Source organism: Nesoenas mayeri (genome assembly GCF_963082525.1).
Source record: "Nesoenas mayeri genome assembly, chromosome: 7".
Classification (NCBI taxonomy): domain Eukaryota; kingdom Metazoa; phylum Chordata; class Aves; order Columbiformes; family Columbidae; genus Nesoenas; species Nesoenas mayeri.
The window spans coordinates 29,476,120-29,591,224 of NC_137551.1; the positions used below are offsets into that span (position 1 = coordinate 29,476,120).

Consider the following 115,105-nt stretch of genomic DNA (forward strand, 5'->3'; position numbering starts at 1 on the left):
AGCTTTCAGTGCCTAAAGTGGATTGTGTGTTGTTTGGTTCAAGGAAACTATAGTGAGTTTTCCCAGTTCTATAACTGAGCATTTCTGGAAATCAGAATTAATTTCATAGGTGACTTCAGGTAAGGAATTTCCCTGACTGAAGGGTGGGTTTGTTCTTCCTTGAATCCTGAGACTGAACTAATCCAATGGCTTTTTACTTCAGTCTGTTTATGGACTGCAGGGTAGTTCTTGCATTCCAGATTGTATGTGTGCAATGTTTGGAAGATTAGTAATGACGTGTTATCACAGCCAAGGGCCCAAGTAAAACCTCTGTGGACTGTGACTGATGGGTGGGTTTTATGCCACTTCTTTCACCCCGGGATTACTAGCCACATTCTCATCACACATCTTTTTTTAACAGCGGAGAGAAAAGGGGCTGGGTTTGTGAGCAGATTAAAGCTGACTCTGTTCAGCCAGGATTCTTTGTAAGCGCAGGGTATCCTGACATGACAGTATTTGTTTTATATTTTGTATGTGCTGACATGGCTTCTTCAGGGCTCTTGCTTAAACAGACACTGCGTATTAGCTGAAATATTTAATAATTTGGACTTGAACAAGTGTCAGTTAAACTAAGCTTTCCTTAAGCTCTGGTTCAGGACTTCCTGGACAGATCTGAATCTAAGACATACTCCACATGTGAAATCTTGCTGTCTGTTAGTGCCTGTGCCTGGATGAAGGATGCATTTTTTAGAGATGAGCCATGACTTACCTTCTCACTAGGTACAAATACAAATATTTAAAATGTTTGGGTGATCTCTGCTTCTGTCTCCCTAATAAACTGTCCTTTCCTTACTTCCTACCTTGACTGTATCTATTCATCACCTTCCAGACCCTCTTTAGATGCGTGGTCTTGCTATTTATTAACATCAGCTGTTGACCATCTTAAAACCTCCTGAACCAGGGATTTGTATGGGCTGTGAAGAACTGCTGGAGCCTGCAAATTACATCAACTTCTGCACTTCCTGTTTCCAAGAGATTTTGCATATTTCATTGCTACCCCAGAGTCTGATCACTCCTGTAATCATATAAAATGAGGCACCTAGGAGTGATCTAATCCCTCCTCCTGCCCAAAAGGTGGATCATGTTTAAATCATTCCTGACAGATGTTTTGTGCAACCTATATTTAAAACTGCTAGTGTCAGAGGTTTCAAAATTTAGCATACTCTCTCATTTGCCATTAGGAGGTTTAATCTGAACTTCTGTTGCTGTGATTTAAGCCTGATTTCTTCCATCTTTTCCACCATGGGTATCGAAAACACTTTATTCCATTCTTCTTTAAAGGTTATTTTCTGCTTCTCCTTTCTGGACTGAACAATTGGCTTTTGACTAGCCCTTGCCTTTCTTCTGAATTGCTCAATCCACTTCCTACTTAAAGTCCAACTGCCAGACTGGATGTCATTTCTTACCGAGGCCTTATCACTACCAAGAGAAATAAGGGCATTACGTCAGACGAAATTCCTATTTGTAAAGCTCAGGTTGATGGATGCCTACTTTGCGACAGCATGATATTGTTGACTCATGTTCAGCTCTGATCCTCTGTAATACTCCCCAGGTCCTATTGAGAACAACTGTTATCTGTCTAGTCATTCCTCATCCTGTACTTTCCCAGACAATACTTTACCTTCCTAAGCACAGGACTTAGCACCTGTCCTTGCTCAGCTGAATCCTGTGTTTTTCAGACTGTTTCTCTGATCTCTCCAAATCATTCTAAAATCTCTTTCTCTGCTCCAGCTTGCCTATAGCACCTTACCCCTCACGCAGATTTTGTATGTGTTATCTATTCTGTTACTCAGACTGCCAAATAATAATATAGAAAAAGGACTTAACCCTTACAGATTCCCAAATCACACACCTTTCCGGTTTGACAGCAAACCACTTACACCAGCTGTAAGTGAAGTTTTCCAAGAAGGTGTGCATCTATGTTCTTGTAGCCTCATCTACAGTGTGTCACTAGTTTTCTTTTAAGAATTATTTTCTGAGGCAGTGAAGCTTTTGCTGTGTTACATGTGACCATGAGTTACTGGTCTTCATGGTTTTTATCCCAACATTTGTGCTTGCTGTTCCTTTTCTATGTCCTTTCTCATAAGACACTGATAAAGAAAGAGGGAAACTTGCTCCTAAAGTGGGAAGAAAGGAGAAGCGCCCATAGTTCAAGTCAAAGTTCTGTTTATTCTTGTATTTTCCCTATTCTAGATGTCATATGTTTCAATAAACAGATCTCTTGTCACAGATAATACTGGTATTTTTCTTCTGTGATTACAATAAAAGGGGTTTTTTTTCCCCTCCACAATCACCTGTTTCTCAAGATTGCTTTGCCATTTTTCAGTCCGTGTGATAAGTATTTTCAAAATCTATTTCTACAATCCAAAGGAGATTCTTCAGATTCCTGGTAGGAATATGACTTAAAAAACCCTTTTAGCTTTTCTAAAGGGAAAAGACCTGGAGAAAGATTAGTAGCTGTGATAGTTCAGGAACTGTAGGTTCTGAACAGAAAGGCTCATTTTAGAAGACGACCTCCACAGGTGAGCAGATCATTTCGGGTAACTTCAGTGTCTTTTGCTCCTCTGCATTAAATGTCAATGTGAATTTGTCTGTTGACTCTTACCCTGAATATATAGGTCGCAGAAGCTGAGTTAGATTCCAGGTCAGCAAGATCATGTTTTCCACTGGCAGTGTTCCAGATGATGATAAACATCATCAAATAACTTCAGGCTCTGCACGAATGTCGATGAAAGCATACCTCAGACTCCAGGGACATAGAGTCTCACCTACCTTATCTGAATGCCATGCGAGTTGTTTGAAATCAGTGTAGTATCTGTGTAGCAAAGGCCGTGTGGATTTAGCACATTTTTTCAAGGTATCTTCTCTTTCAGCTGTAGATCTGGCCTCACTGCAGTAGTCTGCCTCTCCTTACAGGGCTGCGGGTCAGAATGTGAGAGGATTCCCCGCTCTTCTTGTTCACCCAGGGCCCATGGTTCCCTCAAGAAGGTTGTCTTAATGTAATGGCTCAGCGCCACTGTCTGGCATGCAGAACATTCCTGGTTTGTCTCTGGAGATCCGCAATGCAAGTGCTGACATGTAACACCACAGCTGTGCAATTTGTCAGCAGAGGAGGGGAAGGAGCCGTCCCCGGGTCCGGTCCCAGGGGAGGCGGCGCGGCTGCGGCGTCACGAGCCGTGCCCCTTCCCCGAGTCCAGCACCATGGCAGGTCACCCCGGCTGATGGGCCTCGGGACAAGTGGCTGTCAAAAACCCAGTCCTGCAGAACATCTTTTGCAAGTGAGAGGTCCTAGGAATAGATCTGTTTGCCATAGGCCTGACCAGTGTGTGTCAGTCATTTTAGTCCAGACCAGCCTTCCTGACTGGGATATGTCTCATCCCTGGCTGCTTTCAGTGATATTTGTCTTTTCCTACTGTCTGTCACAGGCTGGGCTCTAAGGACACCAAAGCAGAACTTAGGTTTGGTAACTCCATCAGTCACCAGGTTTTAACAATACGTGCATCTGAGAAAATTTCCATCAGAAAAATAATAGTAAAAAAAATAAATCTGAATTTGTTTGTGTTGGGGACAACATGCCAAGCACAAAACCCACAATGACCATACCTCATAAGGAAATGGGAGATTTTCTTGACAGCTATCCACTCTTCTTTCTTGTTTTAAACCCCAGATGCATTAAATGCTCAGCTTAGTCCCTGCTGGTGTTCAGCATCAGTAGAAGTGTACAAGAACTATCAACAATCAAGTGCATCTCTAAGTGAAGAGGGGTTTGGTTTGGATACGAAAATGACTTGCAGCAAAATTAATGCAGGATTTTTACAATAAAATTAATATTTTGTTCGGTTAATAAGGACCCAGCTCTACATGATGATAAAATCACCATCAGGTGTACTTCTAGAAATCAATTGTCTTCATATAATATTGAAAAAGGCCCTACTTTGCATTCATGCATTTGCATTATGTTCAGTTTGTCCTTGAGCATCAGTAGTATTCATCCCTATCAAATGGTACTCAGCAGCTTGGCAAAAATCAATGTTTCTCCATGGAGAAATAAACCATTAAGGTTTAGACTTTGCCTCCAGCTCTGCATATATCCATACAACTTGCATGCATGTAAAGAACAATTGGTACTTAAAGGCTTGAAAAAATAAGCTTTGTAAGGGTTGGATACTATTTCAAATCTAATATGCTGAAAAATTAAAAGTGACTGAAGTAAAATCTGTACTAAGTGTATTAATTATGGCTATATTCACTAATAGCAAAAGGGTATTAGTTAATACCCACAGCTTTAGGCATGAGAGGGAAAAGTCCCAAATTTAAGTACATATGCATTAGGAAGGGCTGAGGTAAACAAATAAATAAGCAATTATTTTACATTATCTTGCACTTCTGGGGTCACGAAGGATGAGAACCAGAAGTGAGGATGACTGGAAACAGACCAGTTATGCCATGATAAGAATTCAAGTATGTAATAGTGAAGGCGTGGAAAGATAAGTTGGGTCATTAACATGCATATTTTAGTTATCTCAAGAGCTGAAAGTAACATCAAGCTTTATATTTAAAGTACAGTTGTTCTTCACAGTAATATAACATTCATCTTTTACTGTGCCCTTTATGCTTTTTTTTGCTTCCTTTTTGCTTTTATTCAAGCAGTTCACTAATGTAGTTAAAACAGTAAACTTTCGCCACTTTTGGAGCTAGAAAGGCGCATGACACAAGCCATTAATGACATAAGCCAGTATTTTGGGATCAAACAGCATGTGTAAACATCCAAGGTATGATCAGTTGCACATTCCAATCTTTTCTAAATTTACAGTTTGTGAATTGAGGATTACGCTGTCACCGGCTTGAGGTGCTGAGGGGGTATACAGCTTTTTTCAGTAAATGCAAAGGGGCAACATTGATTTAATCCACATTGTTCCGCATCAGGAATACAATTCTGCAGCGTTTGCCCTTCATTAGCTGGCTGCCCCAGCATATTTGAAAGTCTCAGCTATCCATGGTTGAGTGTTACTAGCTTGTCTCCAAAGATTATTCTTTTGCATCTTGATCCGATTAAATCTTGAAGGCACACGATTATCAGCGGTCAGCCCAGCTCCTGAGTTTTGTCTTTCTCTTTTCACAGATCCAGAAGCAGGCTGTCTTTCTCGGTGTGTTATTCATAAACTTGATTTTCTGGTTGTTTGTGGGCTGATTATTCTGCATCCAATCTAATGTGTTCAGTCAAATTCTTCAAATGATGCCGTTCCCCTATAAAAACATTAACTCTGTAGCCAAATACTTTCAAAGCACTAGATCTCCCCTGTATTTTCTTTTCAAACCATTAGGAAAATTTCTCGCACTTTCAAATGTCAGCCAATTTTTTGTTGTTTTTTTCCTTATAAAGAAACCTGCAGCCCTGAGTTAAATTTTACCTGGTCCTTTGTAAATGTACCCTGGTTATTTCTGAACATCACCAGCCCACTGACACACAGTTATGGGCAGTGCAGCCCGTGCAGGGGCAGAAAAAGCAAAGCCAGAGTAACCGCAAAAGAACCTCCCAGTTGTGACCACCTGTTTCCATTCACATCCAGTGAAAAGAAAATCACCAAAGAGGAACGAGTGAAAAGTGGTGCTGACTGAAGTATTTTTTTCAGGAGAAGCTGATAGCAAAAGCTCATAGAAGCGAATAGAGACTTACCCAGAAGGCAGGTTTTGTATACCCAGGCACTGGAAAATTCTGCTTCAGTCTTCAGCTTCTCTATCCAAACAACGACCGGGGAGAACAAGAAGCAAACGTGCAGAGTGAGCTCCAGAAACAGGCTTCAGCATAACCTGGGGAAAGCTAATGTGTTAATAATCATAATCTACCAGGCCTGAAGTGTTTTTCATCCTTTTCCTGGAATTTGTAGGTATTTTTCTTCATTAGTTTTGGAAGTTGAGAGTGCTTTCCTGCCTCCCTCCACAGTGCGTTGAGGAGTACGATGTTGCCATTCTCCCTAGATGAAGTCTTTCATTCTTGCAACTAGATACTTACGTTACTTCGATTCTATTTAAGAGCTGACATCTTATTCTTCGTGAAATTATTTTTGTATTTTAATGACTATTTTATTGCTGCTTGCAAAACCATCACGCTATCTAGACCACTGCATCACACTTTACAAACATGAATTAAAATTCCTGCGCACTGTAGTAACAGTAAAAACCAGAGTTTATTCTCCATTATTTCTGGATGCCTGACTCAGTTTGGGAATAAGCCATGTTACACTTGCAGTGATGTCTAAACTGGTTCTGCACTTTGCAGCTTAACTGAGCAGGATGTTTACACTGGGGCACAGTGTTTATAAACAGGACAACTCTAGCCCCGAAGTTCTTCTATTATCTAGGTTTTCCATCTTTCAGTTTTTTCAACCCCCTGTTTCCCCTGATAATGGAGGGTTGAATACATATTAATTTCACAGAGGATTACATTTAGAGTATTTAATTCACAAAAGATTAAATTTCAGGTCACAGAGCAAAAGAGAGGTTCAGGCATGGACCAAAGAAAGGCCTTAGCTGGACCTATCGACTCGATATAATCTTTTATTCTTAGATGTGTCTCCTTGCTACTGTGTAACTCCATGGTTAATTGAGCTCTTAAAGCAATGAAGTTATAGTTATTTTTGTTATTTGACACTGAACTATTTGGGGACACAGTATCCTCTCTGTGCCTGGCTCCATCACTTCTCTACTTTACGATCCCTTTCTTTTTCCTGGGTTCTGCCTGTGCCTTTGCTAATCTAACCTCCTAAAAATTAAATGTTCTGGCTGTGAGTTCATGTACACCAGACAGCTGCTCCTGATTTATACTCATGCAAATTAGAGCAGCAGTCAGATCAGGATTTCAGTGTTAGCATGCAGACTCCTACAACTGGAAACCAAAAAAGGCATTTTAAAAGGCGGGAGTTGTTTTCAATCATATTTGGAGATGCAAGTAAGCAAATTAACTGAAATTATTAGCTAGGAGTGGGGTTTGCATGAGTGCTCATTAACACTCATAGCATAGATACATTGAAAAAATCAACAGTTTAAATCTAGAATCATAGACATTCAGTAAATTGGACATCGGCAACAGGGAAGTCAGTGTTTTGGCAAGTTCATTGCCAAAATCACCATTTGCTGGCAGTTACACTAACAGAGAATGAAGCTCTAGCCAGGGGAAAACCCTACAGATACAATTTCTCCACGGTGGCATAAGAAATCACCTTCTGTATTAGGAGAAAAGGAAGCACTTGTGCAGCAGTTTGTGCTTGTTCAGTTCTGTTGCAAAATCCAGACCCTAAAACTACATTGTCTGGCCCACCTGCTGTTCTTCCTCTGTCTCATGGAAGAGTTCCAGAAATATCATAAGGCTTGGACAGCAAACTGTGTTAATGTCTTGAATAAGAATGTCCATGAAGCTTGTGGTCAGTCTGTGCTCGTTCACAACCAGTAATACACCTACTCATTTATTTCCACGTAGGACAGCCAGTGAAATACCTTGGCATCCAAGGGAGCCTTGTGTTAGTGTGTTCTGGTAAAACAGGGACAAGCTCAGGGTGGGGGCCGTGGGGTAGCAATGGGTCGTGCCAAGTCAAACACTGTGGGATGGCAGAAAGAGAGAAAAATCCTGGATGGAAAAGCAGACGTGGGGATGAGGACTGTGGCTTTAAAGAGAGTGAATGGACAAATCTTTGCAGAGTTTCAAGATGCCACGCTGAGTCTGAATTATACACTGAGTGCGCTAAATGCAGAAATAGTAGTGCCTAGTAAAACACACTCGATCCATTTTTACAAGTGATGTAATGTAACTGTCTGCGCAAAGTAACACGTTCTTGTGAGTATCCACCTCCTAATCCACGCGGTGGTGTCATAGCTGTGCTCCTGCTGCCCCTGAGCCATGAGTCACCATCTCTCACTTCCTCACATAATTACAGGCAGCAGAAAGTGGCTGTCGCTTGGTCTCTCCAGGGCTTCCTCTGCTGCCGTAATGAGAAGGAACTTCAAGCAGAGCCACTTTTTCTGTGGATGATCAGTGGACATCTGAGACTCATTTTGAACCTCAGGCTAAGTTAGAGCCACATGCTAAACTCATTTCCCTGCATTGCCTCACCTGCCTGCCAGATCTTACCTTTCCTTGAAGATCAGCCATCTATCAGCTCCACAGCTCTGACCACCCCTTGGCTCTTGTTGAACCAGAAAACAAGCAATATTGCAAACTTTTCTTCCCCGGGGGAAAGGATGTAAGGCTCTGGTCTTTGTATTTCTCAGAATATTGTGTAAGTCAATGTGTATTAACAAGTAGTGATTGCCATTTGTTTTTAGAAGGTGCATTTGGTGTTACACTTGCTACTAAGTAACAGTGCAACCAACTTAGGACCTGATTCTTGACTTCCCTGCACCTGGTTACTGTTATCCGTCTGAAAAGTACGTGATAAATGCAAATAACTTAAAATTTTCCAGTCACTGTAGTAATTTGTACCCATTTACGAGGCTACATGCTTGTAAATGACTATACCAGGTGCACAGGGGAGGAGAACCTGACCCCCTTCAAAATTTATCTTTCCCCTGAATTAGGATTAATTGTTCAAAGAAGCTAGGATGTTTCTGCTTTCCTTGGTGTGTGTGTGTGTTGGGAAGAGGGTGCATGGCAGACAGAAGCAGCACAGGATCAAACACTTAAATGGTCTTTGACTCAGTTCTCTCTGACAGAGCACATTACGAAGAAAGCAACAAGACCTGGAAGGAATGTTTTCAGTGCTCCTTATTTGGTATGAGCAGTGCAATTTCTGCTCCATCGGTCATCTGAAATGTCCTCCCAAAACATGCGCAGGTAACGCCTTTTTGTCGCACTGTATCGTCATCCTGCAGTTCTAGTCCTTAATCCTGTGTTATTACAGCAGTGGGTAAAGCCTTGTTGGGTAGGTCTTGATCCCGTTAATGTACGTGTTTGGAAGGTGGGAGCCTAAGACTGACAATCCTTTATTAAAAGCAGGTTCTTTGGTTGGGTCCAGACTGGGGATTTGCTTTAGGGATGACTCTGTTACCCGAGAAGGTTTATATTGTTTTCTGGGCCATACTCCTCTCTGGTTTTGTATCAGCTGACAGAGCCTATGTCTGATAAATGACTAATAGCATTTCTGCAGAGGTGTTACTGGTGAGGGATTAAAATAATATGCACACTTTTTCCCCCTGCCCTTGGGGAAAGGGGAAAGATTTGATGGTTGTAAACCACTGCCAGAGCCGCTCACTCTTTACCGTGCTGCCCTTTCTGTCCCAAGGGCGAGCCCCGGGCGCGGCCAGGTGCTCTCCGGCCGGGACACGGAGCGAAACCGCTCGTTCCGGCCGCCGGGCTGCCTGCGGCCGGGACCGGGCTGCCCGGGACCGGGGTCCCTCCCGCGGGGCAGGTGCCGCCGGAGGGAGGGAGCGAGCGGGCCCGGCGCCCAGGTGGGGCCGGCGGGCGCGGCTCGCGGGGGGGCCGGGCTGGGGGCACCGCCCGCCCCTCCGGCCCCGCCAGCGAAGCTCCCGTGCGGCGCCGGCCGCCCCCGGCCGGTAGCGGCTGCCCTCCCGCAGGGCGGGCTCAGCCACGGCGGCAGCCGCAGGGGGTTGCCTGTCCCGTCGTCGCCAGCCCGGTCGCAGCCGGGCGGGGGGGGCGGTGGGGGGAGCGCGGTTGCCTCCAGGGCTGGTCCTGTGCCCCCTCCCTCCCGCCGCCGCGGCGGAGGGCTGCGCGGTCACCCGCGCCTCCCGCCGCAGGGGCCTCCCCGCATGGTCCCCGCCGCTGCCATGAGCCAGGCCCCGGCCCCCCGCGGCGCTGACCCGCCGGAGAGCGATGCCCGCAGCGGGGCCCGCAGCGGGGCCCCCAGCCGGGGCCCCGGCCGAGGGATGCCGCCGCCGCCCAGCCTGCCCCAGCTCCTCCACAAGTAAGAGCCGCCCCGCGTTCCGCCGGGCCGGGAGGGCGGGCGGGCAGGCGCGGGTCGCTTCCCCTCCCCGGCGGCGGTGCCCCCCTTCCCTCCCCCGCGCCCAGACTGACAGCCGGGCGGGCGGAGGGTCGGCCCGGCACCGGCCCTGGCCGAGCGCTGCTCCGCGGGGCTGAGCCTCCTCTTCGGCGCAGCGGCCGTCCCCGCTGATGTGGGGCACGTATCCCACTCAAGACCGGCACCGGTCCCGCATCCCAGCAGAAATTTACTGCCCGAAAAGCCGCTCGTGTCGATCCTCCGGAGGTTCGCCCCGGCACCCCGTCTCCTCCAGGCAGCGGGTCGCTCGGTCGCGAAAGTTTTTCTTCTCCTTTCCGTGGTCGCCGCCGTGTGCCGGGCCCGGCAGCCGCTCCTCTGCTTGCGGGTCGGGGGTCGCCTGGGGAGAGGGGTCGTGTTGTGCCCGGAGCGATCGCATCTCTGCAAAACTGTCACAGAAAAAGTAGACTGTGCATGCGTGGAAGGCTTATTAACGGGAGCAGTGATGCTAACGGCATTTTGCTGTTTTCGTTTTCTACCTGGAAAGGGAGAGGGAAAAGTACTTTTGCCACACAGATACAGTAGTGTGAGCGATACTTTTCTGGCTGAGAAGCTTGAAGACAAACCGAATACTCCATAGTACGGGAAGCCTGAGTAACCCATAAGTTGTTCCGTGCTGATTCAAGATGGTTGCATGCACTGTATCTGCTTTTTCACAAATCGTAACAGGTTAAAAGAGATAGCGGCTTTTCACAGAGCAGTGAATCTACTAACGAACGCCCCGTTATGGAGCCGTTAGAATTTGCCTTCTATTACTTTAAGATTTGCTGCTTGGCTTGACGAGCAGGACGCTGCGCAGTGGCGCAAGTTGAGAAACGCTTTTGTCATGATGTCCCAGGCCACCAACCGGCCTGAGCCTGTGTCCGGCCGCCCAGCAGGGCGACAGTGTGACACAGCAGGGCCGGGCTGCGGCGGGCTCACTGCGGGCCTTGCGCCGCTTCCCTGCGACAACCCCTCGGGAAATTTACCAGTTTGTCAACAAAACCCAGCAATGTGACTAACGGAGGACGTTATTCCAATCCTCTCCCTTGTATTTTCAAAATATATACATACATGTATATAAATATATATATATGCATGTGCGCTTTAACTTTACGAAAAACTTAGAGTATGACTTATTTTAAGTTAGGAATTGCGTTATCTTATTTATAAATATGTATGAAACTAGACTTTTAACACTTCCTGTGGAATGTGGCCCATATATATATATTGATGCTTGGTTTTCTTTTTGTATATTTGCTTTTAAATTGTGTTTTTGTAACTTAATCATGAAAACATTAGCAGTTCTTGTTACCCACGTTTTTGTTCCTAATTGGAAATACAGACTTGGAAGTTTGCATTGAAACTGAAACATTAATGGTTGTTTCCTTAGCTTGCTGAGCTCCCACAGGGCTACATATGAATTATTGTGCAGCAGAAGGTAATTTACACTGACTCAAAATCAGTCTTAAACTGTAGTCTCTAAAGATGGCCATTTTTTTACGTTTCAAGACTTTAGGCGGATGTATATTGCAAGTCAGACGGGCAAAGCTGTCAAGACGGCTTCACGATTCTATTTCTATAATAACACGGCGCATGTTACATACAAAGGCGTCACATTTTTGCTGGTCACGCCTGCTAACAAATTATACGTATGAAAACTTGAAATTAGTTTCCTTTTGAGCCTATCTTTACTGGAAGGAGAGAGGTGCCATGTTTTAACCGTTCTTTATCAGGGTAATGTGGCGCAGAATGGCAAATGTCGAATGTCTCCATCTAAGCTTCTGTAACTTGATCGTTTGGTTTTGTAACTGTGCGGCACAATTTGGTGTGCGTCTCTTTGTTTACCTGATAATTAATACACTTCCACCTTGAATTTAATTTGAACCACGGGCAAATTATGTTTTGCTTTACTGGTAATAACGTGGTGTTTTATCATCTGAATTGGATATTCAGTAATTGCTAGAAACTGAGATGTTAGAGAATATCTTAAAATGCTCTTCTGAATATATTTCTAATATGTTAGAACAGGTATTATGATGGGGAAAATAGGATGGGAAGGAAAGCAGTGATTCTTCTACAAAACAAAGTCATGGTCTCATTACTAGGAAAGAAAACATTGACCGTTTTTCCCAAGCATTTTGATTTTCTTTACATTTTTTTTTGCCATGTTTTTGCTTTGTGAGCTGCAGTAAACAAGTGTGCAGTTGCAGGATGCTAATTCAGAGCAGTGTAGGCCAGAATAATGTGTGGCGTTTAACTGTTTCAACACTTCTATTTTTCATTATACCATTGAAACTTTAAAAGCTCTCTGCATTCCTTCTTTCTTCCCTCAGTGCTTTTGTTAGAAATATTTGCAGATATTAGGTGAGGATCAATATAATTTTGAAAAATGACTTCCTACACGGGCAGCTGGTAAATGTCCACTGTGAACACTGAGCATTGAACAAGGGTAAAAATTTGGTGAAACTGGAGATCTGAAATGTTTTTGGTAGCAGCTACATTGGCTGCACTCATTCACTGCAGGTAGCATGTACTGTACTGTTTAAATGTCTCTCTGCTTTAACATTTATAATGTAATTTTAATATTAAAATATAACCGAATACCTAGTTTGAAATTGCTTGCTATAAGTTCCAAAATACAAGAAGATACAAATTGAAATACACTGCGTACGTGTTGTATTTTTCACCCCGAGTGACAACGTCATTTCTGTTGATAATAAAGGTCCAATCATAAGATTTACAGAGCAGTTAAAGCTTTCTATCTATGCAAGTTGTTGTGATGTTGGGTGGGAAAAATACTTGTTATTTTCCGAAAGGACAAGCCTTATTGCAGTCACAGCCCTCAGGTTGCAAAGCTGAGAAGGAAAAGTGGACGGGGAAGGCAAACTTAAATTGATACAATACAAGGATGACTTACAAAAATATCCATTTCCATATGTAATAAAGCAGAAGACTGAGAAGAAGGAGAAAAAGAGTTGTAATGGTGTTGTTTGGTGTTTGTAACTGGTTTCTACTATGGTTTTGTGGAAGGAGTGGAAATGCGGGGTAGGGTCTGCAGTACCAGCAAGTGAGACACGTGTGGGAAATCTCTGAGAAGACCTCAAATACTTGTTCTACACAGAAAGGTTTTAATGTGCGGTTGGAACTGCTGGTTTGTTGGGTTTTTCCCCTCTCGGTAAGTTTGCTCTTATGAGAATATTTTTGTTGATAGTTTGGAGGTTTTGTTTATAATTTGCAGTTACACTGCAAAATGTAATTTTCAGCTGACAGCTCAGTGTGTGATGAGTTTTAGCACCTGCTATTGGATTGACTGGAGTGTCTAAGCAGCGTGAGAGAGTGGAGGGTTCTATTAATAATTCCAGGTGTGTGGTTCATTGCAGTCGGATAGAGCAACTAGCTGGAAATAAGAGAGACGAAGGACCGAGTGGTCGCTGTGGACTGACTGTAAAGATGTTGCATGAAGAGTGATTTCTGTCAAGGCTGTTGCTTAAAACATGCCACAAGTAAACTCCATAATTATAGGACACCTAATGATGTTGAAATGCAGTCTCTTTGTATGTTTTAATGGCTGGTTGCGTGCTTTCAGTTCTAAGGATTTGTCATGGCTAATATCTGTCCAGTGGACATGGAGCTGTTTTTAACTCCCTGTGTTTGATATAGGGGCATACATTTGTTTTACAAATTGAATAAAGGTGTTTTAAAACAACAGAGAGAAAACCAAAGCAGGCTGCTTTTTTTGATTTCTTCCCTCTTTTTCCTCCTGAGTGGTTGTGTCCTGGAGATTTTCAGTTCCTCTGGAAGGAAGATGGAATTTCCAACATCTGTGCCTGAGTCGTCATCAGCTTGTGCCAGTTTTGGGGCAGACAGGAGTAAGCAGGCTGGTGCTGAGTGCTCTCTGTCCTTCATTTCTATAGCAGTGAGGAGGAAACTTGTCAGGAAATAATAAACAAAATGAACTCCAACTTTTTTTTTAGGCTTAAACCTGTTGTGTTTAAGCATGTGCTTTTTTATTTTTTCTTTGTGTAAAGTGTGGGGTTTTCTTTTCTCTTTTTATTTTTCTCCCCCTGCAACTCAAGGTCTCTCAGGAGAGATCAAATATGAAATGTACTCCCATTATATACATTAGTCATGGCAAATAGTTTGGCATATATGGCAAAGGCTAAACTGATACTTAACAAGGGGACATTAGGAGAAACACTGGTTTTACTGTTTCTTGTCTTACTGTTACTGATCCAGGCTTTCCATATTTATTTGCCTTTTAAAGTGCATCTCCAGAATCTGAGTTGTTCCTCTACCCGACAGAGCCCTCAAAACGCATCGAGTTTGTGTTGTAACAGCTGTAACAGCCCTGAACGGCGATGAAAACAAAACAGAAAGTTCTGTAGCTGTTTTAGCGGAGCAGCCTTAGCAAAACAAGGGACAGAAGCTGACAAAGCCAACTGCGTGGTGTGGGACGCGCCAGGGAACGTGGGAACCAAACCCGCCTTATTAAACTCCTCCTTGCGTTTCCCGCTCGTCGTCTCTGTACATTATGAAACACACAGTGAGGGAAGCTCTGTTTTCTCTGAATTGTCTGGCTCCTTGCTGTGTGGTTATGGAGACTTGTCAGACCTCACCTGACATTAAAATCAGAACTTTAAATCTGGGTACCAAATGTGCCTGTGCACAGGGGACAGGGATGCCTGGGAGTGCCTCACTTTTCAGTTTAGTTGCTTACAAAAAGTAGAATCAGTGATGATAACTACCTTCAAGGCAGGTAGTTGAAATTTCTCTTTTCTCTTAACATTTTCTTTTCTTATCATTTCTCACTTAAAATACTTGGTTTTTTATTGTCTTTTTAAAATGAAAGTCAGTGACTCCTCCTGTATACCGGGTGTGACCCATAGCTTAAAGATGAATTCATCATATGAATGTTCTCTGTTTTAAACAAAAATGACTGAAAGTAAGCACTTCTTTGTTCTGAAATATTTTGTTTGTGTTTGTTTTGGTATTGTGTTCCCCCCCCGCCCAGTATTTTTTGTTTGTTTTGTGTGTGTGTGTGTGTTTGTTTCAAACTCTCATTTAAAACCCAGCATCTTATGGGGAGAAAAACACAACAAAATTGAATTTAAGGCTTGAAGAGGGAGCACAAAGGTACAAAGTGGAAAGGGATCTGGAAAAAAGAATTGAGAAGGAATGCCTTGCATGCAAATATCTGCATGTCATCTGGCTTGTATTATTAGTTATCAATCAATTCTTAGTTGCTCAGAAATGTCAAAATTATTTCATATATTTTAGTGGAGAGAGAGATAACAGCAGTGATATCAAGTTTAGCAAAATGTTAAATAATATGTACCTTATAAGAAGCAACACAAGTGGTTTTTGGACCACAACACATGGCAATGGAGTCCTCTTTACTGTCACTAAGTTGCTTGGATGTTGCTCATTTATTGGAATTTTTTTACTCCTATTCCCATCAATGGGAAGACTGGGAAATGTGTTCTTTTGGTTTTCCTTTTAATTCAGCCCGTGTCCATTCAAAGCTGCATGCACCACACAGTGAGTAGTTACGTGTGACCTGCTGCGCTACTGCTGCACTGCAGATGATGCTAAAACCTTTCTGACCTCATTTGGAGGAAAGGAAAATGGAGATGGGTAAAAACCTCAATACTTTTTAGTTCTGATCTTTTCCGGGGACTGTCAGAATGGGAGGAACTATGTCTTCAAAGATAGATTTATACTTCATAGAGGACTTCAGAAATTTATTTAGGAGGGTAAAAAAATGGCTTATTTGCATGAAATAATAGTTTTAGTCACTTTAAAGCACTCCTTCAAATAGAATCTGCTTTTTCTGAAGAGTAAGCTGTCTTGATTTTTATTTTTTTTTAATTTAAATGAACTGCTTTGATCTGATTTGCAGCTAGACACTTTATCAGATCGACTTTATTCCCCTGAATATACTCCCCCTGCTTTTTCCCCCTCTTCATGCTTTGTAACATTTTATAGTTGATTTAAGGATGTAATCGCTCTGTTAGCCTCTGCCCCTCTATGTCCAGCTGCTTTCTCTTTGTCACACTAATGACCCGTCACAGTGAGGCTGTCACTTGGCACACTGGGGGAAACCAGAAAACCTGCCCTTTTGGGTTTAGGAACCTTTAATATCTGTCTTGTTCTGACAACTCAAGCTCAGCCTGTTTTACAAATGCCTCTTGCCTATTTAGAAAAAAATGCCAAATAAATCACTGGGTATTCTGTTGCAGGAAGGGGCTCAGGCTTGTTTTCTTAAAGGATCAGTATTTGTGAGTGCACAGGCAGTTATTTTCTTGCAGGCTTACTGCTTTTTTTTTTGATGTGTGTATGTACACTTGTGAAATGTGAGTTTGACTGATGTTAACTATACCAGAAGCTGCATATTTATCCCGTGCATACAAAGAACTACAAGGAATAGGGATTTGTTGTTGGTTTTCTGCATGTCTGTGTTGGGAGATGAGCTGAACCAGCAGGTGTGTGGCGCTGGGGCAGAGTTGTGCTGAGTGACTGTAGCACTAAATGATGCTGTTCAGATCTGTCCTCCATCACCTTCATCATTTAAAGACGTGCCGGTGTCTCAGCAGCCTTTGCAGAATGCTCCAGAGATGCCATGATTCCGCCTGTCTTGGGGGTTGATAGGAATCTGTAGCTACATGGGTTGTGAACTGTAGTCCATCTCCTGTGCTGTTGTAACTCTAAAGCCTGTGTTACGGGAAGTGTTAGTGATGGTGACTGCTTGAAGAGGGATGGAGTAATTAATATTTTGCTTCATCACTTCTGGATATACTTCTTACTAGGAGAAGGCAGGGACAGGATACAGAAGGGTTTAGCTGCTGTTACCTTGGGTAATGAGTTCTGCTGGCCAGGATGGACACAGAAAACGATGTTGTGGGCAGGTTCCGAGCCAGCTCCCCGGCTGACTGCGGGTCACCTGCTCCCTTCCTGGGCTTACTGGCTTTTGTGATACTAAAAGCATCTGATGTTGTCTAGTCTTAGCTTTCCTCAACTTGCCATCGTTCTTGCGATTCTCTGTACTGCGTGCTGCAGAGTGTTAGAATTCAGACAATGTAGAATGTCTTGAGTTTGGCAGTGTCGAAAGCTAAAGTTTTATGTGTTGTGTTTTTTCTCCTGGAGGGGAGAGATTGAGTTGATGGCATCTGGGAGTTAGGGCCACTTCTTTGGAGACATGCAGGTGTTGCTCTTGCATTTTTACTTATGTTTGAATATTTGTTTTAAGAAGTAGGTTTTATGTATCTCTGAAATAAGTGACTTGGTGGCTGACGTTTTCTTTACTTAGATAACAAATAAACTTCTGTGGGCAAAGCAGCAGTAAATTGACTACAGTCTGTTTCTGCAGTAAGAAATACTATTTGTCCCTGTTGATTAACATGTTCTCCTCTTAGGGGAAGATGTGCTAAGTAATTTTATTAGGATGATTAAACACACAATTCATTACACTGACCAACTTTCATTGTTCTCTTTCTGGCCTCATTTTTTAAAAAAAACCCTGTAAAATAAAATTCCAAAATACTTATTGAGAACAAAATGCTGTATAATGCTTTAATAATGTCTTGTTTTACACTGTTTTCTGCTGTGCCTGGAACTGGAGTGAGAGCAGATTAACTTCTGGTGCAGAGAAGTTCACTCCAGTCCCCGCAGAGCTGTGTGTGTTTGTGTTGTTTGCAGTCTGAATGCCACTCCAGAGGTTGTCAGAGATTTCCTCTGCTCTCCCCGCCATAAAATTATTTGTCAGTGATTACGCACAGTTCAGACTGAGGATGGGATTTGGAGAAAAGATGACACTTGTCTCCTAAAACTGTGGAGAGAAATATTAGCAAACTAGGGTGAGATTATTTTTTTTTTTTCAGCCCTAGGCTCCTCTTATCTTCCAAACTCTTCTATTAACACATCTTAACATTCACACCCCTGCTATCCATGTGCTCTACACCATCCATTTGTGCCCCACTCATGGCACATTCTTGTAAGGTCACCTACAGCTTTCCACTGTCCTGCCAACCAACAACCAAACATTGGGCTCTTTTCTTTATTTACCATTTATTCAAGGTCACTGTTCTACCCTGTGGCAAGACCTTCTCCTTATAGTACAGGCAGGGCTCACCCTGCTGCTGGCATCTTTCTGTTGACCATTGGACATGGCCCAAGAGGTTTGTCTCGGGTTACTCTGAGGTGCCTCACACCGAAAAGAGAGTCATTGATGTGTCTCGAGGTGAACGTGTTTGGGAGTAATACAGAAGAATAGTGGGTGGCTGTGATGGTGTTTATAGATACCTCTATTGGCAGCATGGGCAAACAGGTTCTATGAAAGTAATGTAAATAAAAGAATAAAAGTTCTGTGGAACTCGAATCCAAGTCAATCTAGTCTTTCTGCACTGTTTTGGATTTTATTTGAACAGGTCTTTTCTCACTCCTGGGGAAGTAAAAAGCACTAACTACTTCAAATTCGACAATGAAATTTAAGTTATTTACAAATCAGTGTATATTTTGTAGATCAGACTTCTAAAGGATATGGGATTGTTACTGTTCAACCTAGGTTTTTTAGGTTTTCTGTATTGCAAAGTGTTAAAGGATTGAATTTCCTTAAAAAAAAAAAAAAAAAAAGAGGAGTAAAATGGAAATTTGCAAGGGCTAGATGTGATTTATTTGGGGGTTTTTTTGGGTGATTAAAGTATATCTGTGCAAAGTAAACCCAACATACCTTGTACATTACATAAATACGTTAGGTGGCCAAGCCCATTCACTTGTCAGTGTTAAATAAGACTTAAATTCCTCCTTGGATATAGTGTATATACTATGAGACTGATCTTGCAAAGCCTTATCCATGCACATGAGGATTATTTATGTGTGTAAGGCTTTAGAGGATCAGATCCTATCACCTAAGTCTGCAAGGCTTCATGACTATTGCTTATCTTTGCCAGGTCACTAGGAATCCTGCACAGAAATGTAGAGAACGGTAATTGCAGATAGCAGAAATCCGATACAGGAGAAGCCAAAGAAAAGAACAGAGAGTTATCTTGTGTTCTAGCATTGAAATGTCACTTTTTTAAAAGAGAGCATGAAGCTGTGCAAGGAGGAGTATGGATCCATGCTCCTTTGTGCTGCTTAATAGCGTACTAATAGTCTGACATGTTTTAAGACCAATACTCTGGAGTGTTAAAGCCTTACCAGCTGTAGGGATTTGTAGAGTTGGAGGTGGAGAGGGTACAAAGAGCCCATCGTGTCCTCTGCACAGCGTGGCACTTAGAGCGGCCATCACTGCTGGCTTCCAGTTTGCGCGGAGCAGCTGGGAGAAAAAAGGCACTGTCTTACATCTGGCATCTAAGTTGGCTACTTGCTTTGTTTTCTATGTAGGTTCCCAGGATTTTTGTTGTTGTTGCTGTGTTTTCTGCTGTTTTTTAATGTAATACCGTGAAAATAACAGATAGAATTTTGTGATGTTTCCCATTTTATTAAAAGGAGATTTTATAAGTTTTATGAAGATCCCATCTTACCCCAATCCATATGGCAAGGAAATAAAATATCAGCAACTAAGATAACTTTCTGGATTGCTGGCATAATTTATGGGGGCAGTCTGCTCTAGAGAGCCATTTGTAGCCTTTTCTGTACAACATATTGTCTCTTACTGTGCATTTCAGCAGCACTTGGCACTGGTCTGTTTGTAATCTTCCCCCTCTGTAGAATCTAAGACTCTTTTACACAAAGGTACAAACACAGAGAAGCAAGACTCCCCCCACATTTCTTAATGATCTGTTTAATATTATAGATTTTTCTTTTGTGTGTCCCTCCTTGAAGCATTAAAATCTACTATTTTGCTTTGGCGGTTCTATAATTTCCAGCTGTATTACATGAAAGTTGGTAGCTGTGTTCCAAAGCTGAGGACTTGATTGGCAAGTTTTAGCTGTGAGTAAATTTTCACAGCTGATCCATAAATCCTCGACAGACCATTAGGAGCTTCAGAGCAGCTCTGGCAAGCTCCCCTACAATAATTGTAGTTTTAAGTTTGTTATATTTAGTTTTCTCACCTCCTAGCTGGATGCCAGAGGGACCTCACTAGCAGTGAATCACTATATCAGGTCTGTATCTACTTTTTCCTCCCAAGTTGGTGGTTTGTATAAACAGCACACTGTGGGAGGAGGGCTCACTGCTTGGCTCCCTGTGGGCAAGGCAGAGACTGTCCAAGGGTGTCACTTGTGACAAATGGACCCTAGATCTCGGCTTAGACATTCAGTAATTCGAGGAGACCTGGAGTACATCACTTATCACCCCCATTTCCAACCCCTGCTTTTAAGAAATAACAGAATCACCAAGGGAGGCAGAAAAAATGCTTAAACATGACAGAGTCATATATAACTCTGTGAGACAGAGAGATGGCTCTTAATTTAAATTCCCTGAGGTAATTTTACTTATTTATCTGTAGTGAAGCTGGCAGAGTGACCACGGCTCTAAGAACAGAACTGCACGGTTGGCCACGGTGAGAGCAGCTTCTTTTGTGTGCCAGGGTTTGATGGTAACAATGCTGCTGGAACAGCTGGAATCCTGGCTTGGAGACCACATCCCTTTCAGGCTCATGGCTCTATACATATGCAGTAGAGCCAGTGCTGTAGCAGCTATATTGCATGCCCTGGAGAATGCTTCATATAGACGAGACCCCCACCTGGCTGCCTGATAAAGCTACAGTTGAAGTTCCTGTCGTTCCCCTGGATTTGGATCGTGTTGGATGGGCTCTGGGAGCAAACTCAGACTTGGCTGCTTTTTTGAGCAATTAATGAATATTTTGTCCATTTCCTTCTGAAAGCTGAACTGCTTTGCCAAAGATGTACTTACTGGCCACTTGGTGGAGTCTGGTGTGTTACCCTGCTGAAAGGACAAGGGAATGGTAGAAGAAAGGGCTATGTCTGCACGGTGGACTCTTCCAAAGGCATATTTTTTCCCTTTCTATAAGAGGCGAAGATAAATTGAATCTCTCTATCTCCTGCTACACAAAACCAGCCTCTCATACCTACAGCCCATGAATGATTTCTTTACACAGGAGGGTGACAGAGAAGCTCTATTTGAAATATTTATGAAATGGAAAGGAAGAAGAATTGATGGTCTATTAATTGAATTTTCAAATAGGTTTTTTTTTTTTTTTTAGAGCAAGAAAAGCAAGAAGTTTCACTTGTTAAAAGCTCCTTCAAATAAAAATTCCTTCATGTCAAAATTTTAATTTGGGAGGGTCAGAAGCTTTGTTGATTAGGGTCTTGTTAGGATAAGGATAGGGTAAGTAACTATAAATAGTGATACAGTAAGTGATGATCTTGCCCTACAGACTTTGTGTTGAACTTAAGCAGGAGAAGGTGAAAATATCAGCTGACAACCTTCTTGCAAGGAGACATCTGATTAAAATAGAAGGATCTTTGGTAAAAGAAGTGGAATTGGTCACCTCTTCCATCCTTAGTTTCAAGTGCTTTAACTTCATTTGATGCAAGAAGTCAAGTGGAAGATGTCATTCCTGTGGTGGGATAGAGTGCTATTGGTGCCAGGGTCGGTTTTGGTATCTGACACTTAAACTAGAAATGCTAGGAGTGATAAGAGTAAATGCGCTAATTACATGTGTGCAAATGAAATGCAGAGCATCCTTCAGCTGAAAGAAAAGATTATGCCCTTCAGCTGTATATCATAGTGGAAAAAGGTTTTCAGGACAATAAGCAACTTCTAACATGAATTGGGATCAAGGTAGGATTGGAAAAAATAAAAAGGCAAAATATTTTGAAGATTAAAAACAAAATGTATGAGGTAGATAGCTGTAAGCAAACTGCTTCCTAGCTTCACCTGCATAAGTGTTGTGCTTTGCTTTATTTCCTAAGAAACTGAATGGATGGGAAGCAGATCACTAAGAGGATAGCATGGACTACTTAGGCTTTTTGGCCAACAGTTCACCAAGATAGTGGGGCTATAGATCAGAATGGCTGGGCATCCTCGCCTGATACTTGCTGACCAGCAGGATGTTAATGCAAACTTGCACTAGCTCACGTTTTATCTCCCTGGCAAATAAAATTTGCAAATGCTTGTTCACAGAAGTAGCTGGAGTGAATCACTGACCAGTATTCAGGTGGAGCCTGAGATGGATCAATAATTACAGGCTAAACATAAGAGGGGGCAGATGGATCCAGAGTCTTGCTGTTGACTGTTGCTCTAAAATCCAAGTGAGGGAATGCAGCTGTGGAGCACAAGGGGAGAGTTTAGTCGTCTTGCTTTCACCACAGGGTTAACTCAGACTCCTGCCTAGGGTTTAACTGTTACCATCTATCAAGGAAAATTAGTCTTTGTTAAAAAGGCACTTTTGATACAGTTGAGGATTTTGAGAAGAATCTGACCTTCACTTGGATAGATATCACTTTGGGAAGAATATATTGGAAAAATGATCTGCATGCTGGTTATCCTCCATTTCCACCATTCCCTGAAGGACAGAAGAGCTCTCCATGTGATGCTATGGACCAGGAAGGGTTTCAGTCCTGCCCTGCTGCAAGAATCTCCCAGACTGAAACAGTGTTGGCTGAGCTGGGATCTGCTCTGGGGAAGCTTGTGCTTGGGTCAGGTTAATCAGAGATGTGTCATGATGGTAAAATGTGTGAGGGAGGCGTACCCAGAAGAACCACCAATCTTTATGCAGAGAAAAGCCCATGTATTTCTCCCCAGCTTCTTTGGGAAAACCCAAGCATCATGTTAGCATTACATCAAACAATTCTAATTTTTTTTTTCCTATCTGCAATGTAGTCTTGGTCTAGCTGGTATCAACATTTTCTTTTCCAGCTATTAATTAAAATAAGAATGAAATTAAATGTATCTCAAGGTGCAAACTCAGTTACTTGCCTTTTCCTCCTCATGAGAGAAGTGACACACTTACAGCTTTAGTAATTGCAAAAGGTGACTGATGGGAAAAATGAGTGTCTTGTCCTGTGTGGGTTATTTACTGTGAAGTGGCCGGGGCAGTCGGGAGGTTCTCCAATTCTTATGTATGTCTTTGAGAGTACAAGTGATTTGGAGAAACGAACCAGAACTTTTTCCTGATTGTAAGAGTGCCTAGACTTATCTAGGGCTACAGCAGGTTATTAATAGAACATACTGCATTTCCTTCACATAAAAATACGAAGGGCACTTTGCAGAGAAAAAAATCCTGCTGTGCCTTTCTGTCTTTGGGACCAGCTCATCACCCAGCTAAAATTAAAAGGTGAAGTCAGGCAGTTCTTGCTCTCTATTTTTAAACTGCTTCAGCATATGAATGTGAGTGTGAAATCTTTCTTTAGGCTCTCTTAACTTAATTACCTACTTATTCAAAATATTCTCTTCTCCAATTGCTGAGCTATAGTTATATTCATCTTTTCTGTAGACACCCTGTAGCTACTTGGTGTTTGTTTAATTAGTTTCATGCTTAATTTGTAGTTCTGTAGTTATTTACAGTGATGGCGGGCTCATGGCGTTTAAAATATATTTTGATCTATTAAAAAATTAGCAAGTAGAGGATGTTTTTGCATATCTGCTCCATGTTTTTCTTCTGGAAAATATTGTGAGGAAGTCTGCTTAAAAACAAGCAAACAAGACCAGTAAAAAGTTCAAACAAGTAATTTTTTCATTTGACCTTAATAATAGAAAATGGCATAATAAATGAAAATGTTTTGTTACACTTTTGTTTCTTCAAATCTTTTGTTCTGTGCAAGCTTATTCCTATTTTATTTTGTTTATGGCTGTTCTTTTGTTTTTGTGGAAGGGATGATGTGGCCCCAGTCCAGGAATTGCAGTGGAATTGCTTATAAACTCTCTTTTTTCTGCTGACTTGGATATGCTGAATCTTCTTCCTGCATTTGAGTGCATCTGTGAAAAAACCCTGTCAAGCACCTTTGAAATGAAATTGTGTGCTCTTTGCTTGCACAGAGAAGTCATGTTCTCCAGTCTCTTGGTTTCAGCCTGCAGAGGGTGTGCTTTCCTCCTGCAAACCGTCACCTCCCAGCGCAGTGTCCCCAACACACCATCCCACTGACACTGTGCTGAGAACCTGGCATTGCACCCAGAGGTGTGAAGGGAAAAGGCCGTCTGTCTGTCCTCAGTGACATCTGTCCCTCAATTTCGTTGACTCTCAGCTGCTTGAAGCAGAGGCTGTGAGACCTCTTCCCAGCTGAGCCCTTTCACAGTGGCAAGGACACTCCTGAGGGAACACAGTGTTTCCTCTTTTGGGACTGGCTGTTGATCCTAAGCACGGTACAAAATGGAGATTTGTGCTCTTTCCTCCTCGGGGTTTTCCTGTTTCCTTTGCTTTTGCCACTGGGAGCAGCTGTGGTGTGGGGGATATTGAGAGTCGTCCCTGCAGTTTCCTGTGCCTGGTCAAGCAGTGATCAGGCTCTGCTGTGCCAGGTCCTTTGTGTCTTGCCAGGTACCTGAAGCTGGGAGAGGTGCTGAGTTTTGAAAGGTGCTTCCTTCAGCATCCACATCCTCCTGGAGCATGCACATGGGAGTCTAGATGTAGTCCTACCTTTGACAGCTAAATGAGTGAATCGCCTGCTGCAAACTGTCTTAGGGTGGCTGGAACCTGGGGATTTAAGCGTGGTTACATCTCCCCAGGCAAATCCCACATGCTGTTGATCTTACTGGTAAACTTCCACATACCTCCCTCTCCCGCTTACCACAAATACTAGAGATTTCACAGGCTTGGGTGTTAGATGACAGCACATTTATATTGCTGGTGAGAAACATGTTGCTATTCACGGTGTTTAGTGGAAGTGTAGCTGGATAGCTAGACAGTGATGTGAAGTAACACAAACCTGGAGCTGTAGTCTTTTGGACACGTCTTCCCATGCCAGTCTTGGTGCTTGGAACAGTTTGCCCATTAATTTGCTCCAAGCTTCCACCCCCTCCGTGCCCTCTACAGAAAACCCTTGGCAAACCTTCTCTTCTGTAAATCCTCCTGCCTGGGCTGGCCACTGCCCCTCTGCTCCTGCTGTCCTGTTGCCCATTTTTCACTTCAGATAGAAAATTTGTCAGCACAGAAATTTATGTGAGCATTTTATGTCCCATAAAGAAATACACAGACCCCATATTCTTTTAGAAATGAAGAGCTGCATTTTAAGACTGAAGTGTGTGGACATGGTGTTCACCTAGGCAGTGGGGTTTTTATAAGGCTAGTTATAGACTTTATTTTCTCCAACTGGAGACTGCAGTCCAATATTAGAAAAATTACACTAACAGTACCCACAAAACTTCTGCTGCTGTCATCTTTGCTTTATCTGCTAATGTTTAGCTTTCAAAACTGACCTTTTTGGCATGTGTTTTCATAAATGAACACAGTTATTATGCATTAATTAAACATATGCTTGACAAAAGCATAGTGACAAAATCAGCGGGTTTTAATGGTGTTAACATACCTCTGTGCTTGAAATGGAGCCTGAAAAATTTGTCCTCTGGAATGTTACATTATGTTTTGGCCATTGGAAATGGAGCACCTGACAGCATTAAGCTATCAGAAGGATTTTCAGTCATGGGCAAGCAGCCATCATGTATATGTTAATCCACAGTAGGAGATTTGGACAGCTTTTGATTTACGAGATCTCATCTGTTCAATATAAGCTGGAGATCAGCAGAGCAGTTACCTTTAAAATTCATTGAAAAGCTCTGAAAGGGAAAGGAGAATTTTATGGGTATGATGCGAATCTAGTGGAATTGCTAATTGTGCTTCTAGATAATTTGAACAGTGCATTTCTCAAGGTGGCTAAATGAACTATTTTGTAATTGCTCTTCATCTTTAAAAATATCTTACCAGCTTTGTCTCATTTTAAAGCAGACACTAAATTCTCTAATGTTCTTTTCAATAGATTGGATTAAATAAGTGGAGAACTAGAATCTGTATCTGGTTTTTAGCAGCTTGAACCTTTCTACATCTGTTTGAATGTTGCAGAATTTACATGAACAGATTTATTAGCTGAGTTGAACATATGGTTTTAAAACTAGCCTATAAAAATTCTGAAGTTTTCTTCATATTGTGGCTTTAAATAGTTTTAATAGTAGTCTTTATTTGAAGAATTCAAAACATCCTCATTTTTATTTCCAAAAATGGCCCATGGAATGTATTTATTTAAGTGGGTGATAAAACTAAAGAACCAAGTCATAAAGTGGTGTTCACTGAAATGTACTAAATAATACAAAGATTCCTGTCATGGGATTTGATAATGAAACCAGAGAAAATATCTTTCTTGTGTAGCATATCATGCAGGTAGAATAGAAAACATCTCAACATTAGTAATAAATATGTAGGTAATGTATCAACATTTTTATGTGCACATGTGGTTTTTTGTATGTGTTTGTTTGTGCATTTATATGCAGTTATTTAAGGAACTCCTATTTTAGAGATCATTCACAATTTTAGTTATTAATATTGCTAACCTTTCCCAACTTATAAATACCCTGTTGTGGTCTCCCACACATCTGTTGCGTCCTCTAAAAAGACCTGTGCTCCTTTAACCAGGGTATTGTGTAGAAACAGTGTCAGGACGATGATGTGAATTATAAACTGTGTTGTCCAAGAGGTCTGTTGGTTTCTTACTACATTTCTGGGGCAGTCTGGGTCAAAGCATTGGTATGATGGAAACTGTCTTTATATTTTCAAGGCATAATTTTAAAAATAAACCAACCTCAACTGTTCCAAATTCCCACCAGCACTTTGGCTTTTCTGTCAGCTGAGATTTCAGATAATGGCATGGCCTGTGGCATGACCTAACTTCTACAGCACCTTCTATGAGGTACTCCTTCTATAGGTTTTACCACATTGATATTAAATCTGTGATGAGGTTAGCTTGACCTGACTGTTTGGAGGGCTGAGGATTGCATGGCTTTGTATAAAGAGCGCATGTGTATGTATGTATACGTATTTATGCATATATACACATACATAAATACGTTTTCTTGAGCTGTGGACAACAACTCTGTTGCATATCTCCTTAGGGATACCGAAGTCTTGAAAGTAAGATGTGAATGGCTGCCTGGGAGAGCCAGCCCAGAGGCTTCATTTGTTGAGCTCTCTGCTGGCTGCCCTTTTAAGGGCTTGACTTTGTCTTCCTGAACAAAATATCTCCAGGAACACAGTGGGATGTGTCAGACTGGGGTTATCTGTGAAGAGGATCCACCGTGAAACTAAACTGCTGCATGTTGGCCCTTGTTGGCTTTCAGCCATGGAGCAAATTTTACAGAAATGGATCTAAGTGCGGTTGTATAAACTTTGCTTCGCATATTGGAAGTGGTGCTAGATCCTCGCTGGCAAGGAGCGTGTCTGGCCTCTCTGGCAGCGCGAGTGAGCCCTGCGGGATGCGCATCACGGGCCAGAAGTAACACAGGTTGCTGGGCATTGCTGATGGGAGAAGTCGGTGATGCTGGAGGCAACTGTGACTACACAAAACACAATGCTTGGCTGCTGACTTGCTCTCCGGTGCATTCTTCAGGCAGCATTTCTCTTCAGCAGCTGACTGTGAGCACTGCCCCTACCAGCACAGGAATAATGTATAGCTATAGCACAGGAATAACCTGTAGCCCCATGACTGCGGTGGCTCTGTCTGCTGCCAGCCTGTCCCACCCGCTCACTGAGCTGTTTGGGGCAGTGACCTTAAATTTCTGTGTTACTGTCAAATGCCATCACACTTTTTGATCTCGCTGCATAACTAATAGAAGCTGCTAACCAGTTACTAGGGAGTCTTCAAATCATCTTGCTGGTCGTGGGGAGCTGTATCCCAGTATGGCTTTGCTGAGCTAACTACTCTACTGCAGGAATGGATTTGAAGAGAATTTATTAGTGAAGATTTGTATCAGTATATAATTGGTTAAGGATATAAGCTGAAATTCAAATTTGTACTTAGATATGGTTTTTATTTAAAACAATATTGTAGTTAAGATTTCAGTAACATATTTTACAAATCATTCTTCAGATGCTCTTTCTGGAGCTCAAATGGTTGTGTTATAAGTGAAGAATGGATTCAGGATACTTCACAGTATTAGTGGTTATCTTATAATGTTTTCCAGATGGCAGAACGTGATGTAATCCATACTGCTCAGTTTGTTTCACTGCACTGTGTACTCTGTCATACCCAATAAGTAACCAAGAGACTTTAAGAAGCTCATCAGGCTGTTATGACGATAGCTGGTTAATCCAACTGTTCTTTATTACATTATGAAAACTGCAGATTAACAAATCACTTGTTGGTGAATGTAGGAAGATTGATTGCTACTCGAAGCTCTGCAAAAACTAGATATGCAACTCGGATTAGCTTAGCTCAAGCTACACTTCGGTGAATGAATTCCATTTTCCTCAGGGCTATGAAGTAGTTTACATCTGTTCAATTGTAAATTTCTCTAGCAGAACCAGGTAATGGTGATTCCTCTTTGGAGAAGTGAGTGGAATGTTTGATAGTTGTTGTTTGCATTGATCTGAAATAAAACCACAGCACTAGCATCACTGGTTGTGTGGGCATGGTGACTAAGGTCAAAGTAATTGCAGCTTGCAGTTGCTCGTAATTCTACCAGTGTTTCTGCAATAATGTTGTTTACTAACTAGTGCTTTTATTAGGCTGACAGACCATCTTTTAAATGGCAAACCCATCAAATTTAAGTAGGTACTTTGCTCAGGATTTTCTCAGCATTAATTGAAGGCGCCAGGCACCCTGTATTGGGACAGATGCAGTCGTGCTGTGCAGAGGCAGGATTTGAGGAGTACATGGGGCGCAGCAGCTCCCCGTGCATCCCTACATCCAGCTGTGTTGGGTTTCTCATTTGAACCCATGTCCAGGAAGTCTTCAGGGGACATTAAGGCTGGTGTAGTAAATCTATTGACAGTTATCCTGTAGGGCGGGCTTTGTACACACTTTTTTAGGCTATCCTGTCCTTTCGCAAAACCCAGAAAAATGGGATGGAGATAAGAATAATAAGAAGCATAAATACATGGCATTAACTAGCTTCTGAAAAGGAGGTGAAAATTTCCTGAAGTGGGTTTAGTATCTTGTGGTTGTCTCACCATCCATGGAGCAGCTGCCTTTGGTAGGACACACATCTCTGGGCTGGTTGATATGATCTGGCATGGCGCTTTCTACCCTGTCTGTATATGTTCAGGCAAGGAGGGTTGAGCAGGAGCTGAGAAACTCTAGGAAGAAGAGCAGTTTCCAACACAATCGTCATTTTGACAGCTTGTCATGTTTACTTGTCTTACTGTTTTAACCAGTGACTTCCTCATCTGGTTTTTATCATGCCTGGTGTTGCTTGGCTGGAAGCTGTTTTTATTTTTCCTTTACCCTATCTCCGGGGAATTCCCCAGTTCAGTGTCAAAACACCCCCACACAGGGGAGGTGGGAAAGAGGAGAGGTTTACGTGATGCACATGTCTCTCTTTACAGTTTCCTGATGATCTTCAGCTGCTTTTAAGGAGCATTTGTTATTCATAGTCAGTCTACGCATGTTTGTTGACTCAAGTTGTCTTTGCTCACTGCAGTGTTGCTGGTGGTTAATGGGCTTTGCTATTCCGATTTCTATGGCTTGCCCTGTGAAACAAAATAAATGATAGTGGCTTTAGGAAATTGAAGAGTAGCAGAGAGATAATTATATTTATCATTAAATATTCCTCCAAGTCCAGGGGACTCAGTTCTGCAGAGCCTCTTCGCCTCTTTCTCCACATCTTTTGCAAAGAGTATGTGAACATGGGCTCTTCAGTGAAACAAGGGCTGGGAAAGGGAACAGAGAAGGGGAAAGAGTCCTGAAAGGGTGATGTTTCCATGCCCTTCTTCCACAGCCCTTCTCCCTTTCCTCCCCTACTCCTCAGTAACTTTTCCTTCATGTTTTCTGCCACACAATAGTTTTCTAGTATTTCTGATGTGCTGTTGTGCCCTGATCTGCCTGATCCCTAGTTTCTCCTCTACTAAGCCTTTGGTTTTAACGTTTTATGTAAGAATTGTCTGCTTCTTCCTCAGCAGCTTGACCTTGTGTATAAAGCACCAAGAAGAAATATCCATCACTTTTTTCTGTTTGGAAGAAACACCATAGAGAATCAAAGCAGATTTGACGCCTGGAGAGGTTTCTGCTCAGGAATCCAGACCACTGACTTGCTTTAAGGTGGTGGGAATGGGAAGTCAATATTTGTTTGTCTGAGAGAAGCCAGAGGTCTTCAGAGTTGATAGAAAGCCAAAACTTTATGTACTGGAATTGTAACATTAATCAAAGGCCTGAAAACGCTCTATTAACAGTGTTTTTCTGGCACTATATGGTCTCTACTCCAAGAAAATTTGACTTTGATGAAGGAGGGAGCGACTATAAAGGACATTGCCTTCCCCACAGGAGTGGGGAGCCCTTTCCTGTGTTTTAAAGAGCCTGTATAAAACAAGTTGAAATCCTGCCTGGAAGGATTTTTGGCGTGCAGAGCGCTGCTGTAAGCGTAGACTTTGTGTTGGCTCAGCGCACAGACCGCGGGTCTCGGAGCCGTTAAGCGCAAAAGGTCAGGATTGCATTTAGCCCATAACTATCGACTCTGTGATACGCTATTAGTCATAGAAACTTGAGAAATTTGTTAAGATGTTCCGAGTTTGGTTTCAATATGTTGGGACAGCTTTTTAAATTCCTCTGCAGTTTAAAGCGTCACTGCCAGTAGTAAAGTCAGTCGATCGAAATACAGTGTTTTTAAAAGATTATACCCCCTTTATGCTTTTTGTGATTTTTACAGTCATCTTCTAATTTTAAGTGAAAGAAGTTGTCTGTAAGTGTAAAGGCTGTCTGCTTAGAAGTAAATTCTTTATGGTTACAACACTTCCATGCAGCTTTTCAGTTGCAGAAGTAGTACAAGATCATTTTAGCAGCAATTGGTTAAAAAAATATTCAGATGCAAGTAGGATTTTTTTAACGTTGCAGACATTCCTTTGAAATTCTTAATTATGTTTTTCCTCCTATCTCAGCACCCAAGTTCTATTTAATTCAATTAGGCAATTTTTGTTAGTCAGTAATGCGGTACCATATTTTGTCATTGTTTCCTAGGAGCTATGTTTATCTAAATCAACTATGTCAAACCATAACTTTTATAGGAAAGCTACAGAGTAAACCATAAGCCACTTCTCCTGCATAAATCACTTATTTTAGTCTTTAAACGTCATGTTGTACATATTAACATTGCCCTTTTTCTGTTGAAAGGTGGAGGTCTTTATGAAGTGATGGGATCTGTTCAGTCTTTTGTTCTACTTACAGAAAAAGAATATTTTTTGCAAAAATCATAGAACATGATATCAGACTCCGTTACTTATTTATCCTCATTGATAATAGATAAGAGTAAACTGATAACTATGCAGAAGTCTTGTTCTATGCAGAAACTCCTTTGAGTAGGTTATGGTGGAGTGATGGGACAAGAAAAATGGACAATCACTCGTGTTTATCCATCGATCAACAGTAACATACTGTGGCACATCAGACAATTCTACTGTAATTAAATATTTTCTATTTAGAGATCATTCAGTGAAATAGTGTCTCACGTTTTTTCATATTATAGCTTATTCTTGCTTACCATATCAGTGTATTCTGTTCTTGAAGGTGATTGCAAAAATTTCCCATTTTTATGCTTAATCTCTAGGTATGTTGAGCACAGAAACTGAAGTCATGAGCTCAAGAAGCTATTACCTTCTGAGAGATACTGGCTTACTTTTGGTTTAAATTGTTTCACATTCTTGCATATACGTATATGTAGTGCAGAAGGAAAATACATGTTTTTGCCTGTATCCCATCGAAAGGATTGTGTATCATTGAAAAAACTCCCTATCTTCCAAAAGCAGTTTACTTTTCTGGCAAAGGGAAGTCCCTTCAGGGTTAGAATCTGAGATTGGAGACTGGCAGGTGAAATTATTTATCACTTCTAAACTAAAAATATATCATGTGAAAGAGATTTAGGCGTCTCTGAACCTCCATAACCTTGCGCTTTTTTTTTCTTTAATATTCAATGGTTGTGGTTGGTTGATGTTGTTTGCGGGGGTGTGTGTCTGTTTGGTTTGTTTTGCTTTTGTTTAAATCAGGCTTGGAAATAACTACGTCATTTAAATTTGTGAATACTAATCTTTTAAATAAGAGGATACGCACATTCAAGAATAAATTTCATGGAATAATGCTAATTTCATCTGATGTCATAGGGATCCTGTTCTATATGCTGATACTTTGTTAATTGCAACTAGTGACGTATGACTGAATAATACCCATCATTTCATTTACTATATACAGATGATTTTGCCCCTTGATGTAATGAAATTTTTGTTCTGTCTGCAACTGTTCAGTACCTCAGAATCCCACTGTACCTGAAGGTATTGAAACTCAAATGTTAGTTATTTTCTAAACCTTTCTGTTTAACATCAAGGTAATTGGCAGAATTCTATTTTACTAAAAATTCTGAGTAAAATGCAAATAGAAATTTTTTCTTATGCAGTTTTAAAAAATCATCTTTGAATACTTCTTATAGTGAAAATGTCTTCATGCAACAATGTGATCTAGTAATGATGCAGAGTTCTTAAGCTATTACAACTTTGTAAGGTGTTTTTAAAACTTGGTTTCTGACCTTGAATTTAAAAAACATTACAGAAATTGGTTATTGTATAGTCTTTGAGAAAAACCTATCAGTGCTCACTTTATAGAATCTAGAACATCTTATTTTTAAACAAAAGCAAAGGACTTTTCTCAAAAGAGAAAGAAAAAGGTTTCTTACGGAAGACAATCTTGCAATTGAAAAAGCTTTGTTCTGCTGTTTTGCAAAGAAATCTGCATATTTCAGCTAAAAAGCACACCATCTTTTTATTAGTTAAATTGCGTATTTCAGAAATTAGCTTGTTTAATTTTGTTATGAAATTATAAAGCACTGTGGTGAAGAAAATGTGGGCCCAATAACTGCCTGTTTGAAATAGATCAAATGAACTGATTAGTAATTGGTAACATCTAGTGGAACCTGGCATATCATCTCGTAAATGTATTTACTTGATCGTTAATCTACAACATATAACAAAACATTAATTTACAGACTATCCTGGCCTTAAGTTGTGTTTCAAGCATCCTGTTCCCTTTCAAAAGATAAACTTTCCATAGGCCAGTGCTTATCTTGCCGGGCTTGCCGGCTGTTGGAGATTTAAGCTATACTGGCTGGGACACCGCGTGCAGTCGAACCTTGCGAACCTTACGTGAGTGCTCGGCAAGAACATGGGGAATTACTGAATTTCTGTCAGTAAGAGGAAAAGCTCAAAAGTAAGGATAATGGATCAGAAAAGGTAGCGTATTCATTTAACTTAATGATATTAGTTTGTTGTAATTATTTAGAATAATGTTTAATAGTTAATGAATTTTGTTTCCTATGGAAAGGAAGAGAACGTAGGATATCTTACTGCTGCGTGTAGCTGTTCAATCTTTTGATAGAAGCATTTGTGTCTCCAGTGTGTTATATTATTGTGTTATTAGCAAAGGCAGATAGATGAAGGTTTATGGGTTTTGGTTTTAATTTTTGTGAATGGGATAGTGGTGGCATTCGGAAAGACGATATCTACTTCTGTTGAAAGCACAATGCACAGGCATAGGAGAAAGGACTCAGAGGTAGGATTTATTTTTCTTAATTGCTCCTATTGCCCTTGACAAATATGCTTTTTCTCGAGCATGATTCAGAGTTGTTGTTCCCAAATGGGTTACAGCAGGTAGGGATGCCGTTATGTGAAGTGCTTAATGTGGTTTGCAAAACAACTAACAATGAGATAACTGTGGAAATGTTCGCTGCTGTCAGATGCAGACGGTCTATTTTTGACCTGGAGACCAATATCAAGCCCTGGATTTTGTCAGGGCAGGGGGTGGGCACTGAAGACCTTATCTTCTTTTTACCTTTGTTGACAACATATCCTTATCCTTCCCGGGTCTTGGGGTGACTGCTTGATAATGCTGGTATTTAAAACACCGAGATAGGAGAAGTCATGAACTTCTTTTTCTATTTTTAAGGATGCTCATTGAAGTTGCTAGTGAGGCTCAGTGAGCACAGGGCTGTGGGGTGAAACTGGGGGAGGACACGGCTGGTGGGACTGGAAAGCCATAGAAACACATGCCGCCTTCCACAGTGCTTTGTTAAATAAAGATGTATTAAAATAATAAATTAGCGTTACATAAGCATAAACAACTTGCAAGTATCAAATATTTGATACACCTCCTCACTTATGTATTTATTTATTTATTGCTTTTCTTTAATAGGTGTACTTTCAGGAAAAGTACATTTGGGAAAGTTTTAATTAAACAGTTATTTTGTTTGTTTGTTTTAAGGAGAACCACTGCAGTTACATAGTGGTTTATTTAAGTAAAACTTTTTTACATGCAGTTTTTTTTTAAAGATTTACCATTAGCTAAACAGCTAAAATGCAATTCTATGCCTTCCTAAAGGTAAGAAATTGAACGAAACTTCAAAATAGTGAATAGAAGGAGCACACTGAGTTCTGTGCAAACCATTAGAACACATGAAGAGTGCTTGGTGTGTGCTGGAGGCTGGTAATAGCCAGATTCACTCACATTATGTTAAATTGTTTTTTTTGTTTAACCATTTAGTGTCTTGGGTGGATGTTGCCCCCTGCCCCAAATTCTTGGAGCCCGTGCTGTTGAAAGAGCAAAGCAGTTTAACTGCAGAGTTACTACTCTGTCATTGTTTGTAACTAACAAATTACATGTCGTAATTGACTTTATTTATATTGGGGTTTTAAACAGAACAAAGTAGTGTAAACAAACTGTAACACTGTGAAAATTTAAGAAATCTGCAGCTATATATAATGCACAGTTTTCCAGAAGAAATTAGCGTCAACTCAAAATTAAAAAAGAAACAAAAAAACTCCTAAGATGTCACGTATAGCCTTTTATTTTTACACTATCGCTATGGATAAATATTGGTGGTTTGGACAGAATGGTAGTTTGTCATCTGTTTTCAGCCTCTTTCATATAATAACAACTCTTCTTTTACTGGAGGCAAAGAGGCAAAGAAAAGAAACAATTTGCTCAATATGGGTGTTTAACTTGTAAATGGTTCCCTATCTAAAGACACATTTGCAAAAATAAAGCGTGACTTTGAAGGAGAAGGTGCAAATGCATGAGCTTATATGTTAGCAGAAAACTGAATGCTCTTTAGTGCATTTGGTCCATATAAATATGTAATTATTAATAATAGTTAAGTTACCTCTGTCTCTTCAGCTTAATCACACCATGGAGAATATTACAATAATACATTTCTCGTGTAGCAACATGGAGTTTTCTTTTTGTCAGTGGTTACTGAGGTTTTTTATGCTATTTGTTGGCACGCCTACTGACATGAAAAATCATTGTGTAATCAGCATTAGTGGTGAATTATACCTGAAAAACAAAAGGTGACAAATAATATCTATTTTATAAACTCTTAATTTGAGAAAACATGGTCATCACACTAGCAGTTTACACAGTCCTGTAGCTCATTTATGTCTTCCCTGGATATCTTAAGTGTCTTAACTGATATATGTCTAAATTTTCATTACCTGCAATATTAGTCTTATGAGGTTTTGTGTGAACTGGTTTAAAATGTTTGGAAAGAGTTTTATGAGAGGTGACTAATGATAATCTGACTCAAAATATTTCTGTAGCAAATGAAAACAAGTGTTACATGTTGGTATTGAGTAAGATTAAAAATTAGTTAAACAGCTGAACAGATATTCCTTGATATTGTACTTCTTATTTTTATCACTATAGATATTTCTTTCAGTTGCAGTCTCAGGTGAAAAACAGGAATTATGTTAAAACTAGAGAATAAATGGCAGCATAATTATGCCCATATTTTCCTGTAGTGGCAAAGATCTTCACATCCTTTAGGAAAATGTTGACAGTGTATCTTATTATTTGCTATAATGATAAATCGTTTCTGTTGCAGTCATCCCCACGAGTACCACTCCTGTATTAAGTAGGATACAATCCTACTTGTATTAACTAAAACATCCAAATCACACAACTTGGTCACTCCTTGTCCTGGGAGCTTGTAGTTCTAGCTACATAGATTTGTTAAATGCTCTTATAAAAATTACAAATTTAGCAGCACAGACTGCTCTGAAGCACTTTTTAATTTTATGGATTTTAAGTGTAGATGAATCCCTGGTGATGCCCAGGACTAGATGAGTAGATACAAAAATGTTTAAATGCTGAGAAGTGTATCTGTTATTCAGAGGATTGTATGTGTTTTCTGGTTAGAGATCTGTAGAGCTGTCGTATGGAAGTCTTTATCTTTTTTTTGGTGTTATTTACCTGTCTTGAAACTCACAAAAGGAAAAAAGTGTAGAGGGGAAAAAGAGAAGCAAAAGGAGCTGTGTTAAACAATGAGCTGCTTTGCTCCCAGCCGGATCCTTTCCACCTCTCCACTTGGAGAGCTGTGATTTCTTTAAGCCACCTACCTTCAAGGATTTAAACGGCCAAAATGTTCTGTTTGGGTAGTTGAAATGGCTTAACATTCACAACATATCACGGTTGTCTTTGTTAAAATTTGTCATGGTGACTTTTTAAATTTACCAAAACCCAACTTTCAGGCTCTTAATGTATCAAACCAATAATACAGGTCAGCAGAGTATTAGAATTGTGCTGAATGTGATGGATTACTTCAGTGGTATTTAGCTGTCCCTTCAATAGGAGTTTATTTTCTAAATCAATGACCCGTGTTTTTTTCTAATTTTTATTTTACCTGGGGTGAAAGCTATAGAAATTTCTTTTTAATGGATTTTACTGCTGATCTTCAGTATAGTTTGAGTATAAAGTTTCCCAGTAAATGGAGTGGCAAAGAAAATCCAATAATCTTGTTGCTGATGCAGCGTTGTATGTCTTAAGACGGGTGTTGCTAGACTATGAGCTAAAGCTTTCTAGTTCTAGCAGTGACCTGCTGCATAGAGCGCTGTAAGGGAACCTGTGAAGGAGTTTCAGCTGCAAAATAATCATTTACGCAATGTATCAAATATCATCTTAATAGGACGTGAGGTTTATTAATCTTTTAAAAACACTCTGAAGCCATTGTTAAGGTACACTAGTAAAATCAAGAAGGAATTCTATTCCTCAGGAATAATTAGCTTTGGATCAGTTCTTTACGTACTGGGTCAAAAGATACATGTAGGCATTATAGGCATACAACTAAGCAAATCATGCAGTTTTAGAAATCTTATTATACCAATAAATATATTCCACCTTACTACCCCCAAAAAACAGCAAGGAGTGTTAAATCTTCTTTGCCAGCAACCTGCAAGTACATTTTATATTTCTTCTTGTCTCTTCATCATGTATCATGGTGGGCTTTTAGAAAACAATATTTTAGAGATTCCTGTTCATTTATCTCAGGACTGTATTCATGTGTGAAGTTTGGGGTTTTCTGTTTGTTATTTGTTAGTCCTTTTTAGCATTAACAGTTATTTTTCTGAATCTTTGCTTGAGCGAACATGCCAGGTAACCCTCCCCGCACGCCCCAGTATCTGAGCAAAATAGATATTAATGTCCAGTATTAAGCTTTATTAAACAGCCCACTACTAAATATCTCAGTAAAATGACTAAAGAATGGGAATCTTGGCTTTGTTGAGCAAGAAAATAATTGCATTGGATTCAGTTAGTGATTTCAAGTACTACTTTATGAATAACTGACATGGGACAATTTGAAGCCCAAGCCCAATCAATTCTCCGTGTTGGATCCTAAATCTTAGAGCTGTTACCTTAGAGGAAATTTGTTGACTTATATTTTTGGGCTTGAGAGAAAAACAACAAAAAAATGACCTTAAAATCAACCAACTGACGGACTTGTGGAGGTGTTGGTGATCTTGGCCGCTCTTATCAAAAAGTGCCCCTAAAGAGCCTGTGGCATTAGTGATTTTTTTTTTTCTCATTTGTAGCACAACTGGGACACAGAAACCCCATTTTCTTTAGCAAGAATACTTGGACGCCCTCCAGTCAAGTGGGAACAAAGAGTTGTCTGTCAGGGTCCCGGGAGCCCCCACATCTGCTTTGTAAAACAGGATGTGGGGAAGGGTAAAAATCCTCTCCATCTGTGATGCCAACACGGCTTTGAGAACACCTGGAATTACCAGAGCCAGCATTTGAAGCTTGTCACTGGAGCTGATTTCTGATCGACTAAATGCCTTTTGGGGCTCAGTTTCCATGTGCTGTGGAAGGAAAGTGTTAGGGCAGATTTTCCACTGAAGGATCTGCACCCTAAAATCTTAACCCATTCCTCCTCTCTTTGGAAAGCTGTAAAATAATTTCAACAAATAACTTCTGGGTGGCTGTTTAGCCTAATTTTTGTTTTTATTTTAAAAAAGTTACCAAAAAATCCTTTGAGTAATTTTTAGTGCATTTCAGTATCCACTCAGAATTTCATAAGCACATGTATATAATTTATGCCTTTATTTTTTGCTAATTGCCTTCAGTTTAAGTTGATTTCACTTGTGTAAATGTCCAACAGAGCAGAGAACACTCAGCACACAACCAGGTTGCTTAAGGAAATGTTGTTCCGTGCTTGAAAGTGAACTGCAATAGCCGTGCGTTTTCAGTAGAGCCTGCAAGTGTTTCCTGCAATCAACCTGTGATGAAAATGGCCCAAGAGCATCATACTGTCAGCCAGCTTTTAACAGAATGTGATTCGGCAGCTTCTCAGATAATTGGCCAGCTAATTAAAAGAAGAAGAAATATTTTGGTGGAAAATTCATGAAAGGAAAATTGTTTCTAGGCTTTGTCATATAAATTATTCATCTGTCTGTTTTCAACTAAAGATATTGTTGGTGAATCCTGTCAACAATTTCAAATGAGTAGTGATGTTTCATTTGATTAAAGCTGCCTTAGGACTCTGTATATAACGTCAAGAAGATTTGTTTGGTTTCTTTTATTTTGTTTGTTTAATTTGCAATGGGGAAACAATAATGGGCTACAATGTCCTGACTCTAACACTTCTAGATTTCAGGAACAGCAATAATAAAACTTGTCTGGGCAACTTACAAAAGCTCTGCTTTGAATTTCAAAGATTGTTTGTTTCAATCAGTGGCCTAACTAGCTGCATATTAATAAGTGTAGAAATTCTTGATATAGACATAAAGAGTCTGGTTCAGAATACATGTTACAATATATTTTTAGAAAGGAGTCATAGTAAAAAAAATGTGGTTACAGTCCTCTTTATTTCTGGAATTTTAAAGTTTGCAGGAAAACACTGAAATGGGAAGGTTGACAGTAATTATGTGTTCTTGAAACTAGGAGGTGAGTATCTTAATGACTGCTTTTTGTATTCACTACTCATCATTTATTGTAGCACATAATCTTAAAAGTTCATCAACTCATGTTTGATGTTTTTAATATTGAAATAAACCCCCTGTCTATTAAGGAGAATATGCAGTGCGGATTGAGGGGCAACCGAGCGCATTAATTCTTGTTGTTTCATTTTTATGGTAAATACCAAATGTTAAGGATGTTCATGGCTTTTTTGGTCTGCTGAGTTTCTGCTGCTTTTTCTCAAGTACAGGTCTGAACAATGTGTTCAGAATTTTAAAGCTCGGTTGGTTTAGAAGTCAGTTTTGATTATTAAGAATGAAGGTTCAATTTAATCTCTTGTATAATTGTCATATTGAAAGAAAATCTTTAAATTCCCATGAACTACAGTAGAGTTAATGTGTCAGCTGGGCTGGTTACATCCTCCTCGACAGAGAAGTCTGCAAAATACTGAGACTCTAGCACAAGACATTCCTACTTCATCAGTTCAAATAAAGATAACAATAAGATTGTTTGAAGGATTACTTTTAAATTTAAGAAGCAGAGAATATTTTGAATGGAAAAAAACCCCTATGAAATTAGGTGGTGGGAGGAAAATCCAGGTGACAAAGCATTTGTGTTAATCTGGCTCACAGTTTGCCTTCACTCTTTCTTTTGACAGTCTTAACGCTTTGTAATCCTTTGTAATCTAAAACTGGGTATACACTGCTTTCTTCTGTGACATAAAATATTAGGTGGAGGGGGTAGGGGAAGAAAGTAACAATTAAAACCAAAAACCCCTGTGTATAACAGAGGTTTTTCTAATTACTTGGCAGACAGTATCATAGTTGCTATAACTCGTAGAATAATTTTCCATTAGCATAATGCTTGCAGTCTATTCAACATTTAAGAAATTTGATTTTCTATATTGCTGTTCTGAGAGGTTTGAGCTGCACATGTAGTTAGAAGCTGCTACACAGTTGGCTTTTTGGAAAGATGTACAAGGAAATTTTCCCTAGAAGTTCACTGTTATAGAAGAGATAGCTTATTTAAAAGCCATCCCGTTCTTTGTGAATACCCTAAAAGTAAATCGTTTATGTTAGAATCTTGTTTTTTAAAAATAGTAAGACGTGGCTTGGATTGACACATTTTATCCTTTTCAGTCAAATATTTTTGAAGTAATTTTTTTAGTAGTTTTTAAGTATATTTTTCTCTATTTCTAAGAGACAGAGTATAACAGAAGGATAGCAAAGATGAAGGATCATTGAATGATGGTGAAGAAAAACACTGAATCGCTTGAACAGGGCACTTCAGCGGTATATGAGAGTAGTTAAAATGTTACAAAATTTCTGTTTCTTTGAGGTTAATATGTTCATATTAATGCTGGCAATGAAATACATTTTCTTGAAAACCTCACTGAGTTCAGTCTTTTTCTGTGCTGTCCAGAGGGTACACGCAATGAATGCAAATAACTCCATGTCAGTATAATACCACAGTTGCACAATATGAGCTTTTAATGTCAGCCAAATCTTTGATGTGTTTGGCATTAGATTTTTTTGGGGGATGTGTAAAAGCTGTATTACATAAATATCATAAATTATCATTAATCCGCAGGTTATAATACAGAAGTCAACTAATGTTTATGTTTAGCTATTAAAATGTTTTTAATGTCAAATTTTAAAGGTTAAAAACTTTGTTTAACTTTGCGTGCATTTAAATAGATTGAAAGGAGTTTAATTTTCTTTCAGTTGTATAGCTTTACTTTTCCTTTATGGAGCCAGTTTTGTTCTTCTAACTTAAGGGAAAGCGTTCACCGTACAAAAATTCCATAGTGTGTTACCTGTACCCTTTAAAATGGAATGGAAATACAGAAGCATTGCATGTGTCACGAATTCCCTGTCTAGATACACATATATCATACAATCTGTTCTTTCTTTTGTACATGATATTTGTTTTGGGGTTTTTTGTTTGATTTTTTTTTTGAGGTGAGTTTAGGAGGCTTGGACTAGCTGGCTTTTTTTTGAAAAATAGAGTTTGCATTAGATTTCTTTTGATTTTTTCTTTTTAATTATTTTGGCTTTAAATATATCCCGACCGATTATCACTGCACTTTTTTCTAGTAGTTTTAAGTGATACACAAAACAAAAATACCTGGGAAATAGCTGGTAACTCCTGTGAGATCTGTGAAGAGTAATGCCTGGAATATAAATAATTAGGATATAGAGAGGACGAGATTACAGACAATGCAATAATCTACCGTTATACTGCAATAAGTAATTAAAAATGTAATAACTCAGTAAAAATATTATCTTTCCTAGGTTGTTTAGGGGCGGAACAGTCTGTCGATTATAGAAAAAAGTGGGCAGTTGTGACAAACCTGCTGTGTGACCCACCTGGCCATAGGTGTGCGCAGGGGACCCGGGGCACAGGGGCTGCTTGCCCCTCGCTCCACGGCAGCATCGCTTGAGAGGTGGCGGGCAGGACAGGCAGGACAGGCAGGGCAGTCAGGCATCCCAGTGCACGGGGCTGCAGCGATGGCCTTGCAGCCGGAGCTCTCGGCGTTGCGGGGATGCGGATCGCGCCGGCGTGAGCGGTGCTGTTCCCGTAGGCGCTGTGCACATCTAGCGGGGGCGGCCGCCTCCACCTCAAAGACTTTGTCAAGGATTAGAGGGCTTTAGTGAGGATCGTGTGGTTTCGTTGCTCCGTGCGTTGGGAAATGCAGTTGTGGCTTTACGCGGGTAGAGGTTACAGTCCGGTTTGAAAGATGAGCTACAAGAGGTTCCCATAATATTAGGAATTAAATAATGCGAGTTGAAACACAATAGAGAAGATAATGAAGGTGGAGAGAACAAATGGGAGGAATTACGGTGACAAGCAAACTAGGCTCACAGACTAGTTCTGGGAGTACTCATGTTGCCTTGAGACAATAGTAAACAATTTAATAGTAATTTGCCAATATATGTATTTGGCTACTGGTAAGGCTCTACAAGATCTTGCATCCTTTTTTGTTTACATATTGATTAAAAATAGAATATATTACTCCCTCTCACGTGAATGAACTGGGATACTCCCTGAGTGCAGTTTAAAAGATCAGTATTATAATTTAAACTGTAAAAAACACAGGTGCAAAGAACATAAATAAGATTGCACATGCTTTAGCCATTCCATATCATGAGCTGCTTAATTATCCTTCTTCGCTTGTAATTGAATATAGCCAAACCAGTGTCAGGTTTATGAACACCTATAGGTGACATTTCTTAGGAGATTCCTCGATGAGATTGATGAGATTGCCATATCATCTGACACTCTGGATCAAAAGTCATTTTCTTACCTTCTAGCCTGTCAAGAGCAGCAGACTTTTTTTTTTTTTTTTTGCAGCTTGATGACAGATGAAACAAGTGTTCTGCATATGGGAATCTTCTTTGTGCTAAGATGTAAGTTTTATGGCAGAGAATTAAGAAGGCTTGAAGGCTTGTGCCTTTTTTTTTTTTGCTTTTTTTTTCCAAATGAGCATGAAAAGCATTGATGTGGGTCATTAATAGTAATAGTCAGCTCTAAGAAAAAGGCACCTGCCTGGATGCTTCATGGGGGTAGGGAAATGCTGTCTGTGCTCAGGCCATGGTTTTGCGTGTACAGCCTCATTGGAAATATCTGAGGTTGGGCATTTTGGGTGACTCTTGCACAGCAAACTGATAGGTCTGATTTGGATTCCCAGTGAATGAGCATCTGTGTCACAAAGCCTGGTTATTGATCTCAGCAAAGGGAGACTGCATTACTTTAATCTCTGGAACGAGTCAACGTTCTCCATTGTGTGGGAGTTACTTGTATTTACTTCATGTTCCTGGCTGTGTTGCCGCTGTTTGCTGGATCAGTAGGATCCTGGTGGCCTGGCTGGATTTCCCTGTAGACTGAGTGAGGATCTCTCTATTTCAGCTTTCTAGACAACCAGTATTTACCTTGGTTTTCAGTGGCCTTCTCAAGGTTTTGTTCTGAGGTTGCCCGTCTCAGCCAGTCACAACTGGGGGTTCTCCATAACTCATGCAGAAAGTGTTAGAAAGGAAATATGAAAGAGGGATGAAACCCTTGTTGAAATTAGTGGACTTCTGAAGTCAGTGTCAGAATTGTGGTCAACTTGCGTACTAGTAATTGAGAGTGACATTTGAGAAATACCCACCCCCCCAAAACCAGACCTGCTATCCCAAACAACAATAGAAACATCACCTGTTCTGGAAGTTTGCTACCTGAAGGCAACTTACAGGCTTTTGCATATATTTTTTTTTCAGTTTGTGGAAGAGCTAGGTTTATTCAGGTCTGCGTTAGGCTGGAGAGAGGTTTGTGAAGAGGTCACCAAGTTGTTGGGAGAATTACTGTGACATCGCTGCAGTTAATGGGCTTGTCACTTTGGGGCACTGGAGTGACAATGTGGCTGCTTGATCCCTTCCAGAAACCTCTGGACTCCAAGAGTAAGTTTAAAGGTGATTATAGTATGTTGTATCATTTACATAACTTACCTATCAGTAACACTTCCCATATTGTCAAATGTGTATGTTTATATACATCTATGCCTGCTGAAAGGATTGGGTTCAAAGGATAAACTCTGACAGTGATGTGGACTCAATTTGACCTCATACATAGTAAGTATCTCCTCATTGGTTGTACAGCTTTTCTTAAAAGAAAAAGCAAAACCCTACATTGGCCATTTCTTCTTCCACTGCACAGGCTATGCAGAGCTTCTTGTAAGAAAAAGGAGCAAATCTGATTCTATCCCTTGACTTAAGATTTTGACAACAATGCTTTGGGTTTTGTTCATAAGCATTTTCTGTTGCTGAAGAGTCATTGCTAGGATAAATGGCTGGAATAACAAGGACTTGGGTTGCTGTTGATAGTCAGCAATGTCCGTAACTGGGGCTTTTCACCCGGCTTCATGCCATATTAATCACAACGTCTGAGGGCAGTGGTGGGACCTGTCTCTCCTCGCTGTTGGTCCCCACAGCCTCTGCACTGGATGTGTCAGAACAACAGCACTGGCAGGTGGAAGAGTTGCTGTAAATATGCACAGTTATGGTTTAAGTGAAAAAACTGTGGGAAAGGAAATACATTAATCCATTGCGGCTGGTTTGCTTTTAAGTAAGCCTCTGTAGTAAATTGCAAGTTTTTCCTGGACTTAATATTTCTAGATTCCTTTCTTGCGTGGGGGAGGGAATGGAATAGAAGTTTAACTGAAGCATAAAAAATATTAGAATACAGAAGCAACTGAAAATTAAATTAAGTTGTGCATATGGAAATAAATCCTCACTCCTGTGGTCTCTTTCATGAACACGCTTCAGGAAATCCTGGTCTACCAAATCATAAAACATGCACTATACATATGAGTGCATTGTTTGTTCAGGTGGTGGTGTGGAGGTGATGTTTAGGAAGTGCTTTAAAGCCACAAAAAAATGGATCCCCAAATCTGGGAAGAGCTAAACTTAATGAATTATTGAGTATGGGCTTGCTATTTGAATGTACGCTAAACATTTTGTCTTTTCACTCTTTGGGTTTTACAGACTTTCATCCCACATAATCAGGAATTTCATGTCTGATTCCCTTTCTTTGATTTTTGCAGTTTTAAGAGCATTTAGCATATATTTACTCTGGCCAAAAAGGAGAGGATGTTGAGTATTATACAAAACACTTTTTAAAATTAAAAGCAATTAGTATAATTTCAAAAATCCTTTTGTTTCTCAGATGCTGAATTTTCATTTCAATTTTTATGTCATCATTTTGCTATTTTTCCAGTTGCTACAATTTTTATACCCAGAAGATATAAAGAAGAACCAGATATCCAAAGAAGGCTCTTTCCTGTGCCATACAGATGGGGAGAAAAAGAATGAATTTTTCTCTCCCGTTTCCACGTGTCTCTTAGTTATAAATCACCTTTGAGGTGCATAAAATCTTTATTCCTTACTTCTAAAAATACTGTGACCCCAGCCCAACATGGCAGGGATGCAGGATGCCCACTGTTCCAGGACAATGTCCCCATACAGCTCTGTAGTGTCTCCATAGTGTTATGAGGGAGGGTTCAGGTTCCTGCTCTCTGCAGACACCACAGCTGCTGTCACGGCGTGTGGCACAGTGAATTTGCCTGTTTGATGCTGATGTGCGTGTTGCTCCAAGGGCTGGTGACAAGTGGTTGTGCGCTGAGGATGTGGCTAAGCAGGAGTCTACACTTTCTCTCCAGAAGTGCTGTTAAAGCTGAATAAAATGCCAGCTCGAAGATGGAGTAGGACAGCCAGAGCCTGAGCACAAAGCTGAGCTCAGAGGTGGGCACTGATCCAAGCCTAATGTGACTCCAAGCTGTGCCAGTTGTTTTTGGTCCTTGATGGGGTAGATGGAGGCATGGCAGAACTCCATGTTGTTACCTCTAGACCCATTTCTCGTGCTCAAGCCAGTTTATTTTAAGCTAGCTTGAAATATCTCTGTGCTGCACCATAGTGGGTAATGTATGCAAAGTCATGTATTTCAGTGGTATCAGTTGCAAATTACTCTTCTGTCACATGGAAATCTTACAGGGAAAAAAAAGATAAATACAAGTGAATAGCACAGAACTCCAGCGAAACTGTTGCTGACTCTTAAATACCGGTCTCTTGCTTTCCAGAAATTTTGTGGAAGCTGGAAATACTCTAGGAAAAGGTAGCCAGCTAAGGACACTTGGCTGAATTAAGTCATGGCTTATGTGGGTTCTGTTGTGTCAGTAATTCCATATCCTTCTAAGAGCTGGTTGATCTTCTTACAAGGGTGAACAAAGTTGGGGCAGAAGCTAATGCAAAATATGTATTACACAGCCAAGTCATGCACAGCGAAATGGGTAAACCCACATGCATTTGTCCCGCGGGTGCCTGCTTGTTGGTTAACTGTTATTTTTGCCAGGTCTTTCATGTTACTTACATATACACGATCAGGTTTTTTTTTTTTTCACCTTCTGGTGGCTTTCCAACATTGAAAACACGTTGAAAAAGTGCGAATGTTACCATAATAATTTAACATTTAGAAAAACTGTAGCAGAGCTGATTTTTTTTTTCTTATGTCACTGAAGTGTTATACATTGTGATCAGTATTGCTTCAAGTTCAACTCTCAAAGCAGCTTTTGTCCTTAGAGAAAAAATCCCTTCCAGAGGAAAACTGTGTGCTGGCTAGCGCTAGCTCTAATGCAGATGGGGCACCTAATTCCCTCATGAAGGAGAAATTGTAGCCATGTAAACAGGAGGAAATGCAGATGTTTTCCATGTTCAGATCCGCTCCTCAGATAATGCTGTACTGTGCACCATGTGTGCACCGTGCCATGGGGATCCTGCAATTCTCAGAGAGACTTTCTTTAAACATACATTGCAGCATTCCAGAGCTGTGCCCATCATAACTTCCCTCTTTCATGCATCTTTTCTGGTGCTTGATCCATGCCAGATACATAAGTATGTTAGGAATGAAGTTTTTTCGGACTATTTTCCCCTACTGATTATTTTCTCGTGTAGATTTTATTTTTTTCTTGCATGTGTTGTATTTGTTCATTGTTAGATAAAATGTGCGATTTCTTATTCACAGCTGAGGGACTGCAGTCTGAAGTTTCACTGATGTTTGTGCAACTTTCTGTCCCCGTTGCATTTTGAGATACAAAATGTATCAGAGTAAAGGAGAAGTTTCCTTGACCTCAAGAAAACAGATTCCTGTTTCTCTCAAGAAACAGCCTAATGTTTTGTTGGAGCAGTAAACAGCGATTCTGGCCTCTTGTCCAAGTGCTTTGTGCACAGTGTACCTAATGGAAATACCTGCTGGCATATGTGGAGGCTGAGAGAAAGGATAATACCATGTTTCTGAGACTATTTCAGCATCAATGGAACAACTTCATCAACTGGAGGAATGAAATCCTCATTCTGTTGTATTTTGGAAAATAGGCTTCAACTTAATTATTTAAAAACATTTTTAAAGTACTTTTTATTGCATTGGGGCAGAGACCATAGTGATCTTATACCAGCTGTCTTTTTGATAAATGTCCCTACATAGCCTAGCAGAGGCTGTGACATTCCTCTTACCCTGTCTTGATAATCTGAAAATCTTCTGTGCAGGAGCATCTGCTCCAGGGCAGTAATGCAGGAACGTCGGATTCTGTATTTCATTCCTGGTGGATATCGTAGCCAGCAAATTATACAACAAGCCTGTGTGGGGGAAAAGGGTTACACTTAAGCCTAATGGGATGTCTTCCCTAGGAATCAGGAAATTAGGAATGTATTAATGACAGTGCAGAAATATATTGATGACTAGAAGAAACGGGACTGACTCATGACATGATTATATTATCTAAGAAGGAAATCTTATACTAATCTTCAGAAAGAGTATTATAAGCCTGCTGCTTAATCGCTGTATATTGTATCAGAGTCTTAGCTCTGCTGCACTGGAGCTGGAGAACTCCATTCTGCTGGGTGTTCAGTTTTCTGAGGACTCTAAATATCAGAAGCTTTTCTTGGGCCATACTGAAATTTAGGGCCTCATCACATGATAGGATTAACCTTCTAGGTTTGGGGATCTTCTGCTGTTGTGTTTCCCAAATACAACATCCCTCCACTATAAAAGATTTTTCTTTCAGCAGATTTTACTGCTTTATTTTATAGGAACATGTGGGGATAGCACTATTGTTCTGAGCACACTCCAAAAGCAGCAGGAGCTCTACATGTTCACCTGTCTATCCTGGGACCCCTTTCATCCTCAGCAGAGCAGAATGGAAAGCTTGAAAATGAGTTTGGGGGACAACAGAGGCAGAAGTCTGATGTGCAGGAGATACAGATGATACCTGCAAAGATCAGATACCTGATCAAAGATCAGACTGGCTTTTAGTCTCTTGGACATCGTGTGAGCTGGATAGTCTGAGGGGATGTACAGAAGCCAGCTGAACATCATTTTTAACCAGCCAGTTTCAGTTCCTTACTGGTGGTTGTCTCAATGTGTTTCAGCATGTTCATCAGAGGGCTGTGAGGCTTTTAGCATTCCTCTGAAGAACGGACTGTTGCTGACAAATATAAAGGAAGGTTTGTTTATCAGTAAGTGAATATTCATGGTAATGAATGAAATCAATTATGCTGATTAAATAGTAATTGGAGCAATCAGTAAATTCTAACAAAATTAGCAACAAAGGCCCTATTTTTGCTCTTGAGGAATCAGATTTCTGAAAGCCTGTTAGCACAGTCTCTTTCTTACAAGTTCCCCTGCTTTTCTGTAGACACCTACCTCAAGGTGTCTGTGACATCTTGCCTTTATTCACCTCTCCTGTGCTCTGTTAGCGTTCAAAAGCTCCCCAGAGCCCATGGTGTTGCTCTTCAGCCGGTTGTTCAAGTGTGCCGGAATGCAAAGTGACCTTCGCTCTTAACTAATGCTATGGAGATCAGTGGAAATGCAGCAGCATATCCCAGCAGTAAATCTGGCATCCTTAATTTCAGTTACAATTTTTCTAAATCACTTGTGCAACCAGGCTGAAGTTTGGTCTCTGTGTGGCTCAATAGTGTAAGTTAATTGTGGAATGATGGACAAATTGTATTTTTCAAAGTATTTTTCAGTTCAGGCTGGGTTGACAGGAACATGGATTTTGAAGATGTTTAACTGTGTCAATAAGCAAGTGAATGCAACAGCCTACAGACTGATTCACTTAAAATAGTTTTTTAATAAACTTGGCACAAGACCTTGATAGCATAAAAGTATGTGAGAATGATGCATGATTATGTTGTTGCACAATCCAAGGTGCTTGCCAAGGAGTAGAGAACTATAATCTTCCTAGAAGAGGGAGACATTAAGCTGCTAATATATCTGTTGTCCCATCTGCTAATATGTGCAAACATCAGATTATTTTGACAGGTACATATGTATGTGGATATATGTAATAAATAATTCCTTCCACATTCCATTCCAGGACAAGATGATTATAATGTGCTGGATTTGGCACAGAACATGAAATCATTTAGAAGATAAAGCCAGTGCAGAATGTGTCAGCTTGCTTTTTAAAGCAGTGTCACTCCAAGGAAAAATGCAGCCTGTATTCTGTGATCTGAACTAATGGGCTTTTTCTTGCAAGCATGTAAGATATGAAATTTCTGGCTGGTCATTTTTTCCCCTCAAATGATCCAAGCAGGACCTCCCTGCTTGAGAAAGGCACTGCACTGTATCTGCTGCTGTGTTGCCACTGAGATGTTGAGTTGCTTTGGCCCTTTGCCTCAGGAGGCTGAGAGTGGAGGAGCTCCCTGCAGAGAAGCTGCAGCTCCTGGTGGCTTCAGCAGCATCTTCCTGGGTTCCAGGGACACCCAGCCTCAGTCAGGAGCCAAGTCTTGGCTGCAGCTTCAGGTTCCTGCCTCCACAAATGCTGGACTCAATTGTGCATCGCCCAGCTCTTTGCTGAAGATTCAAAAGACCGGCCCCAATAGTATTGTCTACAGCCAGATGCCCCAGGGCTTGGTAGTTTTGCTGCTCGGTTATAGAGAACCAGCAGCCTGACCTTGGAGGCTGAAGACTACCATAGTCTGGCAAGAAACCTCGGGAGACCTGCTGGCGTTGGCATGCCCAGTACTTGTGCGCTGAATATTTTGATTGCAAATGAATTAAGGACTCAGGGGTCAGAGACATTAAGGTAGGAGTGTATGATTAAAAGACTTGATTGTTTTCCATAAAAATAAACAGAAATTTTTCTCTTGGCTTCAGCAAGTTTTGGAATAGCATCAGGATAGTTGTTTTTAATTGCCCTGAGTATCCTGAGGTAGTTGAGGAGGTCATGGTAATTATTTACATAGTAGATATTAATTCACTGTGTAAAATTATTTACATTAGTATTCATCTAAGCATGAGAAGAGATACAGACCACGCTTGGGTTCTCTGGACATTGATTGCTGAGGAATTATATCCACACAAATAACAAATGAAAATTCATCAAGAATAATTTATATTTGTGAACTAGACTATGTGAGAAACAAGGTGATAGTTCTGTTTTGGAAGTCAGATTTCAATGTTTTTTCTGTGTTTAGAGAGTGGATTGCAGGTGAGGTTGTGTGCCTGGTCTAGATGTATTATGATCTATGCTTTATTTAACAAGAATTAATTATGCAGATAAGAAAAACAAGAGTCTAACTGTTTCATCTTCAGAAGCTCAGATTCTGCTCATTAGCCTTATAAAGAAAAGACCAAACTTGTTTATATTTGTTCTGGTAATTAGCCATAGTGAAATGTTACATTGTTCCCAATCTAGGCAATTGTTGAGCATCAATTTTGTCTGTTGACTATGAAGGAAACCAAGGGTGACTATGAATCAAGGCTTATCATATTTGTAGTGTGGTGGGCAACTATAATAATGCAGTACTCCCAGGGAGAATTACCTTGATTTGAAAAAAACACGCTGTTTCTTCCTCCATCCTTTGTGTTATTACTTGACTGAATGGTAGAGCAGCTTTTCTGGGCTAAAATGCAGTCACTGTTTAATTAAGCAGAAAAGACCCACCACAGAGCAACTGAGCCCTGATCCTGTAAATCACTACTTGTGGTCAAATTCTTGTATTTGCCCAAACTTGTTGAATTAAGATCTTGTTGCCCTCTAGAGCTCCCCTCAGCCTCCTACCCAAAGTAGTCAGCAAGGGGGAGGTGAGATAGGAGACTTCTTTGGGAGGTTCTTTGTGAGTTTGCATTAGGGACATAGAGAGATGATGGCAGACAACAGGAAACTACTACAAACATAACAGGTAATAAACGCGGCAGAGGAGATATTTGAAAATACTGCACAAAATAAATTTCATATCTGAATCTTTCACAGGGATTTACAATTACCTGCAGGGTTAATTTGAGGTGAAATAATACTGAAATGTATAGATTGTGAAGTGGTAGATATTCAGTAATTTATCCAGTTCTCTCGTCTGGCTTCTTGACTTCTTTCCACTATCTTCTGCAGGTGGGCTTGTTTTGTTTTCTGGATAATTTCTCTGCTGTCTCTGGGAGGTCTCCTGGGGAGTTTTGGCTCTGCGTGTCAAATTGGCACTTCCCACTTGAAGACGTGAGCAGAGCGGAAAGCTTGTAAATCTGGTCAGCAATTCCCCTGTATGTTTCTGTAGGCACAAGGATTAAAAGACATACTTGAGAGACACCACAAGAGTCACTGCAGTAGTGTTTGCTGGGGAGCTTTATGACTGATAGAGAAGGGTTAAATTTATTTGCCTGTTGGAGAGTAATAAACAGTTGTCACTGATAATAAATTATCTAAACTGCAGGTGGTCTTTGGTAATGACAAATGCAGACTTTATGACCTATGTTCAAGCTAGTAAACACTTCAGTGCATCTCTGTGCTAGATGGGCTAAAAATAGCCCCTAACCCCAGTAAAATCTACTTTAAGGGTTCCTGTACTTAAATAACATTTGTGTTCTACTGTCTGCACTGCAAGAGAGAAATGAGTAAGGGGGGAAGTTCAAACTAGGTAAAATTATTATGGAAAATTGGAAAAGTCTAGGAGAGAAGTGATTGCAGCAGCCGCGTGTGAAGGCTGATGGGTAACACTATAAAGATTTGTTTATATTTGTATCTTAAAATTATGGCAGTGCTAGAAGCAAGGAAGCAATTTCCCTGTAACATCTGTAAAATCTCAATCAGCAAGACCGCCATTTGCTTTAAATTGTTTCTCAGTGTTTAGATTATTTTTATGCTGTAGGATACTTACGTGATGATGATTCCAATTAACTGTTAGAAATCTTATAACTTCTGCATAATGCTATTAATTGTAGCTACAAGACAAAGAAATGCAACAAGCCTTAGAATAGGCAAGCAGGGCTCATTTCCTGGGATGTTTCTAGAAATTACAGTTATATGCTGTGTGCATTGTTTCAGTCTGTATCTAGATAAGCTTAAATGAGCAATGAACACGTTTGCTTCAGAGCACTATTTATTTAACTTGTAGAGGGCTCCCTGAAGTCGTGTGGGTACAGCTCCTGCTAGTTAAGCACATGTGCTAACTCAATTTGTTTAAAAAAATGCCAGCGTCATGGTTCTGCTTATAGTGGGTTAGCTCAGTTTCTGTGTCTTCCCTCTCTTTGCTCACCTGTAAATGTATGTTACACTCAATAGTCAACAATCTAAAACTGTGAAACATAATTGAGCACCTTGGAGTTCTTGAATAAAGAAAATACTTTGGAGAAGGCTGAAACACCAGAGGTTAATTTTGGGGAGGCAAGATTAGCAATACAAATCTTTAATGTGGTAAATCCAGAATGAAATGATTCCTTAACCTCTTATGATGTTGTAAGAGAGAGAGGAGCGGGACACCAAGAAGTTCATTCATTGTATGTTTGCATAGTACCTACCAAACACTCGGCGTTTCGCCATGGCTGCTAGGTGCTAGGGCAGGGTGAAATATTTTGCCTGGAATCTGTCTTATTATTTCACCAGGAAGTGCTACCCCATGCAAACAAGGATGTTTGCAGAACGGGTGGGATTCAGTTGCATCTTTCTTCAGCAAGATGCTGAGGCTGTTGCTTATCTCCTGATGAGAGTAGGAAGGGAGAAGGAAAGTTTCTAAAACGCAGTGTAGGGAAGTGCTGAGAATATTTCTGAACAATGTGTGATTTTGTTTGTTTTGAGGATTTTTTTGAATTTTTTTTTTTCATTTGCATTCTCTACATTCTCTATTATGAATTAAAATTTCCTGAAGTATTTGGCCTAACAGACAGGTTTGTCTACTCACAATTCCATATTCTAAAGACTCTCTACCTGCTAGATTGACACTGTGTTTGTTCCAGTACCTAGGAGAAGTGTGTGTTCATGCTTCCCCTTCTAATGAACAGTATAAGATGCCTATAGTCGTTGATAGGCGTGCAGTCCAGTTCTCTGGGTTATCAGTAATGCATGCCCGACTCTATCTACAAAACTAAGTCATTGTATCCTAAAAGCAGAAGACACCATATATGTTAGTTGGAGTTATTTAATTAGGGTTACATATGCTTCAGTATGCCCAGTTCTGTAAGTATGTATGTATACCTGCTCCAACAAGGATCTGTAAGACGGGTTGTGGAAATAATATTATTTCTGTGCTTTTGTCTCTGCAGGGTAAGATTCTAGGTATTGAACTACTCACAAATGGGTTTAAAATAACCCAAAGGGAAGAGGGGAGGTATGCCATTCCTATTGTAAGCTTGGCCACAAAGAATTTTTGATGAGGGTTACTTAAATTATAGCACTCAGAATAATTTCTCTTCCAATCACTACTCTGAATAGGGAAATGGAGAGAAAGAAGAAGGTTCCTTACATTCTTTTTTGGATTTCTGTTTTGTCAATGTACTGAATTATCTTATTCGTTATGCTCTGCAGCTTGTAACAATCACCTGCTGCCCTTCTTGTGGGAATGCGCAATCCAGTTCTATTAGGTCTGTCCTGACTTCTGGGAAGCTAAAAACAGCTTGCCCATCCGTGCGTAAATGTTACACACTGCAAATTGCCCAGGGGCAAGTGAATCCCTTTTTTGCATCTGTTTCTCTGAAAAGGTTTGATGTTCCAGGTTATTTATATCCTGCAGTTATTGCCAAATATATGATGTAATTTCCTAACTTGCAGCCTCATGACTACTTGCTGATGTTATTCCATTTCACAAATAGCATGAATGAAATACAAACTTCACACACCTAAAAGAAAACTTGTCTCGTCTGCTTCTCCCACCTGTTGTCTCTCTGTACCCATAGACGATGCTGATGCCATCGATGGCTTTAGAGATCACGTGGTGAACTGCTCCTCCAAGGACAGTTCCTGTAAGAAATACAAAATACCTCTTCTCTTTTGTGGTTATGTGTATGCTGTAGGGTCAGGGTTTGAACACGTCCCGAGATGCTGGTGTACGTAGTTCTACCCATTGACGTATGTATTTCTCTTGGTCCGATAGCTTTGCATTTCCTGAGTTGGCGGGATCAGGCAATTTTAAATGCACAGCCCTTGTAAAAACAATACTTTTACAGTTTATAGCTATGTGGCGTGTGCACAGTAGGCTAAGCTGATTGGTAACACCAGGGTTTCCCGTGAAGCTGGTGGGATTGACAGCCACAGCTTGATGATGCGGACAGATGGAAATCTGCTGTGTCTGCAGGCAGTCACGCCCAGCAGGTTTTAAGGCTGCAGCTCTGAGAACACCCGTCACACCGCGAAGTCAAGGCCCCAAACCCCAGGTCCCTGGAACCGGTGGGATATGGAGGAATGAAAAGAGCTTTCCTTAAATGCCTTTTATTGTTACGCTTCTTGGCGTGCTGCTCTGGAGAGCTAATGCAAAGATGCTGATGTTAAGACAAGCTGCAATTAGTGCGGCAGTGGTGTGAAGGTGAGGAGTGAAGTCTGGATATATTTATCCTTCTTTCCCCAGTGAAGATGTAACCTACATCTGCTTCACTTCTTTTGTTGACTCATTTGCTGAGAACATGTCAGGAAAAACTGCTGTCACTGGGCTTTGTTTTTCTGGGACAACTGTCACCTCCTCCCCTGAGCTGGGCTGGGGCGGGTGACAGCCAGGGTTAGTCAGTGTTTGTATTTGGTGCTGTATCATGGTTGTCTCTTCTGAGGCGCTGGGACATTAATGCCTTTTTAAATCAATATGAAGAAAGTTTCTCTTAATCTTCTGTGTATTTTAAGACAGATAACCAGAAGTGACACATTTTTCCCAGCCAAGAATAGGAAAAATTTTGTTTCATGTCCATCTCTCATCTGCAAGAACATTTTAAAAATAGATCATTCTCATTTTACTTTGATTCACGGATTTTGTTTGATTTTTTTGCTTTCTGCCAATTTTAAATCACAATATGGGTCATGTCAATAGGAAAATATATGTTTAATTTATTTATATTTGCCTCCTTCTTTTAACATACAGATGCAATCACTGTAAGTATATGACATTGTGATGCAATGAAGTTATTTACCTTTACACATTACTATCCACCCCTCAATTCTGGTAGCTGGCTTTAGTCTATCATCTTGTAATTTCAGGTTTGCAGATTGGGCCCTTTTACCTTTCTACTCTTATCCACACAAGATACCTCCACACATAGCTAAGAAAAAAAATCTTGTCATTCTTCTTAGTTCTGATCTATAACTGAGCGATAATTGTCAGGAGAAAGGAAGAAAATATGCTCAGCAGCTTATAAACTGTTTCCTTATAAGCCCACAAAATTAATCCAGATAGTAGAGTCCAAGCACAACTTTGGGCCATGTTCCAGGGAGCTGCAGAGCTCTCTGCGTGCAGCAGCCTGTACCTCAGAAACTGGAAGGCAAAGCCTGTCTGGACATTATAAGAAGCAAATATGAAAGCATTGAATTAACATTTAATTGACAAGATTCTGTGCTGTTGATAAGTCAAATGTACAAACTGAGCTCAGCTTGCTGTGAGCAAATTGATCCCCGTTACAAAATACATGAGAGAGGAATGACATAGCACTGATGGGCTGTGGAAGTCCAGCAAGAGGGAACTGATATTCTCAGTGATTTTAAGAAATGTGTATTGCTGAAACCTTGGGGGGACTATTTGCATGACTGGGGTCATAAAACTTACGAGATACTCCAACGGTTGAGCCAGTGCCAGGTCAGGTTGTCTTGGAAGAACAGTGGTGTTGAGTACTAGATGCACCTCTTGCAAGGCTGCTTACCCAGCCCTGATGGAAGAAAATTTACATCTGCTTAAGCTGGGGCTCTGTCATCACACTTTCTGGTCTTTCTACATGGTGCCCATTTATTTCTCATACTTTCAAATGTACTACTTGTTTATGTGTGTCTGGTGCAATGAGGTTTCCTACAGGGTATGCTCTGTAACTTCCCTCTTTGCTTGTGTGGTCATCCGTACTCTCAGAAAGAACGAACATAAAAAAAGGAAATTGTGCTATGTGTTCTAGTATTAAAGAATTCGTTAGTGACTTGTATCCACTGAGTTTTGGCTATGTAAGGATTAATTTGATAACCAAGTTCTGGAAAAGAATCCATTAAATAAAACGAGAGACTGGTGGGAACTAGTCTGTTGTATAGCAGTGTGTGGGAGGAGAAGGAAAATGGATATGGAATATTTAAAAATGGGCCATTCAATATACCAGAGATCTGATGCAGCCAACAGCAGCATACTTAGTATTGCTAAAAACAGATAATAGTCTTTTAATATAAAAACCACAGCACACAATACCAGCTGCATCCATTTCAGACGTCACGAACAGGGATGCAGATGAATTGATCAAGGGAGTGAGGTTCAGTGGTTGCCTAGGGACCAGCAAGCATGACCTACTTCACGTCGAAGAGGCATATGCTGTTTTGGATGGGTAACACGCTGATTTGGTGTTTCAGAAAGGCTAAATTTCATGACTCTGGGGAAAATTGTAGAGCAAAGTTTGTTGAGAAGAAAAATTTGGAAGTGTATGAATTAAATTGGGATTTTTGTTAAGAAGGACTTGCAAAATAACAATTGCACACCTCCTACTCAATAACTGAAAAAAAAAACAGGGGTATTCTGGCCGGGAAGTTAAAAATAGACTAAAATCAATGGTTGATGGAAGAATTTGAATGTTTCATGAGAATGATGCTAGAAAGGAGGGAGACCCAGTAGCAGATAAAGACCGTGAAGGGGCTAGAATTGATGCAAAAAAAGGACAGAACTGTAATACATACTGCATTTTCTATTTGGAAAGGAGCAGAACAACATTTGTATCAAATGTAGCTGATAAAATACTCTGAAGTCAATATTTAATGAGGCCATGATAATGTTTATCCTAGCAGAACTGCACTAACAAACTGTCTGCTTAGCTGCACCAAAGAATCCTAAGAATTGGATCCAGAAGATCTCAGAGATGTTTGTTCTGATGATTATAGAATATGGAAATAAATCCAGATGTTGATAGGGGTCTAACAGGTGAAAAACGGTGACTGGGCTGGTCTGTGTAACTGTAGTGTGGTTAGTCTGATACTAACAAAGGACAAAATAACAGGCATGTTTAAAGTAAATACAATGGAGAAAGACTAAAACAACAAAAGCTTAGTGGGTAGAAGTATAATTTTGTCAGTCAGCATAGTTATCTCTTAAAAGGAGTTTGAATATTTTATTCATTGAGATTTTTAGTTTTGTTTGATGCAGGTAGGTAAATAGATAATAAGCTTTTGATTTTTTTTGCGAGGTATTTTGCTTTATATCTCCAAGTCTTCTGAGTTCTAGAGAAAAAACACATTATCAGTACAGTAACTCCTAACTGGAAGAAAAAATATACAACACAACCTTAAAGAAATGTCTGAAGGCCATTGGCAGTAGTGAATTTTCTTCAAATAGGGATCTTTTCAGTGTGATACCATAGAGACCTGGAAGCAGTCTTATTTGCACCAGCAGTTATGAGTAATCCTAGATGCTGTTCACTAGTGGTATAAAGATTACTGCAGTTTTCAATAACAGTAGGACTGTAACTTCAGTTTGTGTGGCAAGTTGGGTCCTTGCTAACATGACATGTTTAAGTGCCAAATTCAAAGTAGTGAGTTTGGAAATGGATATTTAAATAGGAATAAAAATTATATTTTAATACTATGAGTAATTAGCTATGGCAACATATCAAAAGGAGACAAACCCAATTAATTTTCCTTCTCTTGACCAACTTAACTCAAGACTACAGTGTTTTTTGGAAAGTCCTGCTTTCTGGCAAATGCAGTGAGATGTGAGTGGGACCGCTGGGTGAAGCACCGCGGGCTGTAGCACACAGGTTAATGCTGCTGGCTCTGTGGCACGTCACAGCGTGTGATTTTGTGCAGTGCTACGGAGGAGGAGTGGAAAAGGCAGATGAGGCAGAGAGTGAAGATGGAACCAAAGCTTGCAAAGATGAGGAAAGCCTTGAACAAGCGGTTTCCAGGTAGGGATAGGAAACTTGAATTGTGTTTATCCAGCAGGGAGGCAGTGAAAGGATTAGAAAGACAGAAGTGGTGTGGTATAAAAATGATATAAATCTCTCATTATCCCCAACTGCTTCTTCTCCCTCTCCTACTTTGTCTTCTGGCTCATGAACAGAGTTCCTCTTTGAAATCCTGTTTCAAATCCTTTTAATGTAATGGAAACAACTTGATCACTATTAGTCAGCACTGGGCACGGGCTCCTCATGCCATGGCATTGTATCCTTGTGTGTTGCCCATACCTGTGTTAGAAGTAAAACTGAGACAGGTTGAGGATGACCCCAATTTGTCTGTCTCAGTAGAGCAAAACAAGCACTGGGTGAGGAATGCTGAGATATTTGACAGTTCAGGTATGCTGGTCTCCAGGCTCTCCAACAGGGGCTAACTTGCAGTGATTTGTTGTTGCCATAAATAGGGTTGTCCACTCGCTAGCGAGCTGTCTGCGATGGGCTGTAATCATAAAGGTCACAAGTCTGTGAGTCTGTCTGGATCTTGTGCGTTCGTTGTTGCAATATCAGAGACTTGTCTGTAGTTTACTCTCGGGCCAAAGATCTTTAGGTTCTATAAAGGCATTTGCTTGGACAAATGGACATTGCATAAATGCTGTATACAACTCAGCTGTCATATGCTGTCTTTGATATGGAGGAGGCTCATAACTTAATGGAGTGTGAAGAGATGCTTATCTAGCTCATTTTGTTCATACTGAAAGATTAGCTCCTCTAAACTGAGAGTGTGTACATGTCACCGCGAGGATTTCTACTTTCTTTTCTTGAACACTTTATCCTACAGTAAGGGTGGAGCAAATGCTGCTCTGGAGTGAACATGTAAATGTAATACCACGCTACAGAGCTTCATTGACTTGTAGTGACCAGGGCTTAAATCCACCAAGAATTTCAGTATTGCTTATACTGGAAGCAGCAGAAGTGGTTATTTGAGTTATTCCACTAGCTTAAACCTGTCAGTAGCCCATTGAACATTAAACATATGTTTCAGTGGCCTAGAAGAATTAGTGGTTAAGCAAATAACCACTATATATATATATATATATATATATATATATATATGTATATCTATCTATCTATATAGATATATATTTAATTAAAGAGTACTACAGCTTTTTCTTTGACAAGTTTTCAGCTCTAACCATGGGTGGTAATGGTGCTTCAAAGACACTGGAAAATCTTGTGAGGGGATTTTATAAAAATTTAACGATGAAATCTTAAATTTGTGGGCCAAGTAGGGTGTTCAGTTCAGTGTTTGGAAAAGGAAAAACGTGTTCATAAGCTGTGAAACATCAGAACACAATTCGTAAGGTTCCTCTGTGCTTCACCTAAAGCCATTTACACTGAGCTGAATGGGAGTGTTGGGCTGAAATTGCTCCAGTGGTGTAGGGGAGCCTGTGCTTTTGCTGAGGATGTAGATGTTGTGGAGCGGTGTGAAGCCCGTGGGCTTTGCCCAGGGACTGACAGGTGACACATTAGCTATTGGAAGACCAAACAGATAAGTTTTAATTCAGAGGTCTGAAATCTTTCACAGGTACGACCTCCACATTCTCATTAGGCATCTTGAAAACCGTGAGATCTTTTGCACACTCCACTTCTTAATAACGACTTAATTTGCAGCCTTCAAACAAGTTCTTCCTCTTTTCTCTTTTGACAATGCTATGGACATCTAAAGGAAGAGCAGAAGGTGTGGGTATCTAACACAGTGGTAATGAGTGGCTCAGACTGTACTTCAGGCAGGCTTATTTGGTGAAGGTGCAAGCTCCCTGACCTTCAGAGAACACCATGGCTCTACAAAGCATCACCCCTCAAAATGAGTAAAACTGCCTAGGAGGACCAAGTTAGCCAGCGCTACACCAGGTGATCTGTGTACCTAAACATCATGTCTTAATCTATTTTGTGTATGTGTCTATAAATGTGTGTGTTATAGCTGTAGTTGTTTATGTAAAGGTATCCATATACATGTGCATATTTCATCACAGGGACTTTTCTATTCCGTTTCTAGAATTTCTAAGAGGTATTTCAGTTGCTCATTGTTGTATACATGGAAAAGTATTAATAAAAACCATCTTAAAATAACTTCCAGTATTTAAAACTCTGTCTACATAGAAAATTTCTAGAGTTTGCTTTGCACACATACTATTGATATCAACTTTAAATGAGCTTAGCCCTTTCACTGCTCCAAAGACAAGACTCCTTGTTAGAAGCAGCAGTTGTTGCCCTGGCTGACTTTAGGTGACTTGTCCAAATGTACAGCTTTTCCCTGCCCCTTAACAATTTCCTCTTAACTATTTTTTGGGGGTTCAAGCAAATAAAACTTGATGAGATACTATGCTGCATCCAGCCCATCTGCATGGCATCTAATGTTCTGGTGCTAATAGAGAGCTTTTCCTTTCCCTTCTGTTTCTGCAGTAAATGGCTGTTAAGTGATGGGTCTTTTAAAAAGTAGAAAGGCTCAAATATGTGTACAGAGTACTTCAAAATTACAAGAGAAATGAATCTACGACTTTATTCAGCTGAAGAGAAGTTGCATTGTTTGTAAGCATTTTCAGTCACTGCGTGCAAGTCCCATATTGGAACAGAGGGCACAAGGGCAGGATTGTTGGCAAGTTCTGGTGTAAATCTCTGTCCTTGCTGCCCCAGCCCTCTGGAGCGATGCGGAGGTGATGGCAGCGCTGTAGGCAAATCGCTTTTTGCAAGAATTTCAGCTGCTGCTCATGAGAAACAGAACTGCAGTAGCGGTTGGACTGGCTTTCATATAAATGAAGCGTGGTCAGAAGACATTTGTCGTGGGGGTTTGGGTCCAGAAGATTTCACACTTCCGTACTGCCCGGTGCACATGCCTGGGTCCTGATCCTGAATGTAAGCCCCAAATTCCCAGAGGGCTGGTGCCAAAGTGCTGGATGCAAGTTATAAGACTTCTACAGATGGCTGCAAGGTGGTTTTTAAGGCACTTTTGGGAATGCGAGAGCTGGCACCAAAATTATTTTGGAATGCAGTTCGTCAGAAAGACATTATATAAACCAGATTGCTTTGTGAGCTGTTACAAGTTAGCACAATATTAATCTGGTTTAATTAGTATAATTCAATGTATAGAGATTGTGTTGTGGTTTCTCATTGCTTTTTACAAAAGTATCTGAAACACAACAAGGCATAACAGTATATTTGGAGATGAGCTTTATTTGTATACTGGGTAGTGTGAGAAGAGAAGGCACTTAAAGAGCTGACTTTCTCTGTGGCGTGAATGGGACAATTTCACTGTAATTATGGCTGCTTAACCAATGGTAAACTTGATCAAAAAGCTGGTCTAACAAACCTTTGTTCATTTTGGGCCTGATCCAAAGACCAGACAGGGAACTGGAAATAGTTCTTCCAATCAGTGTTCTGGGTCAAACCCTCTACAAAAGCCATTTTCTTAGCTCAATTTTTATAGCTTCGTGTGTCCTGTAAATCACTAGGAGCTGACATCCATGGGTGTAAAATGATTTATCAATGTACATTTTCACATCTGGGACATGGAGTGTTTTAAAGTTTGAAACAGCATCTTTGGTAGAAGAGTTTAAACAATGAGCATTTGAGAACTTCAGTGAGGTTCAGAGCTTTGCAAAGGCTTGGCAGGAAAAGAAAGCTTTTCTGTGGCAGAACGTCTAAATCAAGATAAAATTCTGTGTCCCAAAGAGCCATCCAAATCACATGCTGCAGCTTGCTTCTTTTCTGGTAATGCTATTTGACATACCATCAGCAACACCAAGTATGTTTTTTCCCTTCCTCACCCTGTATGTGTCAACACATACAGCTGTGATTAAGAATCCTCTGTTTTAGGTTTCATAGGGTTTTGGATTATATTACACTGAAATAAGCCGGTCTTCATCCGATGGTGCTAAACTGCTTATACATCTAATTGCTTTTCTATCATAAAATAGGTCTGAGAATGAACCATGTGTGAGATAATAGAATCATGTATGAGCGTACCTAGGGAAAAGATCGATGAGAAAGCTGAAGAGGAGTATAGCAGAGCAGGAGTTCACTCCTACAGTGTGTTGAAAAATGTCACAAATGTATTCACTAATTCTTTCAATTTTGGAGTGAGACTGGAGGGTCTGTAATGTGAGAAGTGAAGATTTACTGCCATCTACCGTGCAACCGAATGCCGTTATGCATAACGCATTAAAATAAAAAATAATAAGTTGGGTTAGTGTATGCTGTTCTGAAGGGGGATATGGGCTAGGATTTAAGTTGTTATCCCAAATAGACAGTGGGGTTTTGCAGTTCTGCTCCAGCGATTGGCAGAGCGATGGCGCAGGCCAGAGGCTGGTGCATTAACTGTTGCACCGTGTGCGTGACTGAGCGGCCGAGTACAGCCCTGGGTGCACCCACAGAGGGTTACAGCTACAGATGCTGGGGGTTTCTTTAAAGACATGGTCCTTCAAACACTAGAAGAACCTGCAGCTGTTTCTGACGGATCTGATTTTTATTATCTTCATAAGGTAGGTAATTAATCTTAAAAAGCCTTCTGTAGGTGGTATCTCTTAGCAAATTTGTTACTAAAAAGACTCTTACCCAGAGGTAGGGATTCTTCAAAATTTCTGAATGTTTGCTAAGGCAAAAGGCAAAACACTGAGTGGGAAATAGTTAAAAAATGTCTTGATGCCATGGCAGGGAGACAAAACCTAGAAAGTAGATTCTTGTTATTTACTACCCTCCTGCGTGTATCAAGGAGCCTTTTGAACTTCTCTTGCACATGTTTTGCCATGATTTGTGACTTGTTACTACACCATAAATCTCTACTTGGTACTTAAGTGAACGGGCTTCTGGGCACCTGCATCCTCCAACTGGGGCCGTGAGTCCCTTCACATGGCCAGGAATAGCCCTTCGGGTTACTGAGTTACTGCTGCCTCCCGCCTTAAACCTGCTTCAGGCTTCGCCCTTCCTCCTGTCACTGCAGGCTTGCTCCAAAATTTGGAAGATGCAACAGCCAGTCAGGGTGCCTGTGCCGGCTGCTGAATCCACACCAGCTCACTGTGGTGGCCGGCCGAGAGAAGCCAGCGGGTGTTTGGATGCAGGTGCTGCCATTCAGACTTTCCTTTTGGGATCTTTATTGTGCTTCAGACCTTTGCTAGACAGGTCTTTGTAATCTAGGAGAGAAGAGAAATGGTCCTCCTGTATTAACACATTTTTTTTTCTTTACGAATTAAGAATTAGTTAATTAATTGCCTTAAAGCCAATTCTAGGCAATGGGAAAGTTGCAGTGAAATGATCTCAGGTGGAGCTCGGATGGCTGTGAAATACTCTTCCCTCTCAAGCACAGAAGACCTCAGACTTCTTTCCACATCTTCACCTACTTAAGTGCAATGTTATTTGGGATCAAAACTTAAAACCTAGTTTAATACATAGAAAAACACCCATAGGCTTATATTCTTACAGTGGAAGGGAAAGAGTAATTTAGGCAAGAATCAGGAAGCTTTCTACCTTTCGCTTCTTGTGAGGTTTTCTTCTGAAAAATTCTTACATGTGGGCTTGCAAATGAGTTGATGCCTTGCAGCGTTTTGGTGGAGTGAGGAGTTTAATTTTCTGCTGGTTAATAGTATCCTGCTTTATAGGATCTGTGGTACTGGTCTTACTACAACTGTGTACTACTACAGCTCTTCTGCATCTAGTTTTACATCTTTTATTGTAAAGGTGGAGTAAATTCTAGTAGTAATAATGCTGATTATATTAAGGAGGAAAACAAACACAGGGCTGGCACTAGACAGTAGTCCTTTTCTACACTCCCAAGACACCATTACAGAGAGGTGAAATTTCTTATGAAATTGTGTGAAAAAAAATTGCATCTCTCTCCTTCTACTCTTTCTACCATCTAGTGTAATAATTTATTTAGCAATTTGCTACAATTAGAGAAGATTTCTGAAAGGATAAAAATGTGTGGTTTCTATTTAAGGCTGCTCTCATCCTCTGTTGTGTTGTAGGATGTGTCTGTGCTCTTTGTAGCCCAGGAAAAATCAGTCACTGAAACTGATGGATACTTGTATGTGCATGTCAGATGTTAAATTAATTTCTCCTAATTCATGATCAAATTTCTTCATACGTCATTCCTGAAACCTGTATATAAAGCATGTTAAAAAAAAATACCATTGTTTCTAGAGAACAAATCCTGGGACTCTCATGAAGTATTCAGGTTGTCATGAAGGACAGTGTGGAAAGACAGATTTTTCTGGCTCAGCTTTATCTTAAGGCTTTTTGCTGCAGTATTGGAGTTCAGTGTGAAACTATGCAGTAACTATTATGTTATTAATATGGTTTGCTCATAGTTTGTCAAAGGAACAACTTGGGGTGCAAACTGTAAATAAGTTTCTAAGATAACAGTCGGACTCATGTTTTCAGGTTGTAAGGGAGCAAGATGTTCCAGAAATACCACTGTATAATTTTTGCTGGGCTACTAAAACCAGTGCTGGTTAAGACTGATGAATATTTTTAATCATATTTTGGGTTTTCACGCTCAAAACTCAGTAGCATGAAATGCATTGATTTGGGGGGATCTTACAGCATCTGCTCATCTTTTCTCCCTAGCTGAGCACCCTGCTGCTGTAAAACCTGCAGTTCCCAGAGCACGTTGGGGTTGCAGCATCCAGATGTAGAAGAGGGACAAGGATTCTATCCGCAGTGGAATTTGTCTTTTTGGCAGGCGCTATAGGCAGACAGGTGTGGGCAACTTCGGAGCTGGCTTTAGGTCTGTCACTCGATAGGGCTGCTAATGAGCTGTTTTATGCTTCCTTGCTGTAGTGGATGATGTTGTAATTCCGAGGATGGTCTCGAGTTTCCTTTTGGGAGTATTGTCCACAGCTCCTCAAGAGATCTCTGCACAGGATCTTTCATGGAGCTATAGTTAAAGTATTTTCTGATGCTTACATATAGTTATTCTTTTAATAAATCGGAGTGGCCACCCGGATACTGGTATGCTTAAGCATAATGTACTGAATTATTTTCTTCATGCCTGATGGGAAGGAATTCTACAGCATAACTGATGGCACAGAGCAGGACCAGAGCGCAGGGCAATGCTGTGCCTTGCAAATGGTGAGATGCCCTTTACAGTCAGATACATTATGTGTGAGAGTCCGTTCTGAGCCTGTCTGAGTGCTCACCAGTGCCAGTTGGGAGGTATGGAAGTTTTAGAATTGCAACCAGTGTCTGTAGCTGTAAACAAGCTGGAGGAGCAATTTAAGACATCTTGATTTGGTCTCAATCACTTTATAGAGTGACCTTGTTTTGAGGTTTATTCTGAATATGTCTTTGAGAAGCAGATTAAAATGAGGTCTTTTATTACCTAAATATGTATTCTAAATGTATTGTTAATTATAGTGATTCTTTTTTTCTATCACTATGGCGTGACATGTTGATGTGCAAATTTTGGACTAAATCTTGCATTGTAAGTGCACTGGGGCTCCCACGTGAACATTAACATCATCTTCTCAGATCTCCAATATGTTACAGCAGATTCCCAGTGGAGGCTGAGTCTGTGCTGCTGAGATCAATACATATTTTATCTTTGGCTGAGATGAATGGTAGATCAAGAAGACAGTACAGCCTGCAGTACTTTCTGTATTTGCCTTTACTTTCCAGTAAGTTGAAAGCCATGACAAAACATATTGGACAGTAACTATTTATTTTTTGTTGTTTTCTCAGAGTTTGAGAACCTGACAAAATGTGTCATCTCTGAAATGCAGCTTTAGAAAAAGTCCAAGATTTTGCACATGAAGTTGAGGGCAAGGGGGTTTTTAATAACCATTTTTCTTAGTACGTTGCCATTTTTCACTCTCACATGATGGTGTTTTAAAAAGAGATGCCCAGGCACTTTCAAAGCAATAAACAGTGGTGTTCTGTTTGTAATCTTCTACTTTGGGACAAAGAAAAACAATCAATGAGAAGTTTCAAAGATCAGATGTCTTTTTTTAGTGCATACAAATATTGGTTAGAAAGTTTTTATGTGAGTAAATAGTTTTTAGCTGGGGAAGAAAAAGAAGATGAAGATCTGGTTTTCTTGAAATATCCCCAAATCTTCCTGTATTTCTCAGAGGATTCCCCAGGTGTCTTCTTTGGGTTTGTTCTTAGGCATACGAAAAGCTGTTGTGAACTTCTCGTGTGCTTATTTGAAGAAAGTAGTTATGTCCAGGTATATATTGTTCCTGCACGTGGTTGTCTGCATCTATGGAAAGGCATAATCAGATTTCCTTGCAATTACAAGCCAAAACCAACAACGTTTAAAGATAGCACACAGGAGGAGTCTGACTGCAGTGTGCATCCTTCTCTTGAAATATACAAGAATTTTTAAATGCTTTATGAAGTACTTCAAGTATCTCTAAGTAGTTCCCATCTGATCTACTCCTCTGTGTTAATTTGGCCACTTGCTTTTAGGCACTGGGGAGAGGGAAACATTACAAGAGGGGATTTGGAGATGGAGGGAAAAGGGGCCTTTAGATTTCAATGCAGAGGGCATTGTGCTCATGAGGAGAAAGAGGGACAAGTAAGCAGGTTGGCTCCAAACCTGACAAAGTAGGGAGGAAAAGAGCCTTGCCAGTGCTGGGAAGAGTTTGAAGGTGAGGACTAAGACCACAGGCTTCACACCCTGGGACCTACAGAACCGTGTGAAGAGGGGGAACACACGTGCAGAAGCTCTGTCTTGCGTTGAAAGGGTGGGGGCCATGCAAATGTTACAAAGGAGTGGGGATCCCATTAATCAAGCCAAGAGACGCATGTCGAAGTTCTAGTTGTAACCTCAAAGGAAAAATACATGGGGAGGGAAGCAGGCTGGAAGGGAGAGGACCCATAAGGGTAGCAGGTGGAAAAGAGGACAAGCAGACAAGGAGGACCAAGAGGAGGTGAAGTCTCAAAAGTTACCTTGTCAGAGAAGAGATGGGGGCAGGAGTGTGAGAATCTTTAAGGAGGTCGGGGGAGACGCACCAACAGTTTGGTATTGTCCGGATATTTGTTGAAGTTGTTTAGGAATACGCACATTGACCTGTGCTGTTTTCTACCTATTTTATCTCGTACTGTTGTATAGTATCTTTATCTGTCCCTTGCACAATATGAATTAATTAATTGTTTTTTCAGTCTGAAGAAAGACAAGGAAAAGGCAAGTGCATGGACTCTTTCCTCTTTTCCCTCCTCTCTTTTCCCTCCTCTTTCTCCCCCTCTTCTCCCCTAATGCTCTGAAAAAGCTTTCCCAGAGGGTGACCAAGGCTCCCCTTGGGTTTATTACATTTTGAAGCCAGACATCCCCATCTAGTGGTTGTTCCACTCACCAAGTACCAGTTTTGTGAGAAGGATGCCCCGCGCACACACACCGCAATGAGACCAGTTGTAGCCCCCCCGTTATCTCAGTGTTTTCCTTGTGGATGTCTTAAACTGCTGTGAATATAGAATAAAGTACTTAAATTTCTTTTCCAAATGGAAAATAATCATTTTTTACTACTTATAATTTGTATGTGGGAAAAAAAAATGCTGCTATATTGAGGGGAATTATTTCACTACTGTTTCAGACACGGCAAATGTGCATGAGAATGTTTGACTGTACGTAGACTGAGAAAATAAAGCAGGATCAGATCTGTTCATTAACAACAAAATGACAAAAAGAATAGGCTACCTAACAGTACAGTGCTTTGCGAATTAGATTATTACATTAAAGTAAAATCACCAGGACCTTGTAGCATGTATAATAATGCAGAATCATATTTTTGCTGCACGTAGCCCTTTGTGGCCTTTCAGAGGAAAACATAATCACTTGTTTTTCTTGTTGGAGTCTTGCTCCCTACAGGTTTCACCACAACTCCCATGCTGCTGGTGGGTGTTGGTTTTTACTGTGAGTCAGGAGCAGCTCGAGGCTGGTGTTTGTCTGAGATTTGTCCTGGTGAGGGCTGCGGTGGAGCCCTCTGACCTTCCCTGGCTGCAAGGGAAATATAATAGTGTTCAGAAATGTGGTTGTGCTGTCACGTCCTAAGGTGAGGAGACATTTTTAGGACCACTTGGGCCTGGCAAAGGAAACAAGAAAGGAAACACCCTTGTTAGGCAAAGGCCAACTCAAGGTGTGTTTCAGGTTGGCCATGATAACCTCCCTGGCTCCTTTCGTAGTTCTTACTCCACCATGGGGTCCCCACCACCTGTGGGTGGGCAGCATCTCCCCATGGGACATCTGGTTCAGCAGGGGCTCCTGCCATTCCCCAGGGAGGGAGCCACCACAAAGTGCCTGCCTTTCCTTCCTCCCTTTGCCATTGGCCCCTCTGTTGGGTGCTCTTTGCTTGATGATGAAATCCTCAGAAGTAGAGCTAATATTTTTCAGCCTTTAGGTAATTAATTTATGCCTAGCCAACTCATACAGTAATATATCAGTGTGAACAGAGCCTGGCTTAAGGCACTAATCCTGTGGGCAAAGAAATAAATCTCTCCTGGACTTGGTTGCAGGAATGGAGCCAGAGTTTTTTATTTCTCCTCAATCTTGGCCTTTTAATTCCTTTTGCTTCTCTTCTTGAAGACACCCTTTTTTTTTCTCTACATAGAGACAACATTCAGAGATAACATTATAACTTGTTGGATCCTTCTCTCTTCCCTGAATTAAATCCTCTCAAGGGCACTCAGTGTTTGCTTTATGTCCTGTAGGGCTAAAGTGCAGCCAGGCTTACAGATGCCTGCAGAGTTTTTGGGGGTATTATCCACACAGCTTTCCCTGGCTGATACCCAGCGCCTGGCACAGCACCTGGGAATAAGTGTTTTCTTGCTGCGTAAACTGAGCACTGAGTTTCTCCATCTGAAAATTTCGGTTGATTCTTGAATGTCAGGGGAAAAGAATTGCCTGGAGGCAGCTGCAGTCACTGGTGAGGGGTTGGGGTGCAAGGGGAAGGAGAAAGCGGCTGCTCATCCCTTCTCCTGCAGTGTGGGAACATCTGTAGAAGTGCTGGCTAAGCACTGGCTGCAGGAGCTGGTGGCCGAGCGAGTGAATCACTCACCCGTGTTTATTGCTGGAGATAGGAGTAAGAATATTCAGCCGAAGTTTTGACAACTTGCTTCATTTCCATCTTCCGCAAATGAGTGTTTTTAAGGTGTACTTTATGTAGCCATTTTTAATAAGATCTGTTTAGTGGAAGTGTCCTACCCAGGCCTTTTCTGTTCCCATAGCAGTAGCAGAACTGGTTCCATATAACATATGTGCTTTTTTTTTCTTTTTTTCAAGCTGTTAACGACTCAAAAGCCATTGGGTGGCAGCATCAGCCAGCGAGCATCTCAAATTGTTGCTGAGCTAAATGCAAAAGCATAGGAAGGAAAGATTAGAAATGACGAGTTTCTTTGTAAGGAAAAAATGCTTTGGTTTGTATTTGAAGAGTCTGTGTTTAACTGCACACCGTGTATGTTTTGAAAATATATCTTTTCATTAGTTAAAATTATTTTAAAAAATAATACGTTAGCTTTGTAGTTGCATGTAAGGATTTTGAACCTGAAGTTTTGCTCTTTTGTGTGCACAAATTGAAGCAGAAAGTAAGAGAGCTTTCTCTGATTTTTTTGGTCTAAATGCAGTGAAGTGCCAAAAAAACCCCAACAACCAACAACAAACGGACCAACAAAACCAAAACCAGCCAAACAAAAACCCCACGAATCCCCTCCCCCACCCCCCCAACACCCGAAAACTCAAAAACAGCCCCAACAAAAACCCCACCAAGAAGAATATAATTAACTTTCTGATTATATCAGATTTGGGAAGGTAGTTACTACCAAGACATGTGAGTTCTTTGGAAGGACTTGGCAATAAAAAGTCAGCTGGTGTCATTACTTCAGAGTTGTTGAAGGAATTATTCTGATGCCCAGAGCTCAGACACAGCTTTCTATTTTTAATCCTTTTTCCTCAAATTTCTTCAAAAGTAGAAGCCTTAATTTGTAACCTTGAGGTTTTTGTTTGGTTGGTTGGTTTGTTTTGTTTGTTTTTTAAGTCCCTATGAATGTAGCATAAAGTGAATCAGATGCTGAGGGTAAGAGAAGCTGCCATGCAGGAGCTCTGAGCGGTGAACGGGGAGTCTTTAGGCTGCGCTTGCACAGGGGCTTAAGTGCTGTTTGATCTTGGTGTTCCCGAGCTGTGCGCACACAGCAGGGTGACAGCATCTGGGTTTCACATCATACGTTTATTTCAATTTTCCTTTTATTCACTTTTCAGTTAATACAAGGCTCAATGATGTCTTCAGCTTTGGGTTTGGAAAGTAGCATTTGTGATAACACACTGTTTCATCCTACATTGGGAATGAGCGAACTTTAAATATCCATGTATTTGTAATGATGTAAAACTTGCAAAACTGACTGAGAGTGCCCACTTTAGGCTTTATTTCTGGGTAAGGATGTGTTTTCTGTAGTAGGACTTGTAGTTATTTTTGTCCTAGTATATGGTGTCAGCTCAATTATAGGCATTTTCACAGAACTGCTGTTCTTTATGTTCCTGTTAACTCTCAGCATTCTCTTCTAATCTCAGCCTGGCAAGACTGTAAAAGCCACAGATAAATTTTAATTTTTTCGTAATATCCTTCCCTTCACAAACCATATCCAAACAGGAACATTTTGTGTGGTACCAAGAAAAGCCTCACGATCATGCTGTTCACATCTTGCTTTCAAATGCACCAGATAATACCACTTGTTTAAGCTTAGTCACGTCTTGGGGAATGTCAGAAGTCTGCATCACATGAGCTGCTCCTCAGATTTCCCAGCCAGTATCAGCATGTTTTCCTGGGGAGAAGCAGAGTGGAGATCTTATTAAAATGCCTCATCCTATATGTTAGTATTGATATTCAAATTTTGGGCTTATTCCTGTGATTTTCATGCAGTTTTTCACATTTACATTTAGCTGCTTTGTGTAAAAATACCTTTATATGTTTCTTTTCTTAAGGTGTAGGTATCAGATGGAAGAACATACCTTCTAACTAACCTTGCTGATGTTTTCATTTCATGCACAGCCCCCAGACTTGCCATCTTCGGGCATCTTTGAGCCTGCCTTTAGTTTAATTTTAAACACTTCTATCCTCTCTGCTGCATGATCTGTTTATAGACCTGGTGTTGCTTGTCCCCCTTCCCTTCTTGGAGCTCAGGAGGCCAAGAGGGCCACTGGTGTGTCCTCACTTCTGCTCTGGGTCAGCAGCCTTCCCCAGAGCAAATATAGCATGTGATGGATGGGAGAAGTGCCCGATACAACCTGGCTTTTTTCCCCTCTTGTCTCCTGCCTTCCTGCTGCTTGTGATAAATGCACCACATACAGAACGTGGAGGTGCTCCAAACCGGGGCGATCATTGAGCCTTTCCTCCTCAGCATCACTTTCTGCTGCTCAAGGGCCACTGTACTCACCAAATCAGCTGTGTAACCCCTAGAGAGAATGAGAGATGAGGAACCAAAAAGGCTGGCAGCACTGAAGTGCTAGGCTGCCTTACACCTTGCTGTCGGGAGGCTTTTACTCAGGACAAAATCTGCTCAGCGTGTCTGACTGCCCCATGGGAAGGTGCTGGCCCCATTCCCAGGGACTCTGATCCTGTTTCAAGAGTCAGAAATGGATTGGCATTGCTTCCCAAGGCCTCCAGCGTGTGCTTTGTCTGTCCCACCCCCCGGTTCCTCCCCCGTGGTGCGTATGGAGTTGGACGCCCTGCATGTGCCCATATAGGGAACGGTGTCAACTCTCTTGTTGACACGGGCTAATCCAGCCAGGCATGCACAGGGGCAGCAGGGTGTGATGCTCACATGTAGCGTGGCAGATGGCACTTGGGACTGGCTGTCTCCATCACACCCCTGAGACAGACACACAAGACAGGGAGAAAGGTTTTTTGTGTGCATCTGCATGTTCCTGGCTAAGCTTCTGAGGAGCTGCGCTGTGGTAGCCCCATCTATTGAGCCACACTCATTCCTAGAGGAGAAAATGATTGACTCTTTCCTGTGCTGCAAATGAATGGCAGCTCTGCAACACTTTTAATTTGTACAAAGTCTGTGCATTGTATCAGGTGAAAAGAGCTGAGCAGGACAAGAGGTCTTACAGCAAACACTTTGGTGAAAGCCTGGTTGACCACGTCCTTCTTTGCCAGATGTTTGGCCAAATGGGATAAATCTCAACTAAATGCCTTGTTAGTGAGTTTTCGTCAATGACATATAGGTAGCCCTCTTTAAGTTATTCACATCCTAATGTTGGAGTGGGCAGCAGAGGTTATTGTGTGAATTATTCTTTTTCAAATTCCAGTGATGCAAAGGAACCCACTACAGGAATGGAGATACCAGCTTTGCCTTCAATAGACAAATCAAGGGATGAAAGCACCCGAGAGTATTGCTGATACAGACACCACAGGCCAGGTCAGAGCCAGAAGACCTGACTGAAGGTTCAAACTGCTCAAGATCTCTTTGTAATTGTGCTTAACACACAATCTTCAGCTGCCGTCCCATCCACCAGATTGTTTCCTTTTGTAGTAACAAACCACTGCATTCACTGTGGACTACAGTACAAAACCCAGTAGAAATTACAGAGAAGTAGGCAAAACAACATTAAAGCAGGTGACGGTTCCTCTGCCCGTAGATGGGAACTGGCTGGCAGTACTGCAGGAGGCCAGCATTTCTCTGCAGTGAAAACTGACCTTCCGCTCATGTTGCACACATGGGCAACTGGTCTTGTTTAAAATCTAACTATTTTCTCTTCTAATTAATATTTTTTACAGAGCTAAAATACTTGTGTTAAAATATTTGATTAGCTCAGGAGCTGAATCAGCTGCAGAGCGAGTGCAGATGGTGACATGCAAGCAAATCCTGCAGGCTCTCTTTTTGCCTCAGCTTCTTAGAGGTTTTTTTGACTAGAAAAGACTATTAAATAGGCTGACCTTAAGTGTAGCACAGATGTCTCATGCTGCAAGATTCAGAGGGTGCTCTGACCTTCCCCAAACCAGGTTTTACAGCTCATCCCAGCAGCTCTGATGCCTGATCCTGGCAGCAACGCTACACTGTGGTGTGAATAGTGTATATCAGCAATTAGATTTGGTGCTGCCTGTCACTGGAGCCTCACTCTCTACAGACACCTGAGCAACTAAAAAAAAAAGAGAAATGTGGATATGGGCTTGTTTTAATATCTAACAGCAATTGCACCTGTAGTCCTAGCAGACAATGATAAGCTTTGTCACCATTCCTTGATATCATGTTAAAAAGTATTAGTGAATTTTGAATGAGTTTGCTAGTGAACCATGAAAAACGTCGAGGCCCAGGCACCCAAAACTTTTGGAATCACAGTTCTGTGAATTATTTCTGGTCTTTAATTTATTAGTTCAAATATAGACATGTAAACCAGAGATTCAGTTTTCCTGTCTCTCATAAAGAAGCTGTAGATGAAGTTGTCTGATTCTGGTTCCAGTAAGGAAGCTGCTTTGCTGTCCTGGGCAAATCAGGCTGCAATGCTGGTTGCAAAAAGAATCGTAGATGGATTTTTTTAGTAATTTGTTTGAATATATATGGAGCAGGATGAGAACTCAGGAGGAGTGACTGGCTGCAAGTAAAAGCAGGAAAAAATACATGTGAAGTTTGCTGCATGAACTGTGAAGACAGCTTCTTTCTCTTCTTTCTTCAGGGAAGAAAACACTGCTCTGTTTTATGCATATGTCATAAAAATTGAAATGGATATAGCAAACTCATTTAAAATAACTTATTTGATTGTTATAGAAATACAGGAACTCTTATAGCAGATCCAACCACAATTCTGTCTGTCTGCCAGTGTCTCATTTCTCAGGGTATTACAGAAAGCAAGACTATAAAGCTCATTTTTGTGGAATATGGAGATAATCTTCTTCCAGCCCCTACCCTATAGATGGTGGTTTATGCATGGAGATTTTCAGGCTCATATTCCATCCAGACATCAGGATGTGTCATTTATTCATTAGTCTTCTCTGAGCGTGGATGCTCTAATATCTGGAGATCTCTATCCTTTTTTTTCCTTTCTTTCTTTTTTCTAATTCTGCTGTTTAAATATTCAAATTGATCCGTCACATCCCTGCTTGGCTTGCATTGATGCATCTGACATTTCAGGATGTTTTCCAAATGACGTACTGATGGGTTTTGTTACAGTAATCCAGAAGCTCTGGAGATAGGAACAGAATCCGATTTTTTTTGTGTTTGCTGTAATAAAAAGAGATTTTAAAAAGTATTAAAAGATATCAGAGTCCAGAGATGATGCTAGACAATTGATATGAAAAGATTGACCTCTGAATTAGAAAGTCATGCCTAAACAATGCCTAAGGAGAGTGCTAGAGAGCAAAATTTCCTGAAAAGCTACACCACAGGACTTACAGCATAGGACTTATATCAGATATATTACTGCCTTTGACTCAGTGATTTTGCTCCATGTGTGCCATCTGCTCAGTTAAAAGTTCTTCTCAGCTGCATTACTTCATCTTTGCTTCCCAACACCCCCCCCCCGTGATGCAAGAGATCTGAATGATTGATTGATTGATTTATTCATTTTTTCCTTACCCCGACTAGTACCCAAAGACGAGCCTTTCTAGTCCCACTGGCCCCTAGAAGCATCATATTACTTTAGCAGAGGGTGGCAGGAGGGTGGGAGACCTTGCATGTGCCTGCAAGGTGGGTATTGAGACCAGCACATCCTTCCTCTGTGAAAACAACGGAGAGGCTCCCAGCTGAACTTTAACCAATTGAGAAGCTCCACTGTCTCCCTCTCAAGTGGATTTACTTTTAAATAACATTATTTTTTAGTTGCTTTTAATTAAGGTGGCAAAAACACTGGAAAAGGCACATTATAGCGAAAGTTAACAGATTTATTCTGAATGGCAGGTCTTTCCTTGGGGGGGAAAAGAACTAGCTGCTGGTTAGTTCCATTTGGTTGGTTTGTTTTTGTTTTCTTTCTCTCTTTTTTCTGTCTTTTTTTCCCCAGCTCAGCAGATAGATGAAGCAAAGACATGCCATAGGGATGAGATTTGCCAGATTGCCTGGAATGCTGTCGTTTTGGGGCAAGTTCTTTCCCTGAGTGTGAAGCGAAACAGGAGTATCTGATGACAGATCAAAATGCAAGTTAGGGGAAAAACAATCGAGCTGAGACAGTGAATCTTTTCCCCTCTCCGTGGAGATCAACAAGTGTGCAGTCTGAATGCTAGGTAGCATTTTCTAAAATCAAATTGCCTGTGTTACTTACCTCGCTTCCCTTCGCCTTTGGCCTGCTCTGTCTCGGTGGAAAAAATGCACGTCTATCTGCTGACACAGTGCAGTTGGCCGCCCCTGCCCGTCCTGCCCGTTGTGGCGGCAGCTGCAGGCAGGGAGGAACCTGCAGCCTTCAGTCAGCAGCCATATGCGGGCAGCGGTGAGGATTAACTCTGCTCCTGGCCGGAAAGGTCCCAACGCGGTTCCCAGGCTGAGCTCACCATATGTGTCTCACGTGATTGTCCTGAGAGTGACACGAAATGGAGAGTTCAGATTCGAGTGAAAGTCGGTTTGTGTTTCTTCATCCCATTTAATGCAGTGCAGATGCAGAGGAGAACGTGAGGACGTCTGTGCCGGGTGGGGGGAGATGTGACAGGCTGTAGAAAAGCCCCGTAGGTTTTACTAATGCCTTCTCCTTCCTCTGAATTTTCTGCTGTTTCCTGATGGGAGTTGCATGTGTGAAGGAACACCCTTGAACCACCTGTTAGGCGCCTTTCCCCTTTCAGTCACAGTCTTTGCCATCTCTTAAAGATATGGGGCTTTTTATTTGGAGAAAAGGCGGAAACTTGAACAATAGTTTTCTCCTTTGGAGAGGTGGGGAGAGCAGTCTGACGTGGCATGGAAAGGAAGAAAAAAGGCAAGAAAGAAATTAGAGAACAGGGATAGAGACCCCTCCAAGCTCCACTTTGAGCGAGTGTGAAATATTGCAGAATTATCGCTTTTTTTTTTTTAAGTGAAATGCGCATATTCACCGCCCAATTTAATTTGTGGTTTGCCTTACTGCAAAGTAATTTTGGAAATGGCATCTTCCATAGAAGGATCATGTCACACATATAGAATGCCACTGCTACTGTTAAAGGTTTCCAGAGTAATGCTGTTAATTGCAAAAAGAAGGTTTAGCGAGCTCTTGCTGTGTCCCAGGAGGGTAGTGGAGAGGCCAGCTAAACACTGTGAGTTTTCTGATGGGCTGAAGGGGCTAATGTAGCCTAGGCAAAAATAGGAATATTTGGCTTGTTTTATCTTTGGATGCGGTAGAACAGCTCATTTATTTAATAGATGTGTATACTGTGATATGTTAGGAGTAGGGACAGGAAAATGGAATTTTTTTGTGTTTATGTTAATTTTTGGATAATGTGAAATGTAGGGAAGATCAATAATTCTTCCACTCAGATGTAAAGCATAAAATATTCTGGTTTAGGAAGGTGCAAAGCTTTGATTTTATAAGGCTGGATCAGCAATGAGAAGACACGTGCCAAGTTAACTCATCAAATGCTGCATTAAGGATGTGCAGGTTTTGCATTGCCCCTTGCCCTGGCTCTGTAGCCCCAGCAGAGCCTGTGATGCAGGTCAGCGCTCGTGTGTTTTTGGAGCAGTGGATTAGCGCTGGGTGATGAATTTCCTTTCTGTTGTCTGTCTCTGAGCTGGCAGATAACTGACTTGAGCAGTAATATTAGCCCAAATAACATTAGTGTTTTTCCTCAACACCTCAACTGTCCTTAGGCGGCAGCCAGTCTGAACATGGGCAAATTACTCAGGAGCTAAAATATGATGTATTTGAGTGCGCGTTTTAAGAAATTGTTAAAACTTTAGCTGGGTAATGCTTGTTGCCTTCCAGAGCAAAGGCTTGCTTTGTAAAAGTCAGTGCCTCTTGGTCTTCGTTAGCGTGCCGTGATTTTTCCACTTCTTGCCAGATTAGACTGTAACCCTCTCCCTGGTGGGATCCCATGGTGTTACACTGTGTAGAAACAGGATTTTGGTGCTGATACGCAAAGAGACCGAGAACATATGGCATAAACATCAACCGATATTGTTTGCCATCCACACTTGCTGAGTGTAACGCAACAAGACCAGCTCCCGGCAGCCACGTGATCCGCCTTCCAGTCCTCCATTGGGGTGGGGTGGGTCTTTTTTTTTATTCATTCCTAAAGTTGTGACTTTCTGAAAGGAAGCTTGTAAATAGCTGGGGCGCAGAGAGCAGGTAGAATGTCAGTGGGATGTTACCGGGAGGCATGTGCGCAACGCTGACATCGGCTCCTGGCCGCGCTCCCTCCGCACCGGCTCCCCGTTCCCGGCTGCCCTATATGTTGCAAGAAGGTAGGATCGCGTCGTGCCACCCGCGTCCTCCTGCCATTGCCCCGAAACGCCTGGCTCCCCCGGCTCTAGCAAGGAAGGACGCTAATCTGCCAAGCGGAATATCATAGTGATCTTTAAACTTTAATTTTCAAGTCCAGCTCTTTGCGTAGCGAGGTGAAAGGCAGGCATGCGCAGCTCTAGCGGTAACAGCTAACTGGGATTTCAGATCAACGATACGATCTGGTCTGTGCGGTAGCTTCTTATAGTGCTTAGCTTTTTTGTAATACCGGGGCTTTTATACTTTAAAGGACATTCCATACTGAATTGAATCCTGTTAATTTGCCATGGTTAACCACCCTGTAATAAGCCTCATAGTGTATGAGTAGACACGAAGCAGAATTATATTAATGTCATTTGCAACCAGTGGGCGCAGAATTATTTGCACAATGTGAAAGAAGTCAAAGTACCTAAGTGTTTCAAAGATGGTTGAATTTGGAAGTGCTTTCATTAGTCTGCGAAGAAAGAAAGAAAGAAAGGGAGAGAGAAAGAGAGAAAGAAAGAGAATCAGAGCAACATTATTAATAACTGGGGTGTTCAGTTGTTTTGTTTTGTTTTTTGTTTTGTTTTATAGTTGGTACTTTATAGTTCAAGACAGCTTTTTATTTTCAGAGGTAAAGCCTGGGAAATAAATAAGGTAATTTTAAAGAAAATAACATTTTTTTAAAAACTAATAGCACTCAACTTTCTTAGACATCTTTTCACACAGAAAACTGAATCTGAGTCCCCGAGTGTTTTGAGAGTAAAAGATCCATCAGTAACACAAGGTGAAACATCTACTATGCAGGCCAGCGGAATGAATTAAAACCTATTTTCCCTTAGATGTATAAGCTGCTTAGTCGTACAGACTATAGCTATTGAGCAGAGCATGTGCATTATAGTAAAAATGGTCAAAACCAGCAAAAAAAAGTTAAGGGGCAATAACACACTGCTTAACCAAAAAGTCGTGGCGGCCGCCTGCATTGACAGTTTTGTCAGCAGGGCTGGGCAAGTGCCCAGCTGAGTGTTGTGGACGGGCTAATATCTTCACACTTTTCCCGTCCCCACAGCTGCCACACGCAGTGCTCTGAAACCTGATATTTTTCATCAAAAACTGATTCTTATTTTCTGACTTAGTACACTAATCAATTTTACCATGCAGAGCTTGGAGCATATTAACTGTCAGTTACTCCTAATTAATACTGAAGGCAGACAAAAAGGGAGAATAAAATAATTGATGTTATTTAATATAAAATGTCTCTACCAATTTTATTTCCTTTGTGCAAAACTCTTTTGGTCCCTGTTCAAGATTTAAGCACCGTCCTGTTTTATGTTTTGTTTCACAAGGTTGATTGAATGGCAGTTTATTATTCAAGACAATAAATTAAAGTTTTCAAAGCCAAAGAGTTCCAGCAGTCTGGCACGGGCTGTTTTCTGCCAGAAGGAACATGCTCAGGTCTGATTCATCCCAACTGCTTCCCTTTAACCTAAGGAAAATAAATAAAGCCTCCTATATATCTTTCAAGATTCACATTAAAATTTCTTTAGCATAGAAATTGGGATGCATTACAGAAAAAGTGAGCAACATTCATTGCAACATAGATAATGAAAGCTCCTAGGCCACAATATGCCACGTATTACTTCCATATAACAGTATGAATATTATGGCTTAATATTAAAGGCTGATTTCAAAGAGATCATGAAAAGAGAGCAGTATTCTTTGATGTTTTATGTTTAAATTAAATATAACCAAAAAGGGATACAGGAGGCTTGCTCTGCTCCACTGAAATCAGGAAAGGCTTTGCAGCACACTTCAGTAACAGCTGAATTAGATCTGAGCTTTGTAAGATTCACGTGTAATTTATGTATACCAGTAGTGTGTGTGGGTATGTAAACAGTGGGAATTTGTACCATTTATGTCCTTTTAAGATATATAGATAAAAAGAAAACTGAAAAACAGGCCTAAGTATATAGTTATGTAATATATATATATCTTATGAAATCCACAGAGGTTCTGTTTTTTTAATCAGAAAACCGACTTTAAAATAAGTGAAGTTTTCTTTCTTGATTTATTACTTTAAATTTCTTACTTTTAAATATTAGCAGTAAAGAGAAACTAAATCATACCGACTGCTTCGGGTCGGGGCTATTCCAGCATTTCTCCTTGAGTACTCCTGCGCTGTGGTGGTTTGTAAGACATTTAAACAAGCTTTTAGAGGAGGTGGTGCCCCTAGATTAATTATGAAATGATTGTCATGCTCCTGGGTGACTTTTGGTCCCAAGCTGTTGCTTTTCAGCTGACCTAGGGTACAAAGAGAAGAGCTCAGGTTTGTGCGCGATTTCTGTAGCCTGTGCCATGTCCATTACAAATACTGACTAGTGTTCTCTTAGAGAATTTCCTAGTATGCTTTTTCATTAAACTTTTCAAATAAATCATTGGGACTAACATTTAAAAATAAAAGGATAAAAAAGGGGAATTTAATATTTTTGTGCGGTTTTCTCCATTAATGGCAAACCTTTCTTTGAGCACGAATAAGCTACTTAGAAATAAAAATCCTTCTTAGTGCCTTAACCTTTCCACAGTTGTAGGTTTTTTTTCTGTCTACAAACTGAAGATATTACCTTTGTAAAAAGACTTTTATATTGTGTAATATTACTGTGAAATAGAAATTATTTATTCAAATGAGGAATTATCTTCCTACCACATTATGCTTCCTACTTTCAACACACAAATGAAAACGGCTGTGCCTCCAGGCGGTGCGAGATATTGATACACTCAAACTTATTATTTTTGTAGTGGTTAACAATACCATGCAGAAAACACATTAGCAGAAGGTGCAGTGAGATATTACTGTAATATCTTTTCTATTAAGTACTATATGCCAAGGATTATTTTTCAGTTGGGTATTTGCTTATGTGCTCATATAAAAAGCCTTTGAAGGATTCCTGATTTGATTTTTTTTTTGTTTGTTTGTTTTTTTTTTAAGGCTGCCTTTTTCTTTTTCTTTTTTTTTTTTTTCCTGAAGTTATAATAAGCTTTCCAGATAATTTCTCCCCAGATTTCTTCTATTTTGAAGGGGAGGCTGTGTGCAGCGAGCTGTGCGGCAAAGCCGCAGATGTGGTCCCTGAAGCCGGGGCACATTTGCGGGAGCCACTCGCCCTGTTCCCGCTGGGGTTACCTACCTGTGCCAATGCTACTCCCTGTCCTTTCGCTCACCCTATGGACTTATGTTACTGCTCACACCACCTTTTCCCCTGCTCCCCCCCTCCCAAAAGGCTTCCTGTGCCCCTCAGTCTGCCGGCACGCCCTTGGGAGCAGGAGGGGGCTCGGGACATGGCCGCGCAGCTCCTAGCACCGTCGTCTGCATGGGGTGCGCAGCTTATGGCGCGGTGAGATTATTGGGGAGCCCCATCACCCTGTCTTACAGGAGTCCTGCTGGGATGCTGGTGGGTAGGGATAGTCTGGCTTGAGAATTTTGTACAGTAAAGGGGTATTTAAAACCTAGAAGACAAGAGCTGTTGCAGGGAGGTGCTGAGGAGGCAGGTGTGGGTAGCAGGGCACTGCCAGGCCGTCATGGCTTGCCCTGAGAGCTCCATAAACTGTGACATGAATTCTCTTTGCAACGTGTTACGGTGGGGAATGACCTGGTGCTATAGCTACTTTTGATGTTTTTTAGCATACATTTAAAATACATTTTTTAAAATACATTTTTTTTAACTTCAGCAAATAATGAACTGTGTTTCCTTGGGAAGCAGTTGCAGATAGATGGTTGCAGTATAGCCAAAGGAGTTTGTATGGCTCCCTGTTGAAATTTGAAATGTAGACCTGTGTTCCTGTGCATGCACTAAACCTCAGAGGCATCTTTGACATACTGTGGCACATCATCAAAACAAAAGAACATTTAAGTGTCATGGAAGAAAATGATAGGTTTTCCAACTTCTGAAAATCATTACCTATAACCTTGCCTTTAGGTGGTACATTCATTAGACTACGTCACTTACTTGAAAGGAGTTGAACTTTGCCTAATTAAATATTTATGGTGAGATGCATTGCATAAATGAAAGCAGAAATAAGTGCAGTATACAATCTGGAGTTCAACACAATATGAGAAACATATTTCTAGGGTCAAATGTACTGTATAAAAGGGGGAGGAATTGTGAAGGCCAGTCCAGGCTTTGGTGATACCTCATTTTGTTGTTCTTGCACTGTAAGTGCAAATGTTACAGTGAAGAAACAAGAATATACAGTTGATTTTAAACAACAATACAAAACAATTCTCTCAGAACTATAGAGCAAAAGTTGTTAATAAGAAATCAGTCTCACCAGAGATGGTCCACCCTTTTATTCTTGCAACTGCAAATAGGCCAGTTGCCTTTTTTTGTTTTGGTTTGGTTTTTTTTAGCAGAAGTGACTGTCAGGGTGTGGTCTCTTCAGCAAGCAAAGCAGAGCTGCGTGGTGGATAAGATGTCCTTGAATTACTGGTGTTTGGAGAGAAAATGGAAAAGTGCATCACTGTTCCCTTCTTGGGAACAGACTTTACTCTATTTGAGACTTTCATTGATGACTTGGTTGAACAAAGCATCCATTAAATCTGCAGCTAGTGCCAAGAGGAGAGGATTTACAACTGCTCTGGAGGCAGCATGGGAATCCAGAGTAATCCTGACAGACTGGATCTGACATAACCCGGATGCGGTATTGATGAGGACAGTATGAAATGGTGATGCGATAAATCCATTGGACAGTCAAAAGGAGAAAGGATTGAACTGGCCTTTCCTGTGCGGGAAGTCAAATCTGCTGACCTCCAGAGATCTCTCCCAACCAACATCTCTGGGCTCTCCAGGACAGGGGCTGGGTGTAACAGGGACCTCAGGGCTGTGCTTTTATGAAGAAAAGCAGTCAAACTGGGCATTGTGAACAAACACAACAGCAAAATGTGCAGAGAAAGGAGCTGGGATGGTTGTAGAGAAGATTGATAGCAGCTGCAGGAAGGTAAGAGTAGCCTTTCTCGGTGTGCATGGGAAGAGTGCTTGGTGCTGTCAGCAGAGAGTCACCATGGGCTCTAAGAGGAGCTTTGCAAGACTAAGGGGATTTGAGCAATTAATTCTTCCTGGAGGTCATGAAATCTCCACCAAAGAAGGTTCCTAAGAGCAGATTAAATAAACATGTCACGAGTGGTTGAATTCAGGTTGATCTTGCCTCAGGAGCTGCTCTCACCGTCATCCTAAGATCACTTCCAGTTTTATCTCGGTGATCGCAGCCATTATGCAAGATATAGCCACTATGTCTGCCCCTTCATTTTGTCCCTTTCCCAGTGGAAATTCTGAGTCTCTGCATGTAACCAAAGACAGAGAACATTTTGGCTGAAAGTTTCACTTGAGCGAAAAGGATTCTCAGTAACAGACAGGCATTTAACTCCTATCAGCTTTGTAAGTCTTGAATTTAGCAGCTCTGTGATAACATTTTACATTTCATCTTCCAGCTAACTGTTAGGTTGGATGATTGTCCAGATAATGGAGTTTACCATTGCCAAACATATGCAAAACTCACTTGGCAGAGCACATGTATACGTTGGCTGAAGTTTTATTTTATGCCCTCAATAGTACAATGGAGGGATTTAAAAATCGTTATTTGGGATAAGAAGGGTTTTACTTGCAGCTTATAAACATATTAAAGTAGCTTAAGGTTTTTAGTGCTCCCCATCATTAGCTGAACTTACTGTGAAAAATGATCTCTTTTTTTAATTATTTCCAAACAGAAGTCAGCAAAAACAGTTCAGCGACAGATGATTTCAGAGCTTGAATTATAAAGGTGGAGGGGTTTTCTTCTTTCAGCAGATTTTCCAAGTTTGCTGATCAAGAAGGTCATTTTACTAAAATTCAAAGAAAATAGTTCTTATGGAGCTGAAGAGAAAGTGAACAGTCATCTAGTATCAGCCAGATGCAGAGTATAGGAAAAAGTCCCTGTGTCCATTTTTTTAACCAATGCTCCAGTCTTTATTGACGTGAGCGCTGGGTTTATTCAACAAGCAAAAATGAACGTAAACCCTGTATTCTTAATGGGGTCAGCAAAACAGCATAACATATCATTATAAAGAATAGTTATTCTAATAATTAATATATGTTGTTGGGATTGCTGAACTTTGTCTATAATTCTAGCTGCGTTTGAAATACAGCTTTGCAGTTCCCTTGAATTCAAGAGGCTGAATTCTGTCCTCACATACAAACATGCGATCTCACTGAAGTACTGTCAGATGGTGTGTTCTTATTTGAATACCAAGTTTACCCCTAATATCTTATGAATTTCATCTGTATAACAATTATTTGTTTATTTTTAAGGGTTTTTTTAATTTGCTTTTTTAGTATTGCAGCAATTGTTTTGGATGTATTTAAAGGAGGCGGCCCCATGTGTTTTGAATAAATAATATATTACAGGGCAGGGATGTTCACACTTCTGCATAACAGAATGTAATTAATTTTGTCCTTGGATAATTAGGAAACAGATCTCTGATGTATTCAGGAGTCCTGAATTAAAAACATACAGTTTGCTAACTGTTAGAAAAATACATTCAGAAACAGCTTGAATGGATGAAAAAACAGCAAGCTATTGCTAATATGGTCTCAAATCTAATACTAGGCTAATGCAGAATAGTCGTATATCTAGGATACTTGTGCATCTCAATATCTTTGGCCATTTTGATTCTGAAATCCACACAGTAATATAGACAGACTGGGAAAAAGTGAACATTTTGGAACAAAAAAATATTGAAAATATATCTTTCAAAGATTTTGACAGGTAGATGTAATTATAAGTAAAAGCAAACATGTCATAGGGTAGGAATGCAAAAATTGTAGAAAATGTGCTAGATTCAAGGAAAGTGGAAGAAAACAAATTCTGAACTGCTATGAATTAGTCCTTTTTTTTAAAAAAAAAAAAAGTACTGAAATTCATACCCTCTGCAGCATTTCAAAAATTTGTGAGTATAAATACTTCCTAAGTAAATAGTTGCAGCTAAGATCATAACTTTACTAGTTCATATTTTTAAAGTTATTTCCTAATTTTTAAAGGTGCTGGTCAGCACTTTAAAATCCTTAACTTTATAATTTGAAAATCAAGCTCCAAGTTGTTGGTCTGTTCTAATAAACATGTTTTGTGTTCAGCCTTTTCATCACTCTTATAGACAGGATTACTCAAATAATCCAGCCATCTAGATACTTCACCTCCGACACTGTGTGCCACTCGCTGTTCTTGGATGCTAAAAGCATAATAAGGATGACAGGGGTAGCAGATGGGTGGAATTGATTTATAGCAATATAGCCTTGCCAGTGCTTGCAACTTCATTGTGGGTGTTGCAGTAGTTGATGCACATCTTCAACTCCTATTTTCTGGAGCTGTGTGAAAACTCTCCTGGTTAAAGGGTTTCTTTGTGAAAACTGAACGGCAGCGCTCCTGCCTGTCATTATTTTGGTAAAAAAAGACCATTTCTGCTTTCCTAGTTGTGCAAAGAGACTGCTGGTGTAGTCCAGCTGTATAGCTAATGTTAAATAAATAAGTGAGGAGGGCAACTTCTGTTTACTTTTTACATCGCTGACCTTATAATTTGGAATGTTTTGCACGGCACAGAGCTAACTTGGGCTGACGCAGGCTAATTCCCTGGGTGCTCAATGGGGAATGAGAGCTTCATTCAGCTGCTTTGAATCATCTTGCAGCAGAGACCCCCCACGAGCAGGCGGGGGCTGCGCTTTGGTAACCCGAGGACGAGCTGGGGTGGGAGGTGTGTGTGTAGGAGTGGTGAACGGCCCCCACAAAATGCCTTAGCTGAGTGCTGTCTCCATGTTTGCAGTTTTCAATAGTTTAGTAAATCTGTAGCAGGGTTATTTGTAAACTTATGCTGTCAAGTACATAAATATTATGATTGTAGAACAGAAAGAGGGAAAGAAATTTTCAAACCTGTTCTTGCCAGTCCTCTTATGTCCTGTATTTCATAGCAGAAGATAAATCCTCAAATTTGGGTGTTGCACTAAAAGGTGCTTTATACACAGCTCTTCTCCCAGCCTCCCATCTGTGCATCTGCTTTTCCCACTGACCCATGAACATGCACTTCCTTCTTTGCCTTGATTAGATGATAAAATATTCCATTTCTGCTGTGGGAGAATAGAGCATGCAACCTGAAACACCCTGAAATCTGGAAATTCTTAACAGACATCTGGATTTTGAAGCTGTGGCTGTTCCCAAACCTATCAATGCATGGGAGCAACCCTCCTCACTAATTCTATCTCCCCATGAGTGGCTTGGGAGCTGCAGCTTCTCCTTAGGGCATTCATTTTTCTGCAGGTAAGGTGGGTCCCCAGTTCTCCCAGCTGCTGACCTGCAGTTTCTTAGAGACAGTGTTCCAAAGTTGATCGAAACATGAGGACGCTGAGGGAGCTTCAGGGCTTGCGGTGGTGTCAGATGAGCTGGTTTCACTGGAAAGAGGGAGCCCATGCCTGTGTCCAGCAGGTAGCTGCCAGGGTAGGGAAGCAGCTGCAGCTGTCGGGATGTGCACGCTGCTGCGTAGGCTTGCAGCACAGTGGAATTACATTGGTGGGAACAGGAGTCATCTGTGGCTCCTGAGCCTGAAAACATCATATGCTGGCTTCTGGCTTTTCTTTTTATTTTAAGACCACCAGGCAGTTCCTATTTGCATGCTCTATAAAACTTTTTAAAAGAGCTTTACAGCTTACTTAGCATAAAAAATAAAAAGGTATAACCAGCTGTAGAATGAAACATTTGTCAGGAGTGTGGCAAGTCACATGCAGCACATCGTAAGCCAGGACACTCTAGATGCTGGTGGCACAATACAGCGCGGGCACTGGGTCGTGCCATCTCCGTTGACAGTCATGACAGTGCGTACACCAGCATGTGATCCTCTGCTTGCCGTGATCCTCACACAGCACAGGGCTCCTTGGCAGATTTTCTGGGTCCTCAGGATCTCACAGACTGTGGTTTCTGAGTTGTTTTCATTGTACTTGTGCCCTGGCTCTCATCCGTAATCAAATTAATAGCAAACTGCACTGTAAGTGCAAGTCAGAGAGAAAACGATAGAAACCACACAGGAAAACAAAGACACCTCAGCCCCAAAGCGATGGTGTCAGCTTGTGCTAGCAGGGATCTCGTCATTACATAATGATGCACTTATCCAAACGGCGTTTTGTATTTTGGGAGACAGATGTGCCTTGCAGTTGCTAGTGGAAGTTAAACGTTAAATATGAAACCCATTCATTTTCTCTTAGTCATACTTTGGATTTAAGCAGATGTTTTCCTAATTTGTGGTTTTCAAATGTAGCATGCTGACAAGACATATATCATTAACTACAGCTTCATCCATGCAGTTGAGCAAATTGGCCAATTATTAACAGTGAGGGTTGCATGGCGGTTGATGCATAACTCCTGCTGCTTTGAAAGGCCTAAAAATTGAAACCAAATACATTTTTACAATAGAAATTAATTGAGCTTTGGACCACATCCCTGTTATTTGAGTGCTCTCTGCTCTCATTTTCGGAATGAACAGCCATTTGTAATGTGCTGAGTAGCTGTGCCGTCTGTGAGCAGAGGCTCCTGGTGGTGGAAAAAGTGATGGCTAATGTTTTTGTGGTATGGGCATGAAAATGGCTGATAGTATCCAAGTGTAGGCAGCAGGACATATAGAGGGACAGTGCCCATGGGATACTGTATGTACATGCGGACCAGGCTGGCTCTGCCACAGATGATGCAGGAGGCATGCCATAAGGGTGCAGGGGGAACAGGAACAGTAAGGTGGGTGCAGCTGCCTGGAAGCTACTGCTGCCTAATAGTTTCCATTATAACATTTCACTTGCTTGTAACTTAGCTAGAGTTTACCTGCTTTTATTTCTTTTTCTCCTGGTTTGTGTTTTCAGGGTTTGACAGGGTGAGGGGAGGAAGTGTTGGTGGTAGTGCTGGGAACTGGGGAGATGTCCCAAAGGTGCTTCCCAAAGCCAGGAACCACCATATGCCTGAAAATATCATCTCCTGTTTTCCCAGCTCTGGAATTCAGGCAGGCAATCTATTCATCATTTATTCACCCCATGTATGAGACTTGAAGGAGAACATTCAATGTACCTCTGATTTCTAGACAGTATAAAGACCTTGACTTTCACCAGCTGGCACTGCAGAAATTTTATCTTATGTTCCAGCTGAACTGGGAAAACTCTTTGGAATGGTTTGTTCATAGTTGCTCCAGCTTCTGTAAAATCATTTGGTGTTTTTATTTTTTCTCCTCTATATTTGCATCTGGACAACAGGGAAACTGTACAGTTTGTTACAGAACAGGGTGCCATGCAGATTAATTAATTGAGAACTGTAAACAACTAAAATAAATAGATTGTGGTGTATTTAATGTTGATTTATGCAACCAGATGTACTAGATGTGATGTAACTGTGTGGCTGGCTTTACAATCCCATTTGCTGTCCTTTTCTTTACATCCCCCTGCTCTGCGGGAAAAGGGAGTAATGGTAACCTCACAAAATCGGTCAGGGTGGTGATGTCACAGCAGGGAGGCCAAAGGTTGCATGAATTGCATAAAACGGGAAAAACTATAGATTTGGGGATTGTGTGGGATGGCTTGTATTGCCTCTGTTTCTAGTCTGCATCAAAGGCATGAGTCCTACAGGTCCTTAAAATGAGCTGAAGGCCTGATCCAGAGATTGATGAGGGATACAATGGGGGTTTTAAAGAGAGATCTTTGGCATAGTTGTCTCCCTAGTAGCTTTTTGATTGAAGGGGGTGCGGCAGCGGGTGTGGAAAGGAAGATGTAGGCTTATGATTGCACTGTCAACCAACACCTTGCTTTCACTGGGTTTAGATAAGCTACATCTCCAGAAGTGGCCGTGTAACCCACGCCAGGCTTTAGTGGGAGCACAGGGTAACATTGGGCGAGTTCAGCTAACCCAAGTCCTGGTCCTTTGCAGTGCTGCCAAGCTCCTGGAGAAGAGTCCATTCTCCGTTGGTGCCCCAAGCCCCCTGCTCCCCTCGCCGGCCAGCCTGCAGCTGGCACAGCTCCAGGCGCAGCTCACGCTCCACAGGCTGAAGTTGGCTCAGACTGCCGTCACCAACAACCCGGCTGCCGCCACCGTCCTCAACCAGGTGCTCTCCAAAGTGGCCATGTCCCAGCCACTCTTCAACCAGCTGAGGCACCCCACTGTGATGAACACCCCGCAGGGACACGCTGCGGGGCCGCCGCAGGGGCCCGCCATGGCTGGCGCGACGTTCCCCTCCGGCGGCATCGCTTTTCCCGCACAAAACCCGGCCTTAGCTGCGCCAGGGGGCGGCCTGGGGCCTGTCCAGGCCCAGACACCCAACGCCATCGTCATGAGTCCCTTTGGCGGTGTCATGGCTCCCACCTCCAGCCAGCAGCTGGTGGTGGGTCTCAACAAGGCAGGCACCTCCGCCTCCGCAGGGGGGTTTTACGAGTACAACAAGCAGAACGCTGCCAACACCGCCCCTCAGGCGTACGCCTCGGAGGGGGACCAGCCCGGCCAGCATGGCTTCCTCACTGGTGGGGCCCACGCGGGCTCCTCGGCGGCAGGGCCACGCTACGAGGGTCCCTTTGGGGCTCCCACCCAGCTGCAGCATGAGGCGGTGGCCGCCTTTCCCAAGGAGGCCTACGGGGCAGCGCGGGCCTTCCCCAGCGACCCGAACGCGGGCTCCCATCCGAAAGGAGATCCTGGCCCTGTCTTGCATGCCAGTGGTGCAAGCAACCAGTGGGAAAACATCCCTAATTTTGCCAGCCAAAACAAGCCTGACCTCGTGCCCGGCGACAGCCTGTGGCCGTCAGCGAGTCAGCAGCAGTATGAAATAAGAAACGAGCTCTACAACCCCGAAGAGCCGACACCTGACACAAAGTTCAGCGCGGCCGCCCCCCCCGCCTTCGGCCGCCTCAACCACAGCCAGCAGAGCTTCGGCAGCCCTCGCATGAGGCAGAAGGAGGAGCGGGGCGGCGGCGTGCCCGACCTGCCTGCCCGCTCCCTGCCGCCACACCAGCTGGGTGACCTCCGCGGCGTGGCCCCCCTCCACTTCCCCCACGTCTGCACCCTATGCGACAAGAAGATCTTCGACCTGAAGGTGAGTTGTTTTAAGGCACCCCCAGGGCACAGTGTGGAGCCTTGAACGGGCTGTCTGGTGATCGATCTGGCCACCGGCTCCTGCCACCATTTGCCAAAAGCATCTGTCACCACAGAGGTGCCTCGAGGAAAGCAGAGACAAAGGGCCATAGTTTGGCTTAGGGTGCTGTATGTCTGTTTCATGGCGATTGCTGGTTTTGTTCTGCATGTCATTGTGAAAAGTGGCTACACTTGGCATGAGAAACGCGAGGTCCAGGCTGGGGTCGTGGTTCATCTCGTGGGCCCAAAGTGAGGGGAGGAGGAGCTCGAAGCTGATCCCTGGCTTCTCAAGGCAATGTTGTAACCGCAAATCTGAAGTTTCATCTGCTTCTCCCTTTCTCCTGACGCTTCTGAGCCCAAAGGCTTCCCCCTAACAGCCTTGCGGAAACAGCTTGCTTAAACAAAACAGTGCATTTTGATTAAATGATTTTAATAATTCCTCTGTCGGGCTCTTCCTTCTTCTAGTAGCTCTAAGGAAAATTTAGGACTCAGGCTCCCCAGTGACTTTGGCCTGAAAGTAAGAAGCTGCTCAGCACGTGTGGTGCAGACCATGGTCCCACTTCTCTTCATACTCTGCCAAGGCAGGTCAACCTTATCCTTGAGAAGTTTCCTGGTTGCCCAGAGAACCTGTGTACTTGGCTGCATTATGTAGGTCAGGTCTGGAGAAGGCCATTTGCATGGTCCTCTGAGCCCCACAGCCATTCATGGGCTCTGGCTGGCGTTGTTCTGCCCTCCTGGTGAGCCCCGCTCAACAAGTCCTCAGGACCTTTTCCATCGCATCACCTAACCGTAAAAGAGTATGTTTTCATGCTGATGGTGGCCTCACAAAAACATTACAACAGAGTTTATACAGGAAGGAAGATGGCAAATTAAATAATACCTGATATTCACACACCCTGGGGCTTTGGGATATTTAAATGTATTTGCTGTTTCACGTTTCCCCTTTACTCTCTGTGCAGCTGCTTGCAAAAGGCTTTGCTGTGCTTACTGCAGCTGCAGGGCTGGTCTAAAGTAGCCCCCATCTAGGGCAGGCTGGCCATTTCTTTTTTTCACTAAACATTTTAAAAGGACAGGGAAAATGTAATTACAGTTAATTTTGATTGATCTGTCTGTCGGTGTTTAATACACTGCCTCATTTGGATCATACAAGTGTAAATACATAAATGTACCTCGACAAATTTCGCTGATCTGTTGAAGTGAATAAGCCTTGTCCTGGCTGCCCCGTGTGCTGAGCACCTTCTTTATGGACATTGCAGGAGTCGAGGGTGCTGAGGGCCTTGCAGGATAAGCTCTTCAGGTTGAACAAAGTAACTGAATTAATAGAAATATACTGGATTTAGAAACCAATACAGAAAAGCTCTCCATTTTTAAAGTAACTCATAATTTAACCTACAAATGACAAATCAGTATCAGCTTCAGCATCATACAGTTTGATCTTCAGCATCTCAGTATTGCTTTCAGAATCAGGTAAACTGAATGGAGAGGCAATCTCATGTAAATTTGTCTCAGGATTTTTCTTATGCTCATCATCTCTTTTGTTTCAACATAGGACTGGGATCAGCACATTAAGGGAAGTCTTCACATCCAAAAATGTATGGCTCTTTCAGATAAGTAAGTATTATTTTAGAGAGTCTCTTTCATCTGTATTTCTAACAGAGCATCCCTTACTTCAGTGGCTTTACATTGCGAATTTACTGTATAATAATTATGCTTTAATATTCATGGCACATTATGCATGGTCCTAAAGTTCTTTTCTTTCTTTTCCAGCACTGGTATCCGGTGTGTATTAAGCTCAGCAGATGGAACGTTGCATTTATCACCAAATAATGCAGCAGTTTTCAATCCATCTAGTATTGAAGGTGAATTGTTTTACCTGCAGCAGTTAAAAACACTTTTTTTTTTTTTTTTTTAAACTGAAAGGGAAGTCAGTCTCTGGGGAAAAGTGGACTTTTTAAATGAAATGTGATACAAGTTTCCAACAAAAACTTTTTAGAGGTTTTGCACAGAAAGGCCAAAAGCCAATACTGTGACTTTCAAAGTATGAATTTATTTTTCTTTCAAACAATGACTTGTTTTCACAGTACAACGAAACAGTGTATAATTGGGCTAAGAGACTATGAAATGAATTATTATGTAAATGGTGCTTTACTTGCTAAGCACACTAATGCAATTAATATGAATCAAGATTTTAATGAAATGTGTATAATCCATTATTTAGATTATCCACCGAATGTTGGCTCATCTTTCATCACTACGTCAGCAAGATCCTTTGGCCAGCCGGGTCCTACATTTTCTTCTCCTCTGTCAGGGGTGAGTACCTAAGCAAGCTGATCTCTGTGTCAACATTCTTGTGGAAACCACTTCTGCTTACTGGAATTAAAACCGTAAAGGCTGCCTTTTAGACAATAATCTGAATATTCAGATTGTTATTTCAACTTCCCTGAAGCTTTTATACTTTTGATTTTGGCCAAATCATAACTTGATTGCATTTTCTTTTTCCAGTGCTAAAAGTTGTTTGCCTGATAGAGAGATTTGGGGAGGAGGGTAGATGGTTTTCTGTGTCTCTCATTGACTTTTTAACTCCCAATTTTCTGAGTCTTTTCAACTCAGAAAGGTCAGCTTCAGCTTGGAATGAAGATTTAGCTTAGTTTTTACTTTCAGTATCGATCCCAGCAAGCAGCCTGCTCTCTATTTATTTGTAGTAATTGCTCTCTGCCTCTCCCATGCTGGAGTCCAGGTAGCAATAGTGGCACGGACAGTGGCTGCACCTACGCTAACCATTGCTCACCCGGGAGTCCCAGATCAATTAACTATACGGGACTAATTTTTTTTTTATGTACTATTTATATCATCTGTTGCCACTGGTAACCTTTCAGCAAGTTGCTTTGGTGTACAGCCTTGCATGATTTAGGTCTATCCGCCTCTCCTGCATTCAACACAGATCCCCAGTTATATTGCTCTAATGCACACTTGAATTCCTAGCCCAATAATCAAAAAATGACAGAAAAAAAATATATATAACAATAAAAGAGGTTCTTACACTGACAAAGCAGAAAGATTCTAAGAGAAAAAAAAAAAAGGCAAATAGAAGCAAATCATACATAATGGAAACACAAAGTTGTTAGCGTTAAAGCTCAGTATATATCGGAAAGCTACAATTTAAATCTGGAGACATCAGGGACTCATGTTAGGGCGTTCAAAGAATAGCAGCAGTAATCCAGGGGTTCAAGTTTTCACCTTGTTAGCTTTCGTGTTTATATTCCAGTGTGGTCAGACACTCTGGAAAGCCAGGCTGAGCTGCATCCCTGTGTCACGTCAGGCATTGCTTATAGAAACATCACCCAGATTTGTTTAATCCAACCAATTTTTCTACTGTGTGGTTTTGCTATGACAGAGGTTATTTAAAGGGGTTTTAGCTTCTGCCTGTCACAGACACTGTGTGTGCAGGGGAGCAAAGAGCAGAGCCGCTCATGACGGCTGCCTCCAAGGTCAGAGGTGGAGTAGCAGCGGGTGCAGAGGAATGTTCCTTTTCATCATGTCTGTCAGCCTCGCAACAAACGAAATTACTGCTAATACCAGTATCATTTCTCTTTAGAATCTGTCACTATTTATCATTTGAGCTGCCTGCAGAAGTACTCCTGAATGACCTGCAGTACTATAAGAGAGAAAAGAAACAATAACACTGATTTTCCTGGACACTGTAAATCCTCTTTTTCTTCAGGACCTCATCGTGTGGACAGGGAGCTATATTAGAGGTGTTAAGATTGAGTTTGCCAGCTGTCATTCATCTGCAACCCAGGTGGCTTGTAATTTATTACACCTTTGCACGGCAGTATTCACTTTCAACATAGCTGCTGCCATTTAACTGAGCAGTGGGAGATTATACTTGACCCTGCATGTAATCATAAACAAAGTGTTCAGATTTCTGGAAGAGCTTGTTCTGTGCTATCCATCTGCAAATAACTATCCCTCTTCAAAAGGCAGATACAGTGGTATAAGTCTTCACTCTGGCATGGAAAGCCATTAGCACTGGAGGGATGGACTGTCAGTTTCGTGTTATCTTTAGAAATAATTAATGGGAAGCTCAAGAAAGGGGTAAAGAACTTGAAAAACAAGAAACAAGAACAAAACAAAAACAAAACACACAAACAAACAAACAAAGAAAAACAAAACAAACAAACAACCAAAAAAGGTGTAATAAAAAACAACCAAACTGGGTTGGTGAAATAATATGGCCAATGGTATGAGGTGCATTTCACTGCTATGCATCAAATTATTTTCATAGTAGTTGTAAAGCTTCATTGATAAACCCCTGTAGACATCGATTGCAAAGAAAGTTGACTTAGAATCTTATTGAAAATTACATTCAACACTTCACAAACAACAGCTCTTCTAACTTCCCAACTGTGGATGTGGAAGGTGTATATTCCTTTTCTGGCCGTGATTTACAGCTCTGTTTAATGAATGGATCCAATTTAACTTCAATCAGCTGACAAGATTATTGCTTGGTACAGCCCATCAACTTCTGTTATGAATGTGTGACCACTTCTTAAACATAAATTACAGCAGATTTATGGCGTAGCATTTTAATTTAAGCCATTGCCAATTGTGGGGAGGTGGTAACGTCTTACAGTCATTTGATTTAATGTACTGCTGAGCGCATGTCTGAACACGTGCTCTGGAACCTCTGCAGGGAACAGCAAGTCTTTCTAGTCCAATAGTCTCTTAACTTACCATGTCTTAATAGATCTAACAAAACAAACAGAAGGTACCAGGTGATTTGGAGTGTTACTACACTGGGTTTGCATTTTCTGTCAGGAAAGTTTCCTTTTCCTCTGCTAGCTGTAGTTGTATTCTTCTGTTGTGTGCTACCTGCTGCCTTGCCAGATGCACGCAGCCATCACTTCCTTTTCTATTCAAGTGAAGTTGAGTTGTTTCAGCTTTTTCAGGATCAGGTCTTTATTATTTTTCTGCCAGAGAAAACATCTTATTTCTGGACTTTGGCACTTCTTCAACTTACCTTATGCACCCAGGCAGCCTCTGTAAGATGCAAGCTAAATACCAGATCGCTGTATGATGCAGGGTCTTGCTGCAGTAAAAATACACAAATGGTTAAGTGGTGAAGCCTGGAGGGAAGGTAATGGGATGAAGGTGTAAATAAGATAACATTAGCTCTGTAACTTGTGAACTTGCTGACAAGCCAAACATTTGTGATGGCTCTGGTGAACTTGATCCCACAAGATTACGTGATTTGCATCTTCCCTTGAATGGCACAATTTTAACTGAAGGTAGAGTTACTACTTCAATAAAATCCCAACAGCAGAGGTCATAAACAAGGAAGCAGTCTGGGAAGACTTAATCCTATGTAAGCGATGTTTTGTGTGTCATTGGCTGGGGTAAATTATGTTCCTCTCTGAATCTCTTTGCACAAGGAGTATAGAGCCTGCTTTCCATGTCAGGGAGACAGGCAGCTCTTTGGGAACTGCCTCAGCACTCCAAAATAGATTTCCACCCTTGGGAAGCAATTACCACGTCGGTGGCTGTGTGCCTGTGCCAGCCCAATTTGGAACATCAGCCTCCTACGTGTACAATGGTCACTGTGCCCCCAGGGAAAAGTCCCTCTTACTGTGTGTTGTTGCAATGAGAGGGGAAGTAGTAGGGTTTACAACCTGAGGTATAGCCATGTGTCTTCTCTCAGATTAAATGGGGTCACTTTTACCCCTGGCCCAGTGTGTTCTGCCAGGGCAGGAGGAGGCTTTAAATTCAGCCTCGGCTATCCCCAGCACCTCTGTAGTCACCTAAACTGATTTCTAACATCCTCAAATTCAGCAGGGACTGCTGCAGTGAGCATCTGTTTCAATCCACTAGCACCACATAAATGGGCATTTATGGAACACTTGAAAACACTAATTTCTGGTGCATTGCCTGCAAATTATCCGTTAAGGGCTTTTTACTCAGCAACAGTGCGTGACGCCTTTGTGGGCAGGGAAGGCAACAGAGCACCCAGTGGGGCAGACAGGCTGGGGAAGGCTGTCTGACTTGGCAGAGGTGCCGTAGGGGTTGTACCAGATGGGTACTGTCCCTGCAGGGAGCTCGTCAGGAGGGGCTGGGACCTCCCCATGGCAGGGGCACTCTCTGTCTCCAAACTCTCGCTAGTGTTTGGTACAGTCCAGCAGCCTGTGCCCGTGGCAGCCCAGCCCTCTGCTGTGGCATGCCAGGGATTTGAAGCCCTGGAGTCCATTAGGTTTGGATTGGCAAGTGAGCTTTTGCAGCAGTACTATTATTATACCAGTTTGAACGAGGGCATCCCTTCTCGAAATTTTCTCTGGACTTTGTAATGTCCAGGGACAGACACTTCTTTGCAAGCTGCACTACAGTTAAATGTTTCCCTTCCTTTCTAAACCAGGTTGTTAATATACAAGGTTTTAAAGAAGGATATTTGTCCTTAATAACAGGTATGCAGAACAGAACATATCAATTTTTTGCAGAAATATGAGGTCTTACCTAGAGGCTGGAATATCTAAGATAAAAACATCATTTTGAGTTATTTCTTTTTCCCCAGTTTCCCCAGAGGAAATCTACACTGGGTCGAGTTGTACACATCTGCAACCTCCCTGAGGGAAGCTGCACAGAGAATGATGTCATTAACCTGGGCCTCCCATTTGGGAAGGTCACCAACTACATCCTCATGAAATCCACTAATCAGGTACTGTGCATTTGGAGTTACTGGTATTGACATCTATTGACATAAAGACAATGTCTTTGGGGAATATCTCTTATTTTATGAAAGAAGCTGTTAAAGTAAAATAAAAATATAAAAAAATTAAAATTGGTGCTCACTGAATGAGATGATGGCATAAATATGACCACTGCCTCATAGTTCTTGTTAAAAAACCCTGGAACCTCAGTGATCAACTATTGTAAAACTGGTTTGTTGTTTGGTTTTTTTTTTTAATAATAATAATTTTGAAAAACTTATTAATTTGGCCTCTCAGCCATTTATGCTAGTTAACCTTGTTCAGGTTTTTTAACTCTTTGTTTGGCTTTGTTCTGGCTGCTCATGCTCTGATGTTCTGCTTTCGTCTGGATCTCTTGCAATTCTGCAAGACACAGCTGACAATCTTGGGAGCAGTGCATGCTGCAGCACTACAGTTCTGCATCCTGTCAGCAGCTGACCACGGTGTAGAAGCACCAGTCAGGAAGTGCAGGAAAAGTTGTGTTTTTGTACATTGAGAAAGATTTTATTCCAGTCCTTTAGTTTTTAGCTAATTTAGCTTCTGAAGTGGCATATGGGCTTGCATAGCTGTGTTGAAATGGTTATTTGCACTTAAAAAGAGGCTGAGTGTTACTATTTCAGCTCCAGGGATGGAAGGCTACCCAGCTTTGTACTGTCAAGACATTATGCATAAGAATAATCCAAACAAATATTATTGTCCTGCCTTTTCTCTCTTATACTTTGTATTTTTAATTCTGTAGTAGATTTTAAAGCTCTCCCCTTTTTTTCCTAGGCCTTTCTGGAAATGGCTTACAGTGAAGCAGCACAAGCCATGGTGCAGTACTACAAAGAAAAACCTGCAATGATAAATGATGACAAGCTCCTTATTAGGATGTCTAAAAGATACAAGGAATTGCAGCTGAAGGTAAGATAGTCATTCCTGATCAGATTTACTGAGTTTTCATGGCACATCCTGGAAAAATCTTTGCACATCTAAAAATCTTTGCTGATTACTGATTTCTAATTAATGTTTTAATATTATGAAAAAAAAAAAGATAAATTAATGAATGTAGGTTAATGGTCTTTTATACTTAGCTACTTGCTCTTGTTCTAGATATTATCTCTTGGAACAAATCCCATTTTCTCTGGTCTTCTCATGCCATTATTTCAAATACCTCTTCTGACCTTCTTTCTGACCTGCCTTCCCACATTGCTTGGTCTAACGAAGGTCTAAACCACAGCCATGTGTAATATACAACATGTCAGCAAAATAAGATGGTCCTATCCTTTTAGTCAAGCATTAAGCTTTTCACTGCTTGCATGCTTGAGCCATAGTACAATCTCTATACCAAGCAGTGGTGGCAGCAACAAACATCACACTGATTTCTTTATCTTTCTTTCTTGTCAATGACCTAAATTAAAAAGCTAGATTTTTTTTATTTTTTTACGTAGAGTCAGAACAGAGCAACAGTCTTTGGACATTCTGTAGAGTGTGTGGCACCTCTGATGTGGACACCTGAGTGATGTCCAAAAATCAGTGTTCTTGTGAACATATTAATGGAAGTTTATGTACTGCCATTTGTAATTGTAAGAAAGTATTTTTTTTTCATGGTGACTTGAACTGGAAATGGCAATGCAGAGCTGAAAAGCTTCATATTATATTATCTAACACAGGACAAAGTTATTTTAGAAAATAACTCTGTAATGTTCCAAGTTAAGAGGCTAAGCGGCCTTTTATGAGCCTTGAGGAAAAACAAGTAATTCAGATGGTTTGGTTTGACCTTTGGAGAAGCCTCTTTCTCTCCTGTATGTGTATAATAGTTTAAGGAGACTTCACAGAGTTACCAGAAGTCCATAAACCAGGGCAGTCTTAGTGTGGTGGAGTGAAGGGGTTCAAATGTAAGGTGGAATGGGAATTAATTAGGAGAGTGTGGGAGCTTGCCTGGATTTCAGGAAGATTTTCAGCTTTTCAGGTCATGGAATTATTTTTCTATGCACAAGCAAAAGCCCTTTCTCTTTGTTAAAAACTAAACAAAATGAAAAAAGTGCATCATTGAAGGGGGAATATGCATGAGCTCTATTTACCACTACAGCCTGCTCTGAGTTCCTGCATGATTATGTTGCTCAGTTGTGCATGCTCCAAGTGTTTGGCGAATTGCATGCACTCCAGCCTGGAGTAGTGCATCTTTTGTAAATGATCTTGAAACTCAAGTAATCAGCACTTCCTGTACACATCTTTCTTGCACTTAGCGTTTCTGAAGCTCGTGTGTCTGAACAGAGTCTTTTAGAGCTATGTACTCCAGAATGAGCTAAACTCTGAGATGGAGATAAGGCAGTTCAGTCCTAGAGGCTCAGAGATAGAATGCATATTCAATTCAGATACTAGAAAACTTACCTGGTTTGTTTCCTCTTACATCCAATTCCTAGAAAATACTCTGTAGTGAATGTGTATCAGGGAAGGACAAGCTAGTTTTCAAAGCCTGTTAGAGCAGCCAAGTGTGAAGCAGTGCTACAACGTAATGGAGCAAATTTTCCGTTTGTATCATTTTACTGCTTTGATCGTGTTATTGAGTACCAGCTACAGGAAGGACTGTAACCACAACACTGAAACCAAATATTTCTTAGAAGTAGTATGATTAAATGATATATGGATGCTGTTTCTTGAAGGACAAATCACCCATACTAGCTTGGCGAGTAGTGCCACATGCTAAATGCTGTCTTTGTCTTATTTAGAAACCAGGTAAGAATGTGGCTGCTATCATCCAGGACATCCACTCGCAGAGGGAGAGGGACCTGCTGCGTGAAGTGGACAGGTAAAGTTTCTCCATAGTTTGGAACTGGGACCTGGATAAGTCTGTAAACCTGCAGGTAGAAAAGGCATTATCTGTGTGCTTCCTTCTCTTACCTCATTTACTTTCTTAATTTGGATTTCACTTCAAATCACTGTAAAAATATAACTGGGTACAATAGTAGGTGCAGGACCCATATAATGAGATCAGATTGAAACTCTGCATGTTATGAAAAAACATGAACTCTTTCCTACTGATGATGGTGACTCAGAAAATAGGCCTGACATGCGAAGAACACACAAATGAAGCCATTTGTGTCTCCTTCCCCTTGAGTGAAAAGTGCCAAGGCTGGGAGTGCTGTGAGACCTAAAGGGAAGGAGCCGGTTCACATTACAATGTATTTGAGTGTATTTCTGATCTGCCTGGCTTCTGGACCTTCCAACAAAACCAAAGAGGAATCCACAGACCTACAACATCTCTTTTAAACAGGTGAACTTTACCACTTTTGTCTCAGAGACGCCCCAGATGAGTGAGTATTAAGAGTACAGACACTAGGGTCATTGTAGAGGTATTAAAATATTATAAGCTTTTAATGCTAAACCCCTACAAAATGCTTTTAAGAACAAATGAATATATTCTTGACAGATCTGTGGGGATTTAGTTAAGCTCTGTGGATATGGCAGTGCCTTTTCCCCTGTTCACTGTGTTTGCAGCTGTGCGGTGCATGTCTGTGAAAGGCCTGGGGTCTCAGGTTCGCTGGGCAGTCCTCATGTGTTCCCAGTGTACAAGAACTCAGTAGACCACAGTGGGTCAACTATTTACAGCTGCCTTATCCCTCTGCAGCAGGTACGGCACGGAGAGACCCCGCTCCCGCAGCCCCATAAGCCGCTCCCTGTCGCCCCGATCCCACACTCCCAGCTTTACTTCCTGCAGTTCACCCCACAGCCCAATGGGGACCAGCAGGACCGACTGGGGAAATGGGAGAGAGTCGTGGGATCAGTCCCCATATTCTCGACGGGAAGAGGAAAGAGACGGCAGAGAATGGCGAGAGAATGGGGATGAGAAGAGGGACAGGACTGACACGTGGATACATGAGCGGAAACATTATTCCCGACAGCTGGACAAGTTTGATTTGGATGAACGGCTTGAAGGAGGCAGAGGGCACAGAGAAAAATATTTAAGGAGCAGTTCCCCTGGCTCCCTTCACCCTTTATCTGGCTACAAGAGCAGGGAAGATGACTATTACCGAAAAACCTCTAAGTCAAAATCTGACAAGTTTCAGAGGCAGCTGCAGGATTTACCTGGGAGATCTAAGAGAAAGGAAGAGGCAAAGTTAAGGGAACGCAGGCATTCTTACAGCGAGGACACTGCCAGGGAGGAGGCAGCTGAACAGAAGCATAGCAAAGCATCTGAGGGCTCCAGGCAAAAACAAAGTGATAAGAATAAGGTGAAGAAAGCTGAAAAAGACCAAGAGGAAGATGCTGCTGCTGAAGGCAGTGATGTGAAGGAAACCAAACCTCCCGAGAATGAGGTAAATAGACATCTTGAACTGTATGTAAGAAGGAGGTAAAAGCTTAACTAATATATCTTCTGAAATATTTTAGATAAGTTGTCATGAGTGTGGTGCTGTTGATAAATAACGTTTTGCCATGATAGAATCAGGGAAGATAGTCCTAGAAGAGACCTTGTGAGGTCATCTCATCCACCTCTTTGCCTAGATTCATGAAGATCTATTATTCCAGTGTTGGGGATGTGGACATTGTATTTCTGTGTCAAGCACAGAACTTCTGGGTAATCAGACAACTGAAAATAAAACCAAGTGCCAATCTGCTGTTTGCATGCAGGTTGTGTGTGAAGGGGCAATTGGTTTACTGCTCTCTCTTCTAATTCTGTGCAAAATACCCCATAGCTGCTGTTTCTGCATCCATTACCTCCTTCCACTGCCTGTGATGTGGATTGAGTTACGTGGGAACTAAGTGGTATTTTACAGGCACATGCAATATTTTTAGGACAATACAGGGACCTCGTTCAGCTGCTAAAATGGGGAATGAACTTTTAATAAGGAACATTTTCTTTTGGTCAGCTCAGCAAGTGGTTTCTGTTAAACACGTGGCACTCCCTCAGCTGTGGCAGGGATCATTCACAGCACTCCTTTCAGTGTGCTGGCAGGAATCACTTCCCACAGCAGAACCACTCAATCAACTCACCTGGAAAATTATGAGATCTCTGGAGAAATACTCCCAATTGGTAAAGCAGCAGTGTTTGTGGATTTGATCCTCCACTGGGAAAAAGTGGAGAGTGGCAAAAATGCCTCATTCTCTCAGTCCCAGTACAGCCCATGCTCATATCTCCACCCCGCAGGGATCTTGTTACTGGCTTTTGGCCACCTTGCCTCCCCCAGACCCCCTGGTGATACACGGCTGCCATCCACCCCCAGGGATGCTGGCACGGGAGGCTGCAGAGCTGCTTTGCTGACCATGGGTCCATCTCTAGCTTGTGACTTAGTGCTGCCAGGGCTACCTTTGGTTGTTTTTAGTTGACCTTGCATTCATTATTCTCATGTAGGGGCAAGGTTGGTGGAAATGTCTAGATCTTGTAACTCAGCAAGTGTCTGTAATAGGCAGCAGCACCACCTCATGCCAGAGATACGTGTGCCTGTACCACATTTCATCATCTTTCTCCTTTGGCTGGTATTTCACTGTGATGGATGGTGCCTTGGGAGGAGATGTCAGAGGGAAATGTCAGGCAGCATCCTAAATCACCAGTCTTGCACACTGCTCTGCATGTTTTTCAAGTTATTTTAAAGTTCCTTTGTTAGGGGGTGGGGGCCGGGGGGGTTAGGGGGGCTCTCTCTCTTGGAAAGGAAGTAATAGGTTTGAATGTCTTGAACTCACGCTTTTGTCTTGACTCACGCTTGCTTTACCTAGTGTAGAGTGTAGTAGTACTGTGGGTTTTGTTCTTCCAAGTTAGTTGAACTGTGCAAGCAGTTGCGTTCTCGACTGATCTGACATCAATAAACAAAACAGTTGAGGTCTGTCAGAGTTTTAGCACTGCTGCTCTCCCTTACCATGTCTGAGCCAACGTAACAGATGTGTGTACAGAACAGAGGAGTGGAGGCTGGAAATTTTAATGAATTCACATTCTCCCCCACCTGTCTTCTAGCCAGTTCTATGATATAAATTACATCTCTCTCGTTTTGTTTAAATGTCTTTTTCTTCATTCTTATTGGTGCACTTTTGCTAATGAAATCCAATTTTTGGGTCTTTTCCCACAGCCTAGCTGACTTGCACAAACTTTAGAAATAAAGAATGTGACCTTGTGAGTGACTTTGCTTCCCTAAACCCAAAATAGAAACATACTAGAGCACCAATGTGTTGCTATACATGTATATGTTGTATTTATTTTAGCTTGCAAAAGAGGAGCAAGTTCCAGAGAAGAGCTCACCTTCAGCTAATAAACAAGGAAAAGAATCTGGAGAGATTCTGGAAAACACAAGAAAAGAGAAGGTGGGTGACACGTTGTTGGTGCAGCTTCCACAACAAAATGAGTGAAACCACAGGTTTGGTTGCACGTTCTCCCAAATGAAATATTAAACCCCAACGGAAAGGCTTGTAAAGGGGTTATAGAAGGGGGTTGTCTAAATTAACTTGCCTTATCTTGACTTCTGCTCTAAGAGAGAGCTTTTCCTGAAGTCTCCAGAACTCTTTTTTTAGTTGCTCTTTGCCCACATACATTGCTTCACATGCATAGCCCTTGGCACTGACAACTCTAAGTAACATAGGCCTGTGAACTGCGTAACCATGTCCAAAACCAGGACATGAGGTCAGTTAGTGGAGAAGGAGGGAACTAATGATGGAAACTTTTCAGAACACTGGCCTTAGATGGACTGTAGATAGTAGCCTCTTCTGATTGTCTCAGTTTTTAATTAAATAATGTCTTTACAGCACCCCTACTGCAGCATCACAGTCGGGGACAGCAATGTCCTTGGAATTCCTCCAGCTTCATATCTGTAGGGTCATGGGTTGATGGTCAGATATGGAAGCTATTGATATCAGTTGCTGTAGAAAACTGATCTCCTGGCAAGAACAGTGTCAACTCCCAGAGTTTTCGTGCTGTTTTAGGATTCTAGGAGGGGAAGTGTGGGAATGGCCAAACAGGAGGAGAATACAGATTATTAATAGATTATGTGCACATGATGAGTCTGGGAGTTGAAATCTAAGCTGCAAGTATGTCTTCAAAGTAACATATACCTTATAATTTCAATACTTCTGAAGTCCAGTATTAGCGTCCGAGTCCTATAAGTCTATAACTGCATGGATGAGGTATTTCAAACTATAAACCTTGGAGTATAACTGCAAAACTGATTTTTCTGAAGGTCTAGGCCAGTCTCCACCAACACAGTCCCTGGCAGAGGGCTCTTGCTGGTGGAAGGCAATAACTACAGAAGGTAGTAGCCATGTTTTCTCAGTCACCGTAAGAATTTAAAGGACCCAGTTCAGCAAAGTGAAAGCCACAGTGGCTAGACTGGAGCTCAGTATATTCTCATTGTGCTGCCTATTTCTTGCTACCCTGAGCTGGAGGTAGAGGAAGGGGAGAGATTAGTTTCCTTGGGGATCACATAGTGGAGTCAGTTGCATAATAAAGTATAAAAGATTGTGCCTTGTTCTACTGCTTACAGAAAAGTAAGAAGCAGGAGATTGGAGAGACTGTAATCCCCCAGGGAGTGACAGCATCTACACAAAGCAAAGTTTATGTGATAATTAAAGAGAGATTGCTTGTCCTTTTACATAAGGTTTAAAATCACAACACCAAAGCGTATTGTTCTTTGAAATGAAAATACAAGAGGGGGGTCGGCAAGGCCAGGTCAAGTTCTTCCTGGTTACTGATGTTCAAGGCCCGCTTTTTAACTATGATGATCTGTAATCACTGATCTCTCAAATGTTTTACATCTTCGTGACAGGACCGAGACTGGGAGAGTGGAAGTGAGATAGAAGGTGAGACCTGGTATCCTGCTAACATGGAAGAATTAGTGACAGTAGATGAAGTGGGAGAAGATGATTTAATTATGGAGCCTGATATAACTGAGCTTGAAGAAATAGTACCAGTTGATCAAAAAAATAAAACTGCTTCAGAAATGTGTGCCTGTATGTCAACCATGTTAGAACTGAAAAATGATCACAGCCACTTAACCAGGAGTGAAGACAAATTTACCCATAAACCTTTAGAAACAAACCTCAGATCAGCAAAGGGCAGTGTAGCTTCTAGCGGCTGTCAGGATGATGATGAGGATGATGATAATGATGATGCTGTAACTGAAGCATCAAGCCTAAATCTGGACCCTGAGCAGAAGCCAGAGGAATTGCAGGAAGACCAATCTGCTAAGGAGTCTGATCCCCAGCAGAAGGAAGGAAAAATTGATAAGAGTTCTGACACTCGTTCAGAGCCCGAAGATCACCATATACCTTCTGTTCATCTGAAAGAAGAGACTCTCCAGCTCCCTGATACATTTATAGATGATTACAAACAGATGGGATCACAAGGAGCTGAGAGCAGAGAAGTTATGGAAATGCTTGTTAAAAACGCTAGTGAAGAAACAAGACACGGAAGCCAAGAGTGTCCGGAGGCCAAGGGTAACTACTGTTGTTTTCTTTTTTCCTTTCCAGCCCACAGAGAGCCTTGCATGTTTTCTCTGACAGTAGACTGAAATTTATTGCTAACAAGACTAAATGTTGCTAATAGTATCAAGACTTGTCCTTGGAGCAGCTCAGTAAAAGAACTCCAGTGCCTTTCGCCAAGCTAAACCATTAGAGGCTCTTAGCTGAATAGTGTAAAGGAAATATGATAAGCAGCTTGCAAGCTTTCTGAAAGGCATAAGCTGCTATAATTGTCATGTCAAGGTTCACATGAGTTTAGCTTGAACTCTTTCAGTGCCCTGCTAAATTTATTTTGAATTGTCAATGAAATGAGTGACAGTCTCTGAAGGTCAACAGAAAAGTATCTGTAATGTCTGGCTGGCTCCTGGACAAGGTAGGTATTCTTATACACTGTACTGAAGCGTTAGGAACATGGAAATCATCCACAGATCGTTACTTCTCAATCCCTCTTCACTCAAATACATGCTTTTTGTCAGGGCTTGCCTTATTATCTCCTGTTATCAACTGCATGCTGCCTTTAATACAGCTGATAGGACATGCTATGAGGTAATGCAAATAAATGTAATCTTAGCTGCCTATTAATATTTTAGCTGCCTGGCAAAAAGAGATCTTGAGTGTCTGAAAGTGAGTTCAGTTCCTCACCACGCTTTTAAATGAAAGTTGAGTGAATAGGCTGTGTATAGTGAGGTGAAGTGGAAAACAACATAGAGCATGTTGGCCTGGTCTTTTTTGTTGCTACCACAGCCCATGTGATGCAGAAGGATTTGTGAATAGAAGTTGCTGGAAGATTTTTGAGGGTGCAATTTTCCACCAGAAAATGCTGGAACATTTAATGTGTATGTCTGATTCTGAACTAACTTATTGCTCCAGGACAGATATGAAACTTGCTTAGTTTTCAATATCTACCTGTTTGGCCTGAAGACACCTTGCCAGGCTTTGCATATTAGGAGATGATGCTGCCATGCAAACTCCCTGGGACTGGGGATGGCAAGGCTGTCTCCCCTGGGCTGGCCACCTCACAGACAGCTGACGAAAGAGTTGTGTATCCCAAGAGCATAGTTACTTCAGTGTTTTCAGCATCTCAGCTTCCAACATGCCAGCATGGAGCCTGGAAGCTCCAAGGGAGCTTCTGCTTCCTGCGTTTTGTGCCACAGACTTAATATCTGGAATCTGCAGTGCAAGGCTCTAGGCTCTCTGCAAATGCAGTTGCCAGCTCAGAAGCCCAGAAATCAACTTAAGTGGCACTTAAGTTGTCACAAAGGCCCTGGGTGTCTTAAAAACAGCCAGCTGAAGCTTGTGGGTTTTACAGGATCTCTGCTGCTGATTTGGAAACGTGGGATGGGCTAAAGTTAACTTGAAAGTTGACCAGTCAGGATGGTATATTATTTTCTTTTAAATAATATAATAGATGTGTTTAAAACAATGAAGAAAAATTCATTCTCATAGCCAGAAATGGCAGGTCTTTGAACTACAGACTTGAAAGGCAGGAAGGGTTTCGTTTGGGCAAAAATATGTTTGTTTTATGAGAAAATGTATCCCTTATCTAGGTGAAATTTGCAATGCAACCGAAATTTTGTCAGGGGAAGGGAACTAGTTTTTTGATGTGGGAACTGAAGATTAGGAATCAGACCAGTTTGTCAGTAATTCTGTTGCTCTGTGATAACAAATTTCTCTTTTCTGAACTAAAAATTCACATGTTGAGAAGGGAGAGCATCTGTTCTTTTGACTGGCTTTATCTGCCTCAGCAAATCAATCCACTGTTTCCCACACCTTGAATCTCCCACTTGTGCCCATTAATATCAGTTGGCAGGGACCAACCATCCCAGCCCTACTGGCCAGGAACCAAAGTCTTCAAGTGGCCAAGAGCCATAAAGGAGAACCTGTCCCTTGGAGACCTGAGGTTGGGAGAAGAGAGGCTGCAGGGAGAAGATGATAATGATGCTGCAGGGTCCCACAAAAAGCAGATTTGCATAGCACGCCCAGCTGCTTAGGCTGTTGGGGGATTTGCTCTCAAGAGGTCCTGCTGGCCCCCACTTTCTCAGCAGCCCCTGTGTTAGCTAACGTATGTTATAGATCTATTTATAGATTAAAATATGAAAAGAAAAAATAGAATGAACATGAAATTAGAAGTAGAAAAATGGTCTACTGGGAGAAATAGGGTGATTGCACAGTGTAGTAAGGCTGTTGGAGTTGCATTGAGTAGGCCTCTGATTTGAATGGAAAAGCATTTTTTGCAGGTTTTACTTCATTTATAGATCCACCCAGAAAGTGTTCCCAAGAACTTTACAAATGCCTCTTTAAATTAATAAACTGTTTTCATTCAATACATTTATTCATTTGTTAAGCAAATTCTAGGTACCTGGAAATGCGATCTCTGGAATACCCGGAGGTAGAATCTAAAGGAAGGCACTCACCACCAGGCTGGGAACAAGAGGACGTCTTCACCGAACTCAGCATTCCTCTGGGTACGTTCGGACGTCCTCAGCCTGCGATGCCGCCCACTGCAATACCTCGAGCTTACAACAAGATGTCACTTTAAGGCTACTTGCTGTATTTATTTTCAGAACAGATGTGAGGCTAGTGAAGGAACAGAGGAGTTGCTGTTGAAAGAAATGGGCTTTTGGTTATAGATCATTGCTAGTTTCATTCCAGATGAATGGCAAAAATGTAGCTGTTAATGTTGCTAAGGAGATGAAATAAGTTTCCTTAGACTATATGTGAAATGTATGTGAAAAACACTTTGTAATTTAAAAGTCTTTGTCATAAAAATATTGCTTATACTTTCAGTATAAGCAAAAGTATTGGTTTTACTTTGTGAACACCTATCATGAGTGAAACACATGGAAGAACTACATTCTAAAGAGCAATCCATGTAACTCAAGCGTGGAACTTACTGCTAATAAGTACTATCACTACTGTGTGAGGTTGCACAGGGAATTTTTCAGTCAATATTATGCATGAGAAGGTGCATTTTTAAATATGTATAATCTCTGAGGGAGAGGTGGAAGATGTATTTCCAATGCACAGGATTTTAAACTGTAGCTCAGTATTGCGGTATTAGGGAAATCAGAGAAGTAAATCCATGGTTCAGTCTTCATATCTATGTCATTTAACTAAACAGCAACTTTTTTCTTTGAAAGCAAGTTTATTGCGGCAGGGAAGGGTTTCAAGTGACATTTTAATGTAATTCAGAATTTCTCAACAGGTGTGGAATTTGTAGTCCCTAGAACTGGATTTTACTGCAAGCTCTGTGGACTCTTCTACACAAATGAAGAGACAGCAAAGACAAGTCACTGCAGAAGTACTGTTCACTACAAAAATCTTCAGGTAAAAACGCACTTGAAACTAGCTAACAACTAGCTCATGGGGTGGATTGTGCATAAGACAGATGATGCTACAAAAGATTAGTTTTTATTCTGTGGAAGGAATTCAGACTAAGTGAAATTTAGATAAGCAAAACATTGCAGTAGTTCCAAATATTAGCACACTAATTTCTGACTCCCAGATCCTTGAAATGAACTTCTGGATCATAAATAAAATGGGACCAGGTGATAATTTTATCTTCTCATCTATATTTGATTCTTGTCAGTAGCACAGCATGCAACTCAGATCTTTAATTCTCTATTCTTGAGGGTGCCAGACATTTCTATCACTGGGAGCAAGCCCAGCAGCAGCCTTTCTTATTTCTTTATTTCAGGAGCACTAAGCATGCCACTTGTTTAATAATGTCACCAGACTTATTTTTGCATTAGTGTGAATTTCTGCAGCGTGTTTCAGCACACAGTTATTTGTGATGCACGGGACCTCCAAGACATTTCCTGGGACCCACTGAAATCTTCTCCCTGTGCTACAGAACAGTGCAGTGGTTCAGCCACACAGAACACCAATGTTGAATCATTTCTATAAGGATAAGGAGAAGCTTGTATGGTTTCCATAAGAACACACCATATCAGCACTTGATAGCAGCACACCAAAGCCATGAGTGCTTGCAGTTCAATCAAAAGGCCTCACCTGATTTCTTTTCAGATGCAGAGTTAATAGCATCAGTCATGACAGCATGAGCATTGCCTGCCCTGTGCTGAGGACTCCTCAGAGGGTATAGACTTCCCTCTCATCTCCTTGAGTCCCTGCCTGTGTGCAGGGTGTGTACACTGTGCAAGACACTTTTGTTGACATTCACCTACTCTTAGCAAAAGGCATGAAAGAGCAAGGCTGCTCCTTCTTTCTCTGTTCCTTCTGCCCATAGTAAACACTGCAGCTCTGCTTCTCTTCTCAAGTAATAGCTATCTATTCCCAGCTGGCTAGTAAGTATTGGCTTTGCTGGTGACGCTCAGAGTCAAATAATTTCTCTGGGAGAATTTTCTTCTTGACTTTCCTGAGGTTATGTAGGTGTAATCATACAAAGGCCTCTGGCTTTCAGAGACTGTGCCTGCAGAGCTGTGATGCTTCCTAGTAATGGATCCTCCAAGTGGAAGCTTGAAAAACAGGTGCCCAGTTTGCATGTCTGTTTTTTTGCTTCACACAAAAGAATCCAGAAGGATCCACCAAAGGTGATACCACTCAATGTAGTCTGCGTATCCTGTGCGAGTCTGTCCCAAAGAAACTCATACTAAAGCAGAGATTGTAACTCCAGTCCTTGCCCGTGGCAACTGGTCCCATGGCAAGAAGAGGTATTTTTTCATCCTCTAAGTTATTTTGTTAAAGTCAGGAAAAAAGATCCAACTAAAACTGAGTCAGTGTGAAAAAAACTCTTTTTTTCTTCTTGTTAAGACATTTCCCATGAGCACTGTGGTAGATATCTAACACTGACTAGAGATAAAAGAACGAAGGCCAGAAAAGCTGTTGAAATTAAATCTGTCAAATATGGTAATGAAAACAGACTGTTCTGTCGAGCTGTACCTCTTATCTAACTAAATGGAGGATGTAAATGTCTCATCCAGCTCTTGCCCACTCAAATGGAAACTCAGCGTATTTTAAATAATTGTTCTGTATTACTAGAACACTTTTAGTTGCAATTATGCTCATTTATGCACTCTGCAAGAAATGTCAGTCTTCTCCTATGATGATGCAATTTAGTGAGTGTATCCACTAACATAAGGACTACAGAGTCTCACTTTTACTGTCTGTGAAGCTACAGGACTGCTGCTGCAGACTGTCTTTCTGTTTTCTCACCTACATGACAAATACCATTGTCCCATGACAACAACATTGTCCCAAATGCTCTCATGGCTATGACTCATTTATAGTTTTTTCACTATTTGCCATCTTTCATGTGATCTCTTTGGAGCCCCATCCAAAATATACATTTGGTGTTTCAGTTTGAACACAAACCTAAACAGTTTGGTTACAAGTTTACTTCCAAAAGCCTTGCTTAGGTGATGGGAATTTTGTCTTGAAGTAAAATAATCAGCTTCACCTGATTATGGTGCCTCTTAAAGAGCAGCAATCACTGAAAAAAGTTCAACTGTTTCTTTGTAAACCTTGCAAAATTCTTGTAATTTTCTGTTCTCTTCAGCTTAACACATTATTTTTCCCAGGTGGTATTTGTATTTACAGACCCACTGCATTTTCCACATCCAAAAAATCCATCATTTGGCCACCCCTCCCACCACTACCACAAAAATCTGTCAGATTCATCTGGTATAAGCTACCTTGGCAACTTGCTGCAGCATTTTACCCCATTTTCCACTGTCTTTCTGCAGTATTCATCAAAACTTATATTTCAATGAAAAAATACTTTTCCCTGTCATTCTGCTATAAATTGACCTGAATGTCTGGTCTGTGAACTTAATAACTGATGTTTGTGTTACTCATGATAGCTGATATCAGCTCAATGTGGTGGCTAAACCTCAGTTCTATTTTGGTGGGTAATCATTAAAAAACAGAAATGCCTGGGTTATCTGATCCCATGCCAAGCGTTAGCGATTTATTACAGTTCGTGGTGTACAGATCACTTCTCCCAACCATTATGAACCCTATATCTCTGTATACTACTGTAACATTTACTCTGGCTTTCTGCCACATGGAATTTTGTACCCAGGGATCAAGATTGAGACTTATGTAATTTCCACAACCGAGTCTCTATGTTCAGAGCCTCACTGACCACATCTGTGTTTATAAATCACACTGAGTACTTAAAGCACCAAAAAGTTTATCTTAGTGAAACACAATAAATGTAAATACTCTAGCCAGACTGCTAAACTGTGTTAATTACTACTGAATTTCTTTACTCAGTGGAGTTAGTTCCTGCCCTATAGCATATGGGGATAGAGAGTTTGCGAGGATAAAAGGTGAGGTCTAGTTACACAAACTGATGGGGAGTCATGGTCCTCCTGGTTCTGTCACCAGCTTCTCTTGTGGCACAGATTAAATCACTGAACTTTTGAGGCTTTCCATGTATTAAGCTAGTTTGTGAGACACAGCTATATTTTCTGGCTTGAATTTTCACCAAAATGAGGCTTTTATGTATTTTCTACCTTTTTGAATTGCTGGGAGAGTGTAAGAGCTCTGAAAAGGCATAAAGCATCCCATGTCAAATATTTTCAGTTTTGGTAATGATGCTTTGTTTTTCATGTGATTGCAGAAATATCTATCCCAGCTTGCAGAAGAGAGTCTGAAAATGAAGGAAGAAGGCAGCCCTCTGCCGCAGGACGACACTGGCATTGTTCCTCACTTCGCAAAGAAAAAACTATGATGCGGATGAACTGGAAGAGCTACAAGGAGTGAATGCTGATACCTTATTTTATTTTTTTTTTATTATTTCTATGATATAACTGTCGATTTGCACTGTACAGAGGAGGGGAAATAAAGAGCATGTTCCATGCATCTATGCCCAGAGTGCCATTAAAAACCAAAATGCCTGAAACTGTTTCCCACGGTGAAGCAATGCTGGCATATCTGTAAGAAGTGGAGCAATTCTTTCTCACACTCTGCATGCTGGGAGTGGTTCCTAGATTAAATCAGAATTCTCAGGGATTCTTAAAGTTTTAATTCTGATGTGACACATCAGGTCAGGCAGAGTATTTAGAAGCACTCAGCATCCTCCAGTGGACGCTGGAAGGAGAGGAGATGTGACTATAAATAGGCTTTAATATTGCTTTAAATATCTTCAGCCATTGTGCTCATTGCCCCAGTAAGAAGTAGGATTTGCATAAGACATCTAAAGCCACTGTGCTAAAACTAGTCAGTAGATGGCATGATATAAACCCCAGCAGCATCCACCTCCATGTGTCTTAGAGCTTGGTGAAATGATAAGTGTTTGTGTTGTTAAGCACTGACTGTGTTGTACGAACGCAGAGGGAGCCACAGTCTGTCCCAGGGACCTTATAGCCTGAATCCAGCACAGCGAGAGCAATTCAGACAGACGTGCTGACAGACAGCCAACCTGCTCTGGTTTTCAGCATTTTCCATGGTGTGATCAGGATGTTCTCCAGGTACCGTTGTGTTTGAAGCTCTTCTTTTTGATAATTTTAAAGGGTGCCAACTTTGAGTCTTACAGACTTGAAACTCTCATGAGAGGCTTTTTAAAGTGCCATGGACCATGTCTCTTTTAGACATTTTCTTCAAGATCTTTGCTTTTTAGGGTCTTTTTGTTTCCCTTCAAGCTTGCTTTTCCTCAGCTTGGCAATGTTGAATTTTCCTGGTTTTCATGGAAAGATGCCAGACTTTTAATATTGTTCTTGTATTTTATTTCCCTGAATTTTTTAAGGCGAATACAACAACTGATGGCTCACAGACTGCTGCATTGAGAACACAGGATGCACCAGCAGCTCTGGCATTATTATGAGCCATTGTTTCTGCAGAGTTGTTGCTCAGTATTTTGCAGAGTCCCTTTGAAATGCACGGTACAAGTTTCTGGTTTATTTCAATAGGGCTTTGTGCAGTAAAGTGAATACATAGTCAAACCATTGCCAGGATTGATCCTGGAGTTATGCTTTTATAAATACCCCATGCAATCTAGATAGATGAGGATTTGCAGATGTATTTCCATTTTTATCCGATTCTAATATTCATCACAGTATTTTCTGTAAAAATTGCTGGTGCTGGATGTCCTGTTTAGATTTGTGCAGAGGAAATAGTTTCCCAGAAGGTTCTAGCCATCCCTAAGAATGACATGGATGTGGCAAAATATTGCAGAGTGACTAAACTGCCAAAACTCTTTCCACCAAAGTATTTGTTCCATTATGTCTTGTGCCAGCAGCAATGCTTGTTCTCTGAAGTACCCTGTAGCCAGAGGTGCCTGGTGTTGTTGCCTGAAGCCCTTGTTCCTTTTCATGGCCTGTGCTTTCCACTCATTTTTTACCAGAGGTGCGTTCAGATTTCATATTTGGAATTCCAGCTTCTCACAAGTTGACCGATTCATTGCATCCCAGATTCAGACATGGCCTATCCAAAAGACAAGGGGAAATGAAAAACATTACAGCCGAAATCCTCCTTTGTCCAGACTTGAAGTATGTTAAGAATTGGGTCCATCTGTCATTTAAAACAGCTTTTGTTGTTGTTGGTTTTCCCTATGAAAAAAAAATATAATAATATGGTAAACCAGGTATTTTTTCCTTCAAGGTTTGGGGTTTTCTTTGACTGTTTGTTTTTCACATTGCACTGAAATTTGAGCACAGGGCTCTTCTGGCAAGAGCTTGTATTGCAAGCTGTAAAAATATGAAAATGGCAGTAAAGATTGTGCAATTGTCTTCTAAAGCACAGCTCTTAAGCTGGTCATGTATCATCTGAATATGAAGTTCCCTTCATGCCCTTCAGCACAATCTGAGCACAAGGGAAGGAAATCACTACAAATGCAAGCATCAAATCTTTGATGCTAACCCTGCTATCAAACTGGGGCTCTCACCGGCCTAATGGGAGCTTGTTAAACCATGTGGTTAAGCTTAATTGGATGTGAGACATAGCTGACTGTATATCAAAGTCATATGCCTCCAGCAAACTCTATCCTCAGATAACCTCAAATGAGAAAAGTATCACTGTTATTATTCTTTATTTGTATTGCAGTAGAAGCTACAGGTCCACTGTCTTTATTATAGGCATGGCACAAATCCACAACAAAGACTTTCCCAGGCCAAAGAGCTTTAAATCAGACTTTCCAAAAACAGACAACAGGTGGATACAGGCAGGCAGGGAAAGCAGTAGGTAACCATGAGACTTTGACTGGCAGCAGAAGAATAATTAAAATGAGTGTTTACCCAGGGGCCTATTTTTGGATTTACGGGAGGTGATTCAAACTACTTTCTACCTTCTCTGGTTCTGAACCAGGTTCACTCCCATTATTCACAGCTTGCATATTTAACCTCCTTTTTTTTTTTTTATCCTGGCCAGTTGCATTAGACACCAAAATCTCCTATTGAGAGAGTGGGCCTTGGCATCCTTCAGTCCCCAATAGCTTAAGTTCCAGTCTCCATCCAGGGCTCCAAAAGCTGGAGTCCTGTCTTAGGCTCACCAGGAACTGCCCTGGCTCCAGGTACCTTGTTTGGGTCACAGCGACAGGCCCTTGCTTGCCACTGAGGAAGGAGGAGGCTCCAGATGGCATCTCTGCCCTGTGAGTTTCCTCTTCTGGAGGGTGATGACTCAGGTGAGTGATGCAGGTGCAGTGCCCAGCCCCACAGACGTGATCAGACCCAGACATTTGGAGAGCTGGTTTGGACACCCCATCCCTTTGGGCTCTGTCCTGACAAAACAGCAATCTGCAAAATCCTGGGTATGGCCAAACACGCAATTCCCCTTTTGAGAAGGTCTTTTCTTCCTGTAAGGCTCAGCATTTGGAAGCTGTTAAATGCAATCCCAAGTCTCAACTAGCTCCTGACAATCCCTATGATCAGTTTTCAGCCTGATGCACTTTGAGAACGCAGAGATAATCTCCTTCCCTCTCCAACAGGCCATCATGCAATGCTGACAGGCACTCAACTCCTCAACTTCTCTCTACTACCTATTCTGCTGAGGAAGAAGGCCACTGTAGGCAGCCGCTTACCTTTCTCAGCTTGTGTAAAAATGTGTTCTTTCTTTTGGTTTATTATATTTAAAATCTTGACTTCTTTTTTAGCTGGCATAATTCATCATCACTATAACCCACGCTGTTTATTAATATATATATATATATATAGCACAAAGCAGGCTCAGGTCTAGCCAACCAAATATTGATATTTAAAAGGAGCTTCCTTAATATATTCAAACCATTTCAACACATCTCAACCAAAGATTGCACTTTTTGAATAGGGACTATGTTTTTCATCTTTGTGAGATCTGTATTGATCTCAAATAGTCTTT

The 115,105-nt window shown here is 41.3% G+C and overlaps 1 protein-coding gene across 1 annotated transcript; it reads left to right on the plus strand.

The window, feature by feature from the left end:
• Positions 1 to 9,798: 9,798 nt before the first annotated feature.
• Positions 9,799 to 111,706, plus strand: RBM20 (RNA binding motif protein 20; the record flags this gene model as incomplete). Its single annotated transcript, XM_080348055.1, has 14 exons — positions 9,799 to 9,953; positions 88,485 to 89,637; positions 91,225 to 91,286; positions 91,443 to 91,534; positions 91,894 to 91,985; positions 96,238 to 96,381; positions 97,184 to 97,315; positions 99,124 to 99,203; positions 100,023 to 100,710; positions 102,587 to 102,685; positions 104,140 to 104,809; positions 107,179 to 107,298; positions 108,039 to 108,160; positions 111,417 to 111,706. 14 exons carry the CDS (start codon positions 9,799 to 9,801, stop codon positions 111,525 to 111,527), a joined length of 3,720 nt encoding a protein of 1,239 aa, XP_080204181.1. The 3' UTR covers positions 111,528 to 111,706.
• Positions 111,707 to 115,105: the final 3,399 nt, after the last annotated feature.